The following is a 144,179-nucleotide window of genomic DNA, read 5'->3' as shown; positions in this document are numbered from 1 at the left end:
TCCCTATACTGATAAAGGACTACTGCAGCAGAAGGGCAGCAGTCAGCAGTAGTGCACCTCAACCCTATGTATTGTGGACCTATACCAGTCCTTAAGGAATAGCAGACTGTACCTCACCCAACCCTATGTACAGTAGTACCCTATACCTTACCAGTCCTTATAAGGACCTTTGTGGAACTAGTAGGTTGTGAATGATTAGCAGACTGTACCTCAGTCCCTATACTGATAAAGGACTGCTGCAGCAGTAGGGCAGCAGTCAGCAGTAGTGCACCTCAACCCTATATATTGTGGACCTATACCAGTCCTTAAGGAATAGCAGACTGTACCTCACTCAACCCTATGTACTGTAGTACCCTAGACCTTACCAGTCCTTATAAGGACCTTTGTGGAACAAGTAGGTTGTGAATGATTAGCAGACTGTACCTCAGTCCCTATACTGATAATGGACTACTGCAGCAGAAGGGCAGCAGTCAGCAGTAGTGCACCTCAACCCTATATAAATTGTTGACCTATACCAGTCCTTAAGGAATAGCAGACTATACCTCACCCAACCCTATGTACTGTAGTACCCTAGACCTTACCAGTCCTTATAAGGACCTTTGTGGAACTAGTAGGTTTTGAATGATTAGCAGACTGTACCTCAGTCCCTATACTGATAAAGGATTACTGCAGCAGAAGGGCAGCAGTCAGCAGTAGTGCACCTCAACCCTATATAAATTGTGGACCTATACCAGTCCTTAAGGAATAGCAGACTGTACCTCACCCAACCCTATGTACTGTAGTACCCTAGACCTTACCAGTCCTTATAAGGACCTTTGTGGAACTAGTAGGTTGTGAATGATTAGCAGACTGTACCTCAGTCCCTATACTGATAAAGGACTACTGCAGCAGAAGGGCAGCAATCAAGTATAATATTCTTTCTATATTTGGAAGAAAGAATATTATACGTGTACAAGCCTATTACCATACCAGTCCAGAAAAGAACCTTTGTGGATCTAATAGTAACAGCTACTGATTAAACTGACTGTCCCTCACTGCCTCACACACAGCTTCCTGCCTGTCCCTATTTAAACTGACAAAACAGAGGCTGCTGGAACAATAATTTGAATAGCACTTTTGTGGACCTAATAGTAACAGCTAATGATTAAACTGACTGTCCCTGCAGCACACAGCGTCCTGTCCCTTTCTCTACACTGACAAAAGACACTCAGGCTGCTGCAACAATCACTAGCACAGCACTGCCTCAAACCTATATCCTGAACTACACCTAACACCTATACCATGACACCAGTCCTTAAAAGAACTTTTGTGGACCTAATAGCTAGCGATTTGGGTCACTGAAGTCTCTCCCTGCTCCACACAGCAACCTCTCCCTATAATGACAGTAGAAAGAATGTAAAATGGCCGCCGGATCGGGTCTATTTATAAGTTAGGGGGAATGTCCAAGTGTCCATGTGCTGTAATGTCTCAATTGGCTGTCCTGTACCCCATGATGGATGTGTCATCATAGGTCAAAGTTCTTTTACACAGTAAACACGGAAGTCCGCCGGGCGAACAGCGCCAATAGTCCGCCGATCGGGCGGACCGCGAACAGCCGAAATTTGCCGCGAAACGACTGCCGGGCGAACCGTTCGGCCATCCCTAATAACAAATTAGAAAATAATGTAGCTGCATATTTTTGCTAAAAATGACTTTATTATTATTATATTTTGGTATGATTTTGGCATTTTGAGTGTATCTTGAATACAACAGTTAAACTTTCCCTAAGTACAGAATAAATGACAGACATACAGTATCTACACAACCCACTCTCTTTTCATTTCTTTGAAAATAAATGGGTTGTCGGAACACAATGTGCTTGATGAATAAACTCATAAGTGAGCATTCATGTCTATGACCAAAACCTGTCAAAAAGATTTTGTTGGGGGACTGCTTAGTGGTGATCTCCCTAAGGGCTTAAACATGCTTCTCTTAACAGGTGCATTACAGTAATGAAGATCAACGTGCACATTAACACAACACACATTACATGCATTAACACATTTCAGTGTAATTCATTGTGAATGGAACCTCACCACACTAAGGCAATGCAGCTCTAAAACATATGCCTTGTAGCAGATCAAAAAGCACAGTAACACAATACTTACTGTGTGATGTTCTGCATCAGAATACAATGCTGCATGTCTGTTTTTGGTCCATTCCTGTGTATTGGCAGTTCATTCACAATTAATGGGCTGCCTTAATGGAAGGCATGCTAACATGTGGCACAACGCATGTTACTGCAGTGCACATGATCAGAGAAGTGTAAATGGGCCCTAGGGGAAACCTATCATGAGAGAAGCATAGACAATGCCATTACCGATACAATCTTCTAAAAAATAATGTGCTGTCATACTGCCTCTCTTGATTACCTTTTGTCACTGGAATAAATATTATTTTTAGTTTTTCCCATAACTTTCTGATCTGCATACTCTGAAATACTAAAGCCAATAGGATTAGGAAAAAGCTAGACAACTAGAATTTCCAGAAGGAAGTCAACAATAGGTATCCTCCTTAACTGCCACTTTTTTTCAGAATAGCTTGGTCTGTTATTGAAAGTTTAACTTTAATCAGAAAATTCAGTCCCACTAGATCAGTTCAGGCTGGCCCCTTTTGCAGGTATAACTATGTAAAACATAAAAAAATAAGTGCCTATACGGTTTAAAATCTAGTAATACACTATTTCACCCTGCTCTGCACATGCTCTGCTGCTCTTCATTTTTAGACATTGCTAAATTTGTAGAGGCCAATCTGCTGACAGCCTTAAAGCAGAATTAAGCCCTCCTATCCTGTACAGCCAAGGAAGCTGCTTCTGTTTGACCTACAACTGCCATGGCGCTGCACATGTAATCCGTTATGGTTTTTAAGACACAAGCAAAGCGAGAGTTAGCAACCCCAGCATTCCAAGAATGTAACTATTGTTTGTAACCATTAAATTAATAGGTTTAGTTCTGCTTTATGATTTAGACCCCTTTCACACTAAGGCAGTTTTCAGGCATTTTAGCACTAGAAATAGTGCCTGCAAAGCTCCTGAAAATGGACTTCCATTCATGGTAGTGGGTGCTTTCACACCCGGGCAGTGTGCTTGTGGGATGCTAGAAAAAGTCCTGCTGGGGGTGGCCTCTTGCATGGTTCCGGTCTCAACACCCCTGGAGGTGGGAACAGGGAGTGTGGAGGCAGCGAAAGGGTGCAGGTGCCTGTGGATTGAAGTTGAAGGCCTGAAGATGCTGGGTCCTCACGGAGGAAGAGGCGTAGGCCGGTCACCGGAGGAATACAGTGGAAGCCAAGCAGGTGTGAGGAAAGCACTGCACGGCAGGAACAAGCAAGGTTGGCAACTGGCTGGCAACGAGGTACAGGAACGAAAGGTAGGTGCGTAGGCAAGGACAAGCAAGGGTCTGGTAACGTGCTGACAGTGAGGTACAAAATCAGGAAGCAAGCCGAAGTAGGAAGTCCAAGCCGAGGTCAGTAATAGTCCAGGAAATAGTAAGCAGGGATGATCCAAAAGAATAGTCGAACAAGCCGGGTAATCAGGAACAAGGTCACAGGTACAAACACAGGTACAAACAACGATCAGGTATCTCAGGGACAGCTGAAGACGATCCAGCACTGGTATCAGGTCAGGATCCTGTTTATATAGAGTGAGATGTGCCAGGATTGGTGGACGTGGCCGTGCGTGAGTACGTAGGCGTAGTTCTGTTGGCGCGAGTGCGTCCACGTGTTGATATTGGCGTGCGTCCACCGTGCATGGCGTCTGGAATGAAAGTGAACTGCTGCTACACGGGGACGGACATTCACATGGTGAGTTCCCTGACAGTGCCCCCCCCCTAAGGACAGCCTCCGGATGCCTCCTTGAACCAAACTTTGAGAGTGATGAAAGGCCGTATGAGCCTCTGGGCATGAAGGCTCGCTTCGGGTTCCCAGGAATTTTCTTCAGGACCAAAGCCTTTCCATTTGATTAAATATTGGTTTTGTCCTTGATATTTCCTGTAATCCAAAATGGCTTTGATCTCGAACTCCTCCTCCCCATCTACCAATACAGCTTCTGGAGGGCCTATCTCCCGATCTGGAAAGGAATTGGGCACATCAGGCTTAAGTAAAGAAGCATGGAACACAGGATGGATCTTGAATGAGTCGGGAAGTTCAAGTTCATAGGCCACTGGATTGATTTTCTTTTTAATTGGGAAAGGTCCCAAATATCTGGGTCCCAATTTTTTAGATGGACATGCCAGTTTCAGATTTGCGGTTGAAAGCCATGCACGATCACCAACCTTTTCCCCCAAAGTCCAATTCCCCCCTTTTTTTTCTTGTCGAAAAATCTTTTATTGTCTTCCTGTGCCTTGGAAATAGTTTCTTTAAGTACCTGGTTGTTGGTAACAAAGAAATTTAGAATCAGAATGCATGTGCCTCCACTGTGGGGACACTTATAAGTTAGTGTTAGGTACCACAGATATTGGGGTGCCTTGGCGCGGCTCTGTGGCTTACGCATGCATTTGCAAATGTGTGCAGACTAAACCCCTGTTTTTAACGCATACTGTTATGCCCCGTACACACGAGCGGACTTTTCGACATCCAAACTCCGACGGACTGAGTCCGGCGGACTATCCGATCGTGTGTGGGCTGCAACGGACTTTAGCGAAGCTAAAGTCTGACGGACTTTAGAAATGAAGCATGCTTTAAATTTTCCCGACGGAACTCCGCCGGACGCGGTCCCCTTTGAAAAATCCGCTCGTGTGTGTGCTACTCCGACGGACTAAAACCGACGCTAGGGCAGCTATTGGCTACTGTCTAGGAACTTCCTACGTCGAATCCAGTCGTACGTCATCACGTTCGACTCCGTCGGAGTTTGGTGTGATGGTGTGTGGTCAAGTCCGTTCGGTCGAAAAGTCCGCCAGAACTCCGTCGGAACTCCGGCGGAACTCCGGCGGAACTCCTTTGGAGGTCTGTCAGACTTAATCCTTCTCGTGTGTACGGGGCATTAGACAGGTTATCTGGTTGTCTGTGGGCTGGTGGTAAGTTAAAGCTTGGTTTTTTCCTTGGTTTATCCTTGGGTTTGTTTGTATCTGTTGTTAGCCCTCCAAGTTGCTTACTGCGATAGCCAGCTATAGGTGTGAGCGGGTGGCATCTTTTTGTGTCATAGGTTGTGTTTTTGGTCAGGCATCTCACTGACACCCGTGTTGCCATTGTGCTGGGTGTACAGTGTGCTCCTGTACCTTTAAGAAGGGGTGGCTCCCCTTCAGTCCACCTGCTTTCACCTATCCTTCAGAATGCATGTGCCTCCACTGTGGGGACACTTATAAGTTAGTGTTAGGTACCACAGATATTGGGGTGCCTTGGCTTGGCTCTGTGGCTTGGCTCTGTGGCTTACGCATGCATTTGCAAATGTGTGCAGACTAAACCCCTGTTTTTAATGCATACTGTTAGACAGGTTATCTGGTTGTCTGTGGGCTGGTGGTAAGTTAAAGCTTGGTTTTTTTCTTGGTTTATCCTTGGGTTTGTTTGTTTCTAACAAAGACATTTAGCCTATCCTGGACAGCTGGTACAGGAGAATCCAGTATAAACATTGGCAGAAAAGAAGGATGAAAACCATAATTAGAAAAGAATGGTGACTGGTTTGTGGCAGAGTGTGTAGAATTGTTGAATGCAAATTCAGCCAAGGGTAATAATGAGGCCCAATCCTCCTGGGAAAAGGAAGTGAAACAACATAAGTACTGCTCCAACATCTGATTAGTACGTTCTGTCTGCCCATTCATTTGGGGATGATAGACTGAGGAAAAATTCAGTTTGATACCTAATGCTTCACACAACGACTTCCAGAATTTTGACGTGAACTGAACTCCACGGTCAGAGACAATATCACTGGGAATTCCATGGAGCCTAACAACTTCTTTAATGAATATTCTGGCTGTCTCAGTCACAGACGGAGTTCCCTTCATGGGAATGAAGTGTGCCATTTTAGAAAAACGATCCACCACCCATCGCAATGGATTTTATTGTTGAGCTCCCTCCATCTGAAGAGAACCCTTCAGATGGAGGGAGCTCAACAATAAAATCCATTGCGATTTTATCCCACGGTCTTTAAGGGATGGGTAATGGTCTCAACAGTCCCCAAGCTTTATTTTTGCTATTTTTATTTCTGAGGCAGGTTGGACAAGAGTTGACATAGTCCCTACAGTCCTTTGCAAGATTTGGCAACCAGAAGTGTCTTTGAACTAGATTCATAGTCTTGTGACCCCCAAAGTGACCTGCCAGGGGATAGTCATGGCAGACCTGTAGAACAGAAGTGCGGAGATTTTGAGTGACGAAGAGTTTGTCTCCTTGCCAGAAGAGACCATCCTTCTCTTGGAGGTTTGTATCTGGAGAGACTGATGTTTCTCGGGAGGACTGACGAACCTGTGATAAGAAACTAGGTTGTGTTAGTAAGTAATTTCCAGCTTGCAGGATAGTGTCCGGAGAAGATGAAACTTCAGTTTCTGTGAACACGCGGGATAACGCATCAGGTTTACTGTTTTTGGATCCTGGTCTGTAAGTTATATGGAAATTAATGCGGGAAAAGAAAAGAGCCCATCTCGCTTGCCGGGCCTGAGGCATTTGGCCGTTCTGAGGTACTCCAAATTTTTATGATCTGTGAAGATCAATATTGGGTGTGTTGCCCCTTCCAGGAGGTACCGCCATTCTTCTAAGGCTGATTTTATTGCCAGAAGTTCCCGATCCTCCACATCATAGTTCCTTTCTGATGCACCTAGTTTTTTGGAAAAGAAAGCTACAGGGTGCATTAAGGACTTAGGCCCTTGGCGTTGGGACAGAATGGCTTCTACAGCATTCTCTGATGCATCCACTTCCAGGGTATAAGGCAGAGCAGGGTCAGGATGTTTTAGTATTGGGGCAGATGTGAACAGTCCTTTTAATTTATCAAACGCAGCTTGAGCTGCAACAGTCCATTGAAACCGACTTTGTTTTCTTGTGAGTTGAGTGATAGGTGCTATAACACTGGAGAAATTCTTGATAAATGTTCTATAGAAATTAGAAAACCCAATGAAACGTTGTACCCCTTTCTTGTCGGTTGGAGGTGGCCAGGACAAATAGGCTAAAACCTTCTCAGGATCCATTTCCACTCCCTCAATCAATATCACCAGGCCGAGAAAGTGAATGGTCTGACGTTCAAACTCACATTTCTCGGCTTTAGCATAGAGTCCATTTTGCCTTAGTCTGAGAAGAACCTGTTTTACATGGTCACGATGTGCTTCTAGAGAGTCCCTGGACTTCCTGGGTAAGGATGGAGATCTGTTGGCACAAGGCTTCCAAAGGTGAGGCCCCCCTGTCGGACTCCATTATGGCTCGATCGTACTGTCACGTACCTTACAGTGGAGTCAGACTGCTGGGGGTGGCCTCTTGCACGGTTCCGGTGTCTTGTCATATAACGTCCTCCATCCGATAGTGTCCGCTGCGTACTGCCCATGCGCAGTACACAGCAACACAGATTCCGAAAATTGCAGAGGATGAACGGCGCCTGCGCCGTGAGTCCAGGTTCTATCCCCACTATCCAAGTGGACATAGAGTAGGAATAAAAAAGAATCGAGCGCAGCGAGGCCGAGCCCGAAGCGTGGCGAGCGACCCTCTAATATTCACAACCCTATGTCCGCTTGGATGGTGGGGCTACCACCTCCACTCATGGCGCCGTTCAGCTTCGGAGATTTTCCGAAGCTTCGTCTGCTCCGTACTGCACATGCGCAGTACAGCCCGGACACTATTTGATGGCCGGACACTATACGGCAGAACACCGGTCTCAACACCCCTGGAGGTGGGAACAGGGAGTGTGGAGGCAGCGAAAGGGTGCAGGTGCCTGCGGATTGAAGTTGAAGGCCTGAAGATGCTGGGTCCTCACGGAGGAAGAGGCATAGGCTGGTCACTGGAGGAATACAGCGGAAGCCAAGCAGGTGTGAGGAAAACACTTCACATCAGGAACAAGCAAGGTTGGCAACTGGCTGGCAACGAGGTACAGGAATGAAAGGCAGGTGCATAGTCAAGGATGGGCAAGGGTCTGGTAATGTGTTGGCAGTGAGGTACAAAATCAGGAAGCAAGCTGAAGTAGGAAGTCCAAGCCGAGGTCAGTAATAGTCCAGGAAATAGTAAGCAGGGATGATCCAAAAGAATAGTTGAACAAGCCGGGTAATCAGGAACAAGGTCACAGGTACAAACAACGATCAGGTATCTCAGGGACAGCTGAAGACGATCCGGCACTGGTATCAGGTCAGGATCCTGTTTAAATAGGGTGAGATGTGCCAGGATTGGTGGGCGTGCATGTGTGAGTACGTACATACGTTCGGTTGGCGCGAGTGCGTCCACGTGTTCGTATTGGCGTGCGTCCGTTCTTTCCGGAACTCGTACGTCTCTGATGGGGATGCAGATGGCGCCTGGAACGAAAGTGAACCGCTGCTACACGGAACGGATATTCACATGGTGAGTTCCCATGACACATTGCAATGAATGGTCAGCTCTTCTGAAGCACCTAAAAAGCACTTCAGAAGCACCACAACATGGGAGTTACTAACCCCTTTTTTGGGGTTAAAAGAGCCCTGCTAGCGGCCGGAAAAACAGCTGCTTAAACAGCGGTAAAGTGCCACTAAAACAAGAAGCGCTTTACTGAGAGCGCCCCAGTGTGAAAGGGGTCTTACTGCTGTTCAATTTAGCAAAATGGCAGCCTCCAGCAATTTACAGCACACACAAATTTTGGTAGCGTGATTATTAATGTGGAAATAGAAAATAATGTTCTTTATCAAGGAACATACAGTCTATCAAGTTGTTATGGCAAAGAATAACAGACCGGTTGGCAGGATCAATCGGTAATAAATCGGTAATAAAAAGATCTCTTGTGTTAACCTGCCTGGTGGTATGATTCTGTCTGATTTTTGAATGTCAAAACGGTACATTGTTTTTCATGGAAATTGTTTTTTTTTTATATTGTAGTCTTGTAATTTTTAGAAATAACTCACTTAAATCTGTCAAAACAAGAGTCTAGAAGATATCCTGGGTATGATAACTTTTGAAACACAAAATCATAAATTATAATATAATAAATAACTATAAATAATTATACATATAATAATATAATAATACATTTTATTCAAAATCACTGAAATTTGTCCAAACAAGATTGCAATATTATTACTAGTCACTGTAATACTAGACACTGCATATGGGTTTAGTAAACATCCCGGGTATGATAAATTTTGAAACAGGGGACTACACAAAGTTCAGTGTCACAATCAGGACAATGGAATCTGGTTACCTTTCAGAATTTCTTTCCACTGTAATCTCACTTCGAGCAACAAACCACGCACATCCTTGTAGGTGCTGACTTTTTCTTGGTTGGTGGGATGTAGTCCATAATGCGATGACCAGTCAGGCGTTCTGGGTTGACAAAGCCAACAGCACAATGACCAGCTCTATTCAAAGCCATTGATGGTGTTTGGTTCACAAAGATCCATCCGGCAACTTTCCAATTGAAGTCAGAATGAATCACAGGCTTTTGAGCGGAATGTAGGCATTTCACAAGCATTGCTCAAGAAGATGCCTGAAGATGTTCTTGTAGTACTTCATTTGCCGTTTCCTCATTGCTGGGTCGAATGTTATTGCTTGGTCGGCCGTGTCAACACCTCCCAAGGTGTTATTATAGTCTATCACTACTGGTGGCTTCCTATAACGTGAATATAGGAGTAAGATATAACCATAAACGTAAACAAGCCAGGGTCATACAGGAGAGATCAATCAGATAGAACTAGGAGCAGGACCAGACAGGGAGAGGACAACAGGCGGAAGAGAGAGGACAACAGGAGGAAGGGATAAGTCTGCAAGACATGGGTCCAGGGATGGATACGGTTCAGGAACACAGTACACAAGGTACAGGTATAGGTACAGGATTCAGGAATACAAGTCACAAGGTACAGGTACAGGATCCAGGAATACAGGTCACAGCTCAAGGAAAATACCAAGGAAAATGCGAGAGCATCTGCCGGTTATATATACACACCTCCTGCAATCAGTCTCAGGTGATGCCTGATTGTAGGAGATGATGTCGGCTCCAGACTGCCAGGAGACACCCACTGGTGGACACCAGTACTGCGGCCCAAAGATCTAACAGTGCCACCAGCAGGTGAAACCTTTCCTGCCAGTAACCCCCCTCGAAGGAGAGACCTCGGGACGCTCCAACTAGTCACATGTGTAAAAAGTCTATGGCATCAAGCCATGCAGAGGCACATTGAGTTATGCAGCGGGCAGAGGCACATCACACTAGGCAGCAGGCAGAGGCACATCAAGCTGGGCAGTGGGCAGAGTCACATCAAGCTGGGCAGCGGGCAGAGGCACATCAATCTGGGCAGTGGGTAGAGGCACGTCAACCTGGGCAACGGGCAGAGGCATATCAAGCTGGACATCGAACATCGGATCATCCAACTGGAGAGCAGGCACTGGAACATCAGGCTGAACAGTGGGCACTGGAACATCAGACCGGGTGTCAGGAACTGGATCATCAGGCCATACATCAGGCATCGGATCATCAGACTGGACAGCAATAACTCGAACATCAGACTGGGCAGCAGGCACTGGAACATCGGGCCGGGCATCAGGAATTGGATCATCAAGCATCGGATCATCAGATTGGAGAGCAGGCACTGGAACATCAGGCTGAGCAGCAGGCACTGGAAAACCAGGGCAGGCGTCAGGAACTGGATCATCAAGCCAGACATCATGCATTGGATCATTAGGCCAGGCAACGGGCACTGGAACATCAAGCCGGGCATCAGGAACTGGATCATTGAGCTGGACGTCAGGCATTGTGTCATCAGACTGGACAGCAGACAATGGAACATCAGGCCAGGCAGTGGGCACTGGACCAACAGGCTGAACAGCGGGCAGTGGCAGCAGTGAGCTGGGGATCGGGAAACGATTTAGCAAGCACCGTATCAGCAGGCTGGGTAATGGGCCACTGGCTCAACAGGCTGGGTAATGGGCACTGGCTCAGCAAGCTGGGTGACGGGCATTGGCCCAGCAGGCTGGGTGACGGGCAACATCAGGCTGAACAGCAAATACTGGAGCATCAGGCCGGACAGCAGGCAGAAGGTTGGCAGGGTTAGGTGAGTCATCAGGTTCAGGACCATCGGAGGCTAGCCTGACCCCATTGTTAATTATAGAGGCAGGTTGTAGTTTATCAGCTGGCGTGGAGGCAGACTGAAGGTTTCTAGGTTTAGCCACTGAACCCTTGAAAGTGACTGCAGGGCTGTAAATAGGAGGTGCAGTTTATGGAAGAGAACAGTTTGAGCATGGTAAGAAAGAGGAAGCGTTTACTAAGGGGGATCTTTGTGGAATTGCTGCAGGCAGTAGCAAGGAGGCAGATGTGTTAAAGGTAGGATAGGTACAGCAAGTGGAAACAGGATACTGATATTTAGTTGGTAGCAGAGTATATTGGACTGTGACTGTGGTTGCCGTGGGTAATGGAGAAAGAGACCACTGAGCAGGCAGGTCTCTGGCAGCAGGAATGGGCTGTTGCAATGTGACTGAGGCTGAGTGTAATAGTTCTGACCATGCCTGTAGTAAAGGTTGGACAAAATTCAGCTTACATATTTCCTGTCTAACCAGGCACTGCACTGCGTTAATACACTCTGATAACACCTGCTGAGAACATGAGGAATAATGCTCAAAGAAAGAAACCGGGTCATCCTCTAATAACCACACCAGAGACTCAACCTGATCAAAACTAAAGGGGGGGGCAGGCATGTGCTGGCCATCGGGACTACCGGGAGTTTCCCGGTGGGCCGATGGCTCAGTGGGCCTGTTTCAGTGACAGAAATGCCTTCTTCTTTTATTGGGTAGTGGGTACCTGCGTCCCCGCATCTTCCTCTGGCCGCCACATAGCTGGCACAGGCACAAATTTTGTCTCTCAAGTGAGAGTTCCAAACTGGTTGCTAGCCACCTGCTGCCTAGTGTGTAGCAACCAGTGACGTCAGACACAGAAGGAGGCTGAGACGGCCCAGCATTCACAGTGGAGCAGGGTTTAAGTTTCTCCTCCTCCGCGCCGAGTGATTAGCTCCACCCACCTCCTCCTCTGCTCCGGGGACATGCTCTTAGAGAGGAAGTGCTGTATGTGATCTTCTTCTTCTGCTGCCCATGCCCGACTTTTCTGCACTGCCTGAGTGTTGTCTGAGGGACCCCAGAGGGAGAGCAGACCTTCCTATGCCTGTGTCCCCACTGCTCGTTTCCCTGCTATCTGTTTCTGTTCCGGATCTGCAGGCAGCTGCCACTATGTCAGGTGACATCAGGTATTCCCATTCTAGCTCCCATACTACAGCACAGTTTTGACCAATGGGGAAACAAGCAGAAAGCAGCAGGAAATATGACAAGTGAGCCTGAGGGTACATCAGCAACACCAGATCAATGTACAAGGTAATGGATCAGCAAAAAGTGTGAGGATCGGTTTTAGTGGTAATCTCTGTAACATTAAACAAAACTAGTTTTGAATGAAAGCTGGGAACCCATAGGGGTTAACTTTGTAACAGTGCAGTCACCCTCCATAGTGACTGAAGGGGTTCGTTTCTAGAGTCTGTGGCAGCTTCTTTCTCCCCTTATCTTAGTTTGCAAGTTTTGCTGCATTGCTGCTTCAATTTGGGGCTCTAGTGTGGCTGATCTGAGTGTCCAGAATCATTACCTGAGGGTAATCAGGATGTGTTTGAAATGTGGAGAGATAACATTATTTTATCATATAGTAGAGCCGCAGTATCTTATGCCATTGATAAGAAACACATCGGGACTCTAGTCAAGTCACAAGCAGCATTGGCTGGGTCTATGGATGTGCTATATGTTTAAACCATTTATTTCTCCAATGATCTATTAGGGCTCAGTTCACACTGCTGCGATGTGGGAACCTTGCGAATCCACTGCAGGTTCCCATATCGCATGTTTCCAGGCGGCAGTTCACACTGACACCCCCAAATCAGTTCACAAATCGCAGTACCATCTGCAAACGATCTGCAAACTTGGACAGGAATCAGATCACATGGGTGTGAACACCCATGTGATCTGATTCTGCTGCGGACAAAAAAGGGTTCTGTGCGAATTCAATGCAAATTCAGCCATACAATCTTTTTGGCTGAAATCGCATCGCACAGATATCGCATGTGATTTTCACTACAGTGCGGTGTGAATCACATCCGATCTCTGACATCGCAGCAGTGTGAACTGGCCCTTACTCCATGTACTCATGTTAGGTTGCAGTAAATTGATATAAGGAATAAAGTATCTGCTTTCTACTGACAGGTCTAATAAGAGCAGTATTAGGATGCACTCTTCCTTTCCTCAGACCATGTACACTGCATGAGAGCATCTCTGTATATGCCCAGTGCTGGCTGATATGTACATTATATTGATGGATTGCTGCTAAACTCATTCTTGGTGGATGCAGAAGGATATTTCTGTGGAGCTTTTCAGGGAGACTTCTATTCGTGATATTTAATATATCATTATTTAAGGTATAGGCATTGAGATTTATAGCAGCTGAATGAGGTCCACACATTATAGGGAGTGCAGTTTGACAATGCTGCCAATTTGTAATGGTGAAGGGTAAAGGTCTTATTCATTTAGCTTAGATCTAGAACGGCTTGCTATAGTTACAGTTTAGCCCCATTTTGCCCTTGTGTATGGCCACATTTTTATCCAAGTTTTTTCTTTTCCACATTCCTGCACTATATACACTATATTTTCCAGTATGTCACTGGATTTCAAGTAGTTATACCATGAAAAATTATCATTGCCCCCCCCCCCCCCACAGTTTTGACTGTGGTATCTTATGTGCCCATATATATTGTTCCTAGAGTCACCACTGTGTACTGCCTATAATAGAAATAAAGTAGAACGGCTAATGGACAGTGAAGGGGGAGGGGGGCTTGGGTGGCTATCAGGGTTGGCCATGTCTGGCCGGCATGAGAGAGACCTGTCATCTGCAATGCCCATCGCCTCACTTCATAGTGCGCAACCTGGCTCAGCCTCAGCACTGCTGCATTGCTGAAAGGCAGCCAATGGTTGTGCAGCAAAACCGGTTTCTAAAATTCCAGCCAATGAGGATGTAGCAATATTCATGCATGATGTTAGCTCTCCCACTTCACTTGTTCACTTGTTTTTGTGCGTGTTTACAAAATTAAAGTGGGCCAGTCAGGATGAAGTCCAGCCCCAAATTTTTGTCCCAGTCCAGCCCTGGGGGGGGGAGAAAAATCATCACTGCCTCTTGGAGTACCGGACAAGGCTAGCTCTGCACACACCTGAATCAGAGGCTGAACATCGCCAAACAGCATATGGCCCTGATCCACTAGGGAATGAGCCAGTCGGATACACTCTAGTAGATGGCGGCAGTATTATCCTCTGTCACTAGCAGAGAAATATAAGTAACTTCCTCTGGATACATGTTAGCCAAAACAGAACCACAATAGCTTCCCTAAGCAGTCACTTCTGGTCAGGATTGGCTTGGTATTATGTCATAAACCGGTGCGACCAGAAATGTGTGGACTGCAATAGGGAAGACCAAAATGCATGTAAAGTAATGTAAAGTAATAATAGTAAGATTTATTAAAAGGATAAGTCATCAACAATAAAGCAAACTAGCAAACAACCACGGAGACACACTAATAATGACTCTCTAAACCAAACGTGAATAGATAAGATATAATCATAAACATAATCAAGCCAGGGTCATACACGAGTGATCAATCAGACAGAACAGGGAGCAGGACAGGGCAGGGAGAGGACAACAAATGGAAGGGATAAGACTGCAAGACAGGGCTCCAGGGATGGATGCAGGGTTCAGAAACACAGGACACAAGGTACAGGAACAGTATTCAGGAATACAGGTCATAAGGTACAGGATTCAGGAATACAAATCAGGGCTCAAGCAAAATACCAAGGCAAATGAGTCAGGATCTGCCGGGTATATATACACACCTCTTGCAATCAGTTTTAGGTGACACCTGATTGCAGGAGATGATGTTGGCTCCAGACTGCCGGGAGACATCCGCTAAAAAAATCAGTACTGCGGCCCAAAGATCGGACAGCGCCACCCGCAGGTGAAACCTTTCCTGACATTGCCTTTCTGCCAGGCGGCCATTTCTCCAGTCTTCAGCTTCTTATTGCCAAACATTGGTGGCATGTTGCACCATTAGCCCTAAGGGTTCCATAGGCACCTGTTTTGTTTTGCAGAAGAAACTCATAAAGTTCAGGAGACATGTAAAAGTTGTCGGTAGTTACAATTGTTGACTAGTATTTGTGATTATGTGCATACACCTCAATCATTGTAGTAGTATGGACATATACATATCTAGATCTGAGAGATTTTGTACAACAGAGGTAGTTCAATCCACAATACACATTTATTTATAGGGTTACATAATATATACAAATTACACACCAGGCAGTAGTTACAACACAATGTACAGTGTAGGTCCCCAGGTTTACATGATATTTACAAATTACTCACAGAACCATATTTACCATACAATATAAGGTGCAAGTATAGCTTACCTTAGCTTAGATTACCTGGTAACTTCAGGTCAGCCCATGGTGACTGCTGTGTGTTCCCAAACCACAGAGAGTAAGCTTGCTCACAAAGCATTATATCCCCCCCTACTTTCTGTAGTGTGGCTAATATAATTCTCCCTAATTGGTCACTGTACCTAGTAAATGTATATTGGGCACAGCCTGATTGGATGAGTCAAAGAAGGCTGTTGTTTACTACCCAGGTGAGATGCTATCAGGGAAAACAAAAGGCCAAGCTTTGAAGTTGAACTAATTACAGTAACACCAACACAACACTCAATAAAATAATACTTTAAATATATATTTCCCTCCAACTGAAATATATTTCTAATTACAATATTGTAAAGCTATTAATGGAGATTTCACATAAACTTGTAAGGCAACACAATATAGCCCTGATTTAGCAATGGCTCAATGAGTGAAAGAACGGAAGATGTTGCCAATTCATAGTTACTGTATTTTGGATTGAATTTGATTCCTTTCCCAGTGTATATGACTGAATTCCAAATGTAGCCAGTTGACATTTCGCATAGCATGAAGGATTTTATGCCAAATTGTACTTTCTTTGATGCAATGTATTGCACCCAAATAAATATATTTCCTTGTCAAAATATTTTATTATGTATTCAAAGGTAAATTATACAAGTGTACAATATAATCTGTTATCAATCAAATTAATGAAGCTCAGTTATATAAATGCAAAGAATAGTATAGATTGCTATTATATATTATTAAATACAAGTAATAAATTTATAAGCAACTATTGATCTGTTTTTGAATGAAATATCTTAATTTATACAGTTACAATTATAACTGTAAAAATTCTATATGATCATAGGTAGCATATGTGGGAGTTTCCAAATTCAATAAGTAAATATGGATAGAAATAAAGATACGAAGGAAAGAAGGGTAGAAGGAAAGAGAGGGTTGTATAGAGAAAGGGTAATGGGTTCTGCAGGGTTCGGTCAGGAGCCACCACAACGTCCTTGAACAACCATATTTGAAAACAAAACCTATTAAATTTACTACCATGGCAATAGTACTCTATTATCAAATGTTGATGGCAAAAAATGTTCTATCCAAGATTGCCATATTTTTTTGTATTCAGGGATTTGGTCAGATTCAAGAGCTAACATTTTCACTTGTATCATAGTATTATACATTCTATTCACAGTCTCATTGACTTCCAAAGTCGAGGATCTCCACACTTTCGCCAGCGTTTGTTTTGCCGCCGTGAAGAGCTGTATCAACAATTTAAAGCGGGTATGCAATAAGAATTCTGGTTTTAAATTGAGTAGGACCATTGTAGGGTCTAGATGTAATTTCATTTTGAGTAATTTAGATGCAATGTTAAAAACTTCCTTCCAGAAGGCATGTGCAATAGGGCAATCCCACCAAATATGAAAATAAGTACCCAAACCTGTACAACCACGATAACATTGAGCCAAATAATTTTGGGTATATTTAGTTACCCTAACTGGTACAAAGTACCATCTTGTTAGTACCTTGTAGTTGGCCTCCATTGCCATTACATTAGGAGAGGCTGATTTGGTTACTGACCAAATTAGGTTCTAGTCTACAATTTCAAGAGTTTTCTCTAGGTCAACCTCCCATTTCTGAACGTATGAAGGATTTTCTGAGTTGGGTTGAGTTAATATTTGAGGGTATAGAAGGTATATTATTCCTTTGGACAAATAAATATATTTCATGATCAGGGAAAATCTGTACTCTGATATGACCATGCCAAAGAATGGAGTGGCAAATAATTTCTTAGTTGTCCAATACCACTTCTGCAGGGGTTTCCCCACCACTCCCTGAAGTATTAGGCCTAGAAATTTGCAAATGTTATTCTTTGGTCACTAGTTCCCACTTTCTGCTTCTTGCAAACTTCCGATGCGTAGTTGCTAGTTGTTTGCTCATGGTACTGGTTTGTCTCAGTAACAATTTTTTAATAATGTCATCGGTCAGAAATAGTTGTGTCATGGTTATGCAGTGATCTTCCTGTGTTTGCTTACCTCCCCTCATGTGTTCAGACTAAGAGGCCAGCCACTTCCACCTGGTGGTTTTTATAACCTCTCCTCTAAGCATGGCTCCACCCAAGGCCCTATCAGGGAGCCCTTTATTAACCTGTGCACTGCAGGCCATCAGGGCTGATCAACCATTGTGTATTCCATTGTGTATAGCTTACTGTTACCTGCCGTGTGTTCTTCTACTGTTTTCCGTTACCGACTTTGGCGTGTCTTTGACTATCCCTGTTTGCCTGTGATCCTGACCTTTTGGCGTGTCCCCGACTATTCTTGTCTGCTTGTGGTCCCAACCTTGGCTTTGTCCCTCACCATCCCTATCCTCCTGTTGCCTACTGTGGGTGTGAGCTGGGGGACCCTGGGGGTCGCGACCTGGAGCCAGTTGCAGCCAAGTTCATCCTCACCACTCGAGGCTCTGGTAAACACCTGCTGGCTCTTAGACTCCGCGCCCCAGGGAATCTTACGCTCCAACCCCGGTGGGACCTGTCTCCCGTCCGCAGCAGTCAGCCGTAGGGTCCACAACCTTGCGGTGCACTCCTGATCCCTATGGTGTGCATCTGTCACCTCGCCTCAAGGTGACCTGACAAGTTGTAAGTATGCCAATGGGGTTGTCTTCTCCAACTTCTACTTTCAAACCAGATTCTCCAGTAAATGGGAATCTTGGTATGCATGATCCGTTCCATAGTCAATAGAGCACCAAGTCCACACATCACTGAGTTCATTGCAGAATCATCGCTGTTGTCACTTTCAGTGTCAAATGACGAATTTCCCCACGACTCAGTATCGCGCTGTTCTGCAAGTGATTCTAATTCACTATCACTGTTTTCAAGCTGGTCATAAACCGCTTTTGATATAGAGGGACACTTTTTGGATGCTATGGACATTCTTAAGTTTCCAGGCAGAAAGAATGGTAAAACAGCAGGCAGGGCACTGGACGAACCGCTAGGGACAAAACTAGTGGTCAAATGATTTGATACAGTAATCCTAACAGATTGAAATGTATTGTGTGTGTGTATGTTGTGTTGTGTTGTGTTTTGTACTTTTTGAATTTGCCATGGGTTCCTCCCCCATGAGTTGTGACGCTCGCAGGTAACGGAATCAGGAACAGTGATGCATCGGGCAGAGGATTCGGGGACAAAGCGGGAGTACATTGCGGGATCATAGGAACAAGGTAAGTACCTGTACCTGGACACTGCGACGCAATCCCGAGTGTTGCTCGGGGTTACCGCCATTGGTGCTGAAATTGTACCCCAAGCCACACTCAGGAATACCGCCAGGGAGGTTAATGCTTGTGACAGACTGCATCGTATATATCCTTCTTTATGCTGTCCATTGATACAGTTTAAAGGAGAAGTTTGATAAAAATACAAACCTACATACTCACCTCCACCATGAAGCATCAGTGTCAAAATACCAAGAACTGAGCGAACACATGACCACTGATCACTCAGTTCTTAGTCTGTTTTAAGCAGAGAGCAGTTACCGCTTTCCACTCTGCTCCTCCTGTGCTTACTGGAGCAGTAGGCCAGTGAGGAGGCAGGTGTGGCTGGCTCCAGCTCTCAGCTGCACACTGAAAGGCAGAGCCAGCTGTCAATTGGGAAGTCAGGTAGACTCTGACAATATTGTAAGGATACTTCCCAAGCCTGATGTGGCTTTGTCTGTCAGCTGATAGCAGGTAGTAGCTGACTCTGGGGCACAGGAGAACAAAAGTGAACATACTCCTGAGACCCTCCAGAGAAGTACAACCAAAAAAAGCCAAATTTCTCTTTTAATGGTTGGAGACAGACAGGCATAGCAGAGGTAGTGTGCTGTTAAGGGTAAATTCCCTAAATAGCACAACAAAGGGTGCCGCAGGGGGGGTTGTTTTCTGTCCCTCCCTAAAAAAAAACTCCAGTTGCCACTGAAAAACAGTCCCTGAATTATAGAGGATAAAGTATAAAAAAGTGTTAATTCAAAAATGCCCTAAACATGTCTCACAATTCTTGTTGCTCTACACATGGCACTTCAGGGAAGTTTTGCAAACTGTAGGATCAAAGTGTTAAATCAATTTTGAAAGTTCAATTCAGTAAGAATTGTGTTGTAAATAACTATTGTGATAATGTGTTAATTACTGCATATTTTCATATTGCAATTTATTGTATTGAGCTGGATGCTTAGGAGCGGCCTGGAAGCCGGCCGCGGCATCTTTAACAACAGATGACTCGAACCCGCTGACAGCTGAATGGGTCTGAATGGGTCTGCTATGGATTTTAATGAGAACCCTACACCAAAAAAAAGAAGTACATGTAGTCCCCCCAAAATCCATACCAGACCCTTATCTGAGCATGCATACTTTTGGGTGAGAGGGCAGATTCAGATAAGCCCCCCACCTGCAGACTCCAACAACCACAGCCCAGGTTTGTGGGGAAGAGGCCCTTGTCCCTATCAACATGGGGACAAGGTGCTTTGGGGAGGCACCTTTTCTGTGAAAAAGTATTTGCCCCTTTCTGATTTTTTTATTTGTTTGCATATTTTTCACACTTAAATGACTCAGATCATCAAACAAGTTTTATTATTACACAAAGATAATCCGAGTGAATACAAAATGCAGTTTTTAAATGATGGTTTCTTTTATTAAGGCAAAAAAGCTGTCCAAACATGTCTGGCTTTACATGAAATAGTAATTCCCCCTTAAATCTAATAACTGGTTGTGCCACCCTTGGCGGCAACAACTGCAATCAAGCGTTTGCGATAACTGGCAATGAGTCTTTTTCATTTCTGTGGAGCAATTTTGGCCCACTCTTCTTTGCAGAATTGCTTTAATTCAACCACATTGGAGGGGTTTCCAGCATGAATGACCAGTGTAAGGTCATGATACAGCATCTTAATTGGATTTAAGTCTGGGCTTTGACTAGGCCACTGCAAAACCTACATTTTTCTTTGTTTGAACCATTTGGAGGTGGACTTGCTGTTGTGGATCATTGTCCTGCTGCATAACCTAAGTGCACTTGAGCTTGAGGTCACAAACTGATGGCCGGACATTTTCCTTTAGGCCGCGTACACACGGGCGGACTGTTCGCCCAACTTTGTCCGCTGAACAGTGTTTGGGCGGACAGTCCGCTCGTGTGTGGGCTTTCAGCGGACAGTTTCAGCGGACAGTTGGACGGACAAGGTTTTTCGGAATTTCCGAAAAACTGTCCGCTGAAACCTTGTTTGAGCGAACAGTCCGCCCGTGTGTAGGCTTGTTCGTCAAACAAAGTTGCGCGCATGCTCAGAAAGGATTTTCACGCCGAAAGCTATAATGCAGTGTATAGGACGTCGTATTTTTCGTCCCGTCGTACGTGCCGTTCACGTCATCGTGCACGGTTTCAGCAAACTGTTCGTCCGTCGTGTGTGGCCATGTCCGTCCATGCTAAGTTTGAGCGGACTGTTTGCCGAAACTGTTGGACGGACAAAGTTGGGCGAACAGTCCGCGCGTGTGTACGCGGCCTTAGGATTTTCTGGTAGAGCATGGAATTCATGGTTCCATCAATTATGGTAAGTTGTCCAGGTCCTGAAGCTGCAAAGCATCCCCAGACCATCATGCTACCACCACCATGACTGACTGTTTGTATGATGTTCTAGTTATGAAATGCTGCATTATTTTTATGCTAGATGTAATGGGACACACACCTTGCAAAAAGTAAAATTTTTGTCTCATCAGTCCACAGAATATTTGCCTAAAAATCTTGGGGATAATCAAGGATTTATTTTGGTAAATGTGAGATGAGCCTTTGTGTTCTTTTTGGTCAGCAGTGTCTTTGGCATTGGAACTCTCCCATGGATGCCATTTTTGCCCAGTCTCTTTCTTATTATTGAATCATGAACACCGATCTTACCTGAGGTAAGTGAGGCCTGCAGTTCTTTAGATGTTGTTCTGGGTTCTTTTACGACCTCTGGGATAAGTCGTTGCCATGCTCATGGAGAAATTTTTGTAGGCCGGCCACACTGGGAAGGTTCACCACTGTTCCAAGTTATATCCATTTGTGGATAATGGCTCTCCCCGTGGTTCACTGTGGTTGCAGAGCCTTAGAAATGGTTTTGAAACCCTTCCTAGACCGATGCATGTTTGTTTCTAATCTGTTCTTGAATTTTTTTAGATTGTGGCATGATGTGTGTGTCGGAAACCATGAATCAGACCGAGACTGAAGTACAGATAAATGACTTGTTTAATAATAAAAGTAAATATAACAAACATATTCAAAACATACCCAAAGTTTGGTAATCAGAATGGATACAGAAATTCAGGAAGCCAAGAATCAGCATACTGGAACAGCAAACAGGATCTGGAGCCAGAAGGAATGTCAGCCTAACAAGTCTTTAACAGGAGATCTGGAGAAAGTCTCTGTGATGTTAACTAAGGCGAAGGCAGAGATCATCTGGGCTGAATGGCTTAAGTAAGCAGGACTGACGAGCAGGATATCATCAACAGGTGAGTCACTGTGGAGAGATAGGAGCTGGCAATTAGCAGTTTCCTATGTGTAAACACGGAAGCGATGTCACAATGTCCCTTCTCGTTTACTTGGCTGCCAATGGCGCCAAATTTTAAAAAAACAACAGTATTCAGAATCACTGTTTTTGGTAATCTGAATACTTTGAAGTGCAAAGGACAGATTTAGGGTCTTTCGGACCCCCGATCCCTCCATAAAGAGGCATGTCACCACCTATTACTGTCACAAGGGATGTTTGCATTCCTTGTGACAGCAATAAAATTGATCAAATTTTTTTTTACATAGACAATGTATAAAAATAAAAATAAATAAAATAAATACGATTTTTTTTTTTTTTTTTAAACACATATGCAAGTCCCACTCGCATATGTAAACGGTGTTCACATCACACATGTGAGGTATCATCGCGATCGTCAGCATGAGCAATAATTCTAGCACCAGAAATCCTCTGTAACTCTAACCTGGCAACCACAATTTTTTTTAAAGTGTTGCCTATGGAGATTTTTAGATACTGTAGTTTGTCGCCATTCCACGAGTGTGCGCAATTTCAAAGCATAATATGTTCGATATCTATTTACTCGGCATAACATCATCATTCACGTTATACAAAAAAAAATGGGCTAACTTTACTGTTTTGTATTTTTAAATTCATGAAAGTGTATTTTTCCTCCAAAAAATGCATTTGAAAGACCACTGCGCAAACACTGTGTGACATGAAATATCACAAAGATTGCCATTTTATTCTCCTGAGTCTATGCTAAAATATATATATATATATATAATGTTTGGGGGTTCTAAGTAATTTTCTAGCAAAAAATACGTATTTTAACCTTGATTATCTCATTGCGATGGGTCCTAAAAGTGGGTGGGATATATTAGGCACAAGTGAGCATATGTCCCTATAGTTGAAAGCAGAAAAATTGACAAATGTTAGGATTTGAGTGCTTTTGACAAGAGCCAAGCTGTAATGACTAGATAGCTGGGTCAGAGCAACTCCAAAACTGCAGCTGTGGGATGTGCCTGGTCTGCAGTGGTTAGGACCTACCAAAGTTGGTCCTAGGAAGAAAAACTGATAAACCGGTAATAGCATGATGGACAGCCAAGGCTCACTGATGCATGTAGGGAGCCATGTAGTCTGATCCAAAAAAAGAGCTACTGTAGCTGAAATTGCTGAAAAAGTTAATGCTGCTTCTGATAGAAAGGTGTCAGAACACACATTGCATCACAATTTGTTGTGTATGGGGCTGACCCATGTCCACAGTAAAAGTGCCTACAATAGGCACATGAGCATCATATTTGGACCACAGGAACCATGGAAGAAGGTGGACTGGTGCAAGGAATTCAAGATTTGAGGAACAAGACGATGAGTTAAAGGTGTTGACTTGGCCTCCAAATTCTCCAGATCTCAATCCAATCAAACATCTGTGGGATGTGCTGGACAAACAAATGTGATCTATTGAGGCCTCACCTTGCATCTTACAGGACTTGTCTGACCCTGTATCCAGTCATCTGTCTGTCCTGCTCTGCATAGCGCCTGGTGACACTGATCCTCCATCTGCTGTGTGCATGCATCTGCCTACCCAGCCTGGGGTCTGCTGTTCCTGCTGCCATCCGCTGCTTCAGTTTTCCAGTCCAACTCTGGTGATGTATCTGCCACACACCTCTGCAACAAAAGGAAGATCTTGCAAGCACTCTTACCTGACCACGCTCTCGTCGCCACTGTTGCAACACCAGTGGCCCTTGAGCCAGGGCAGTACAAAAGGTCTCCCTCTACAAGTCAGGCTCTGCCACAAGGTATGTGACAGCTGATGTGTGGAGTGCCTCCAGAAATGTCATTCCCTGCTTCTGTGATTCAGTGACTAATTTTCCCAGAAGTCTGCACTAAGATACATATAAGCATGCTGACTCATCAAGTGGGAGCTGTTCCGGCTGGGAGGGCTGGGGTTAATGCTTTGCCTATTCTTTTAGGGCTCATTTACACTTGCTTCGACTTCCACACACATTAAACCACTTCAACATGCTTTTCAAATGTGTTTTTCATGCTTCTACAGTGCTTATGTGATGCTTTGTGGTGCTTTTTTGAAGCTTTAATGAATCCTGGCAGATGCCCTGTGTGTGTTGAAATCTCATACCTGCAATACCACCAAAAAAAGAAGCTAAAGCTGAATAAAAGCCTCTCAAAACGGCAGGTACTGTAAACGAGCTGTCATAGACTTCTGTTGAGCTTTGTCAAGTCAAACAAAGCAAAGCAACATGTGAACAGGACTCTAAGCTAACCATTTTATTTAGTGACAGGTGCTTTGATTGGCATTCAGAGTGGTTTAAAAGCAATGCTATGTTTTGAGTGGTCCGGTTCAGGAGAGCCGTCGTCAGCCCTGTAGGAGACAGCCACGTGCGAGAGAGAAGCCAAAGAGTTCTAGTACAATTGTGGGTTGTGAGGCCCATAATGGATGGAGATGGAGAAATAGACCTGCAGGAGTAGGTTTTTAATTTTGGGTTCACCTGGCCTGAAGATACCAGTGCTAGAGAAATGCCTCCGAAGGACTTAGGCTTGCTGTACTGCATCAATTCAGGTATACGTGGGCAACACTTAGCCTGTAGTTATAGTTAGGGGTAGTTAGGGGTTAGTTAGGGGTAGGGAAATACCATGTCATGCCTGTTGGACTGTGAAATGTCTATTTATGCCCTTTTGCCAAGTAAAGTATTGAAACGTTGTCCTCCTTGCCTGGTCTAAAGTTACTAAAGAAGTGTAGCATAAGTAACTGGCACACACACATAGTTAACAAGTGAGTCTTAAAGTGTTTATAAACCCTTTACAACTACTTTTTACTACAGGTAAGCCTATCATAAGGCTTACCTGTAGCTATCATGGATATCTCCTGAACCTACATCGTTTAGGAGATATGCCCTGTATCTGTACATGCGCACTGAAGCAACGGCTTGTTCGTGCTGTTGCTTCAGCTAACGTGACATCATTGCAGCTTCGGCCAATCACAGCACCGGAGCCCGTGATAACCGGAAGTACCTCCGGGAGTCATGTCAGAACAGTGTGCCGGGACCGCTGTGGGGGCTTTGACCTAAGGTGAGTATTTCATAATGAGCTAGTATGCTATGCATACTAGCTCATTATGCCTTTGTCTTGCAGTTTGTTTTGTGGGGTTACAACCACTTTAACACATTGGGATATGAAGACATTAGCATGGAATGGAGTAATTTAACGACATAAGTAGTTGTCAAGAGTAACAGAAGTATAACAAGCAGCCTGTCGATAGCATATACCTGTTACAGGTAGCGCGGCCTCTAGCAGCGAGGGAGATGGTGTCTGCACTCTTTCCGCCAGGAGTCTCCCATAGCAATGGGAGCAGATTGCACCTCAGAGGTTCACCACTCTGTATAGAGGTACGGAAGTTGGAGAGTTAAGTTAAGTGCACATGTGGAGCCAAGGCAGAGTGCACGGTGGGGCCCACTCCTCTACTGGGAATTGTAGTGGAAAACTCTGGACAGGTAGATTGGCTAAGTGTGTCCCTCCAAAATGCGAGTTACTGTGAAGGTGTACATTGCCATGAGGAAGAACAGTTGCAGTGCAGTGTGCATGGTGTACATTCATCTCTAAGAGTAGAGGCTTGCCCCATGGCAGCCTCAGCCTTGCCCCAAGGCATTGGTGAAGACGGCACAAAGTAAAGGTATCCCATGTATGTAGCAGATTGACTCTGTAACAAAGTGCCTAACATAGCCCAGAAGAATCAACATGGGGTAGGCCCCCTGTGTGACCCTTACACTTGGCACCCACTAAGTTAATGGGGAATACATGGATGACATGTGACAACATGTGGCAAATTAAGCCTACTCTCTGTTTTTCTACAAATGTTGTACTGGTGATGCTTTTATTTTTGTTCTACAGTGTAAAAGTGCTGAAAGATATAATCGTTTTGTGAACCTATTTCAATAAAGTGTGAATCCTGCCGGCTTAAGTGAGCCCCTGGTTGCTAATATGGTTTTAACTCCGAAATCGGGATCTTGTTTTCTCCTAGCTCCTGTCCATCTAGGAGTTTTTGTATGTTCCAGTGTCTGATGCATTCTCCATAACAGGAAACCAATTCAAAAGTTAACAACTAAATCAACCCCTCCCTCACAATGGCCAAACCAGGTATTTAGGCCAAGGACATCAAGTGGAAGGATCTCACCAATAGATATATAGGACAAAGTCAGGTGGCCTTTTTTTCCAGTGTGTGCTGTAAACTAAAAAAATATTATTGGGTGGACTCTTTAATGAAAAATAATGATTTACACTCTTTAAACTCTTTTTGTGTGGTTTACATTAAGAGCTATTGAACCAGAACTGTTGACTTATCTGTGTTGATGGAGGAATCAAGCAAATTCCTTTCCTGCAAGAAAGAAATTTGCTCTGTGTATGGCCGTCCTAAGCTGACCACTGCAACAATACACAGACAGGCAGGTGATACATTAATTTACTAGTTCTAGAATGCAGCTTCCTATGTCACCCTCTATCCTTAGGTTCCCTAGGACAATCAATCAGCATCATCACTGTTCTCCAATGAGCATAGATGTTATTTAGGAAAGAGTAAAGCTGAACCACGGAGTAGTGAAGTGATCTCTGTTGCTGTGTAATGTGGTAGTGCTGTGCAAATCACATGACTGGCTGAACAGAACAACAAATCCTTTGTTGAGTAAAACAATAAACATATACGGTATGTATTGTATATGTAATTTGCCATTTACCTGGTATTCTTTTTATGGTTCACACTTGTAGATTAAAACCTGATATGTCTTGGTATGAGAACTAGTTATTCTACTTGCAAGTGTGCAAAGCAGAAATGGAAAAAAGTTGACTCTCATTAGTAGTTTGAACATATTTAGAAGAGTTTTACGTTAACGCATACAGTAAAGCGGGGCAGTCTACCTTGCACTATTGAGACATATTATATCAAGATTACCTATAGTTCTAAATAATTAACTCTGGAAACAGGCTTTCTTTTGCATTCAAAAAGTAATCTAAGCAATTAAGTGCTTGTTGACTCAGCTTCTAAATTATTCTTCTCAGCAGTTTTCTCCCACATTTCCTACAGTGTCAGTACATCAACACTTTTTACTTCTCTTGCATAAAGAATTAACAGAAAACTTGAAGGACAATGACAAAGTGACATCTTTTATTTTTCCATGGGAAAAAAGAATGTATTCATGCCCAAGGTGATAATAAGTTGGCAGCACCTCATAATTAAGGTTGGTTGAATCACCCTTAAGCTTTGTTCAATAGGGTTATTGGCACAATTTTTTAAAAATGTATTAGGATCTTCTCTTTATATAAAACCTGGAGTCAGTATCTTTGGCTTAATTTTTCTAACATTTTTTTAATCAAACTTTCTGGAACGTAAATAACTTCCTATGTATAGTATATTAAGTAAGTAATAATTTGATGTGGTATGCCTCTAAAAAAATTTTTATTTTTTTTATTTTTAGTGCTGACTGGGGTCTGGCAACTGCAACTGAGGCCTTGTTCAGTTTCAGTTCCTATATCACTGAGGGCATCAAAGAAGGAGCGAGAGGCACCAGAAATTGTATCTGCACTGATCTGTAATTCAAATTTCAGGCATCCCCTGCATCTAATTTCTTAGCTAGATCTATTGTAAGGCTCATCTACACCCAAAGGGATGTAGACACCCAATCTATTCCTATTAAAACACTGCACCTGGGGATTAAAATGAAGGGAGGCCCTCCCATTTACAAACCATTTTTCGAAAGATCATGGTGAAACAAAACTGCAATTTCTGCAGACAAGAAAAAGGGTACACGCCAGCAATAAATGAAACCTTTGCAATTTACCTAAAAGAGATTATTTATTTCTTAACAAAGCCGGAGGTGCTTTTCTGTGATGTTAACATAGACTACATTTCATTGGAACGTGTCCATTATTTTTCTTCTTAGTCACCATGTACTTTATCTTTCATGATAAAGAGGGATTTGAATATGTATTGCATTACAGGAACAGCTGGAACACTGGGTGTAAAGTTAGGGAAATATATCTAAAAGAACACATTTTTAATTACTCTCATGTATCATAGTTCCCAGCCAGTTTACGGCTTCGGTTTGATTTAGTCAACAGTTCCGTCTTTGTCGGATGCAATATAAGGAGCTGTTGGCTGAAATATAAATGTATAATTGTATTTCTGCAGCATATGGGATTAAACTAAGGTTTACATGTAAAGGCATATTTATTGACGTGAACAGCAGTGGACATTGCACAGTAACCTTTATCAACCAATCAATAGTAATTTATTTTTCTAACTGTTCTTAAAGCAGAACTTAAGAGTGGGCTGTGGAATCTTAGCCAGGAGGACTAGAGAAAGGGGCAGCTGAAGCCAAGTTGGCTGACAGTGCCTGAAGAGGTAGTGCTAGGATCGGTAGCCACAGGAGGAGGGGGGGGGGGGGAGCTGAGGAGTGTGTAAATAAATTAGTCTGTACGCAAGAACTTAATCCTGGAAATTTCTACTAAAGTCAAGTGGGCATCCCATAATACCCTTAACCCCATCCAAGTTCAATACCCCTAATAAAAATACAAAAACAAAGCTGCAAGGACTGTTTCCTGATTCATGAGTGATGTTGAAAATTCTGTGAGCCTGTGGTGGGGATCCCTTATTCACCAGCAGCTCCTGCTGGGATATACATATGTATATATATAAGTATTCACTCTTTAATTTAGCTTTATTTGATGTAAAGAAAGATAAAATTGGTTGAGTACAAATTACAAAATATATTTAATGATCGCACCCCCCCGTGCCTGCTGCGGTCGGATTTGATAGAGAACCAATCAGTCCTCAGTTCCAGGCCAATGATTTATGGCCTGGACCTGCTGATCGGTCCTGACAAATTAAATCCTTCCCCTGCCTGTGTAAGTGTAAACACAGACAGCGGAAGTGATGCCATCTTTCCTCGCGGAGTCTTTCCATTTCCAGGAAGAGGAGAGAGGACATCTAAACGTGAGTTGCACAACACTACACTAACAGCAGAACACATAGGTGCACTAGTCACCCCCCGATCACCCCTCCAGTTAACCCCTTCACTCCCTGTCACTGTCACCAATTGCAGTCTTCAGATTTTTCACTGATCACTGCAATGGTGTCATTTGTGACTGTAATAAGTGTTAGGACAGTTCGTAGTAGGTCTGGGTAGGTCTAGGGTACCCCCCCTATACCTCCATAATAAAGGTTTAAGCCCTTGATTGCCCCCAGTGTCCCTAATAGATTTTTTTTCTGATCGCTGTATTTGTGTCATGAGTGACGCTATTTACAAAGTTAGCTGATTCGTTTCACCGTCAGGTTTTTATAGCATCAGGTACACCCATATATTACCTAATAAAGGTTTTAACCCCCTGATTGCCCCCTGGTTAATCCTTTCACCCCCTGTCACCAGTAATAACAGTATTAGTGTTACAGGTGACGCTGGTTAATTAGTTTGTTTTTTATAGCATCAAGGCACCCGCCATATATTACCTGTGACAGTGGGGTCACTTTGGACACAGGGTGAATAAAAGAAACCCCCGATATGGTCTGTGATAGCCATATTCAAGGCTGTATAATACATTGTATACTGTATGTGGGGGTTAAGTGTCATTGTTGTGAGGAATTAAGTTGTTTTGCATTTCTATTGTTCATTTAAGTCTATCCTTGTGTGTAGTGTAAAGTGCCAGACAGACTGGCTGCTAACCCTTTGTGAAAAGATGTGTATTGGGTGGGATCGTTTGAAGCCTAGCAGACGTCTTGGGAAGCTGGGCTCTTGTTCATGTTAAAACATGTGCCTTAGAATTGTGTATAAAAATACAATGTTGGTTTTTAATGAAGTCATTCCTACTACAGCAGAGACAGAGTGCGTCTCGTCTTTTTGCCAGAGGGATCGGCTCCTATAGGAAAGGGTCGTTTAACTGTGGATATTGGTACCGAGTGGATGCGTGTCTCGGAGAGGGAACATCGCAAACGGCGTTAACCCCCTTTATATTAGGGGAGCCGTTACATTGGTGGCAGCAGTGGGATCTTCCCTCCAGTTACTGGGACACTTCAAACCACCACAGTAAATGACCAGCTATGCAGCCTGCAGGAAAGCCACACTGAAAGACTTACTTGAGAGCCGTGGAGGGACCAGTGGGACAAAGAACAAGGCCACCTTGATCAGGGAACTAACCGAGATGGATCAGAGGGATGGTGATGCAGGACCCCGGTCAGTTGAAGACTTGTTTCAGCAACGAGTTCGACAGCGGCTGGCATTATATGGTGCTAACCCATCAGAGACCGCCATACAGAATGCCATTAGAGACATCCAGCTGCAGGATGAGCGACAGGAGAGAGAACTAGAGCGGCAACATGAACAGAGAATGGCAGAAATACGGCAATCGGAGACAACACTTAAAGATGCAGCGCCTGTCCGTAAGTTGCCCTTTCGGGCGTTCAAACTATTTAAGGAGGGAGAGGAGGAAATTGAAGCATTCCTGCAGGACTTTGAGAGACTATGCCAGATACATGAAGTACTGCCCCAAGATTGGGTCGTCTTACTGGCAAGTAATTTAACTGGCAGAGCGGCGGATGCGTATCGGGCCCTGGAGGATGAGGACGCTAAAGACTATGATCGGGTAAAAGAAGCTCTGCTAGCCCGATTTGCCATTACACCCGAAGCCAGCCGGATTAAGTTTCGAGAATCTCGGAAACAAACCCACATAACATACGTAGAGTGGGCACATCGTCTGCAGTGAGACCTTAAGGGCTGGATCCAGGGAAGCCACGCTCATACCATAGAAGACATCACCCAACTAGTACTCTTAGAACAGTTCTTTAACCACACCCCTCCGGTACTACGGGATTGGGTACGAGATAAGCAACCACGGACTGTACAGCAAGCGGCTACTTTGGCCGATGAATATCTGGACTCTCGAAGGTCAGGCGGAAGCGAGCGCTATCCACCATCTCGGCCCAGTTTATCAGCCTCTAACACAGCTTCAGCACCAACCCCAGCGGCCACTTATCCTCAGCAACCCAGGTTCAACTCCCAGGACTATGCACAACCCATCAGGTGTTTCGGATGTAAACAGCTAGGGCACAAAAAGCCAAACTGTCCTTTAAATCCAGCCATCCATTCCCAGTCATGGAGACAACCAGCAAGGGGGAGCCCCCGCACACCCATGCCTGAGGCCCACTGCGTTGAGGGGGAAGAACATTGGGGCGTCCTGCACGAGGCTGATCCAATACAAGCAGCTAACCGGGACAACAGGCAACAACACAGGCAGATGGTCCGGGTTAATGGAACGGTAGCCAATGGCTTACGTGATAGCGGTGCTACCATGACCCTACTACGGAAGAACCTCATCCCAGAGAGCCAACACACCGGAGACACTGTAGCCGTAAGAGTAGCGGGAGGTACCATCTTCCGGCTACCCGTGGCCCGTGTTCACCTGGATTGGGGGGTTGGTTCGGGACACGTGAATGTGGGGGTGATGAAGGACTTGCCTGCGGATGTACTACTGGGGAATGATTTGGCCCCCATGTTTTCTGCTTACACCCCGATGGGCCCCGATGAAGTCAACCCTGTGACTACCCGTGCACAGACACGTACTGCTGGAACCGGCCCACTTGCTGCAGACACCCAGGTGAGACTATCCTCCCCGACACGTACCTTAGATCAGGCGCACCTAGGCTGGGATACCCCAGAAGCATTCGGGAGGGAAACTCGGGAGGACCCGACCTTACACAAGTATAGGGCTAAGGCAGATACTCAGGAAAGGGGAATAGATGGGGAGCTGTTTGAATGGGATGGGGATAGACTGTATAGGATCCCTAAGCCATCTCAGAGAAGTAAGGCCCCTTCACAGAAACGACAGCTGGTGGTACCTAAGAAATACCAGCTGGAGATTCTGCGAATCGGGCATGATGTGCCGCTAGCGGGACATTTAGGGTTCCGTCGCACGGCCCATAGGATCACACAGAATTTCTTCTGGCCCAATTTTAGCCAGGATGTGCGACAATACTGCAAAACGTGTGACACATGTCAACGGATAGGGAAGAGGGGGGACCACCCTAAGGCTAAACTCACGTCCATGCCTATTATTGGGGAGCCCTTTTACCGCATAGCCGTTGACATTGTGGGTCCCCTTGCCCGGCCTAGTCCATCCGGAAAGAAGTATATTCTCACCGTGGTGGACTACGCCACCCGTTACCCAGAGGCAGTAGCTATGTCCAACATTGAAGCAGAGACAGTAGCTGATGCCCTGGTTAAGATTTTTACCAGAGTGGGGTTCCCTAAAGAGATTCTCTCTGACCAGGGAACCCAGTTTACCGCGGTACTCACCCGGCAGTTGTGGAAGGTGTGCAATATTAAGCCCTTACTGAGCTCCCCCTACCACCCCCAGACTAATGGTCTCTGCGAACGCTTTAACGGGACCCTCAAGCAAATGCTGAGGACCTTTTCGGACTCTTGCAGAGACTGGGAGAGATTCCTGCCTCACCTGTTATTTGCGTACAGAGAGGTACCCCAGGAATCTACTGGGTTCTCGCCCTTCGAGTTACTCTATGGGAGAAGGGTCCGCGGACCCCTCGATCTCATCAGAGGACACTGGGAGGGAGAGACAGAGCAAGAAGGGACCCCCATAGTACCCTATGTTCTGGAACTCAGGGACCACATGGAGCAACTGTCTCTGATGGTAAGAGAGAATCTCCAGGCGGCCCAGGGAAGACAGAAGAGATGGTACGACCGGGGGGCCCGACAGCGGGTCTTCCAGGTTGGGCAGAAGGTCTTAGTGCTCAAGCCTGTGAAGACTGACAAGATGCAGGCATCTTGGCAGGGCCCGTATAAAGTAGTAGCCCAGGTATGTGATACTACCTATGTCATTGCCAGCTGTGCAGATGAAAGAATCCAGCGAACCTTTCATGTGAACATGCTAAAGGAGTATCAGAAACGGCAGGAGGATGTTGCGGCAGTATGTGCCCCTGCTGCGGACGACTCAGAAGGTTTACCCCTCCCTGACTTACTAGAGAGAGAGCCCTAGACCGACCTCATTAGCCTTGTACAGCTAGGAGACCGGTTAAGCCCCACAAAGAAGGAACAGGCTAAGCGGCTTCTGTGGGAGAAACAGGCGACGTTCTCCCAAAGACCGGGCTATACGACCTTGGCTGTACATAAGGTAGAGACCCCTGGACAAGCACCCCTCCGCCAGTCCCCCTACCGTATCCCTGAAGCAGTCCGAGAGGAAATGCGGAAGGAGATACAGGAGATGATTTAGTTAGGAGTCATTGAGCCTTCTGACAGCCCTTGGGCCTCGCCTGTAGTCCTGGTGCCTAAGAAAGACGGGACTACCCGGTTCTGCGTGGACTACAGGCGACTCAACGAGAAGACCACCACCGATGCCTACCCGATGCCCAGGGTAGATGAACTACTAGATCGTATAGCCAGGGGACGTTATTTAACTACAATAGACCTGTGTAAAGGTTATTGGCAGATCCCCCTGGCCGAGGATGCTATCCCCAAGTCGGCATTTGTTACCCCATTTGGCCTGTACCAGTCTAAGGTCATGCCATTTGGAATGAAAAATGCCCCGGCGACATTCCAACGTATGGTGGATAGGCTCCTCGATGGCTTCCAGGATTTTGCATGTGCATATCTGGATGACTTTGCGATCTACAGTGGGTCTTGGGAGGAGCACCTGGTTCACGTAGGAGTGGTTCTGGACAAAATTCGGGCCGCAGGCCTGACCTTGAAACCAGACAAGTGCCATCTAGGGATGGCGGAGGTGCAGTACCTGGGACACCGAGTGGAGTGTGGGAACCAGCGACCCGAGCCAGCCAAGGTAGAGGCAGTAGCTAACTGGCCCACGCCCCGTACTAAGACCCAGGTATTGGCCTTCTTGGGAACTGCAGGGTACTACCGACGTTTTGTCCCTAATTATAGTGCTATCGCCAAACCCCTGACTGACCTGACGAAAAAGAATTTACCTAGCAAGTCCTCTGGTCTCCAGCTTGTGAATCCGCGTTTCTAGCCCTCAAGCAAGCACTTGTAAATGCCCCTGTCTTGGCTGCCCCAGTACCTAACAAACGTTTTCTTGTCCACACGGATGCTTCCATGTTTGGACTGGGGGCGGTGCTGAGCCAAGTTGGGGAGGATGGAGGAGAACACCCTGTTGCATACCTGAGTAGAAAACTATTACCCCGGGAAGTGAACTATGCGGCAGTGGAGAAGGAGTGTTTGGCCCTGGTCTGGGCCCTTAAAAAGCGGAACCCTTACTTATACGGACAGGAATTTTCACTGGTCACCGACCACAACCCATTGGTCTGGCTTAACCGGGTCTCCGGAGATAATGGCAGGTTGTTGCGGTGGAGCTTAGCCCTACAACCTTACAACTTCACCATCAGCTACCGACCCGGTAAGCAAAATGGCAATGCTGATTGGTTGTACCGGCAAACCGACGCCCTCCCGGGCTCCTAGTGCAATGTTGATGGGTTATCCAGTATTGGAAGAATGGACCCATGGACTAACTGCGGAGTCAACCCGTCTGGGGTCCCCTCCTCTGTTAGTCTCCTGCCGAAAGGGGAGATGTGTGACAGTGGGGTCACTTTGGACACAGGGTGAATAAAAGCGGTATGGTCTGTGATAGCCATATTCAAGGCTGTATAATACATTGTATACTGTATGTGGGGGTTAAGTGTCATTGTTGTGAGGAATTAAGTTGTTTTGCATTTCTATTGTTCATTTAAGTCTATCCTTGTGTGTAGTGTAAAATGCCAGACAGACTGGCTGCTAACCCTTTGTGAAAAGATGTGTATTGGGTGGAATCGTTTGAAGCCTAGCAGACGTCTTGGGAAGCTGGGCTCTTGTTCATGTTAAAACATGTGCCTTAGAATTGTGTATAAAAATACAATGTTGGTTTTTAATGAAGTCATTCCTACTACAGCAGAGACAGAGTGCGTCTCGTCTTTTTGCCAGAGGGATCGGCTCCTATAGGAAAGGGTCGTTTAACTGTGGATATTGGTACCGAGTGGATGTGTGTCTCGGAGAGGGAACATCGCAAACGGTGTTAACCCCCTTTATATTAGGGGAGCCGTTACATTACCCAAAAAAGGTTAAACCCCCTGATCACCCGGCAGGTGATATCAGTTAGATTTTAGCATCAGTCAGAGTCTGCGATGCCCCAGGCAGCATCAGATTGGTGCCAGTAGCGCTAACACCCACACACACCATACACCTCCCTTAGTAGTATAGTGTCTGAACGGATCGATATCTTTGATCTGATCCGAACTATATTAGTATCCCCAATAGTGGAGGGCTTCCAAAAACGCAGTGTTAGCAGAATTCCTTCTGCTGTTGTTGAGGTGCAAGAACCGCAGGGCTCTCGTATGGAGCAGAGAGCCTGTGCTAGTGCCGCTCATCCTTCTGAACTGGCAAGCACCAGTGACCAAGTACCGCCTGGTCAAACCAGCACTGCAGTATCAGGTGGTGATGTGGCGAGTCCCATAAATGCAGTTCAAGCTGATAAGGTGGCTAGCACAACTAGTGTCCTGCAGCCACAAACAAGACAAAGACAGGCCCCTCAAACCCATAGTGCCCTTCCTGCTGCATTTTCCAATCCAAATTGGGAGCCAACCACTTCTGCGGCAGCCATACTTCATCCATTCGCTGGCCAACCCGGAATTCAGGTGGAAACAGTTAATTTTACGTCACTTGATTTTTATTCGCTGTTTTTCACAGAGGATCTCTATAGATATATTGTGGACCAAATCAATTTGTATGCTGGTCAATTCATCACCGCTAATCCCCATTTGACCCTTGCCAGAGAATAGAAACCTATCACAGTTCCTGAATTTAAGATCTTTCTGGCCCCATCCCTCTTCATGGGCATAACTAAAAAGAGTGAGTTGCGAACATATTGTCCCACTGACCCAATTCACCATATGCCCGTGTTCTCTGCCTCCATGGCCAGGGCATGATACGAGCAGATCTTGTGGTTCATGCACTTCAATGATAATGAACTCTGTCGTCCTCGGGGTGACCCTGGATACTATCGGCCCCTCGTAAATCACTTCAACCAACAGATAAAGGGATCAGGAGCTTGGTCCCCACCCAGGCTTCCCCAAAGAAATAGGGCAATCTCGGTACAGTGGAGCAAGAAAATTCAAATGTATAGCAGATATATAAAAGTAATAAAAAAGTTTTTTAATACAAAAATAATAATCAGTTACAGGTTAAAAGCATTCTAACGATCCATGTATATCACCAAGATAAAGATCACAGTGAGATAATTGATCACGGATAACGCCTCAACTAGTTTTGTGGACTATTGCCGCTTCATCAGGAGGGTATCTGGAATTTGATTAGCAGATGATCATGAACAATATAGTTGACCAAAGACATAAACAAATAGCAACATTTTAATACAACGTGTCCATTAGACAATATTTGTTTATATAAAGGGGGAGGAAGAGTGAGGCTGCTTACCCACATTCCGACAGGCACAAGGTACACTGATTTATTTACCTTGACAGCAACAGCATTTGCTCCCACAATACATAAATCAGTGACTCCAGCGATGTAGGAGGTGATTTCACCACCACAGTTAGAAAAAAAATGATGCATGTATGCCCATCATTAGAAGTGGGTGGATGAAGGGCGGTATTTTAGTCCTAGGCATACCCACCGATCAATCTCTCTTTTTTTCGTTCAGCCCACATACTGCATGAAAAAAAAGAACATTACAATGTATGCCCAACAAAGGACCAGCAATGTACTGGTATGTTGCTGGAATTTGAGTGATTATACCAGAATGATGCCTGCATGTTTAGGTATCATTCTTTTCAGCCAGCGGTCAGCTTTCATGTACAAGCAATCCTAGAAGCTAATTAGCCTCTAGACTGGTTTTACAAGCAGTGGGAGGGAACACCCTCCCCTCTGTCTTCCATGGATTTCTCTGGCTCTCCTGTCCCAACAGGAAACCTGAGAATGCAGCCGGTGGTTTTGCCAGCTGACCAATGCGCTGATTGGAGACCAGAATGACTCCAATCATCTCTATGGCCTAAGAAACCAGAAGCTACGAGCATTCCATGACTTAGATTTCGCTGGATATAAACAGCGCCATTGGGAAATTGGGAAAGCATTTATCACACCGATCTTGGTGTGGTCAGATGCTTTGAGGGCAGAGAAAAGATCTAGGGTCTAATAGAGCCCAATTTTTTTTCAAAAAAGAGTACCTGTCACTACCTCTTGCTATTATAGGAGATATTAAATTCCCTGAGATAACAATAAAAATTATAAAAAAATAAAAATAAAGGAACAGTTTAAAAATAAAATCAAAAATCAAAATAAATAATAAAAAAAGCACACCTGTCCCTTGTGCTCACTCACAAAGGCAAACAGAAGCATCGGTCTGGTGTCATATGTAAACAGCAATTGCACCATGCTTGTCACCACAAAGGTCAGATCGAGGGCAGTCATTTTAGCAGTAGACCTCCTCTGTGAATCTAAAGCCTTTTAAAGGCTTTTAAAAATGTATTTAGTTTTTTTTGCCGCTGCACATTTGTGTGCTATTTTAAAGCATGTCGTGTTTGGTATCCATGTACTCGGCATAAGAGCATCTTTTTTATTTCATCAAACATTTGGGCAATATAGTGTGTTTTAGTGCATTCAAATTAACAAAATTGCGTTGCAAATACTGTGTGAAAGCAAAAAATTTGCAACACCCACCATTTAAATCTGTGGGACCTTTGCTTTAAAAAAATACATAATATTTGGGGGTTCAAAGTAATTTTCTTGCAAAAAAAAAACTTTTTTCATGCAAGCAAAAAGTGTCAGAAAGGGCTTTGCCTTCAAGTGGTTAGAAGAGTGGGTAATGTGTGAGATAATGAATATTATGAAAACAATGAAAACCACTACATGGCAAATGCTTACCATAAATAGTTCTAACAGTATGTAAAAGTGCAAGTACAAATAAATTACATGTGACATGAATCATATACTGTCATAGACAGACATCATACATAAAGGTAATAGCAAGCATTCATTTGGTCCATTGTTTATAATGAATTACATACATCTATACATATTAAATTATATGCATTCCTTTTCGATCATTCTCTCCATTTAGACTGTCCCCATACTCGTTTTCTGTCTTTGTTTAGCACCACTATTTTAATCTTTATTTACATTTGTATTTATTTTCATTTTTATTCTAATGTTTTTGCACAATAAAACTGATTCGGGCAAAACTCTATGAGGTGGGCTAGTTGCCAGCTTCAAGTGTAGCGGTGTAATGTCCATCGCGTATGAGGGCATTCCCTCATGGGAAATGGCGGCGATCGACCGCACATGCGCAAATAGCATATCACACAGCGCAATAATAATATACGAGGGCATTTCCCTCACTAAAGATGGCGGCGGTGGACCGCGCATGCGCGATGAGGACAATACACCCTATATAAGACTAAAGGTGTATGAAGATGGCCGCTCCGGATGACGTCTGAGTGACGAAACGCGTAGGGCGTGGCTAGACGACGTATGTAGTTTGCCATGTAGTGGTTTTCATTGTTTTCATAATATTCATTACTTTCATTTAATTGCCAGCACGCTGGAAAATATATCCCGTATATCCCAAGTCTATTTCTCCTCACCCCTTCTTAGTATCTTTCCACCTGTCAAGGTGGAAACAAATAGAGGCTGCTCTTACCTATTTTTCCACATTACATGTTTTTCATATTTCATTTTTCATATTTCTTGTATATTTTTCATATTTATATTTGTCATAACCTACATACTTTCCACACCATAAATTCAATATCTTTTAAAGTAAGTGGTCCATAGCGCAATCTAACCCCCCTCTCCTCTAATGTGTGAGATAAGCTTCTAAATGTTGTGCATGCAATGCTAGGACAGTTCAACCCCCCTCAAATGACTTTTTTTTGGAAAGTAGACACCCCAAGCTATTTGCTGATAGGCATGTTGAGTCCATGGAATATTTTATATTTTGCCACAAGTTTCGGGAAAATTACACTTTTTTTGTCACTAAATGATATATTGTTCAAACATGGCAAGGGTATATGGGGAATTACATCCCAAAATATATTCTGCTGCTTCTCCTGAGTATGGGAATACCACATGTGTAAAACTTTTTGGGAGCCTACCATGTACAGGACCCTGAAAAACAATCACCACCTTCAGGCTTTCTAAGGGCGTAAAATGGTGATTTCACTTCCTCACTACCTATCACCGTTTCGGAGGCCCTGAAATGTCAAGATAGCACAAAACCCCCAGAAATTACCCCATTTTGGAAAGAAGACACTTCAAGCTTTTTGCTGAGAGGCATGTTGTGTCCATGGAATATTTGATATTTTGCCACAAGTTTCAGGTACCTTACTATTTTTTACATTTTTATTTTACACAAAGTTGTCATTAAATGATATATTGTTCAAACTAAGCATGGTTATATGTGAAATTACACCCCAAAATACATTCTGCTGCTTCTCCTAAGTATTGGGATACCACATGTGTGAGACTTTTTGGGAGCCTAGCCGCGTACAGGACCCCAAAAACCAAGCACAGCTTTCAGGCTTTCTAAAGACGTAAAATTGTGATTTTACTCTTCACTACCTATCACAGTTACGGAGGCCCTGAAATGTCCAGATAGCACAACCCCCCCCCCCCCATGACCCCATTTTGGAAAGTAGACACCCCAAGGTGTTTGCTAAGAGGCATGGTGATTGGTGAGTATTTTCCAGCTCTCATTTATTTTTGAAAATGAAGACAGAAAATAAAACATTTTCTTTATTTTTTCTATTTTCAAAACTTTGTGACAAAAAGCAAGATCTGCAAAATAATCAACATGCCTCTCAGCAAATAGCTTGGGGTGTCTACTTTCGAAAATGGGGTCATTTGTTTGTTTTTTTGTGCTATCTGGGCATTTCATGGCCTCCAAAACTGTGATAGGCAGTGAGAAGTGAAATCAAAAATGTACGCCCATAGAAAGCCTGAAGGCTATGATTGGTTTCCGGGGTCCTGTATGAGGTCCCACACATGTGGTATCCCTATACTTAGGAGAAGCAGAAGAATGTATTTTGTGGTGTAAGTCCACATATACCCATGCCATGTTTGAACAATATATCATTTAGTGACAACTTTGTGCAAAAAAATAAAAATAAATACAATTTTCTCAAACTTGTGGCAAAATATAAAATATTCCATGGACTCAATATGCCTCTCAGCAAATAGCTTGAAGTATCTTCTTCAGAAACTGTGATAGGTAGTGAGGAAGTGAAATCACCATTTACGCCCTATCAGATTTTCTGCAGATTTTTTCCTTTAGGTTTACCAAAATCATGTATTGCAAGGGCCTGCCTGATTGCACACAAATCAAAACTCCTAAGGTTTGACCTCATATTATATGGTTTTGGTAAATCTGCAGAAAAAAATGATAGTATGTATGGGGCTTCAGAGAGCCTGAAGGAGGTGATTGGTTTTCGGGATCCTGTACATTGCTAGGTTCCCAAAAAGTCTCACACATGTGATATCCCTGTACTCAGGGGATGCAGCAGAATGTATTTTGGGGTGCAATTTCACATATGTCCATGGCATGTTTGAGCAATATATCATTTAGTGACAATTTTGTGCAAAAAAAAATTGTAATTTTGCCGCAACTTGTGGCAAAATAGAAAATATTCCATGGACTCAACATGCCACTCATCAAATAGCTTGGGGTGTCTACTTTCCAAAATGGGGTCATTTGGGGGGGGTTTTGTGCTATTTTGGCATTTTATGGCCTTTGAAACTATAATGAGTAGTGAGGAGTTAAATCAAAAATTTACATCCTTAGAAATCCTGAAGGCGGGTAGAAGCAGCAGAATGTATTTTGGGGTGTAATTCCACATATAACCATGGCACGTGTGAGCAATATATCATTTAGTGACAACTTTGTGTAATTTTTTTTTGTAATTTTTCAATCACTTGTGACAATAAAATTAAATATTCAATGGGCCCTAGTTGTGTATTCTAACTGGGACTGACTGGGAGAGGAGACAGATCGGTGCTCCTATATACTAGGAACACACGATCTGTCTCCTCTCCCCTGACAGAACGTGGATTTGCGTGTTTACACACACAGATCCCCGTTCCTGCTTTGTCGGGAGCGATTGCAGGTACCCAGTGGACATCGCTGCTGTTAGGCACACACATCAGCTCCCCAGTGACGCAGCGGGCATGCGTACTTCCTATACCCCTTAATGTGGTCTCCGTACAACTACTGCGATTCGCGATGGAGTGCCATTCTGCTGCCGTTTGACGTCGGGCAGACGGCATGTGGTTACGTAGCAATCTGGCCCGCCTACACATCATGGCTTACACATAGCAGCTCTTCACCACATATAAAGCTCTCAGACTCTCCTTGGCTTTTGACAGCATGAGATCTGCCTTTTTTATCCAGAGTTAAGAGATCTAAAAGGGTGGCCACCAGGTAGTAATCCTTACTCATGGCCCAAATCCTGGCATCCTTGCACAGGTATTTCAGTATGAATGAGTCCATTTGCCACAAATTAGCTGCAGCAGAAGACACTAAAACTTTTGTGGTGCTGGCAGAAAACAGTGTCCTGGGCAATCTAACCCCCCCCCCCCCCCCCCCCTCCATCACCCGCCCTCTTTTGGCTTGCTGCAGGAAATCCTGGAAGCCAGGGTACCTAATCAGAAACTGCTACACCATCAGTTTCAGGACATGTAATATGTGTGAAAATTTCCCTACCAAAGGGCAGCCAGCAGGTTGGTCCTGTTGTCATGCATGACCTTGCCTGCCATAAAATTATGTGGGGTTAATCACCTCTCGGCCTGCCACTGGGTAGATGTCAGAATCTCTGGCCTGGTGTGGTGCTATCCTAAAGTTATATCAGCTTGCCTGGGGCATTGCAATACTCTGTGGTATTTGGGGGGAATGTGGAGTCACCAAGTGAGACCAGTGAGTAGGTGGGGATAGAGGTGACTGTAATATCACTGTCACCAAAGTAAAGTGCAAAAAGCTATACCAAACTCCAGTGGTGTTCCCTGCCAAAATGCTTTCCAGCCATTTGCAAATTTACCCTGAGGGGCTGAAAAGGGATATGTAATGTCACTCCCACGCTTGCAGAACCATGTGTTTGTGGTCATGTGGAACCTATCACTAATCATATGGTCCAGCAACATGAAGACATTAGTGTCAAGATGCTGGTGGAGAGCAGGGATGGCTTTTTGAGCAAAAAAATGGCAGCTGGGTATATGCCACAGTGGAGCAGCACAAGCCATAAATCCATGGAATAGGGCAACATGCACTAGCTGGAATGGGAGCAGCTGTAAAACCAGCAGTTTTACAAAGCTGGCTGGAGTGGTGCTTAGGAGACAGTGGGGGTTATTTACGAAAGGCAAATCCACTTTGCACTGAAAGTGCACTTGGAAGTGCAGTCGCTCTGAATCTAAGGGGTAGATCTGAAATGAGTGGAAGCTCTGCTGATTTTATTGTCCAATTATGTGCAAGCTAAAATGCTGTTTTTTTATTTTCCTTGTATGTCCCCCTCAGATCTACAGTGACTTTATTTCCAAGTGCACGTTCAGTGCACTTGCAGTGCAAAGTGGATTTTCCTTTAGTAAATAACCCCCAATATTTTCTTCTGCTCCAGTAGCTGTGGAAGAGTCACTTTCCTGGTCAAGGATGCTGAAGACTTGTGGAAAGGTTTAAGCCCATGGTTGGCCCTACTTAGCATGGCCCTGTGCTGGCCTTTTTCCCCGCCTGATGTGCTTTAAGGTAAGTGTCTCAACCCCCTTGTCAGGCTTTTATCCCTATTGTTTGAGAGAACAGATGTTACAGTGAATGCAGATGAAGAAGATTGTGGAGTGGGAGGAGAGGTTGAAAGTGAGGAATGAGGGAAAGACAGAGTTTGGGCCTTTTGTTGTTGGTTGTTATCACTGAGGTGAGGCCCCCTTGCAGCCTTGTGGTGCAAATTCCTTTGTCTTCTCATAAATGTGGTACTAAAATGAGTACAACTGATATGATGCAAACAAAGGCTGCAAACCACAATGCTGCTGTTGGCATAGGATGCATGAGAAAAAGTCAATACTGCTGTGCTATGTGGAGGAGCCCTGAGGATAGCAGGGTCCTGTACCTGTGAGACAGTGCTATCCAGTGGAATAGAATGTCGGCTCCCTCCAGTCCTCTGCAAGCTGCGCCTGTCCCTGGATGAAATTATACTTTAATATTCTCCCTCTTCCTTAATTTCCTCCTCTACAAACTCCAGTACTTAGGCACACCCGGCTACCTCTTCACCACTATCCTCATTGCTTGCACCCTCTTGGCAGTAAGCTGCGGGGGCAGGATCCTTATAGCCAGTTTCTATTGCAGTTGCAGTTCTGCCTGATGTTCCTTTCCTAAATGCTCCTGGTGCTCTCTTCCATAATTTTTCAGAACAGGCATTTTTGTGCATCCTTTTAAAGTGTTTTTAAAGGCTAAAGGTTTTTTACTTGAATGCATCGTTGGCATTAAAGTAAAAAAACTTTAATGTTCAGTTCCACCAGCCCCCCTCCCCCCCCAGATACTTACTTGATCCCGATCTCAATTCAGCACAGTGCCCAAGAGCAGCATAGATGCTCTCTCTCTCTCCCCACAGGCATGAGGTAGCAGCAGGAACCATTGACTTCCACAGTGTGTCAATAGATGCACACAGCCCGCCTTTTGATTGAGCCCCCATGTCTTCCCCATAGCAAACAAGATTAGCAGTGGAGAAAAGGGAAGGAGAGGGCACATTGCAGCTGTTGCAGAAAACTGGCTGCTCTGTGTCTGGGAGGAATACAGGAAGAAGGCTTGGTGAGCCACTAAACTATCAATGAACCTGCTCTCCCCTACTAGCTGCATATGCAGAACCTCTCTCTTTAGGACTGTCAGACATTATTAATAAAAGGCAGAGGCGGCTCTTTAATTAGGCAAATTAGATGGTCGCCTAAGGTCCCGCGCTCCCAGGGGCCTCGCGGCCGTCTAATTTGCCTGATGGAGGAAGGGGAGAGGAGAGCCCAACATCAGGAAGAATGATGGCACTGCCTGCGGATGTGCGGGATTGATATTCTCATGCCAGGACTCTGTACTAACACCAGCGGGACCTCCCCCTCATCTTGATCCCGTCTGCAGGGAGGAAGAATAGGGGTGAGCCACTGTTCCTCGGGCAGTCTGTAATGCCCGTATAAAGGTCTGCATCTGCGATGATGGGAGGAAAACATCTCACTGGTTGGTCCAGGGGCCAATGAGCTGCAGGCTGCCGGGTTGACTGGTCAATGAAGCCCCGCCCTGCACGTGTGTTGTGGTTTCACCCAGAGGCAATGCAGAGGCTGCTTGTAGTGACGGCGGTCTGATGAGCTTGAGGATTGGGGTGAGTCCAGTGACAGAATCTGTTTTATTGCACACTGACGCACCATTTTATTGCTCTGTCCACCACCCAGCCCCTGTATGCAAAAAACTCTTCCATGTGACCGGACCGCAGACATCACAGGTTATCCCGGATCTCACATAGGAGCACAGAACAAAATGCCTCCTTTTCCTCTCTCTCTCTCTCTCCCCCTCTACTCCTCCCCATCTCCCCTCCCCCTATCTCCCCCATCCATACCCTGTCTCCCTCCCCTCTCTCTCTCCTCCCACCCTCTCTCTCTTCCCCCATTCTCTCCCTCCTACCCCTCTCTCTCTTCCCCCTACTATCTCTCCCTCTCTTATCTCTCTCTCCCCCTCCCCCTCTCTTTCTCCCCTCCCTCCTCTCTCTCCCCCCACTCGCTCTCTCTCTCTCCACCCCTCCCCCTCTCTCTCCTCCCTCACTCCCCCTCTCTCCCCCTCCCTCTCTCCCCCTCCCTCTCTCTCCCTCCCTCCCCCTCTCTCCCCCTCTCTCCCCCTCTCTCCCCCTCCCACTCTTCTCTCTCACTCCTTATTTCTCTCTCTTTAATCTCTCTCCCTCTCTCTCCCCTCTCTCTCTCCCCGTTTCCCTCTCCCCTCCCCTCTTTCCCTTCCACCCTCTCTCTTTTTCTCTATCCCCTGCTTCTCCCACTGTCTCTCTCTCTCTCTCCCTTCCCTCTCCCCCCTCTCTCTCCCTTCCCTCTCCCTCCCTTCCCTTTCTCCCCTCTGTCTCTCTTTCTCTCTCCCACCCCCTCTCTCTAACCAGCTTCTCCCACTCCCCTCTATTCACCCCTCCCTCCTACTCCTCTCTCTCCCACTCCACTCTATTTCCACCCCTCTCTAGCCCCCTTTTTTTCTCTCTGTCTCTCTCTACCTCCTCCTCTCTCTCCCCCTCCCACTTTCTCTCTCTTATTTCTCCCCCTCCCTCTCCCTCCCTTCCCTCTTTCTCTCTCCCCCCTCTCTCTCCCTCCCCCCTCTCTCTTTCTCTCTCCCACCCCCCTCTCTAACCTCCTTCTCCCACTCCTCGCCCCCCTCCCACTCTTCTCTCTACCCCTTCACTCCTTTTTCTCTCTCCGCTGCTTCTCCCACCATCTCTCTCTCTCTCCCTTCCCTGTCCCCTCTCTCTCTCCCTTCCCTCTCCCCCTCTCTCTCCCCCCTCTCTCCCTTCCCTCTCCCCTCTCTCCCTTCCCTCTCCACCTCTCTCTCCCTTCCCTCTCCCTCCCTTCCCTCTCTCCCCTCTCTCTCCCCCCTCTCTCTAACCTCCTTCTCCCACTCCCCTCTATTCCCCCCTCCCTCTTACTCCTCTCTCTCTCACTCCACTCTATTTCCACCCCTCTCCCCATTTTTCTTTCTCTATCTCTCTCTCCCTCCCCCTCTCTCCCCCCCACTTTCTCTCTCTTATCTCTCCCCCTCCCCCCCTCTCTCCCCCTTCCCTCTTTCCCCTCTCTCTCTTTCTCTCTCCCACCCCCTCTCTCCAACCTCCTTCTCCCACTCTTCTCTCCCCCCTCCCCCACTCCTCTCTCCCCCCACTCTTCTCTCTACCACTATACTCTATTTCCACCCCTCTCTCTCCCCATTTTTCTCTCTCTATCTCTCTCTCCCTCTCTCTCCCCTCCCACTTTCTCTCTCTTATCTCTCCCCCTCCCCCTCCCTTCCCTCTTTCCCCTCTCTCTTTCTCTCTCCCACCCACCCCCTCTATCTAACCTCCTTCTCCCACTCCTCTCTCCCCCCTCCCCCACTCCTCTCTCCCCCCACTCTTCTCTCTACCACTCCACTCTATTTACACCCCACTCTATCTCCCCTTTTCTCTCTTTCTCTCTCTCCCCTCTCTCCCACACCTCTCTCTTTCTACCTTGCCCATCCTCTCTCTCTCTCACCCCTCCCTCTCTCCCCCGCCCCTCCCTCTCTTTCTCTATCACCATTTTCTCTCCCTTCCTTCTCCCCCTCTCTCTCCCCCCCCTCCTCTCTGTCTCCCCTTCCTCTCTCTTCCACCCCTCCCTCTCTCTCCCACCCTTCCCTCTCCCCCCCTCTCCCCCTTCCCTCTTCCCCTCTCTCTCCCTTTCCTCTCTCCCCCTCTCTTTTTCCCCTCTCTCTCTTCCTTCCCTCTCCCCCTTCCCTCTCTCCCCCTTCCCTCTCTTTCCCCCCCTCTCTTTCCCCCCCTCTCTTCCCCCCCTCTCTTCCCCCCTCTCTTTCCCCCCCTCTCTCCTCCCAGTCAGCTCTGTATTCAGGTTCACTGACCTGAATACAGTGCATTGGTTGTGTCCACAGCAGATATGGGGCATAGGTTTAGGAAAATAGATGATAAATTTAAGGCCAAGGTAATGTGAAATGTAGGCATACCAGAGAGCTGTCTAGTAAGTGACGATCACTATAGAGAGGGAGCTTGTGATATGATCCAATGCATACTGGACTGGCCATGTGTGAATTCCCATCAGTTCATTGGACACTGTGCAGTGCACTGTATTATTAATTTTTATGGCTTGAATTCTTTTTCCAATTATGGGCGTGAGTGGGGCCTCATGTTTAAGTTTTGCCTAAGGCCTCACAAAGCCTAGAGCCGCCTCTGATAAAAGGCCAATCAAGTGACTAGCTTCAGGTGATACACAGTAAAGACTAAAATCCTTCTACATAAACTGTACATATTTATCTGAAGCCTTCTTTTCTCCACAGCTTTCTAAAGTACAGTTTAGATGATCCAATACCAGAGTGAAGGAAAAGGACACACACAGGGTTATTTACAAAAGGCAAATCCACTTTGCACTGAAAGTGCACTTGGAAGTGCAGTTGCTCTAAATCTAAGGGGAAGATCTGAAATTATTGGAAGCTCTGCTGATTTTATCATCCAATCATGTACAAGCTAAAATGCTGTTTTTTATTTTCCTTGCATGTCCCCCTCGGATCAAGCGATGGCACTTCCAAGGTCACTTTTAGTGTTCTTGTAGTGCAAAATGGATTTACCTTTAGCAAATAACCCCCACAGTCTCACTTGGAAAACTGCACATCTGAGGTTGTCAACTGAAGTTGTTGCTCCCACACACAAAAATGTATTTCCAAAATAAATTGTTGGATCTATGCATTATGGACACAGGGAGGAAAGGGGGCAGTACACAATATTACCACAGTGCAATTCATAGTAATATAGCACAGCACAACACTCTGAACATGGGAAAGGGAATGCACACTATCCTCTCCCCATGCAGACACACTGTCAACTCTCAATCTCTAACACAGACTGACAAAAGGCTTATAAGATCCATAACTTTTATAGTGAGGGGTAGGGATGGGCTGAACACCCTTCTGTTCAGTTTGCAGCAGAACTCCCAAACAGGGGAAATGTTCTAACCCAAACAGCGAACCCCTGTTGAAGTCTATGGGAGCCGAACAGGGAAAAGCAAATGTGACAATTTTGAAGGCTTATATGCAAGTAATTTGTCATAAAAGGTCTGGGTACTTCTCTGGGATACAAAAAAACAAAACAATCATTTTTTTCAGGAGCTGTGATTTTAATTATGCTTACAGTGCAACAATAAAATGAAAAGTTCCTTTAAATAGAGTGCCCGGGTGTTCCTCTTAATTTGCCTGTAAAGTGGCACATCTGTAGCATGCATAAAACAAGCTACAGCAAAAATGAAATTTCTAAAGAAAAAAGCATGACGTCAGAAGGGGCGGTGCCACCGGGTGACATATCCAGGTGGCAGCTCCCTTTGCCTATATAAGAAATGACAACGTGCAGAGCGGGCATACGGCGGGAGGCCTCCCAAGAGGCAGAGCATTTTTAATTTTTTTCAATTTTTTTGGGTCCGGCCGGTGATGTGATTCACAATGGATATACATCTAAGGACACAATTTTTTTTTACTTTTTAATAAAGGATTTGTCAAAAACTGTCTCTTGTGTTTATTACTTTTTGACACTTTTTTGTTGAATGGGTAGGGATATTATGTACCCGATACCCATTCACATAAGGGGGCGACCAGGATCTGGGGGCCCCCTTGTTAAAGGGGTCTTCCAGATTCCGATAAGCCCCCCCACCCGCAGACCCCAAAAACAACCATAGTCCAGGGTTTTCCAGAAGAGGCCCTTGTCCCCATTAACTTGGGGACAAGGTGCTTTGGGTTGGGGGCAGAGCAAAGCACCCATCCCCCCATGTTGAGGACAGGTGGTCTGGTATGGTTCGGTGGGGGGTGCTCACTTGTTCTCCCCCACACTTTCCTGATCTGCCAGGCTGCATGCCCGGATAAGAGTCTAGTATTGATTTTGGGGGGGAACCCATGCTGTTTTTTTGTTTTGTTTTTTTTACACATTTTGGCATGGGGGGGGGGGGGGGTTTCCCCTCCAAATCCATATCAGACCCAGATGGCCTGGTTTGGACTTGGGAGGGCACCCCATGCCGTTTTTTTCTTTATTTTTTTACATCCACTTTTTTTTTTATTGTTCAGTTGTCAGCGGGGAAACCCATTGACAGCTGATGACTCATCTGTTGTTAGGGACGCCGCAGCTGACTTCTTAACAAACAGCTTACACTGTGCCCTGATTGGTCAAAGCTTTGCCCATTCAGGGCGCAAAATGTACTGTGCAGCGCGCAATACATTGCAGGTTGTTCGGCAGGGGGTGAGCAAATTCGGGTGTTGGACGAATAGACCGAACAGCCAATGTGTTCGGGCAAAACCATTCACCCAACGTTAATCAGGAGTTCTCTGCTCAGAACATTTTTTTGTTCGAATTTTACCAGTATTGCCTAGTGGCTGTAATGCCGTGTACAAATGACCGGACTTTCCGGCAGAAAAGGTCTGACAGAATAATTTCACTGGATATTCCGATCGTGTGTGCGCTTCATCTGACTTTTTTTTCAAAAATGATGAAGTTTTTTAAATCTTTCAGATGGAATCAATTTCTATCGGGAAAACCGTTCGTCTGTTTGCTATTCCGACAGACCAAAAACAGCGCAAGGGCAGAGACTATTGGCTACTGGCTATTTAACCACTTGCAGACCGGACCATTTTGCTGGTTAAAGACCAGACCACTTTTTGCGATTCGGCACTGCGTCGCTTTAACTGACAATTGCGCGGTCGTGCGACGTGGCTCCCAAACAAAATTGACGTCCTTTTTTCCCCCACAAATAGAGCTTTCTTTTGGTGGTATTTGATCGCCCCTGCGGTTTTTATTTTTTGCGCTATAAACAAAAATAGAGTGACAATTTTGAAAAAAACGCATTATTTTTTACTTTTTGTTATAATAAATATCCCCCAAAAATATATAAAAAAACATTTTTTTCCCTCAGTTTAAGCCGATACGTATTCTTCTACATATTTTTGGTAAAAAAAATCGCAATAAGCGATTATTGATTGGTTTGCGCAAAAGTTATAGCGTTTACAAAACAGGGATAGTTTTATAGCATTTTTATTAATAATTTTTTATTATTATTTTTTTTACTAGTAATGGCGGCGATCAGCGATTTTTATTGTGACTGCGACATTGTGGGGGACCTATCGGACATTTTTGACACATTTTTGGGACCATTGTCATTTATACAGTAATCACTGCTATATAAATGCAGTGATTCCTGTGTAAATGACACTGGCAGTGAAGGGGTTAACCAGTGGGTGGCAGTGTAGGGGTTAAGTGTTCCTAGGGGTGTGTTACTAACTGTGGGGGGGTTGGGCTTTCATTTAGTGAACACTGATCTCTGCTCCAATCACATGGAGCAGAGATCAGCGTCACTAGTTGCTAGGCAGAATGGAAAAATGCTGTTTACACAGCATTTCCTCCATTCGGCCGCTCCGTGAGACGATCGCGGGGATGCCCGCGGCGATCGAGTCCGCGGGTCCCGCGACCGGACTCACGGGGGTCCCGACCAGCGCGGGAGTGCGCCGCCGGCCGCGGGCTCCCGATGGCAGGGCGGCATTGAATATTGGGCGTACCTGTACGCCAATATGCCTGCCCGTGCCATTCTGTCGACGTACATAGTCGTGCGCTGGTCGGGAAGTGGTTAAGTAGTTCTAGTCCCGTCATACGTTTTGTACATCACCACATTCTAAACAATCGGACTTTGGTTGTGATCGTGTGTACGCAAGTCCGTTTCAGCGGGACTCCATCAGAAAAACCATCAGAGTTTATTCAGATGGAAAAAATGGTCCTGTGTACGTGGCATAAGGCTTCCAGCACTCAGCCATGTTGTCTTCGCTTTCTTTCAGCATCACAGGCTTGGCTTATTTGTTTCAAGTGCAAGACTTGACTTTGGCAGGCTTTGCCTGCTAGCTTTTTTAAATCAAATTATTCATTGTGGAAAAATGTCAGTTTCATTTTGCTGTAGACTTGCTGCACTGAATCACTGAAAACTGTTTTATGATTGGTTGATGTGAGTTACTAAACAAAATAGCCTTTGCCCAATGAGGGCGCAGAATTCACTGTGCATTGCAGGGTGTTTGTCGGGGCTAACACCCGGCGAACACCCTGCAAATTTGGATGTGCAGCGAACGTCTGAACAGGCAAATGTTCGACCCGAGCTGTAGTATGCATCCTTTAGTACACATCTCTTCCCCACCCAGTACATATCTCTCCCGCTCCTTCAGGATGAATCTCTCTCTCTCTCTCTGAGGTCTGTACACAATATCCTTTAGTACACATCTCTTCCACACCCAGTACACATTTCTCTCCCTCCCTCAGGACTCATCTCTAGCCCTCTCCCTGAAATCTGTACAGATCTATCCCTTTTTTTAAACTTCCCAGTATACATTTCTCCCTCTCCAGGACACATCTCTCCCCCCAGTACTCATGTCTCCCCCCTCCCCCCCAGTCTCATCCTCCCACAAGTTATGTCCCTCCCAACCCCCAGTACATATCTGCCCATTCCAACCCCCCAGTACACATCTCTCCCTTTTCAACTCCCAGTACATACACACTCCTCCCACAACCCCTACCTAGTACACATTATTTCACAATAAATGAGTGCATACCTGCACTACCCCATGGTCTCAGTTTCCAGATCTCAGATATTACAGCAGTTCAGAGTGAGGGGAGGACAGTGTCATTTCAGAGCTCTCCCTCATCTCTGAGCTGCAAGCGCACTGTGGTATCTGACGTCTGTTGGCAGCTGCAATGCCTTTAACCACTTGCTTACTGGGGACTTAAATGCCCCCCCCCCCCCTATCCAGACCAATTTTCAGCTTTCAGCGCTGTCGCACTTTGAATGACAATTGTGTGGTCATACAATGATGTACCCAAATTAAATTCTTATCATTTTTTCCCCCAAATAGAGATTTCTTTTAGTAGTATTTGATCACCTCTGCGTTTTTATTTTTTATTAAAAAGACCAATTTATTTCGTTTTGTTTTAAGATTTTATAACAGGTAATTTTTGTCTGTCATTGATGTACACTGATGAGGCGGCACTGATGGGCACTGATGGGTGGCAGTGATGGGCACTGATTGGTTACACTGATAGGCAGCACTTCTAGGTGGCACTGATAGGCACCGCTGGTGGGCATTGATGGCACTTGTGGGCATTAATAGGTGGCACTTGTGGGCATTGATAGGTGGCACTTGTGGGCACTTTTGGTCGGTTTAAATGAGGCATAATTGCCTCTTCCTCTTAGGGACCGATGTCCCTTTAAGATAAGCCGGTGATCGGCTTTTTTTTTCTCCTCCGCTGTCAGCGTGATCACTGAGCTTTTGTTTACATCATGTGATCAGCTGTCATTGGCTGACAGCTGATCACATGGTAAGGGGCCAGGACTGGCCCCTTACTCAAATCGGTGATCACCTGAGTCTTGACGACTCAGTGATCATAGCACGCGTGCTCCACAGGGCGCACGCAAGGAGCGTGCACAGGGGAGGCCGTCATATGACGGCCTCCTGGAAATTCACATCCGCGCTGTGGCTGTAATTCGGCCATAGTGCAGATGTCAGGTAGTTAACCCGAGACAGGGTGAACATCCAGTCAAAAATAATAAGGTACAATATGTTTGAATACCTTTGGCCCACTTTAATAGTTTAGGCCACAAAAAGTCTGCAAATACTGTACATTTTGTAATGTAAATTTTGGCTTGGAGCTCAAGTTGAGCTCTTTGGCATATCTACTAAGCACTTTGATTAGTTTTACACGGTGAATAGTTTGCTTTAATGAATATGACATAAAAATGATATTGCTAGAAGACAAGAATAGCAAGTTCTTTACTACTCAAATTCTTAAATATTTCTTAATGTTCATTTTTTTACAATTGCTAGGAATAATTAATATATAAAGCATGCTACATTGTTTTCTCATACAGATTGACTTTTGACATAATACAAGCACCAAAACTGTTAGAGCATGAAATTATATTTCTATAAATATAGTATGAACAGTAAATGTGTTAATTTATTTGAAATGGCATTAGATGGTTGATGGTGAAACAAAGAACAACAAATCATCATAAAACTAGATACAACAAATAAAGATACATAATAGTCATATCATATTAAAGCAGGTAATGTGACAGCCACCAAGCATTACTTTATAATTACTGTAATTTAAACCACATGAATCAGAAAGACATGCTTACTAGTGATGGCCGAACGGTTCGCCCGGCGGTCGTTTCGCGGCGAATTTCCGACTTTCGCCGTCCGCGGGTTCGAACGCCTTTTTCCGTCGTTCGCCCCGGCGGACTTACGTGTTTAATGTATACAAGAACTTTAACCTTTCGTGACACGTTTATCATGTGTTACAGGACAACCAATTGAGACATGACAGCTCATGGACACTTGGACATTCCCCCTAACCTATAAATACACCCGATCCGGTGGCCATTTTACATTCTTTCTTCTGTCACTGTAGGGAAAGGATCCTGTGTGGAGTAGGGACAGAGAAAACGCTAGCTATTTGGTACACAAAAGTTCTTTTCAGGACTGGTATAGGTGTTAGGTCAGCAGCCTGAGTTTCTTTTGTCAGTTTAGATAAAGGGACAGAGCGCTGTATGCTGCTATTTTAGGGACAGCTCAGCCAGATTAGTCTTTCTTCATCATCATCATCATCATCATCATTAGCTGTTACTATCAGGTCCACAAAAGAGCTGTTCCAGCTAATCGTTCCAGCCTACTCTTTTTTGCCAATTTGTATAGGGACAGGCAGGAAGCAGTGTGTCAGGCAGTGAGGATAATTTTAAAGACTTGCTGTTACTATTAGTTCCACAAAGGTTCTTTTCAGGACTGGTATCAGTGGTACGGTAATAGGCTTGTACACGTATAATATTCTTTCTTCCAAATATAGAAAGAATATTATACTTGACTGCTGCCCTTCTGCTGCAGTCTGCTAATCATTCACAACTCACTTGTTCCACAAAGCTCTTTATCAGGACTGGTAACTTGGTCTGTCTAGGGTGCTACGGTACATAGGCTTGGGTGCGGTACAGTCTGCTGTTCTGTAAGGACCGCTATCGGTCCACAATACATAGGGTTGCCGTGCACTACTGCTGACCGCTGCCCTATACTGCAGCAGTCCTTCAGCGGTATAGGGACTGACGCACAGTCTGCTAAACACTAATACACAACCTGCTTGGTCCACAAAAGTTCTTATAAGGACTGGTAACTTGGTATAGGGTGCTACGGTACATAGGCCTGAGTGCAGTACAGTCTGCTGTTCTGTAAGGACCGCTATCGGTCCACAATACATAGGGTTGCCGTGCACTACTGCTGACCGCTGCCCTATACTGCAGCAGTCCTTCATTGGTATAGGGACTGACGTACAGTCTGCTAATCACTAACACACAACCTGCTTGGTCCACAAAAGTTCTTATAAGGACTGGTAACTTGGTATAGGGTGCTACGGTACATAGGCCTGAGTGCGTTACAGTCTGCTGTTCTGTAAGGACCGCTATCGGTCCACAATACATAGGGTTGCCGTGCACTACTGCTGACCGCTGCCCTATACTGCAGCAGTCCTTCAGCGGTATAGGGACTGACGCACAGTCTGCTAAACACTAACACACAACCTGCTTGGTCCACAAAAGTTTTTATAAGGACTGGTAACTTGGTATAGGGTGCTACGGTACATAGGCCTGAGTGCAGTACAGTCTGCTGTTCTGTAAGGACCGCTATCGGTCCACAATACATAGGGTTGCCGTGCACTACTGCTGACCGCTGCCCTATACTGCAGCAGTCCTTCATTGGTATAGGGACTGACGTACAGTCTGCTAATCACTAACACACAACCTGCTTGGTCCACAAAAGTTCTTATAAGGACTGGTAACTTGGTATAGGGTGCTACGGTACATATGCCTGAGTGCGTTACAGTCTGCTGTTCTGTAAGGACCGCTATCGGTCCACAATACATAGGGTTGCCGTGCACTACTGCTGACCGCTGCCCTATACTGCAGCAGTCCTTCATTGGTATAGGGACTGACGTACAGTCTGCTAATCACTAACACACAACCTGCTTGGTCCACAAAAGTTCTTATAAGGACTGGTAACTTGGTATAGGGTGCTACGGTACATAGGCCTGAGTGCGTTACAGTCTGCTGTTCTGTAAGGACCGCTATCGGTCCACAATACATAGGGTTGCCGTGCACTACTGCTGACCGCTGCCCTATACTGCAGCAGTCCTTCATTGGTATAGGGACTGACGTACAGTCTGCTAATCACTAACACACAACCTGCTTGGTCCACAAAAGTTCTTATAAGGACTGGTAACTTGGTATAGGGTGCTACGGTACATAGGCCTGAGTGCGTTACAGTCTGCTGTTCTGTAAGGACCGCTATCGGTCCACAATACATAGGGTTGCCGTGCACTACTGCTGACCGCTGCCCTATACTGCAGCAGTCCTTCAGCGGTATAGGGACTGACGCACAGTCTGCTAAACACTAACACACAACCTGCTTGGTCCACAAAAGTTTTTATAAGGACTGGTAACTTGGTATAGGGTGCTACGGTACATAGGCCTGAGTGCAGTACAGTCTGCTGTTCTGTAAGGACCGCTATCGGTCCACAATACATAGGGTTGCCGTGCACTACTGCTGACCGCTGCCCTATACTGCAGCAGTCCTTCATTGGTATAGGGACTGACGTACAGTCTGCTAATCACTAACACACAACCTGCTTGGTCCACAAAAGTTCTTATAAGGACTGGTAACTTGGTATAGGGTGCTACGGTACATAGGCCTGAGTGCGTTACAGTCTGCTGTTCTGTAAGGACCGCTATCGGTCCACAATACATAGGGTTGCCGTGCACTACTGCTGACCGCTGCCCTATACTGCAGCAGTCCTTCATTGGTATAGGGACTGACGTACAGTCTGCTAATCACTAACACACAACCTGCTTGGTCCACAAAAGTTCTTATAAGGACTGGTAACTTGGTATAGGGTGCTACGGTACATAGGCCTGAGTGCGTTACAGTCTGCTGTTCTGTAAGGACCGCTATCGGTCCACAATACATAGGGTTGCCGTGCACTACTGCTGACCGCTGCCCTATACTGCAGCAGTCCTTCATTGGTATAGGGACTGACGTACAGTCTGCTAATCACTAACACACAACCTGCTTGGTCCACAAAAGTTCTTATAAGGACTGGTAACTTGGTATAGGGTGCTACGGTACATAGGCCTGAGTGCGTTACAGTCTGCTGTTCTGTAAGGACCGCTATCGGTCCACAATACATAGGGTTGCCGTGCACTACTGCTGACCGCTGCCCTATACTGCAGCAGTCCTTCAGCGGTATAGGGACTGACGCACAGTCTGCTAAACACTAACACACAACCTGCTTGGTCCACAAAAGTTTTTATAAGGACTGGTAACTTGGTATAGGGTGCTACGGTACATAGGCCTGAGTGCAGTACAGTCTGCTGTTCTGTAAGGACCGCTATCGGTCCACAATACATAGGGTTGCCGTGCACTACTGCTGACCGCTGCCCTATACTGCAGCAGTCCTTCATTGGTATAGGGACTGACGTACAGTCTGCTAATCACTAACACACAACCTGCTTGGTCCACAAAAGTTCTTATAAGGACTGGTAACTTGGTATAGGGTGCTACGGTACATAGGCCTGAGTGCGTTACAGTCTGCTGTTCTGTAAGGACCGCTATCGGTCCACAATACATAGGGTTGCCGTGCACTACTGCTGACCGCTGCCCTATACTGCAGCAGTCCTTCATTGGTATAGGGACTGACGTACAGTCTGCTAATCACTAACACACAACCTGCTTGGTCCACAAAAGTTCTTATAAGGACTGGTAACTTGGTATAGGGTGCTACGGTACATAGGCCTGAGTGCGTTACAGTCTGCTGTTCTGTAAGGACCGCTATCGGTCCACAATACATAGGGTTGCCGTGCACTACTGCTGACCGCTGCCCTATACTGCAGCAGTCCTTCATTGGTATAGGGACTGACGTACAGTCTGCTAATCACTAACACACAACCTGCTTGTTCCACAAAAGTTCTTATAAGGACTGGTAACTTGGTATAGGGTGCTACGGTACATAGGCCTGAGTGCGTTACAGTCTGCTGTTCTGTAAGGACCGCTATCGGTCCACAATACATAGGGTTGCCGTGCACTACTGCTGACCGCTGCCCTATACTGCAGCAGTCCTTCATTGGTATAGGGACTGACGTACAGTCTGCTAATCACTAACACACAACCTGCTTGTTCCACAAAAGTTCTTATAAGGACTGGTAACTTGGTATAGGGTGCTACGGTACATAGGCTTGAGTGCGGTACAGTCTGCTGTTCTGTAAGGACCGCTATCGGTCCACAATAGATAGGGTTGACGTGCACCACTGCTGACCGCTGCCCTATACTGCAGCAGTCCTTCAGCGGTATAGGGACTGACGTACAGTCTGCTAAACACTAATACACAACCTGCTTGGTCCACAAAAGTTCTTATAAGGACTGGTAACTTGGTATAGGGTGCTACGGTACATAGGCTTGAGTGCGGTACAGTCTGCTGTTCTGTAAGGACCGCTATAGGTCCACAATAGATAGGGTTGACGTGCACCACTGCTGACCGCTGCCCTATACTGCAGCAGTCCTTCAGCGGTATAGGGACTGACGTACAGTCTGCTAAACACTAATACACAACCTGCTTGGTCCACAAAAGTTCTTATAAGGACTGGTAACTTGGTATAGGGTGCTACGGTACATAGGCTTGAGTGCGGTACAGTCTGCTGTTCTGTAAGGACCGCTATAGGTCCACAATAGATAGGGTTGACGTGCACCACTGCTGACCGCTCACCTATACTGCAGCAGTCCTTCAGCGGTATAGGGACTAAGAGTTTTGTCACAGGGTCATTTAAAAAATGACATGCAGAGGAAGAGGCAGGCCCTTCCGCAGGGGTGGTAGGGGTAGGGCAGGAGCAACAGGCTTGAGCCAAAGTGGGAAGTTGCAGAAGGTGCGTTCAATTACTTTAAAGGATGCACCAGACTTGGTTGAGTGGCTCGCTCAGCCTTACTCTTCTGCACCCTCCTCATCCTCTCGATCTGCACCCTCTTCTTCACTCTCTGCTATGTGCACCCCCAAAGACACTACCACCAACAACACGACCACCACCACCACCACCACATACCTTCCGCTTGAGTCACTGGAATTATTTTCCGATCCATATCAAGAGGACATTTCTGATGCGCAGCCACTCTTGGTATTGGATCAGGAAGAGGAGGTAGCAACAAGCGCTACTCAGCAGTCTGACGCCAGTACCCAGATCAGCCCAAGGAGGAGGTTGGTCCCCGGTGTTGCTGCCTACTCTACTTATAGCGGTGGGGAAGGTGACGTTGATGATGACGTGTCTAGTGATGTCACGTGGGTGCCCACAAGAGAGGAAGAGGAGGGGAGTTCAGAGGGAGATATGGACCAGCAGATAGGGAGGAGAAGCAGCAATGACTTACATTGCACAGCAGGGACAAAGCAGACTGCAAATGTATCAGGAGCGAGTCATCGACCATGTACGGTCACATCTGGCGCTCCCAGGACACCGGCACATGGCTCCGCAGTGTGGGCTTTTTTTAACGTGTCCGCTGCTGACAATAGCGTTGCCATCTGCAATCTTTGCAGTCAACGCGTTAGTCGCGGTAAGCCCAATACTCACCTAGGGACGACCGCCTTAAGAAGGCACATGAGCAGCCATCACCGAGCCCAGTGGGAGCAACGGAACACACAAAGCCACACTGCAGGCTCTCACCGTCCAGCCTCGTCTTCTACTTCTCCTTCTCCTCTCTCCTCACAATTGTCCTCCACTCCACCTTCCATCACGCCAAGCTCACATTTTTCTGCAAAAAGGCAGGCTTCCGTGGGCCTAATGTTTGAGCGTAAAAAAATGATGACGCCGGATAACCCTCTTGCCCAACGGTTGGCGGCTGGCTTGTCAGAACTCATAGCCCGCCAACTACTGCCATATAAACTGGTGGACTCGGAGGCCTTTCGCAAATTTGTGGCCATTGGAACACCACAATGGAAGGTCCCAGGAAGGAAGTATTTCTCAGAGAAGGGCATCCCAGAGCTATATGGCCATGTTCAGCGGCAAGTGAATGTATCTCTGGCACACAGTGTCGGTGCCAAGATACATCTGACCACAGACACGTGGTCTAGCAAACACGGGCAGGGAAGGTATATCAGTTTTACTGCCCACTGGGTGAACCTTCTGACGGCCGTCAAGCATGTAACCCGTGGCACCCGTGTAGATTTGGTTTTACCGCCACGGATTGCATGCAGGCCTGACTCTTCTTCTCCTCCTCCTACTCCATCCTCCTCCCTCTCCTCCTCAGCTGCCTCCTCCTTTTCCGCTGCTAGCGTCTCTTCCACTGCACCGCCCAAGCTCCCCAGAACCTATTCCACATGCCAGGTGAGACGTTGCCATGCCGTGCTGCGTCTGTTGTGCCTGGAAGCAAAGAGCCACACTGGCCCGGCACTCCTTTCAGCTTTGCGTTCACAGGCAGATGAGTGGCTAACACCGCTCAATTTGACAGTTGGTAAAGTGGTGTGTGACAACGGTGCCAATCTGCTTAGCGCATTGAAACAGGGCAAAATCACGCACGTGCCGTGCATGGCACACGTCTTAAACTTGGTCGTGCAGCGATTCCTTGTCAAATACCCTGGGGTCCAGGACATCTTGCGGCAGGCAAGGAAAATCTCGGCCCATTTCAGAAGATCTTACACGGCCATGGCTCGCCTTGCTGACATTCAGCGGCGACACCATCTGCCGGTCAGACGTCTTATTTGCGATTGCCCGACGCGATGGAACTCAACCTTCTATATGCTTGATAGGCTGCTCCAGCAGAAACGTGCAGTTAACGTCTACCTGTATGAACTCTGCGAAAGAAACGGTTCTGGGGAGCTGGGTTTTTTTTCACCGCGCCAGTGGCTGCTCATGCGCGACACATGCAGACTTCTGCGGCCATTTGAGGAGATCACCAAACTGGTCAGTCGCAGCCATGGCGCCATCAGTGACATGGTACCTTATGCCTTCTTTCTGGAGCGTGCATTGCGTCGTGTCATTGATCAGGCTGTGGAGGAGCAGGAGCGGGAAGATGAGGAAGTCGCAATGCTGGATGAATTCCCAGGGGGGGCTACTCTATCTGAGACAAGTCAACAACAGGAGTCTGATGAGGAGTCAGAGGAGGATGGTGCCGGGGCGGATGAGCAGGAGCAAGAAGAGCATGCTTTAAACCTTTCTGGGATCCCTGTTGTGCGAGGATGGGGAGAGGAGAATGAAGAGGACGACATTATCCTGGATGATGAGCAGGAGCCAGGCCACCACACCGCTTCCACTTTAGTGCAAATGGGGGCCTTCATGCTCCAGTGTTTTAATAGGGACCCCCGTATAAAAAGCATGAGGGTCAAGGACCAGTACTGGGTGGCAACGTACTTAGACCCCCGGTACAAACACAAAATGGCGGAAATGTTACCGCCGTCGCAGAGGGCTGTCAGAATGCAGCACTTCCAGGCCTTGCTTCGAGAAATGCTGCATTCTGCTTTTGCGTGCGCTGGCAGAGGAGCAATTCCCACTCCCAGAGAAGGATTTGCGGGTACCAATCCAACAGCGCCTGCAAGAAGAGGCCGGTTTGAAGATGTGTTGGTGACTTCGGATATGAGGTCATTCTTTCAGCCGACCCATCGACAGGTGTCATCCGGATCCAGCATCAGGGAACGCCTAGACCGTCAGGTGTCCGACTACATTGGGTTAACGGCCGATGTGGACGCTCTGAGGAGTGATGAACCCCTAGACTACTGGGTGGGCAGGCTTGACCTCTGGCCAGAGCTTGCCCAATTTGCAATCGAACTGTTGGCTTGCCCCTCATCCAGTGTCCTGTCCGAAAGGACGTTCAGCGCAGCAGGGGGGATTGTGACCGATAAGCGTACTCGCCTAGCTCACCACAGTGTTAACTACCTCACATTTCTAAAAATGAATGAGGCATGGATCTCGGAGGAATTCAACACATGTGATCAGTAGACCATGTATATGTCTATAAACAATTTTTGGAATCAAGCACACAGACCTTCTTAATTCATTTGGCTCACTTCCCTGACCCAAAAAAGCACACCGTACTATATGCCCCTACCCTCCTCTTTGAAGAGGTTGAGCGGTGTCATATTTCTACTGGGGCTGCTTATTATGAGGGGTTCCCACCATCCCTGTGCTGTGCTGACTTCCTCCTGGGTGTTCTTATTATGAGGGGCTCCCACCATCCCTGTGCTGTGCTGACTTCCTCCTGGGGGTTCTTATTATGAGGGGATCACACCATCCCTGTGCTGTGCTGACTTCCTCCTGGGGCTGCTTACGGTGCTGCTGTCAGCGCTGTATGTCACGGAGCTGCTGTCAGCGCTGTATGTCACGGAGCTGCTGTCAGCGCTGTATGTCACGGAGCTGCTGTCAGCGCTGTATGTCACGGAGCTGCTGTCAGCGCTGTATGTCACGGAGCTGCTGTCAGCGCTGTATGTCACGGAGCTGCTGTCAGCGCTGTATGTCACGGAGCTGCTGTCAGCGCTGTATGTCACGGAGCTGCTGTCAGCGCTGTATGTCACGGAGCTGCTGTCAGCGCTGTATGTCACGGAGCTGCTGTCAGCGCTGTATGTCACGGAGCTGCTGTCAGCGCTGTATGTCACGGTGCTGCTGTCAGCGCTGTATGTCACGGAGCTGCTGTCAGCGCTGTATGTCACGGAGCTGCTGTCAGCGCTGTATGTCACGGAGCTGCTGTCAGCGCTGTATGTCACGGAGCTGCTGTCAGCGCTGTATGTCACGGAGCTGCTGTCAGCGCTGTATGTCACGGTGCTGCTGTCAGCGCTGTATGTCACGGAGCTGCTGTCAGCGCTGTATGTCACGGAGCTGCTGTCAGCGCTGTATGTCACGGAGCTGCTGTCAGCGCTGTATGTCACGGAGCTGCTGTCAGCGCTGTATGTCACGGAGCTGCTGTCAGCGCTGTATGTCACGGTGCTGATGTCAGTGCTCTGTATTACGGTGCTGCTGTCAGTGCTCTGTATCTCCTGCACCCTCTTGTTTGCCTACCCTGGTCCCTGACCTTCCCTCTCCTCCATTGCCTTCATTAGCTCCATAGTCCTGAATTGTCAGAACAATTTCCCAAATAAAAAAAAAATGCTTGTAGTTATCGATCCCAAATTCACCTCATACATGTATTATGCTATTGTCCAGGTGGTGGGACTACGTGCTACCCCCTAATAATTACCCCGTGGCCGCAAATTCGACCTAAAGGTTTGCGAAATTCGCCTCCCATTGAAGTCAATGGAGCCCGCGGCGAACGGTCGTTTTCGCGAACGTTTGTGCCCGTTCGCGTTTCGCGTTCGCGAAACGTCCCGTCGGAAGTTCGTCCATCACTAATGCTTACAGTGAATATTCAGCGAATGTTACATTCGTTGCATTATAATTATTCTCCATGAAGATTTTAAAATTATATAATACTAAAATTACTACTACTTCATTCTGAAAATATGACGGGTGCCAAGTATGATGTTGGTGCATGTGCAAGAGGTACATTATCAGTGGGCCAGTGGTCATTCAATGGATGAAGTGGAGTATCATGAGACCTGAAAGAAAGACATTTGAATCATTTTTGTTCTGCAGTAGATAAATTGGTCTAGGTGAAAGCTGAACTTTAGGCAAATGGCCAAATTACACAGCTGAAATACATACATGAGAGCTGGTTTGCAGTCCACAAAATGTGTAATTCTGTCAATCCAGTACTGATATTTTCACAACTCTGCCACACTGATTTCATGGTTTCTGACACCGCTTTACCTATCAAGATGTCAAGCATTCTTGTAGATTCTCAGATGAACTACAAAACACTCTACAAGAACTACATATCATCGAAAGATCCTCAACTAGCCCTCGTCGACGCACAACATCCAGCTCCCCTCGAGAACCCTCCAAATCTGAAAAAGGTAGAGGCCGACAAAATTCCTTTGATGCTCCGTACACACGATCGGACATTCCGACAACAAAATCCCTCGGATTTTTTCCAACGGATGTTGGCTCAAACTTGTCTTGCATAAACACAATCACACAAAGTTGTTGGAATTTCCGATTGTCAAGAACGCGGTGACGTACAACGTGTACGACGGGACTATAAAAGGGAAGTTCAGCACCCTTTGGGCTCCTTCTGCTGATCTAGTGTTTATCGCGTGTTAGTAGAAGTTTGGTTAGAGATGATTTGCTCTTTTCAGACTGGTGCTTCAGATCCTTACTGCTTTTCAGTTTGTGCTTGTCGGTGTGTATCCGCTTATGAGTGCGTGTAGTCAGTTTTCATTTGTTTGTCATTGTGTGCTATTTTAGATAGTACTATTTGATATTCAGTGCTTATTGTCGCTTGTTGCTGATTTTCAGTTTGTTCTTTCAGGCCTTGCTGTTTATCGGTGCTTTCTGATAGTCCGTTCTGACCAGCTGACCGTTTTGAAGCCATGTTGTGTGTACATACTCGTCGTAGAGTTTGTGCTGTACAGGGGCTTGGTGTTGGGCTTTTAGCTTTGACACAAGCCCCGTCCATGAACAGGGCGAGGAGGAGTTCATGGAGCAAGAATTGGTTGCTCCAGTTTGATCAATTCTTGCACATGCCTTTGCTTTGTGAGAGAATAATCCTAATAATTTCAGGAATTATCTAATTGTTCCCTAATTACCATTGTAATATGCTGTAATATGCTGTCCTCTGTCCTCATGCATGCTGGAAACTTTTAAATGTCCTTTTTTGTCCTTTATGCATATTTGCCTTCACTAACCTCCCCAGCATGCTCTTCTGGGCCCATATGCACCTATAGCCTAGTCATGTAACAATGTATTTTGTCAGCTCCATAGTAGTGCTTTCCCCTAAACACCCCCTAAAATGTGTACAAATGTTATGTGTGTCCTTAAATTCATGCAGAGTGCCAGAGGCTTTTTTTTTGGTGGGCAAAATTAAATTAGGACCCCCCCTCCCCCCACTGCTAAGTCAGCTGATAACTAAACCTCTATCTGCTGACTTTGCCAAACCCATACACACTATACCTACCTGTCAGGCTAGGAGCAGATAACAAGTAACAGTTCAGGTGTGCTGATTATACAAGAGTTCAAAGCACATACCATGAGCAGGTCTAAGCAGAGCAGGTCAGCTGGGACTTGTTGTACACCGCTGCAGACGAAGGTAGATGATCGCTGCACCTTGTAGTTCACTGCTGTAGATGAGGATATATGATTGCTGGACCTTGTAGTTCACTGCTGTAGATGAGGATATATGATTGCTGGACCTTGTGGTTCACTGCTGCAGATGAGGGTTCTAGTAGAATCAGGCAAAGCGTAGTCTAGGCAAGCTGGGTCATACACAGGTAGATCAGAATCCAAATGGTACCGAATCAGAAGCAAGCACGGAGGGTCAAACAAGCCGGGTCAAACACGAAAGACACAGAGCAAAAATCAGCTGGATCAAACACAAGTGAACTCTAACACGAGCACTGACTGAATGCTGATACAGGTGATTTAAACGTGAGCTGGCCAATCACTGTTGTTTCCCAGACACAGGCTGTGTCAGGTGAGTTGTGCTGGGTCCTAAAGGGATTCTAGTACTGACAGTACCCCCCCTTTCTTGAGGGGTTGCTCCTGCACCCCCAGGCTTACTTGGATAACGGAGATGGAACTTCTTCTTAAGTCAATCAGCATGAAGATCACGAGCTGGTACCCAATGAATGAGATATTGTAAGGAATTGCGCACTCGTCTGGAATCAAGAATAAATGCCACTTCATATTCTTGACTGTCCAACACATCCACAGGCTCTGGTTCATTTACTAGGAGGCTGGAATGAACAGGTTTCAACAATGAAACATGAAAGACATGAAAGACATTTGGAATGCGCATGGATGCGGGAAGTTTTAATCTATAGGACACAGGATTAACAATCTCTGAAATTTCATAAGGCCCGATGAATTTTGGGCCAAGCTTTTTAGATGGAACATGCAGGGACAGATTCCGAGATGATAACCATACTTTGTCACCAACTTTATATCCTGGTGCCTTTGAGCGCTTCTTGTCAGCAGTTTTCTTAAAAGCCTGCACAGAGCGAGAAATAGCACGATTTTGGAGAAATGTTCAATTGTGGTGTTGGCATCTGGAACATAAGAGGGTGGAAGATCGAAGGAGCACACACGAGGATGCAACCCGTAAACACAAAAGAAAGGAGAGGTCCCTGTAGATGTACTGGCACAATTATTAAAGGCAAACTCTGCCCATGGAAGGATGTTGACCCACTCCACCTCATCTTTGGCCATCAGACAACGTACCATCTTCTCTAGAGTCTGATTAGTCCTTTCTGTTTGGCCATTTGTCTCAGGATGATATGCTGAAGAATATGATAATTTAATCCCCATCTGAGAGCAAAGGGCCTTCCAAAACTGGGCTATAAACTGAGAGCCACGGTCAGAGACAATGTTAACTGGTGCCCCATGGAGCCTGAAAATATGCTTAATGAACAAAGATGCCAGTTCTTTAGCAGATGGAAGCTTCGGAAGCGGAACAAAGTGGGCCATCTTACTGAACCTGTCTACCACCACCCAGATCGTGGAACATCCCTGGGACAGAGGTAAGTCTGTGATAAAGTCCATAGATAAATGGGTCCAGGGACAGGTAGGTATTGGTAGAGGACGAAGGAGACCGGGGGGCTTAGAACTACTGCTCTTGCTTCTGGCGCAAACTTTACACGCCTGGACGAAGGCTAACACATCCTGCCTAAGCGATGGCCACCAGAGGTTGCGAGAGACAATCTCAAAAGTTTGTCTAAACCCTGGATGTGCTGACTGAATGCTGATACAGGTGATTTAAACAATCACTGTTGTTTCCCAGACACAGGCTGTGTCAGGTGAGTTGTGCTGGGTTCTAAAGGGATTCTAGTACTGACACTACCTCTTTTGTAGTCAGATTTATAAATTAATTCACCAAAGCATGTAGTGCAAGGGCCTGCCTCAATACTTTCAAATGCTACTGTTTAAAGTTTTTTTCTCCTATTATTATCTTGATAGGTAATAGCAGAATGTAAAAACGTGCTTCCATTTGTTCAGTGTGCATATTTTTTTTGGTATTGTGACACTTATTACCTGTCCAGTGGGCTGCCAATAGTGTAAGTAAGGAGGGGTTGGCCAAAGTATCACACATTATTTATGCATTCAGCTCTCAATGAAGTGGAGAGGGTTACCTGTCCAAAACACCCCCCCCCCCTAATTTTTTGCAATGGGCCATCAGATGGGGTGAGGAATCTGATAAGGGGACCTTATACTTTTGGCTTTAAATACTAATTTACAAAAATGTTATACTGATGTTGGCCAAAAATGTTTGTGTCTAATCTGCTTGCAATGTTGATGTGCAAAATGGTTATTTTTTTTTTCTTGTTTGACTCCACAGTTTCCTTCAACACCACAGGAATGGCAGACTGTGGCCTCCATCTTTGCCACCCGTTGGGACTTTCCCAATTGTGGAGGTGCAATTGATGGGAAACATGTCTGTATTGTCCCACCCCCCAACTCGGGGTCTTACTATTATAATTACAAGAGATATAATAATAGTTTTGTGATGTTGGCGGTGGTGTCAGCTACTTACGAGTTCCTGTATGTGGATATGGGGAAAAATGGCCGGATGGTGGAGTGATTGCACAGACGGAGTTCTACTGGCGTCTCCAGAGTGGCAGTTTGGGCTTGCCACCTCCAGAGGAGAATGTGGAAGGACTCCCCTTTGTCTTCCTCACGGATGAAGCGTTTGCGCTGGGGGACCATCTTATGCGGCCATTCTCGATGAGGACCCTCACCCCGGACCAGAGGGTTTTTAATTACCGGCTGGCCAGAGCCAGAAAAGTGGTGGAGAATGCTTTCGGGATAATATAAACTGAACCATATAGTGCTTTCCTGCTGCATTTTGCACATTTAAAAAAAAAAAAATACTCACCAAACTATGTAGCCTCAGTTGGGTCTGAGGCAGACTTTCCAGAACTTGCCATCCTGACGGCACTTGAAGCTGGTCGTCCTGGTTTGACCCCCCCCCCAAAGCGCCCACAAGGTCAGAAACCAATACATGGAGTGCTTGGCAGGTAGGGGGCCATTGTTATGACAGACAATGTCTGAGAGGCATTTTTTAAATAAATGTATCTTTCAAACTGCAATAATGTTTGTTTTCATTTACTGCTTTGGTTTGTTTTAAGTGTCTCCTAGCTTTTTTCTCAACAGTGCGAACCAAATTTCTGGGCGAGGTGAGGTGACGGTCTCTTCTTCAGATAATATTATTATGTTGTTGGTCTGCTACACACACCTTGTTTTTGTTGTTAGTGTATGTATTACTGACAAAAATATTCCTCATTTTCAGCACCATGGCAGAAATGTGTGGAGTCATGAAAATGGCGTGATTGGGGCAAATTCAAAAACACAGTGGGTGTTATTTACTAAAGGCAAATCAACTATGTGCTACAAGTGCACTACAAAAGTGCACTTGAAACTGTACTTGTAGTGCAAAGTGGATTTGCCTTTAGTAAATAACACCCATTGTCACAGAAAACAACAACTTTACTACAAATACTGCTTTTGCGCATTGAAAAAGGATGCCACGCATTGTTGATAATTAAACTTTTTACTCAAAGCACATTCACTCGTGCGTTTATAAAAGGGTTTTACAACAAACCAACATATTTGGTGTATATAACATTATTTTTGGTAACATTAATATAACTTGCCATTTTTGAGGAAACAGGCATGTATCAAAGCATAACATACAGAACTGAGGAACTTACAAAGTTCAACTTTGAAAAGTGAAGACAATATCAGACATGAGTATGTCCAAACTGTGTTGCTATTGCCTTCATCACATGGGGTGTCACCCCCTGTAAAAGCCACATTTGGAAGATGCACACAAATTGTGATACAAACTGGGGTTTTTCCTTCTGATCCCATGCCTAATGTCAACATGTGCTATCTCCCATCATGGGGGATCAATGTACATGTTTTGGGGTGCAACTAGTGATGGATGAACTTCCGACGGGACATTTCGCGAACGCGGACCGCGAACGCGGCCGATAGTTCGCGAACCGGAACGTTCGCGGCGGGCCCCATTGACTTCAATGGGAGGCGAACTTCGCAAACCTATAGGTCAAATTTGCAGCCACAAAATAATTATTAGCTGTGCACAAATAGTCCCACCACATGGCCAATGACATAACACATGTATGAGGTGAATCTGGGATTGACAACTACAAGCATTCTTTTTTTATATGGGAAATTGTTGTTACAATTCAGGACTGTGGAGCGCATGAAGGCAATGGAGGAGAGGGAAGGTCAGGGACCAGGGTAGGCAAAGAAGAGGGTGCAGGAGATGATCACCAGCAGCGTGACATACAGCAATGACACCTGCACCGTGATAGAGTCATCTGACAGCAGCACTGTGATACAGAGCACTGACATCAGCAGCGTGACATACAGCAATGACACCTGCACAGTGATAGAGTCATCTGACAACAGCACCGTGATAGAGAGCACTGACATCAGCAGCGTGACATAAAGCACTCACACCAGCACCGTGATATACAGCACTGACAGCAGCACCATGATAGAGAGCACTGACATCAGCAGCGTGACATAAAGCACTCACACCAGCACCGTGATATACAGCACTGACAGCAGCACCGTGATAGAGAGCACTGACATCAGCACCGTGACATAAAGCACTCACACCAGCACCGTGATATACAGCACTGACAGCAGCACCGTAAGCAGCCCCAGGAGGAAGTCAGCATAGCACAGGGATGGTGGGAGCCCCTCATAATGAGCATAGCACAGGGATGGTGGGAGCCCCTCATAATAAGCAGCCCCAGGAGGATGAAGCAGAGAGTGAAGAAGAGGGTGCAGATCGAGAGGATGAGGAGGGTTCAGAAGAGTAAGGCTGAGCGAGCCATTCAACCAAGTCTGGTGCGTCCTTTAAAGTAATTGTACGCACCTTCTGCAACTTCCCACTTTGGCTCAAGCCTGTTGCTCCTGCCCTACCCCTACCACCCCTGCGGAAGGGCCTGCCTCTTCCTCTGCCTGTCATTTTTTAAATGACCCTGTGACAAAGCTCTCAGTCCCTATACCAATGAAGGACTGCTGCAGTATAGGGCAGCGGTCAGCAGTAGTGCACCTCAACCCTATGTATTGTGGACCGATACCAGTCCTTATAGAATAGCAGACTGTACCTCACTCAACCCTATGTACTGTAGCACCCTATATACCTTACCAGTCCTTATAAGGACTTTTGTGGAACAAGTAGGTTGTGTGTGAGTGATTAGCAGACTGTACGTCAGTCCCTATACCGATGAAGGACTGCTGCAGTATAGGGCAGCGGTCAGCAGTAGTGCACCTCAACCCTATGTATTGTGGACCGATACCAGTCCTTATAGAATAGCAGACTGTACCTCACTCAACCCTATGTACTGTAGCACCCTAGACCAAGTTACCAGTCCTTATAAGGACCTTTGTGGAACAAGTAGGTTGTGTGTGACTGATTAGCAGACTGTACGTCAGTCCCTATACTGATGAAGGACTTCTGCAGTATAGGGCAGCGGTCAGCAGTAGTGCACCTCAATCCTATGTATTGTGGACCGATACCAGTCCTTATAGAATAGCAGACTGTACCTCACTCAACCCTATGTACTGTAGCACCCTAGACAGACCAAGTTACCAGTCCTGATAAAGAGCTTTGTGGAACAAGTGAGTTGTGAATGATTAGCAGACTGCAGCAGAAGGGCAGCAGTCAAGTATAATATTCTTTCTATATTTGGAAGAAAGAATATTATACGTGTACAAGCCTATTACCATACCACTGATACCAGTCCTGAAAAGAACCTTTGTGGAACTAATAGTAACAGCTACTGATTAAACTGACCCTCACTGCCTGACACACTGCTTCCCGCCTGTCCCTATATAAACTGGCAAAACAGAGGCTGCTGGAACAATAACTGGTTACTGGAATAGCACTTTTGTGGACCTGATAGTAACAGCTAATGATTAAACTCACTCTCCCTGCAGCACACAGCTTCCTGTCCCTTTCTCTAAACTGACAAAAGACACTCAGACTGCTGCAACAATCACTAGCACAGCACTGCCTATCCTGAACTACACCTAACACCTATACCAGTCCTGAAAAGAACTTTTGTGTACCAAATAGCTAGCGATTTGGGTCACTGCAATCTCTCCCTGCTCCACACAGCAACCTCTCCCTATAGTGACAGAAGAAAGAATGTAAAATGGCCGCCGGATCAGGTGTATTTATAAGTTAGGGGGAATGTCCAAGTGTCCATGTGCTGTAATGTCTCAATTGGCTGTCCTGTACCCCATGATGGATGTGTCATCAGGTCAAAGTTCTTTTACACAGTAAAAACACGGAAGTCCGCCGGGCGAACGGCGCCAATAGTCCGCCGAACGGGCGGACCGCGAACAGCTGAATTTCGCCGCGAAACGGCCACCGGGCGAACTGTTCGGCCATCACTAGGTGCAACCACTTCATCTCAGCCACTTAGTAGCAAGGAAGGGGTTGCATCCACAAAACGCATACATTGATCCCCCATGATGGGAGATAGCACATGTTGACGCACTGTGTGCATCTTCCAAATATGGCTTTTGCCCGTGCATCTTCCAAATATGGCTTTTGCCAAAATATAAAACTCTTTTTTAAAAGATAAAATCGATGCTAGCTAGTTTTGGGTGTTTCAGATTCTCCTTAAAACATTAATGATGTTCGGAATTTTTTGTTGAACCTCGTTGTTGTTTTTCTTGAGATTATCTAAATCGCGATTGCATCCCATTATCTCCCCGATGAGGATCTGGGCACTTTCACCGGTAAAATGCGATTCTTCTTCCACAACATCCATACCACCTAAAAATAAACCAAAAACACACCATGTATTGTAAAAATGCAGGCATACATCTATTACCTGAAGCTGTGGTCTCAGACACTCACCTGTTGTGGTGCCAATTTCAACAATTTCAACAACCTCTCCTTCCTCCTCCACCTCTGCTTCTGGTTTTTGGATTTCCCGTTCTTTGGGAGGTGTGGGGTCCCTGGTGTCCTCAGACGTTCCGAGTCTTCTTTCCCCTATGAGAATGTAAAAAAGGAATACTTTTAGCACACAGATATTTTAGGGCAGAAATAAGAATATGAAACATTGCTTGGAAGTGTCTTAAATTTTATTTTTTGGCAGAGTTCAAAGCTGAAAACGTTATTTTAGAGACTTTCTAAAGCTGGAATACTTACCTGTTTTGTGCAAGTTTGACAGATGGAGACACCCCTATAGTATCCACTGGAGCACGTGTGTGGGACACCCTAATAAAAAGGGTGTTCTGGTGTCCCACACTAGTACTCCTGAGTCCAGATGTGTAAACAGCTACTGAGTGTCCTCTCATTTACATTGAATCAAGTTTGCATTTCATTCTAGTTACAAACCCCTCTAGACAACAAACTTCCTTTGACTAGAAATAGGCATGAACAAATGTAGTTAACTGCAACTTTCAAAAACATCGTATTTTAAGTGGGTGAACGAACGATGTTTACTACGAACGGTTGTTGAACCCATGAACATGAAAGTGGCCATTTTAAACTGTACAACACTAAATAAAATCACATGGAGCAGTATGCAAGCAATAATAATAAAATGAACACACAAATCCTAACTTTATTGAAGAACTTGCTTGATCCTCCTGTACTGATAATGCTTCCTCAGTTTTAGGTCTGACCAGCGTTTCCTAAGTTGATCCTTGGTTCGTCGTACCCCAAAATTCTTCTGAAGACTCTTCACAACTTTAGTCAAGATCTTGGCCTTTCTGATATTTGGGTTTGGGTAAGGTCCATATTCCCATCATAGTCATTCCTCTTCAATATGTCCACCATCTCCAACATCTCTACAAAAGACATATTTGAGGCTTTAAATCTTCTCCTCCCTGATCAGGATGTTTCTGTCTGCTTTCGTTGTCCTCCTCCTCATTACTGGAATAATTAGCATGCACCTGCTGTGTCTCCGCCATGTGCTCTCCCCACTGCACCGAAAGAGAAGAGGGTGGGGAATAGATTAGAAAGAACGTCAGGGGCGGGCAGAGTTTCACGCATGCGCACTGTATATAAAACGTAACAGGCACCTCAGGCCACCCATTTTTGCCTTTAAATAATTGATGTGTGCCCTGGGGGCCAAAGGCTTTGCCAATTTCACCAGTTTCTCCAGCGTTGCCTCCCTCTTTATTTGATTAGGACCACTAATAAAGGTTTTTTTGGGGGTTAAAGAAATACTTGCCTATGTGTTTTTCTTTCAAAAGGACAGTTTATTTGCGAGTAGGAAGGTACATTTCAAAAATACAAAGTCAAATTAACAAGGGACACCAACCCCAAACAACCTTCTCGAGATTAAAAAATAAATAAACAATAAAAACAATAAAATAAAAAGATAATAATGGTGTTGTGGTAAGTTGACACACAAAACACACAAAAAAATATGAAGATGACCAAAATTTAAAAAAAGGAGATTAAAAAAGCAAACACAAAATTTATAAAAAACATTAAAAGATAAAAATCCCAAATGATTCGGGAGATCTGGCGAAAAAAATATTCTATTCGCGAAATCAGGAGAAAGAATAAAGAAATACATTTAGGAGAAGTCTGTGTGAATATGAACAGCAAAACAACTTCATTCTTCTAGCATTATAAAGAAAAAGAGAATGCGCTGCATTAAATAATTTTTAACATTGCAGCGTGACAAATGTACTATATCCATTACGAACGCTAGTTTTACCAGACCAAGTGTCAGACTAGGCTACGCACGATCGGAATTGACACGATCGGATCATGCTGTTGTAAAATTTGAAATCCAGCTCTCAAACTTTGTGCGTTGGAAATTCCGACTGAAAAAGTCCAATGGAGCCCACATATGGTCAGATTTTCCCACAACGGGATCCGATTGCACATTTTCTGTCGGAAATTCTGATCGTGTGTACAAGGCACAAGAGAAGGTGATTCAGTTCTCATGATATAGATCCTGTAGACACAATGGACTGAATGAATTTCACTCCTCATCTTGAAGTGTATTCAATCTTAAGGCTTTGCCTTTCATTGATCACTAAGTAATTTACCACCTTCAGTATAACCTGACTAAACTTATTTTAAATAATACTGTTCTATTAAGTTTTGAACTTCTCCTTTTAACCCCCACAACCTCAGATAAACAAATTTTATGTTTTATCTATTTACTATTTACCCCTTTCTCCCTCCTGCCTTCCCTCTCCCCCCCCCCCCCCCCCCCAAGTTAATGAGATACCCATTGTCACGATTAATACCTTATTTACTTATATTTATCTTAGAGAAAAATAGAGTTATTTTTTTTAAGTTCAGGTACTTTTATTGTTTTATATTTAATGATCCTGTTTAACAATATCACTATTTTCCTTCTTCATTACTGGAAATCCTATAATAAGTAATATTACTATGGAAACTATACAGTTTCTTATTTTAATGTATTTTTTCCCTAGGGTTACCCGTAGGTATATATACTCACCTTACTGTATAGTTGTTAATAGTTAATTAACCTTTTTTTTTTTTTTTTTACCCTTGATCATTTTTTTTTCTCAATGGCCGAACTTGGGTTTCCAAGTATTTCTCTTTTTCTGTATGTAGATCTAGGCCGTTGGGGTCTCGAGAGATTGTCACTGCTCCCCCCATCTTTCTGTCCTAGGAGAAACCTCCATTTTGATCTTTTTACTTTTCTTATTCACACAATTTACTTACAATTATTTGACTATATGACTCTCTTACTCTCTCTCTTTCTTCCTCTTTATTCTGTCTCTACTGCCAGATTGGTTCTTGCCCCGCCCCGTCCCCCAGGGTAATTATAGACTCACAAGCTATGACTGCAGTATACTACAATATTTCCTTTAAGATTTACAAATGCCCCCCTTAAATGTCCTTACATTAAAACGTACAAGGTCTAAATATCCCACAAAAGCGAATTAAAGTTTTTCGCTCCTTAGCTTCCTCAAAAGCACATGTTGTATGCCTCCAAGAAACCCATTTTGCAGATAAGATGACCCCTAAATATTTTGTTTCAGATTATCTTCGAGTTTTCACAGCCTCTGCCAAAATGAAAAAATGAGGGATGCTAATAGCGTTTCATCGCACTACACCCTTTTCCCTTCTGACAGAGATCAAAGGCCCAGAAGGTCGTTATCTTATACTCACGGGATATCTTTTCGATTCTCTAATCACAGTGGTATCCTACTATGCTCCTAACAAAACTCCATCCTCATTCCTCTCCCATTTATTACAGGTAATTGATACTCATAAAATGGGCACACTTTTAATCTATGGAGATTCAAATCAAGTCCTTTATCCTTTTTTAGATAAATCCCCAACTCCTATTGCATCTAGTTCTCAATCTCGCAAGTTCCAACAACTTCTTCATCAGCACTCTTTATTAGATTCTTGGCATGAAATCAATCCTGCTAGGTGCCAATTTACTTTTTATTCCCCTAAATAATTTTCCCATATTGATAACATTTTGATCTCAATAGGCATGATCCCTGAACTCCTTGATTCATGTATTATCCCTTTTACACGGACTGACAACTGTGCTATACTTTCAACTTTCCCTGCTCTAATACCCAAAACACAAGATTCTACATGACATATTAATGATTAAATCCTATCTCATCCATCACACTCCTCTGATCTAGAAATAGCCATAAAAGATGACCTGGCCAATAATAAGACCCCCTGATATCTCCCCACTGACCCTATGGGAAGCTCATAAACCTGTTCTCCATGGAGTTTGTATACATCAAACCTCAATTCTTAAAAGAGAAAAAACTACAACTAAAACAAAAATTAGAAGCAGAATTTAATACATGCCACACAATCTTTCAATCCAACCCTACCCCTGTGACTAAATTACAGCTTGATAAAGCACGTTTAAACCTTGACTTTTTTTATAAGAATCTGTAGATAAAATGTTATGTAAGTCTAAACATAAATTTTATCTTAAAGAGAATAAACCAGACACTTTTAGCCCGAGCACTTAAAAAACGCAAATCGCTCCTTTAAACCAATTTGACTGATATTACACACTTTTCAAAAACATCTTACCTCCTTATATAAAAAGGAAGGACCTTTTGATCAAACTTTAGCAGAATAATTTTTCTCACAAATAAAACTTCCTACTATTCCTTTAGCCCAACATGATTGTCTTGAAAGCCTCATTAGTGCTAATGAAAGTAAATTAGCAAATTACTCTCTTAAACCAAATAAATGTCCAGGCCCAGATGGCTTCTCTGCCCTATACTATAAGAAATTCTCTCATATCCTTGTTCCAATGTTAACAGAAGCATTTACTTCTCTCCTTAACCACTTCCCGATGGAAGTCGGCAGAATGGCATGGACAGGCGCGCGATGGTCGGGACCTCCGTGAGTCTGATCGTGGGTCCCACAGACTCAATCGCCGAGGGGATACCCGTGATCATCTCATGGGGAGGCAGAACGGGGAGATGCTAAAAGAAACAAGACTTTTCTCCAATCAGCTGGTACCATTCCTGTCAGTAAACTGTCCCTAAAAATTAGGAACAATGGTCTGGCTATAACTTGGCTGAGTTCCTTAAAGCGGAGGTCCACCCTAAAGTGGACCTTCCGCTCATCGAAACCCTCCCCCCCTCCGGTGCCACAATCGGCACCTTTCAGGGGGGAGGGGGGTGCAGTTACCTGGATAATCCAGGTAACTGCACCCACTTCCGGGACAGCTCTCTGCGGAAAGGGGCGTGACTTACGCCCCTTTCCGCAAGTGCCCGCCCCTTCCCGCAAGTGCCCCGCTGCCTGCTGGGAAACACACAGCTCCCAGAGGCAGCGGGGAGCGTCCTTATTGCGCAGCGCAATTTGCGCATGCGCAGTAGGGAACCGGGAAATGAAGCCGAAAGGCTCGATTTCCTGATTCCCATACCCAAGATGGCGGCAGCAGGACCCGACAGACGACCTAGCGATCGGCTTCGGGTGCCGACATCGCGGGCGCGCTGGACAGGTAAGTGTCACTATTTTAAAAGTCAGCAGCTGCAGTATTTGTAGCTGCTGGCTTTTAAAAAAAAAAAAAAACGCGGAGTCCCGGTGGACTCCCGCTTTAAGGACCCTCGGGTGTAAGTCATCTGGTTCCTGTGACTTATTTTTTACTTTTTTTTTCTGATTCTATCTTCTGTTAGCCATGAGAGTGCTTTCTGTGATGTGTTATTAACAGTAACATTTCAGTCTTGTGTACCGTTTCCTTTGTGAAGCTGTAAGGGCTTACCTTGGTTGGAGTCCATAGAGCAGAGATGTATGCTCACCCTTGAAAATACACACAGCCCACGGTAACAAGGTAAAAGGCTACTTGGGCTGTGAATCTGTGCACGGGGCTTGACAGGGAATTTACCAAAGGATTGTCCAGGTGAAGCCGTACTCAAGGATTCCAGAAGTCAGAGTTAACAATGAACAGAGCCAGGGACAGAAGTCAGGGCCAGTCTTGGAACACTGAAACTTGAAAATAAGAGAAAATATATGATACAATGAACTGAACCAGCCCACAGTGTTTTATACCCAGCTGATTTGATAAACTGCCTCAGCTGAACCAGGAGTGACAGGTGCTAACTGTAAAACAAGATCCAGTGTATAGCCCTCAGTGCTGCAGGACAAGGCACAGCTGGAAACCAGGCTGAATAATGAGCTGAGGTGTGTCTCAGAGGCAATACAGCAGGAAGTCATAGGTTCAATACCTCCTTGAGCCACTTGGGGTGTGGCCATGCCTGGCCACTTGCATGGCACAGTAGGAACCGTGACAGTAGATTGAGCAGAAGAATATAATCAAAACCTTTGCCTTCTCTCTGTCTTTTGTAGCCAAATTCCCTTTATCGTCCTTTATGGGGCCAATATGTTCTGGCCTCACCTATCTTACTATTTATATACTTAAAGAATTTCTTGTTTTTTTTTTTAAATCCCCTCGGTTATGTGCCTTTCGTGTTCTATCTTAGCTGCCCTTATTGCACTCTTACATTTCTTATTGCATTCTTTGTAATGTTGAAATGCTGACAATGACCCCTCAGTCTTGTATTTTTTTGAAGGCCTTTTATTTTGCTTTTATATGTCTTTTTATGTTGGAGTTTAGCCACACAGGATTTATTTTAGCTGTTTTAACCACGTAAGGACTGCCCCACATACCTTTACTGTGGCAGGCGGCCCTTAAGCACAAAATCAGGTACCTGTACATGATTTGTTTTCAAGGGCTCTGGGGCGTCTGTGTGTGTGCTACGAGAGCCTTGCTCCTGCTTTTATTGGACACAGCAAGAGTCAATCAGCAGTGATTGTTTGGAGAAAGGCAGAGCAGAGGTATGCCTATGTAAACAACGCAGATTGCTGTTCTGCTAGTAAGGAAGATGGAGATCTTGTGTTCCTGCTAAGCAGAAACACAGATCTCTGTCTTCCTACAGTGCAACCGTCCCCCACAAAGTTAGCAAACACTCCCAGGAAAAAGTTAATCCTTTGATCACCCCTGATGTTAACCCCTTCTCTGCCAGTGTCAGTGCAGTGAAAGTGCATTTTCTTAGCACTGATCACTGCATTGGTGTCACTGGTCACCAAAAAGTGCTGCAATATTGCAGTCCCGCAAAAAAAGATCGCCATTACTAGAAAAAAATAAATAACGAAATCCATCCTATAGATTGTAGATGCTATAACTTTTGCGAAAACCAATCAATACCGTATATACTCGAGTATAAGCCGAGATTTTCAGCCCCTTTTTTTAGGCTGAAAGTGCCCCCCTCAGCTTATACTCGAGTCACGCAGATCGGCGACCATTCCACTATTCAAAAGCCGCGCCTCCCTGTCTGTGATAGGCGGAACACTCAATTTCCCAGCAGTCAGTGTTCTGCCTATCACGGACATCCGCTCATTCTCATACTACGGACGAGGATGAGAGGATGTCCGTGATAGGCGGAACACTGACTGCTGGGAAATTGAGTGTTCCGCCTATCACAGACAGAGAGGCGCGGCTTTTGAACAGTGGAATGGCCGCCGTCTGTCAGACGAGGAGGAGAGGTGCGGCGCGGCATGGCACACAGAGGCTGCAGAAGGCAAAGAGACAGGTAGGCTGCGATGGACACAGGGAGGGACGGGACACAGGCATGGACGGGACACAGGCATGGACGGGACACAGGCATGGACGCATGGACGGGACACAGGCATGGACGGGACACAGGGATGGACACAGGGATGGACGGGACACAGGGATGTAACAGTAGCTGCTGCATGTCTCACCCTCGGCTTATACACGAGTCAATACGTTTTCCCAGTTTTTTGTGGTAAATTAGGGGCCTCGGCTTATATTCGACCTATACTCGAGTATATACGGTTTATGCTTATTGAGATTTTTTTAACAAAAACAAGTAGCGGAATACATATTGGCCTAAATTGATGAGGACATTTTTTTTTTTTATTGGATATGTTTTATAGCAGAAAGTGAAAAATATTGTTTTTTTTTTTTCAAAATTGTCGTTCTTTTTGTGTTTATAGCACAAAAAATAAAAACCGCAGAGGTAATCAAATATCACCAAAAGAAACCTCTAATTGTGTGAAAATTTTTTGAAAAAACAAATATTTTTTACTCCAATTTTTCCTCCTTGTTCTTTGTTCCTAGGATATTATCCCATTAAATATCATCTAGTAGAGAGTGAAGTTTAGGGAAGTTGGCTATTTTGAAATTCAGTGTCCTTGTATTACCCTTGTGTTTCCTATTTCTGTAATGTACAATGAAACAAATTTACCTGAGGTCGATGTTTCCTAAGTTGCCCAGTATTTCTACATCTACGATCAGGTCTGTATTGTAAGTAGTCAGTAGGTCTAGTAACGCATTGTCTCTCGTTGGTGCATTCATCATCTGACCCATGAAATTATCCTGCAAGACATTTAGAAAATGACGAGCCTTAGATTATCCCAGTCTATATCGGGATAATTAAAATCTCCCATTATAATGACATTTCCCATCCTTGTCGACATTCCAAGCTGTGATAGGAGGCCCGTCTCCCCCTACTCACTCAGGTTAGGGTGCCTATAACATATACCCACTATTACTTTCCTCTAAGTTTCCTCCCTTTGGAGCTCTACCCACAATGATTCCACCTCCTCCCTAGCTCCATTAGTGATATTATCCCTCATATTCACTTGCACATCATTCTTGATAAAAAGGCATACCCCTCCCCTTTTTTACCCTATATATGGTATGAATGGTTGCCAGCTAATCATGAGAGCTGTCAAACCAAGTCTCTGAAATTCCCACAAAATCAAAATCCTCCTCGTACATTAGCAGCTCCAGTTCTCCCATCTTGTTAGCCACACTTCTAGCATTGGTATACAAGCCTCATCATTTTGTCTGGTCACATACTATTTCCTTGTTAGTTGTTATGAGGCTGCAATTTGGATTTGCAGCCTCATAGCCTTGGGTTTTGGTATTCTAGTCACCGTACCGCTAATGCCCCCAATATTACCCGCTGAACCTTGTTCCACACTGGCTAGCTCTACATCTGGACCCTCCCTGCATCACCTTGTTTAAAAGACCCTCTTTTCGGCCATCTTCTCTCCCAGCCGAGCTGCACCCTCGGCATTTAGGTGCAATCTGTCCTTGGTAAAAAGTCGGTAACTGACTGAGAAGTCTGCCCAGTTCTCCAGGAACTCAAACCTCTGCATTTGCAAATTTGTGCAACTAAACCCCTGTTTTAAACGCATACTGTTAGACAGGTTAATCTGGTTGGTCACAGGCTGGTCAGTAAGTAGAGCTTGGAATTTTCCTTGGATTTTGTTCCTTGGTCCTTTCTTGTTATGCATTGCCTTCCAATGCTCCTTGCTGTAAGGGCCAGTTATAGGTGAGGGGAGTGGACAATTTTCTAGTATGCTTGATTTTAGGTCAGGCAACGCATTGACACCCTTGCAGCCATTGTGCTACATGCTGGGTGCTCAATGTGCCCCTGTACCTTTAACCACTTCAGGCCCAGTGGATTTGGCTGGCCAAAGACCAGAGCACTTTTTGCAATTCAAAATTGACGTCCTTTTTTCCATACAAATAGAGCTTTCTTTTGGTGGTATTTGATCACCGCTGCGGTTTTTATTTTTTGTGCAATAAACAAAAAAAAATAGCGCCAATTTAAAAAAAAAAAACACATTATTTTTAAATTTTTGCTATAATAAATCTCCCCAAAAAATATATACATTTTTTTTTCCCTCAGTTTAGGCTGATATGTATTCTTCTACATATTTTTGGTTAAAAAAAAAATCACAATAAGCATTTATTGATTGGTTTGCGCAAAAGTTATAGTGAAAATTGGCAAAATAGGGGATAGTTTTATGGAATTTTTATTATTTTTTACTAGTAATGACAGCCATTTGTGATTTTTATTGTGACTGCGACATTATGGACACTTTTGGCACTATTTTGGGACCATTCACATTTATACAGTGATCAGTGCGATTAAAAATGCACTGATTACTGTGTGAATGTGACTGGCAGTAAAGGGGTTAATGCTTGGTGGTGCTGTAGGGGTGAAGTGTGCCCTGGGGTGTGATTCTAACTGTGCGGGGGCTGGGCTGTGTGTGACATGTCACTGCTCAGTGCTCCTGATCACAGGGAGAGGTGTACAGTGACACTGTCACTAGGCAGAACGGGGAGATGCTTGTTTACATTAGCATCTCTCTGTTCTTCCTCTCTGTGAGACTATCGTGGGTATGCCCGCGGACCCACTGTTGGACTCATGGAGCTTGTGGCAGGGGACACGTTCATGTGCACTGGACAAGCCTTGCGAGATCACGTACAATAACGTGATTTCGAGCAGTGGAGCCAGCCTGCCGCAGTAAAACTGCAGCGGCTGGTCCGCAAGCAGTTAAGGAGGGGTGGGCTCCCTCCAGTCCATCTGCCTTCATCTATCTCATCAGAATGCATGTGCTTTCACTGTGGAGCCTCTTATAAGTTAGTGGGTTAAGACTACAGATCCCAGGATGCCTTGGCAGGGCTCTGTAGCGCACGCATACATTTGCAAATTTGTGCAACTAAACCCCTGTTTTAAATGCATACTGTTAGATCTGGTTGGTCGCAGGATGGTCGGTAAGTTGAGCTTGGAATTTTCCTTGGATTTTTTCCATGGTCCTTTTTTGTTATGCGTTGCCTTCCAATGCTCCTTCATGTAAGTTTAGCACTGACCCTCGAAGGAGCGGCTGATTATTTTTGGGCTTACCATTTACCTGCTGCACCTCGTTGTTCTTGTCTAGGGGTTCCCGAGGTTGATGGCCCAATAACTGCAGAGGCCGACACTTAAATCCCTTTTGAGGAATTTTTATTTGCATAAAACGTTGATCAAAACACAGTCTCTCAGCTGGGAATAGAGGGTATGGGTAGGAAAGCTCAGGCACTTGTTTGGAAACTGCTGACACATAAAGATGTCTCTCTCTAGATGATCCAGGGAATAGTCACTCACAACTGCATACTTCAGCTGTCGGATAAATCCTGGTTTATGGATTTAGCAGCCGACAAGTGATTCAAACTTAACAAACTCTCTGCCACAGACTTGGTTGTAAAACTTTAGATGAACACAGAAAGTCTCTCACAGGAACTTAATTGTAACCGACGGAGGAAATTAGGAACTTTCTAAGCCAGCAGATGGTGTTGTGGTTGGGATTTGAACCAGCAACCCTATTGTTGCTAGGTGAAAGTGCTAACCACTACACCACTGTGCTGTCTATTGTATTGTACATTTCTTGTACAAATAACAATAAAAATTATTGAAAAAGAAAAATACATGTAATAATTTTAATGAACGCATAACTGAATTAATTTGTGTTTTTTTAATATTCATTAGGAATGTAGTTTTGAAAAACACTAGCATTCTTGCTCCAATTAAAAAAAGATATAGCAAAATGCTTTTAAATATTTATTTAAGAGACTAAAAATCAGCACAGTGGTGTAGTGCAGGGTTTCTCAACTCCAGTCCTCAAGGCGCCCCAACAGGTCATGTTTTCAGGCTCTCCATTATTTTGCACAGGTGATTTGATCAGTTTCACTGCCTTAGTAATTACCACAGCCATTTCATCTGAGAGAAATCCTGACAAAATGACCTGTTATGGCACCTTGAGGACTGGAGTTGAGAAACACTGGTGTAGTGGATAGCACTTTCATCTAGCAGTAGGAAGGGTCACTGGTTCAAATCCCAACCACAACACTACCTGCCTGGAGTTTGTATGTTCTCCCTGTGCCTGTGTGGGTTTCCTCCCACACTCAAAAGACATGCTGGTAGGTTAATTGGATCCTGTCTAAATTGTCCCTAGTATGTATGAATGTGAGTTAGGGACCTTAGGTTGTAAGCTCCTCAAGGGTAGGGATTGATGTGAATGTACAATGTTTATTTAAAGTGCTGCGTAAATTGACAGCGCTATATAAGTACCTGAAATAAATATAAAAAAAAAAAAATGAGCAAATAAGGGAAGTTCGATGTAAGAGTTTACATACATTGATTTTTTTTTTTTACGCTCTGAAAGAATGATTAAAGGAAAGGTTAATTGATAGAGAAATGATTGTAAATGCTGTGGTATTTGTTTATGTTACAATACAATGAATAAATCATTATTATCATATAGCAAACGTATGGTGCCATCAAAGAAAACACTACCGATACAATTGGTAATACTAATCAATACTGCAACACAGTAGGAGCCCACTTACACAATATAAGCTGAACAAAATAAAAAGAATGCAAATAATGCATTTGGTGGGCATTTTTACCTTATCCTTAAGCAGGTACGCATATTTAAATTGACTACCTGTGGAATGAGACCCCTGCATAGCTTGCTGATGGTTGTTATGTTGTGGAGATATGACAAATGCCTTAGTGATTTTTTTTTTCTCTTCTCATATCGTTTCATGCACAAAAAAGCTTGTATGCCAATTTACAGAAGCTGCAATTTACCTTCATTTATATTTGTTTCTGTGTTCAGTGGTAACTAAAGTGGTCTAATTAAATTAACTAGACCCAGAAAACAGTACAGCTGGCAGTCAAAATCTGTAGCAGCTGAGATGATTATGATAGAGTATTTTATTCATGAAAATTTAGGTCGAAAAAGCCAAACAAATCTCCCATGACTACTGCATATGGCATAAGTAAGTAAACAACAAAACAGGCAAATGCACACATCTGCGAAACATTTAATTATTACAAAAGCATTGCCAACAATTTTCTCAGTTTTGTTAAGACTGTTATGAGACCAGTTTCTGTGCTGATTCCCTTCTGAAGAAGTAAGTTGTTTAGAGTGTACCGTATATACTCGAGTATAAGCCGAGATTTTCAGCCTCTTTTTTGAGGCTGAAAGTGCCCCCCTCGGCTTATACTCGAGTCATCGCTGTCTGCCCGCTCGATCAGCGTGTCGAGCAGACAGACAGCGGCCATTCTGATTCAAAAGCCGCGCCTCCGGCTCCCCCTTCGCCTGTGATAGGCGGAACACTGAATTTCCCAGCAGCCTGTGTTCCGCCTATCACGGGCATCTTCTCATCCTCGTACTACGGACGAGGATGATACGACGTCCGTGATAGGCGGAACACAGGCTGCTGGGAAATTCAGTGTTCCGCCTATCACAGGCGAAGGAGGAGGCGCGGCTTTTGAATTTTACAATGGCCGCCGACGAAGAGGGCACGGGACGGAGGCAAGGCAAGGCACGGCACGGGACAGGACAGGACGGGACGGGACGGGACGGGACGAAGGCAAGGCAAGGCAAGGCACGACACGGGACGGATGCTCGGGACAAAGGCTCGGGACACAGGTAGGCTGGACACACACACACACACACACACACACACACACACACACACACACACACACACACGGATGGAGACACACACACACGGATGGATGGATGGATGGAGACACACACACACACAGGGATGGATACACACACACACAGGGATGGATGGATGGATGGATGGATGGATGGAGACACACACACACAGGGATGGATGGATGGATGGATGGATGGAGACACACACACACAGGGATGGATGGATGGATGGATGGAGACACACACACACAGGGATGGATGGATGGATGGACACACACACACACAGGGATGGATGGACGGACACACAGGGATGGACGGACACACAGGGATGGACGGACACACAGGGATGGACGGACACACACACAGGGATGGACAGGCATGTCTCACCCTCGGCTTATACACGAGTCAATAAGTTTGCCAGTTTTTTTGGGGGTAAATTGGGGGCCTCGGCTTATATTCGGGTCGGCCTATACTCGAGTATATACGGTATATAGATTTTATGGCTTGCCTAAAAAGCTAGTGGTCCTAAAGAATTATTTAGTCAATGAGGTCTAAATCTGAGCTATGGTACATACTTGTTCTGGGTTATTGACTTACCAAATAGTGAGCCCAAAGGATCTAAATGATTGTAAACTGGCATGACCAAAAAGTAGTTGAAAAAGGTTGAAAAACATACAGTATATTTCTCATGAATAGCAGCCCCGTATACACTGATACTGGACTATCTAGCTCTCTGTACAAGCTTTTAGGAGACTTTGGCTTTGAGGACTAATCTTCCTTAGTAAGTAACTGTTTGATGGCTTTGTTCTATTTACACACCATGTAAGTGCAATGATTTTATTCTTTTTTATTTGTTATTAAGAGGTTTAACTGCACTAGGGCTTGTGCCTTTTCTGTTTTGTTTGCTTTGTTTTGTTCTTTCAAAGCATTTACCAAATTTCACATAGATTAGGTGGTTGATGGATTCTTCCTGCTTTGTTGAGTCTATACAGGCTTAAAGTATATGTGAGATGTTTCCGTGTAAAACAACCCGCAACCCATTTAGTTCAAAATAGAAATTCAAGTAAAAAATTTTTGTGAAAAATAAAATAAAAATAATAATCATAAATGCCTTTTTTTTTCTTTTTTGAAATAAAAACAAACAAACAATCACATGACCTTTTGTTCTCAGTTGCAAAAGGGGCTTAAAGAGATAGGGGTGGAGACTGCATCTTCCCAGTGATGAGTTGTGTAGGGGGCTTTCAGCAGATATCTGGCCACTGGAGTACAGGCAGGCTTTGTGCTCCTAAGTAGTATGTATCCAAAAAAACTGACCACACTGGGATGGATGTGCTGGGATGGAAAGCAGGTGGGCAGGCAGAATCACCTCCTATTTCACACAAAGGAAGCAATGAAAATTGAACAGGACCCTTCATTATACACAAGTGCATTGTACAACACATACATATCAGGAATATGAAATGGTGGGGTAACATACACTTTAAAAAAGAGACAAAGGCAACAGGAAGACACTTACGTGCCATCTCATGGAATGGGGAGCCATTAGCCCTCATGATTATACTAGTGCAATGAATTTTACACCACAGGCCTTCGGATCCACACAGACGTGATATTCTTTGTTACATATACTCCTACACCCTTCATTAGTAGCTTATGACAAAATCCTGGGATAGGGGTCCTATTTATGATGAAGCTTGCATACAGACAAATCTCTTTTGCCGCATACTTCAGATAAACCTAAGATGATCTCTAAAATCTCTTCTGTATAACTTTAGAGATTGGTATATTGGTAATGAGGTCTAGTCATTTCATCTGCTTATCAGGTAGAAAATGCATCTCTTGATTTAAGATCACCCACATGCTTGTTGGACCTTTTTTTTGTCTAGGCATACTTTCTACAACACTGCCTCAATCTGGATGTCCCGTACATATGATCAGTAAATAGAAAACCAAATTCATATCCTCTACTTTTATTCAACAGGATGCCAAGAGAACTTTCCTGACCCCTACAGTGATTATCATGGAAGCACTTATGTAACTAAGATGAGCATAAAGGGGTGTGCTGATACAAGTTATGAGTGTATGTTCTTCTTTAAGATGAGTACGAATTGTTTAGTGCCCCCCTAACAGAGATACGTGAGATTGATTGAGTGAGAGTTTATGCATGCACCTAAATTACATGATCATCGACAGCTTTATTCAGCTAATAGTATTAAGCAAAACTAAACTGATAAAGTTATGTACATGAAAATAAGAGGAGTAGTGCTCTTAAAATAAAGAGATGAGTATTGTGGTGTGCATTCATATTAATAAAGTAAGCGGCAAGAATTGTGTTTATTTAATATGTGTGAGAGGATGTGCTGCCTTGTTTCAAACAAAAACCTTTAAGGCTGGGTTCACACTAGTGCAAATTCACAATAGCAGGAGATTGGGACTGGCTCTCTATGGAGCAGATTCACATATCTCCTCTGCGGCTCCGGTGCAAATTTGCACAGGGGTCCTGTGCATCTTTTGGTCCATTTCAGATCCGAATTCAGCCAAAAATTTGCACTGGACCCCTGCTGTGAGTCATATGCGGAAAGAGTGTGAACCCAGACCAAAACTTTGAACTCTGAAAGCTATGCCCAAAAGTCAGGCATAACGTAAGAGACTATTCACCAGTATGGTTTGTGGTCTCCCTGTAGAAGATGTTGCTCCCACTACTGACTTACCATGGCTTGTTCTGCACTGAGTCTCTGTGTGGAGGACACCATCTTGGTAAAAGCATGACTTGCTTCCTCATGTCAGAGCCTCCAGAAATAGGAACAATGGACAGCATGGAGTGATATCTCTCTCCAAATCTCATGAGATTAGCAGTGATAGGCAGTAATACCTTAGGCCGCGTACACACGCGCGGACTGTTTGCCCAACCTTGTTCGTCAAACAGTTTGGGCAAACAGTCCGCTCAAAATTTGCATGAGCGGACTTGCCCACACACGAGCGGACTGTTTGACGAACAAGGTTGGGCAAACAGTTCGCTCAACTTTTGAAATGAACGGACTCGCCCACGTAAGGCGGAGGCAAGCCCGCCCATTTCGAGCGCGTGTACAGGTAGGCGGGGCCCGCGAAGGAGACGTCGCGGGCTCCGCCGCCTGGAATGGGCTTAAAGGGGAACCCCAACGCCGAAAAAAATCGGCGTGGGGGTTCCCCCCAAGTCCACACCAGACCCTTGTCCGAGCACGCTACCCGGCCGGCCAGGAAAGGGGGGCGAGCGAGCGCGCCCCCCCTCCTGAGCCGTACCAGGCCGCGTGCCCTCAACATGGGGGGTGCCTTGGGGAAGGGGGGGCCGCGCGGCCCCCCCACCCCAAAGCACCTTGTCCCCATGTTGATGAGGACAAGGGCCTCTTCCCGACAACCCTGGCCGTTGGTTGTCGGGGTCTGCGGGCGGGGGGCTTATCGGAATCCGGGAGCCCCCTTTAAGAAGGGGGCCCCCGGATACCGGCCCCCCACCCTATGTGAATGAGTATGGGGTACAATGTACCCCTACCCATTCACCTGTGAAATAAAGTACAAATAAAAACACAACACAGGGGGAAAAAATATTTTATTGCACAGCCGGGGGTCTTCCGTCTTCGGGGGTCTTCTCGCCGGACTCCTCCGCTATGTGTGTGTAGCTCTTTTGCCAGCGGAGGAGTCCGGCTTTCTTCCTCCCCGCCGCCGGCCTCTTCTCCCGACTTCGGGGGTCTTGTCCCCCTCTTCGATTCTTCTGCCGGGCCACCGCGCCTGGTCCGGTGGCCCGGTCTTCTGTCGCCGTCTTCCGTTCTTCTGTCGCCGCCTTCGGTTCTTCTGCCGGGCCACCGCGCCTTCTTGTAGCTCTTTTACAGGCGGTGGCCCGGTCTTCTGTCGCCGTCGCCGCCTTCCGTTCGTGTTCTTCTTCTTGTTCTTCTTGTTCTTCTCCAGGCGATGTTGACACGTCGCTCCCTCCGGCCGGAATGCCAGAGCCGCCCTGTGCTGTGACTTATATAGTGACAATGGGGCGGGGTCACATGGTATATGTCACATGGGTTGGTCACATGGGTTGATGTCACATGGGGACTATGACATCGTAAGGGGGCGGGGTCACCATGTGACCAACCCATGTGACATATACCATGTGACCCCGCCCCATTGTCACTATATAAGTCACAGCACAGGGCGGCTCTGGCATTCCGGCCGGAGGGAGCGACGTGTCAACATCGCCTGGAGAAGAACAAGAAGAACAAGAAGAAGAACACGAACGGAAGGCGGCGACGGCGACAGAAGACCGGGCCACCGCCTGTAAAAGAGCTACAAGAAGGCGCGGTGGCCCGGCAGAAGAACCGAAGGCGGCGACCGAAGAACGGAAGACGGCGACAGAAGACCGGGCCACCGGACCAGGCGCGGTGGCCCGGCAGAAGAATCGAAGAGGGGGACAAGACCCCCGAAGTCGGGAGAAGAGGCCGGCGGCGGGGAGGAAGAAAGCCGGACTCCTCCGCTGGCAAAAGAGCTACACACACATAGCGGAGGAGTCCGGCGAGAAGACCCCCGAAGACGGAAGACCCCCGGCTGTGCAATAAAATATTTTTTCCCCCTGTGTTGTGTTTTTATTTGTACTTTATTTCACAGGTGAATGGGTAGGGGTACATTGTACCCCATACTCATTCACATAGGGTGGGGGGCCGGTATCCGGGGGCCCCCTTCTTAAAGGGGGCTCCCGGATTCCGATAAGCCCCCCGCCCGCAGACCCCGACAACCAACGGCCAGGGTTGTCGGGAAGAGGCCCTTGTCCTCATCAACATGGGGACAAGGTGCTTTGGGGTGGGGGGGCCGCGCGGCCCCCCCTTCCCCAAGGCACCCCCCATGTTGAGGGCACGCGGCCTGGTACGGCTCAGGAGGGGGGGCGCGCTCGCTCGCCCCCCTTTCCTGGCCGGCCGGGTAGCGTGCTCGGACAAGGGTCTGGTGTGGACTTGGGGGGAACCCCCACGCCGATTTTTTTCGGCGTTGGGGTTCCCCTTTAAGCCCATTCCAGGCGGCGGAGCCCGCGACGTCTCCTTCGCGGGCCCCGCCTACCTGTACACGCGCTCGAAATGGGCGGGCTTTCCGAGCGGGAACAGTCCGCTCATTTCGAAAGTACAGCGGACAGGCCCACACACGGGCGGACTGTTTGCTCAAACACAGTTTCAGCGGACAGTTTTTCGGAATTTCCGAAAGACCTTGTCCGTCCAACTGTCCGCTGAAACTGTCCGCTGAAAGCCCACACACGAGCGGACTGTCCGCCCAAACACTGTTCAGCGGACAAGGTTGGGCGAACAGTCCGCCCGTGTGTACGCGGCCTTAGATCTCACACTACAGGTATACAACCATGCCAACTACAGTTTCAGCGGACAGTTTTTCGGAATTTCCGAAAGACCTTGTCCGTCCAACTGTCCGCTGAAACTGTCCGCTGAAAGCCCACACACGAGCGGACTGTCCGCCCAAACACTGTTCAGCGGACAAGGTTGGGCGAACAGTCCGCCCGTGTGTACGCGGCCTTAGATCTCACACTACAGGTATACAACCATGCCTAGGTACCCTCACATACTGTAGGCATGGTTGTATACCTGTAGGCATGGTTGTATACCTGTACCTGTATACCTAGGCATGGTTGTATACCTGTAGTGTGAGATCTAAGGCCGCGTACACACGGGCGGACTGTTCGCCCAACCTTGTCCGCTGAACAGTGTTTGGGCGGACAGTCCGCTCGTGTGTGGGCTTTCAGCGGACAGTTTCAGCGGACAGTTGGACGGACAAGGTCTTTCGGAAATTCCGAAAAACTGTCCGCTGAAACTGTAGTTGGCATGGTTGTATACCTGTAGTGTGAGATCTAAGGCCGCGTACACACGGGCGGACTGTTCGCCCAACCTTGTCCGCTGAACAGTGTTTGGGCTAGTACTCTGCTGTTTTTTAGCAGAAATTCTTGGAAAAATCTTAAGGGTACTGCTAAGGTTGAAATTAACCTTTCAAGATCTTCTAAGATAGAAATCCTTGATTTTAGAATTTAGTTGGAATTTAGGAAAAGGCAGCCCTTCAAAGAACACTAATAATACTATTAAAAACTCTGTTGAATCTGGGCTTTCCTCTCTTACAGAGTTGCACCCTTTGCTGGAATATTCAGTATCTGACAATAGGTGGTGTGTCAGTATGCTGTACATTATAGCAAGATCTCCGGGGGCCAATACAAGATAAGATCTATGTATCATAAGATGAACAAGAATTGTTATGCTCAATTTATAAGATGAGCACAAAGTAATTGACAAAAGACTGTGCTTATTTAATCATAAATAAGCATGAGAGCGTTTGGTCTGCTAAATAAGATGGGAACCAACAGCTGTTTTCATCCAATGAGGAAAATTGTCTCATCTAAGCAGAATGAATATGAAGTGTTATACTCATCTGAGTAAAGGATGACTGTGAGGAGAAATATTCACCCAGTTCACATGAGCATAAAACGTTTGTGCTTTTGTAAAGGAGAAAAATGTAAAGGTATGTGCTCATCCAAGTAAAATGACCATGCACTCAGCTAATGGAGATTACTGCAGGGACATGCATTCAGTTAATTATTATTAGCATGAAGGGTTGTTCCCATTGATGGTAATGAAGGTGCACACACAGATAACTAAGATGAGCACATGCAGCTGTACTTATCTAATATAGCTCAATGTTAATGGCTATGCTCATCAAAGGAAGGATGATCATGCTCACCTAAAAAGAAGAAGGTGAGGTGATGCACTCCTCTTTGTAACATATCAATGAAAGATTATGCTCTTACATCAGAAATAAGAAAGAATGGAAGTATTAAGATGAGTAATAGGCCGCGTACACACGGTCGGACTGTTCGCCCAACCTTGTCCGCTGAACAGTGTTTGGGCGGACAGTCCGCTCGTGTGTGGGCTTTCAGCGGACAGTTTCAGCGGACAGTTGGACGGACAAAGTCTTTCGGAAATTCCGAAAAACTGTCCGCTGAAACTGTGTTTGAGCGAACAGTCCGCCCGTGTGTGGGCCTGTCCGCTGTACTTTCGAAATGAGCGGACTGTTCCCGCTCGGAAAGTCCGCCCATTTCGAGCGCGTGTACAGGTAGGCGGGGCCCGCGAAGGAGACATTGCGGGCTCCGCCGCCTGGAATGGGCTTAAAGGGGAACACCAACGCCGAAAAAAATCGGCGTGGGGGTCCCCCAAAGTCCACAACAGACCCTTGTCCGAGCACGCTACCCGGCCGGCCAGGAAAGGGGGGCGAGCGAGCGCGCCCCCCCTCCTGAGCCGTACCAGGCCGCGTGCCCTCAACATGGGGGGGTGCCTTGGGGAAGGGGGGGCCGCGCGGCCCCCCCACCCCAAAGCACCTTGTCCCCATGTTGATGAGGACAAGGGCCTCTTCCCGACAACCCTGGCCGTTGGTTGTCGGGGTCTGCGGGCGGGGGGCTTATCGGAATCCGGGAGCCCCCTTTAAGAAGGGGGCCCCCGGATACCGGCCCCCCACCCTATGTGAATGAGTATGGGGTACAATGTACCCCTACCCATTCACCTGTGAAATAAAGTACAAAAAAAAACACAACACAGGGAAAAAATATTTTATTGCACAGCTCCGGGGGTCTTCCGTCTTCGGGGGTCTTCTCGCCGGACTCCTCCGCTATCTGTGTGTAGCTCTTTTACTAGCGGAGGAGTCCGGCTTTCTTCCTCCCCGCCGCCGGCCTCTTCTCCCGACTTCGGGGGTCTTGTCCCCCTCTTCGGTTCTTCTGCCGGGCCACCGCGCCTTCTTGTAGCTCTTTTACAGGCGGTGGCCCGGTCTTCTGTCGCCGCTGCCTTCCGTTCTTCTGTCGCCGCCTTCGGTTCTTCTGCCGGGCCACCGCGCCTTCTTGTAGCTCTTTTACAGGCGGTGGCCTGGTCTTCTGTCGCCGCTGTCGTCGCCGCCGCCTTCCGTTCTTGTTCTTCTTCTTGTTCTTCTTCTTCTTCTCCTGGAGATGTTGACTCGACGAGCTCTCCGGCCGGAATGCCAGAGCCGCGCTGTGCGGTCACTTATATAGTGACAATGGGGCGGTGTCACATGGTATATGTCACATGGGTTGGTCACATGGGTTGATGTCACATGGGGACTATGACATCGTAAGGTGGCGGGGAACCCATGTGACCAACCCATGTGACATATACCATGTGACACCGCCCCATTGTCACTATATAAGTGACCGCACAGCGCGGCTCTGGCATTCCGGCCGGAGAGCTCGTCGAGTCAACATCTCCAGGAGAAGAAGAAGAACAACAAGAAGAAGAACAAGAACGGAAGGCGGCGGCGGCGGCGACGACAGCGGCGACAGAAGACCGGGCCACCGCCTGTAAAAGAGCTACAAGAAGGCGCGGTGGCCCGGCAGAAGAACCGAAGGCGGCGACAGAAGAACGGAAGGCAGCGGCGACAGAAGACCGGGCCACCGCCTGCAAAAGAGCTACAACAAGGCGCGGTGGCCCGGCAGAAGAACCGAAGAGGGGGACAAGACCCCCGAAGTCGGGAGAAGAGGCCGGCGGCGGGGAGGAAGAAAGCCGGACTCCTCCGCTAGTAAAAGAGCTACACACAGATAGCGGAGGAGTCCGGCGAGAAGACCCCCGAAGACGGAAGACCCCCGGAGCTGTGCAATAAAATATTTTTTCCCTGTGTTGTGTTTTTTTTTGTACTTTATTTCACAGGTGAATGGGTAGGGGTACATTGTACCCCATACTCATTCACATAGGGTGGGGGGCCGGTATCCGGGGGCCCCCTTCTTAAAGGGGGCTCCCGGATTCCGATAAGCCCCCCGCCCGCAGACCCCGACAACCAACGGCCAGGGTTGTCGGGAAGAGGCCCTTGTCCTCATCAACATGGGGACAAGGTGCTTTGGGGTGGGGGGGCCGCGCGGCCCCCCCTTCCCCAAGGCACCCCCCATGTTGAGGGCACGCGGCCTGGTACGGCTCAGGAGGGGGGCGCGCTCGCTCGCCCCCCTTTCCTGGCCGGCCGGGTAGCGTGCTCGGACAAGGGTCTGGTGTGGACTTTGGGGGAACCCCCACGCCGATTTTTTTCGGCGTTGGGGTTCCCCTTTAAGCCCATTCCAGGTGGCGGGGCCCGCGACGTCACCTTCGCGGGCCCCGCCTACCTGTACACGCGCTCGAAATGGGCGGATTTGCCTCCGCCTTACGTGGGCGAGTCCGTTCATTTCAAAAGTTGAGCGGACTGTTTGGCAAACAGTTCGTTGAAACAGTCCGCTCGTGTGTGGGCAAGTCCGCTCATGCAAATTTTGAGCGGACTGTTTGCCGAAACTGTTTGACGAACAAGGTTGGGCAAACAGTCCGCGCGTGTGTACGCGGCCATAGAGGATATTTTCATCTCATAGAGATGGGTGAGAAGGATGAGCTCATATGAGCAAAGTGGAAACAAAAGGTTTTGCACATTTAAACAAGAACACATTGGTCTAATTAAGATGAGTATCAAGAATTTGTGAGAGAGATAGTGCACATCTGGAGTGATGAGTGTAAGTGGATGTACTCACATGTTGGACATGAAGAGTCGTGCTCATCTAGAAAGAAGAGTGTGATGCAATGTACTCAGTGAAATAAGAGTAAAACAAAAGGATGTGCTTATCTAATGAAGAGTGTTAGGGAAAGTCCTTATGAAAAATGGTGCACTTGCGATAGAGATAAGTAAGGGGTATTGTGCTTCTTTGAGTAAAATGAGCAGAAAGGGATTCCATAATAGTTTGATGAGACCAAACTACCGTGTTTACCTAAGACATGAGAACAAAAGGTACTGTTCATATAAGAGGCAAACGTGTAAAGGTATGCCCTGAACTAAATCACATAAATATGAACTGTTGTAGCCAGCTAATAAGTCCCCAGGCCTTTTTCCCCCAAATTACCTTGAATTTCAGAGCATTATTTATTTTTTGGTGATGTGCCCGCTCTGCATAGAACATTTAGATTTTGTTTAGATTTCGAATCTACCCTCATTATTATACATCGTGCCCATGTGCATGCTTTAGTTTGGCAGAAAACTTGGATACATATATTTTTATTTCCTTTTTTTTCTATTGGGAATAAATTGTATAAATGTAGAATAAACTGCATTTTCCTATAGTTTTCTCCATCGCAATAGTTACATAATTTTGCCGCCTCGTTATTTTTACTCCACATTATAAAAAAAAGTCTGCTGATTAGAATTATATCACATTGGTGCAACATTTTTTATAACATAGTGGAGTGATAAAGCTCACAGTGAACATATGTGTTTTACTTTAGGGAAGCTATATTCCCTTTTAAATATTATAATGCATGCAAGAGTAACAAAACGGTATGTATAATGGGAACTGTGGCAGGGCAAGACCATGCCACTGTGAAAATAGCAGTCTAGGCCAGGTTTTGTGCTATCCTCCAGGGAGACAGTGTGTCCACAAGGGAGAAGAGAGGTGCACTTCTGCACCGTGCTGTCCAGGACAGGACAGACATAGGCCCAAACCTGCGTAAGAGATGGAGCAGTAGGGAGCTGCAGGAAAAGGAAAGAGACAAGCTTACAGATGTACAGTGTCTGTGCATGTGCACTGGAATGTGTGTTTGATTGTCAGGAGGGCCAAGGCATGACTCCTGAGCAGCAGAACTGCCAAAAAGTGTAAGCCACGAAGAAGAAGTATTTTTTTGTTGTTGTGCAAGTTACAATGATGGTGGAAATCCCTGCATGGGCAACTGATGTCTTTTATTATTTTTGCCATTTTAAATATATGTGGGCAGAAAAAGCCATAGAATAGCACATCTGAAGGGGACTGGACTCACTGTTATGCACTACCATTGAGTTAACAAACTCCAAATTGTCACAAAGCATTATGATAGGATTCATTTGGGTTAACAAGGGAACAAAAGAGAATCAGGCTAGCCAATGAGTACTCTTCCCACCTCAGGGGAGTCCTGCTGCATGAAGCAGTATGCTTGGACAGAAATGCAGGGAGCATATGTCCAGGCCTTACATTTAAGTGCTTTGACCCGAGTGGATCAAAATAGCATTTAGAAATAAAAATGGGTAAAACAGCCCTAAAAGCACATGTTTGTCAGCAGACTTAATTGAAATCTAAGCTATGATTGTAGCTAAATCCCACATATAGTGGAGGATGTGTACGGCAGAATTGTGAGTCCCTTATCCTTGTAAAATGCTGATCTCCAGTCTCCACTGAAAAGTATGTTTTTGTGCATGAAATGTCTGCTCTATGATAAAGGGAGCCTGTGACAAGACACAGTAATTGTGTGTGGCAGGTGTAGTGTACCTGCAAGATCAAAATTGGGAGCAATCCTTAAAGAGATAGCTCAGTATTTTGTTGGAACCTTGGAAGCTGCAGTATTGTGCCTGCAATACAAGGCTCTCAAAAACAGGCATTGTTAAAATGATGGAGAGCGAATTCTGTAGCTGGAAGGGATTCGCCACCTGGGTAAGCCCTGGGTGTCCAAACAGAATCTGTTAATTTAAGAGTTTGCCATGGACGGTGTTATGTCATATGGTATTGGTGACCCCAGCAACAGAGAGTGTGAACCATCTCTTGGTGTATTGAAAGAGCCAATGGCTGTCTGGAAGCACAAACCTGTTGCAGTGTCTGCAACAACACTGATGAAATTATAGCAGCTGACTTTATGCAAAAGATATTACATTCTGAGGACTTTCTAACTGCATTCGAGAGGATTTCTGTACAGAAAGCGTGGTCCAAAGGCCCATTGGTCAGAATTACTGCAACTCTTTTGACTGGTAAAGTGTTGGGCAACCTACCATGTTTATGGGCTTAGGCTGTGACATCTATGACAATTTAAAAGTGGAAATGTTTCCACCCGGAGAAAAGATCAAAGGAGACTGGGAAAGTCAGCAAGCCTCAACTTTGGAAAAGCCAACTCCCCTGGCAACAGGTGGGTGTGTGTCACCTGAAGATAAAAGCTCCAGAGAAGGTGTGGCTCCATGGTCTCAGAGATTTAAGGGCACCTCAGTATTGAGAGAGATGCTGTGTAGAAAGCCCTGACAACAAGTGAAGTGTGTTGCTTGCAGTGTTGTGAATGGGGGCATGCTGTGGCCTAGTGTGAACTATACCTGGATACAGTGCAAGTTAACTAGTGCATGCAGAGGTCTGTGTTTGCCCACCAAGTTTGCATTGAAAAAGTATCTGTAGTTGCCCCTGGCAATGGTGAAAGAGTCCCTGTTTAGCCTGCAGGTTGTGGGAATGCATACGTTGCTGTTTTGCCACACAATAAAAACTGGAATCAACAGAGTTGTCACAACCTCAAATGGAGAAGGTGAGACCTACAGCGAGGGTTTGCGAGACTTTCTTCAAAAGGAAAATAGATGTGACTTTTAAGCTAGCCATTAGAGAGACTGGCAATGAAACTATCTGCTGTCATGAGGAAGTAACCCAAGATATAGAACCTACTACAAACAGTTTTTGGAGAGAGACTTCCCTCTGTGCAGTTCTCTGTATAGTGGGAACTCAAGGGGTAAAAAAGTAAACCTTTAAATATAATGTTTAATGATGTAAAATCTTCTGTTTATGTACCTGAGTCATTTAAAAAAAGAAGTTTTCATACTCACATGCATCCACCTAGGTGATTATGAAGCATGGATCCAATGCTGCATCTGTCCCCTGCTGGCTCTGCAGTGAGGAAAAAACACCACTTATCACTCAGTTCTCCCCTCCGCTCTGAGCAGAGAGCCAGGACTGTCAGTGAGTGCTGGAGGGCACAGCTTTGGGATGAATTAGAGCAGAGACTGCAAGCCAGGCCTTCTTGTCCACATCAGTGCCTGACCTCACAAATGTGATTCAGACCACACAAAGGCCGGACAAGCAGGAAGTCGCTCGCTGGTGTACACAGCGAACGCTCTGTCTCCTTTCCGGCAGCTGGGACTCATCAAACAGGCACAGTGCACTTTAATTTTATGCTCTAAAGATTGTTTTTCTGGTATGCTTAATGTATTTTGGGGGGCTGTTATTTAATAAAATTATGAAATCAGGTTACACTATGGTATCATCTTCATTGTTTTCACATGCTATATGGGAGCCCTGAACAAATTAATACTGACATCTAGTGGATGAGGAAGTATGAGCAGAGGAGTGATTTCGATGAAGGCGCATTAATATTTGGCTTTTGGTGAGTGCATCCCCATAGGGGAGTCTTGAGTCACATGTGGTGAATTTGGTGGAAGCATTCTACATATCACAATAAGGACCTTCTAACATCTTTACTCTGCCATCTGATTGACTTGTTTTTTATGAACTGTTGATGTGATTTCCTCTCACTGGGAAGCGCTGCTACAATAATTTAATGTAGTCAAAACATAGCCAAAGTTTGGTAACTGGAACGGATAGTCAGACAGGCCAGGAAGTCAGGAAGCCAGGGATCAGCATAGTGGAACAGCAAGCAGGATCTGGAACCAGAAGGGACATCAGCCAAGCAAGTCTTTAACAGGCACACAGGATAGAGTCTCTAATGTTGGTCAGGAGAAGGCAGAGAAGATCTGGACTGGATGGCTTAAGTAAGCAGGACTGACGAGCAGGATATCATCAACAGGTGTGTCGCTGTGGAGAGATAGGAGCTGGCAATTAACCAACAGCTGAGCGGCCAACTCAGAGAAGGAAAGGCTGAGCCCAGCCCTGACAGATTTTCCTTGTATACACAGGCAGATCCCTGTTCTGTGACTGCGGGAACTGATCGCGGGTGGTCGAGGACATCGAGTCCACCCCACCTACTGATTGACTCCCCTGCTGGCACGTGCACCCACAAATGGCCATGTACAACCTGATGTACAAAGACAGCTATTCGTGGGTTTGAGCAACATTGCCGAAGTACAAGTGCGGCGGCTGGTCCTTAAGCAGTTGAACACTAATTGTAATACAGTATTTCAGTTTCATGAGTGACTTCTATGGTTTTAACGGAAGAGGCAGATGGTTTAAAGTCCATGTCCATGGGGCTGTGCCTGCATTGCATGGGTAAACTCCTTCTTTTGTCTAGGGGTGAACACAGCGCCTATACTCACCCAATCCTTCAAACCTCTGGAAAACGGTGCCCCCACGTGCCCCGCGGTGGACTGTTCCTGATGTCTTCACATCCATAGCCAGTCTATGGGAGTGATGACATCAGGAATAGTCCACTGCACAAGACTGCTGGAACGCAGGGAGAGACAGGATCTGAAGGGACCAGTCTTGCCTAGGAGGATTCGGTGAGTATATATTGGCTCTCCATACCGCTATAGGAAGAGGAGCAGTTAACCCATACAGTGTGTGCAAATCCCCACTTTATGGTAAAAAAGATAATTGCCCAGAGTTCAGCCTTTAAAGTTACAAATAACAATAACATATGGAACCATTGAGGGAAAGTATTTCTGGAGAATTCGTTTTTTGGTGTCATGTGTAACAAAGACTATTACAAATTAGCACTGGGATTAAGATATCTCCCTGAATATGTTAGGTCACACTGGCCTGATAGATTAGTCAAAGAGTCAGAGGGCTAAAAAAGAACTTTCTCTTCTAAGATCTTCCTGCCATGCATGTAAACAACAGTTCCTGTTCATTATAATAGATGGGTCCATACTCCTATTCCAAAAAAAGTACAGGATTCAATTCATGGAATTACCTAGTAGACATGTGCATTCATTTTCGTCCGAATGCATTTTCGTCCGAATTTCAGCTATTTTCGTTTTCGTTTTGACAAACAGATAACGAAAGCACAGAATCCGAAAAACAAAAGATCCGACATAAATAAATGCTTTATTTTCGTTTTAGTTGTTACAACAGTTCGATATAGAATAGGAAATTCGACGTGACAATAACAATCTGTGTCTATAGAACCTGTGGTCGAATGTGCTTAACCTTACCTCTATTAGTCCAAGATTATATTGAGAAAATATTCGACAGAAAAAAAGATTTGACAGAGAGAAAAGATTCTGCAAGTTACTGTCCTAAAAAGTGTTTGGGGACCCGGGTCCTGCCCCAGGGGAAGTTTTTTCGGCAGCAGTGATTTTAATAATGATTAAAGTGAAACAATAAAATTGTAATATTCCTTTAAATTTCGTAAGGGGGGGGGGGGGTGTCTATAGTATGCCTGTGAAGGCGCATGTTTCTGGTGCTTAGAACTGTCCCTGCACAAAGTGTCATTTATGCAGGAAAAAAAGTCCTTAAAAATCACTCGCAGCTATTATGAATTGTCAGCTCCGTAATACAGAGAACACTCATTAAAAGTGATTGATAAAAAATAAAAAATAAATTAAAAAAAAGAGTGGGAGTCCCCCAAATTCAATTACCAGGCCCTTCAGGTCTGGTATGGATATTAAGGGGAACCCTGTGTCAAATTGAAAAAAAAATTTGACGTGGGGTTTCCCCTAAATATCCATACCAGACCCTTCAGGTCTGGTATGGATATTAAGGGGAACCCCACGTCAAATTTAAAAAAAAATTTAAAAAAAAATTGACCTGGGTCCCCCTAAAAATCCATACCAGACCCTTTATCCGAGCACGCAACCTGGCAGGCCACAGGAAAAGAGGGGGGACGAGAGAGCGGCCCCCCTCCCTCCTGAACCGTACCAGGCCACATGCCCTCAACATTGGGAGGATGCTTTGGGGGTCTGTGACCCCTCAAAACACCTTGTCCCCATGTTGATGAGGACAAGGGTCTCATCCCCACAACCGTGGCCGGTGGTTGGGGGGGTCTGCAGGCGGGGGGCTTATCAGAATCTGGAAGCCCCCCCTGTTTGAAATGGTAAGGGGGTACAAAAGTACCCCTACCATTTCACAAAGAAAGCGTAAAAAATAGTTAAATAAGACAAACAAACTTTTGAAAAATTCCTTTATTAGAAATAAAAAAAAATTTAAAAAAAGTTTCCAGCGGTGGTAATCCACTCTTGCTATCCAGCGACGGATTTCCGGGGTCCAGCGATGGATGATCTGATCCAGCGCAGCGAATCCATCCATCTTCTGTCTCCACTGAGGAGACACTGTGGGGATTCCGGCGGCCTGACGTTTGTTATATGCGGAGGGCGGGGCCACCCGTCACCTGACCCCGCCCCCTCTGACGCAAGGGGAAACCCGGGTTTCCCCGTCACGTATGGGTGACCCCGCACCCTTCTGATGTAACACAGGCAGGTTTCAGTTACATCAGAGGGGGGCGGGGTCAGGTGACGGGTGGCCCCGCCTTCCACATATAACAAACGTCAGGCCGCCGGGATCCCGCAGTGTCTCCTCCGTGGAGACAGAAGATGGATGGGTTCACTGCGCTGGATCAGATGAGCCATCGCTGGACCCCGGAGAGATGATCGTCCGTCGCTGGATAGCAAGAGTGGATTACCACAGCTGGAATCTTTTTTTTATTTTTTTTATTTTTAATAAAGGAATTTTTCAAAAGTGTGTTTGTCTTATTTAACTATTTTTTACACTTCCTTTGTGAAATGGTAGGGGTACGTTTGTACCCCCTAAACATTTCAAACAGGGGGGCCAGGATCTGGGGGTCCCCTTGTTAAAGGGGGCTTACAGATTCTGATAACCCCCCTGCCCGCAGACCCCCGCAACCACCGGCCACGGTTGTGGGGATAAGGCCCTTCTCCACATCAACATGGGGACAAGGTGCTTTGAGGGGTCGCAGACCCCCAAAGCATCCTCCCAATGTTGAGGGCATGTGGCCTGGTATGGTTCAGGAGGGAGGGGCAGTTCTAAGCAACAGAAACATGCGCCCCTTCACAGGCATACTATAGACACCCCCCCCCCCACGAAATTTAAAGGAATATTACACTTTTATTGTTTCACTTTAATCATTATTAAAATTACTGCTCCCGAAAAAACGTCAGTTTTTAAAACTTTTTTTTGCATTGATACATGTTCCCTGGGGCAGGACCCGGGTCCCCAAACACTTTTTAGGACAGTAACTTGCATATTAGCCTTTAAAATTAGTACTTTAGATTTTGAATGTTGGAGTCCCATAGACTTTAATAGGGTTCTAAAGTTCACACGAAGTATGCTATATACTAGCTCAGTCGAATCTTCTTTATACATTCGACAAACACCATAAGCCTTCAAAGACAGATTTGACCGTAATTCATGTGGATTTTCAGACGAATGCAATTTTTGAACGAAAAACAAAATAAATAAAAACGAATTTCGGGAGTAACTAAATAAATACATTTTTCGGACGAAAACAAAATTCCGAAAAACAAAATTAGCCCCTGTACACAGGGTCGCCCCAAAGTTAGCCCCTGTACACACGGTCGGAGATTTTGCCAACCAAATCCGTCGGATTTTGTCCGTCGGATTTTGTCCGTTGGATTTAGTCCTACGGATTGTGTCCGAAACTTGCATACACACGGTCGGGCCAAGTTGTCTGATTTAGCGGTTGCCAAGAACGCGGTGACGTAAGCCGTGTACGGCGGGACTAGAAAAAGGAAGTTCAGCACCACGTCCGGCACCCTTTGGGCTCCTTCTGCTGATCTCGTGTCTATCGCGTGTTAGTAGAAGTTTAGTGAGAGACGATTTGCGCTTTTCAGATTTGTGATTCAGATTGCTACAGCTCTTCAGTTTGTGCTTGTCTTTGCGTATCTGATAATCAGTGCGTGCAGTCAGTTCGTATTTGTTGATCATTGTGGACTATATCTTGGTATAGTACGCTTTGAAAGGCATTTCTTATTGTCTGCTTGCTTCTGCTATTCAGGTCGTTCTTTCAGGTCTTGCTGTTTATCTGTGCTTTCTGGTGTCCGTTCTGACCAGCCGACCGTTTTCAAACCATGTTTCCTCTACATACTCGTCGTAGAGTTTCTGCTGTGCAGGGGCTTCGTGTTGGGGTTGTTACTTTGACACAAGCCCGGTCCATGAACAGGGAGGGGAGGCGTTTGTGGACCAAGAATTGGTTGCGCCAGCGTGACCAGTTCTCGCACATGCCTTTGCTCCATGAGATCCAGGAGAATAATCCTGATGATTTCAGGAATTATCTCCGGATGACGGACCCCATTTTTCACCGTCTGCTGGCTTTGCTGAAACCTTATATCACCAGGCAGGATACCTGCATGCGGCAAGCCATCACTCCGGAGCAGAGGCTCATCGCCACGTTGCGCTACTTGGCGACTGGGAGAAGCCTTCAGGACCTCAAGTTCTCTACAGGCATCTCCCCCCAGGCTCTGGGGATCATTATTCCAGAGACCTGTTCTGCCATCATTCAGGTCCTGCAGAAGGACTATATGAAGGTAAGTTTTATCCTTTAACATCACATTCTATGTATTTCTTGATTGCTAATGTCTTGCATTTCTTTCCTCATTCCCTAATTTCCATCATTGCAATATGCTCTAATTTATATGCTCTGCCCCTTTGTCCTCATGCATATTTGCCTCACTAACTTCCCCACCATGCTCTTCTTGGCCCATAAAACGATAGTCTAGTCACTTAACAATGTCTTTTGTCAACTCCATAGTATTGCTTTACCCTAAAATGTCTACAAATGTGATGTGTGTGCTTCAATTCATGCAGAGTGTTTTATTTTTTTTGGGGGGGGGGGGGTTGTGCCAAACTCATTAGTAACCCCCCTCCCCCCAACTGCTAGCTCAGCTGATAGCAAACCTCTATCTGCTGACTTTACCAAACTCAATACACACGATACCTACCTTTTTGATGCTCACGTTTATGGATGAATTCACCTAAGCATGTAGTGCAAGGGTCTGCCTCAATACTTTCAAATGTTTTTTTTTTTGGTTTTAACCTATTAATTATGTGGATATGTAATATCAGAATGTCAAAAAGTGCTTACATTTTGGTTAATTTTTGGTATTATGACACTTCTTACCTGTCCGGTGGGCTGCCAATAGTGTAACTAAGGAGGGCTTCCCAAAGTATCACACAATAGCCATTCAGCTCTCAATCAAGTGGAGAGGGTTACCTGTCCTAAAAGCAAGGGCCCATCAGATGGGGGGGATGGGGGGGTGATGACTCTCATAAGGGGGCATTAGACTTTAGGCTTTAAATACTCAGTTCCCAAAATGTTTGACTAATTTAGTCACAAAATGTTTGTGTGTAATCTGCTTGGAATGTTGATTGGTCAAATTAATAATTTTTGTTCTTGTTTCACTCCACAGTGTCCTTCAACGACACAGGAATGGCAGACTGTGGCCTCCCACTTTGCCAGTCGTTGGGACTTTCCCAATTGTGGAGGAGCAATAGATGGGAAGCACGTCCACATCGTCCCACCACCCAACTCGGGGTCGTACTATTATAATTATAAGGGGTTTCATAGTATCGTGATGTTGGCGGTTGTGTCTGCGACATATGAGTTTTTGTATGTGGACGCGGGGCAAAATGGACGGATGTCGGATGGTGGAGTCTTCGCATGGACGGAGTTCTACTGGCGTCTCCAGAGTGGCAGTCTGGGCTTGCCACCCCCCGGAGGAGAATCAGAAAGGTCTCCCGTTCGTCTTCGTCGCGGATGAGGCGTTTGCCCTGGCGAACCATCTGATGCGGCCTTTCCCCATGAGGACCCTCACCCCAGACCAGAGTATTTTTAATTTCTGCCTGTCCAGAGCCCGAAGAGTGGTGGAGAACACTTTTGGTATACTGGCCAGCCGGTTCCGCCTTTTTCTTACGCCTATTCACATGGCGGAATACAAACTGAATCACATAGTGCTGGCGTGCTGTGTTCTTCACAATTATTTGAAAAAAGTTTCTGTGAGCTATGCGGTCTCAGTTGGCCAACAAGAAGCAGACTTGATGGACAATGCAGATAACCTCACGGGACTTCAACATGCTCATCCTGGCTTGCCCCCCCCAAAGCGCCCATGATGTTAGAACCCAATACATGGATTACTTTGTCTGGCATATCAATGGCCCCCCACCAACAATGTCTGAGCGGCATTTTAAAAATAAATTTGGATCTGAAACTCCTTCATTTACTGCTTGGCTTGATTTTTGGTGTCTCCTAGGTATAATTAAGTTTTTTCAAGTTGTGCCTTTTTTCACCAACAGTGCAAACCCAAGTTCAGAGCGAGATGAGGGGACAGTCTCTTCTTAAGATAATGTTATTATGTTGTGGGTCTGCTACACACACACCTTCTTTTTTGTTAACTAATGTATGTAGTGCATTACTGACCAAAATCGTGCTAATTTTCAGCACCATGGCAGGAAAATGGCATGATTGTAAAAATGTACACATCACTGTGGGTGTTTTTTAATTAAAGAGTGCAAAGTGGAGTTGACTTTAGTAAATCACACTCCTTCTCAGCACAAACTCAAATTGTACTCCAAATACATTTTTGTTGCCATGAAAAAGGAAGCCACACATTGGTGATAATTTAACTTTTTTAATACAAGCACATTCACATGTGCGTTTTGAAAATGTTTATACAACCAACCAAGAAATAGTGTGTTTTGAAAAAAGAGTTTAATAAAAATTTGGGTTACTTGGTGTTTTTGGGTAAACAGGCATGTATCTAACTGTAAAATACAGAACACAGGAACTTACAAAGTTCAACTTTGAAAAGTGAACACAATATCAGACATGAGTATGTACAAACTGGGCTGATATTGCCTTCATCACATGGGGTGTCACCGAATGAAACCATGAACTTGAAAGTGGCCATTTTAAAATGCACAACATGAACTCAAAGCACATGGAGCAGTATGCAAGCAATAATAATCATATGAACACACGACAACTACTTACTTTTGTCAAGAACACGCTTGATCCTTATGTACTGCTCGTGCTCCCTCAGTTTCAGGTCTGACCATCGTTTTCTCAGTTGATCCATGGATCGGTGTACCCCAAAATTATGCAGAAGACTCTTCAAAACTTTATTCATGATCTTGGCCTTTGTGATATTTGGGTTTGGGTAATGTCCATACTTTCCATCATAGTCGGTGCTGTTCAATATGTCCACCATTTCCAACATCTCTCCAAAAGACATATTTGCGGCCTTAAATCTTGTCTTCCTGGATCGGGAGGTTTCAGGCTCCGGGCTTTCCTCACCCTCCTCCTCGTTAGTGTAATTATGAGTGCGCACCTGTGTTCTCTCCGCCATGTGCTCTCCCCACTGTGCCGGAAGCGAAGGGGCGGGGAATAGTCTGAAAAGAACGTCAGGGGCAAGCGGAGTTGCATGCATGCGCACTGTATATAAAACGCAACACGCGTGCGTCGTCCGTACGATCTGTGAACAGAGGGAGAAGCAGAGGCGACGAACGCACAAACGAAGGTAAAATTTTGAACTTGGCACATCACTAGGCTACACTGCTTCTAGATTGAGGCCTGCATTAGTGGAGTTTAGCTGACATTAGGGTTTGTCTTGTGTTGTGTCTTGCAGACATTATGGATGTGTTTAATGACTATAGCTTCCTCCCTCTGTTCATCGATAAATACCGAGACATGCCCATCCTGTGGCAAACAACACACCCTCTGTATAGTAACAGACCAAAGAGGAAGGCAGCACTGTTGGAACTGGTTGAGTTTGTGAAGCTGGTGGTCCCCAGGGCAGATGACAAATATATCAAAAAGAAAATTGGGAACCTCAGGAGTACATATATGAAGGAGAGGAATAAGGTGCTGAAGTCCATGAAATCTGGAGCTTCAGCAGATGAGGTTTATGTCCCCACCCTGTGGTATTATGAGAGGATGCATTTTCTGGCAGACCAGGCTGAGGCCAGAGAATCCCTCTCTACTCTTCCTTCCACGCGTCCTTCTATGCTACATTCCACACCTGATGAGTCTTCTGACGCCCAACCTGGGCCTTCCACTCAGGAAGAACTGGAGGAGCCCAGCTTGAGCCAGGTATAGTATTGTTGTACATATTTGTGGAGTCAAAATGAATGATGTTAACTTGATTTCTGCTCCCTAATTGGTGAGTTTTGAAAGTGTTTCACAAATCAATAGACAGTAGTGGCCAAAACCTTTGGGACAAGAAAGAAAAATGCTTGGCTCAGAATGATAGTCTTTTCTATTGGTTAACAATTTGCAACAGTGTTGATGTGAAAATTGTGTGTGTTTGATGATCCAAAAACTCAAACTATGTCCCTTTTTCATACACAGGAAGAACTCAGCCAGGACCAGGAGGGTGTGGAATGCAGCAGCCAGGAGGTGGCTGTGGAAAGTGGCAGCCAGGAGGAGGCGGGGGTAAGCGGCAGCCAGGCGGTGGGCAGCCAAAGGAGCCTCGCCGAATGCCAGGTCCCTCCCCTCCGCCTTCCATGCAGAAGGGCGAGAAAGGGGGGGAATGTTGAGGAGTCGGCCCTGAGGCTGATTGGTGAGGCTTCTGTGACACTCAAAGCCAAACCCACCTACCAAGAGGCCTTTGCCGCCTTGGTTGCATGCAAGCTTGAAAAAATGGAGCAGGGGCAACAGATCTTGTGTGAGCAGGTTATTCTACAAACCCTCAACACGGGTCTGTTGGGCCAAATGACACCAGAAACACACTTGTGTCGTTTGGCCCATGCCCCTGCTCCTCCTCCTCCTTCTGCCACACCTCCAGCACCACAGCCACAACCTGGAAGGAAGCGTGGAAGGAAGACCAGAGAGTGATGACCTGGGTTCAGTCTGGTCTGACAGAAGATGCAGCCTGGTGTAGTACCACAGCCTGGGAACATAGATGTCATCTGCTGCTGTTCCGGGTTTCATGGACTTCAGGACCAGACTTCTCTCCCTCAGATACAGTGGTGTGAAAAAGTGTTTGCCCCCTTCCTCATTTCCTGTTCCTTTGCATGTTTGTCACACTTAAGTGTTTCGGAACATCAAACCAATTTAAACAATAGTCAAGGACAACACAAGTAAACACAAAATGCAATTTGTAAATGAAGGTGTTTATTATTAAAGGTGAAAAAAAATCCAAACCATCATGGCCCTGTGTGAAAAAGTGATTGCCCCCCTTGTTAAAACATACTATAACTGTGGTTGTCCACACCTGAGTTCAATTTCTCTAGCCACACCCAGGCCTGATTATTGCCACACCTGTTCACAATCAAGGCATCACTTAAATAGGAGCTGCTTGACACAGTAAGGTCCACCAGAAGATCCTTAAAAGCTACACATCATGCCGAGACCCAAAGAAATTCAGGAACAATTGAGAAAGAAAGTAATTGAGATCTATCAGTCTGGAAAGGGTTATAAAGCCATTTCCAAAGCTTTGGGAATCCAGCGAACCACAGTGAGAGCCATTATCCACAAATGGCGAAGACATGGAACAGTGGTGAACCTTCCCAGGAGTGGCCGGCCGCCCAAAATTACCCCAAGAGCGCAGCGACGACTCATCCAAGAGGTCACAAAAGACCCCACAACAACGTCCAAGGAACTGCAGGCCTCACTTGCCTCAGTTAAGGTCAGCTTTCATGCCTCCACCATCAGGAAAAGACTGGGCAAAAATGGCCTGCATGGCAGAGTTCCAAGGAGAAAACCACTGCTGAGCAAAAAGAACATCAAAGCTCTTCTCAATTTCTCCACAACACATCTTGATGATCCCCAAGACTTTTGGGACAACATTCTGTGGACCGATGAGACAAAAGTGGAACTCTTTGGAAGGTGTGTGTCCAAGTATATCTGGCGTAGAAGGAACACTGCATTTCATAAAAAGAACATTATACCAACAGTAAAATATGGTGGTGGTAGTGTGATGGTCTGGGGCTGTTTTGCTGCTTCAGGACCTGGAAGACTTGCCGTGATAAAAGGAACTATGAATTCTGCTGTCTACCAAGAGATCCTGAAGGAGAATGTCCGACCATCTGTTCGTGTACTCAAGCTGAAACTAACTTGGGTTCTGCAGCAGGACAATGATCCTAAACACACCAGCAAGTCCACCACCGAATGGCTGAAGAAAAACAAAATGAAGACTTTGGAGTGGCCTAGCCAAAGTCCTGACCTGAATCCTATTGAGATGTTGTGGTATGACCTTAAAAAGGCCGTTCATGCTCGAAAACCCTCTAATGTAACTGAATTAGGACAATTCTGCAAAGATGAGTGGGCCAAAATTCCTCCAGGACGCTGTAAAAGCCTCATTGCACGTTATCGCAAACGCTTGGTTGCAGTTGTTGCTGCTAAGGGTGGCCCAACCAGTTATTAGGTTTAGGGAGCAATCACTTTTTCACACAGGGCCATGATGGTTTGGATTTTTTTTCACCTTTAATAATAAACACCTTCATTTACAAATTGCATTTTGTGTTTACTTTTGTTGTCCTTGACTATTGTTTAAATTGGTTTGATGTTCCGAAACACTTAAGTGTGACAAACATGCAAAGGAACAGGAAATGATGAGGGGGCTTACAGATTCTGATAACCCCCCTGCCCGCAGACCCCCGCAACCACCGGCCACGGTTGTGGGGATAAGGCCCTTCTCCACATCAACATGGGGACAAGGTGCTTTGAGGGGTCGCAGACCCCCAAAGCATCCTCCCAATGTTGAGGGCATGTGGCCTGGTATGGTTCAGGAGGGAGGGGCAGTTCTAAGCAACAGAAACATGCGCCCCTTCACAGGCATACTATAGACACCCCCCCCCCCCACGAAATTTAAAGGAATATTACACTTTTATTGTTTCACTTTAATCATTATTAAAATTACTGCTCCCGAAAAAACGTCAGTTTTTAAAACTTTTTTTTGCATTGATACATGTTCCCTGGGGCAGGACCCGGGTCCCCAAACACTTTTTAGGACAGTAACTTGCATATTAGCCTTTAAAATTAGTACTTTAGATTTTGAATGTTGGAGTCCCATAGACTTTAATAGGGTTCTAAAGTTCACACGAAGTATGCTATATACTAGCTCAGTCGAATCTTCTTTATACATTCGACAAACACCATAAGCCTTCAAAGACAGATTTGACCGTAATTCATGTGGATTTTCAGACGAATGCAATTTTTGAACGAAAAACAAAATAAATAAAAACGAATTTCGGGAGTAACTAAATAAATACATTTTTCGGACGAAAACAAAATTCCGAAAAACAAAATTAGCCCCTGTACACAGGGTCGCCCCAAAGTTAGCCCCTGTACACACGGTCGGAGATTTTGCCAACCAAATCCGTCGGATTTTGTCCGTCGGATTTTGTCCGTCGGATTTTGTCCGTCGGATTTAGTCCTACGGATTGTGTCCGAAACTTGCATACACACGGTCGGGCCAAGTTGTCTGATTTAGCGGTTGCCAAGAACGCGGTGACGTAAGCCGTGTACGGCGGGACTAGAAAAAGGAAGTTCAGCACCACGTCCGGCACCCTTTGGGCTCCTTCTGCTGATCTCGTGTCTATCGCGTGTTAGTAGAAGTTTAGTGAGAGACGATTTGCGCTTTTCAGATTTGTGATTCAGATTGCTACAGCTCTTCAGTTTGTGCTTGTCTTTGCGTATCTGATAATCAGTGCGTGCAGTCAGTTCGTATTTGTTGATCATTGTGGACTATATCTTGGTATAGTACGCTTTGAAAGGCATTTCTTATTGTCTGCTTGCTTCTGCTATTCAGGTCGTTCTTTCAGGTCTTGCTGTTTATCTGTGCTTTCTGGTGTCCGTTCTGACCAGCCGACCGTTTTCAAACCATGTTTCCTCTACATACTCGTCGTAGAGTTTCTGCTGTGCAGGGGCTTCGTGTTGGGGTTGTTACTTTGACACAAGCCCGGTCCATGAACAGGGAGGGGAGGCGTTTGTGGACCAAGAATTGGTTGCGCCAGCGTGACCAGTTCTCGCACATGCCTTTGCTCCATGAGATGCAGGAGAATAATCCTGATGATTTCAGGAATTATCTCCGGATGACGGACCCCATTTTTCACCGTCTGCTGGCTTTGCTGAAACCTTATATCACCAGGCAGGATACCTGCATGCGGCAAGCCATCACTCCGGAGCAGAGGCTCATCGCCACGTTGCGCTACTTGGCGACTGGGAGAAGCCTTCAGGACCTCAAGTTCTCTACAGGCATCTCCCCCCAGGCTCTGGGGATCATTATTCCAGAGACCTGTTCTGCCATCATTCAGGTCCTGCAGAAGGACTATATGAAGGTAAGTTTTATCCTTTAACATCACATTCTATGTATTTCTTGATTGCTAATGTCTTGCATTTCTTTCCTCATTCCCTAATTTCCATCATTGCAATATGCTCTAATTTATATGCTCTGCCCCTTTGTCCTCATGCATATTTGCCTCACTAACTTCCCCACCATGCTCTTCTTGGCCCATAAAACGATAGTCTAGTCACTTAACAATGTCTTTTGTCAACTCCATAGTATTGCTTTACCCTAAAATGTCTACAAATGTGATGTGTGTGCTTCAATTCATGCAGAGTGTTTTATTTTTTTTGGGGGGGGGGGGTTGTGCCAAACTCATTAGGAACCCCCCTCCCCCCAACTGCTAGCTCAGCTGATAGCAAACCTCTATCTGCTGACTTTACCAAACTCAATACACACGATACCTACCTTTTTGATGCTCACGTTTATGGATGAATTCACCTAAGCATGTAGTGCAAGGGTCTGCCTCAATACTTTCAAATGTTTTTTTTTTTGGTTTTAACCTATTAATTATGTGGATATGTAATATCAGAATGTCAAAAAGTGCTTACATTTTGGTTAATTTTTGGTATTATGACACTTCTTACCTGTCCGGTGGGCTGCCAATAGTGTAACTAAGGAGGGCTTCCCAAAGTATCACACAATAGCCATTCAGCTCTCAATCAAGTGGAGAGGGTTACCTGTCCTAAAAGCAAGGGCCCATCAGATGGGGGGGATGGGGGGGTGATGACTCTCATAAGGGGGCATTAGACTTTAGGCTTTAAATACTCAGTTCCCAAAATGTTTGACTAATTTAGTCACAAAATGTTTGTGTGTAATCTGCTTGGAATGTTGATTGGTCAAATTAATAATTTTTGTTCTTGTTTCACTCCACAGTGTCCTTCAACGACACAGGAATGGCAGACTGTGGCCTCCCACTTTGCCAGTCGTTGGGACTTTCCCAATTGTGGAGGAGCAATAGATGGGAAGCACGTCCACATCGTCCCACCACCCAACTCGGGGTCGTACTATTATAATTATAAGGGGTTTCATAGTATCGTGATGTTGGCGGTTGTGTCTGCGACATATGAGTTTTTGTATGTGGACGCGGGGCAAAATGGACGGATGTCGGATGGTGGAGTCTTCGCATGGACGGAGTTCTACTGGCGTCTCCAGAGTGGCAGTCTGGGCTTGCCACCCCCGGAGGAGAATCAGAAAGGTCTCCCGTTCGTCTTCGTCGCGGATGAGGCGTTTGCCCTGGCGAACCATCTGATGCGGCCTTTCCCCATGAGGACCCTCACCCCAGACCAGAGTATTTTTAATTTCTGCCTGTCCAGAGCCCGAAGAGTGGTGGAGAACACTTTTGGTATACTGGCCAGCCGGTTCCGCCTTTTTCTTACGCCTATTCACATGGCGGAATACAAACTGAATCACATAGTGCTGGCGTGCTGTGTTCTTCACAATTATTTGAAAAAAGTTTCTGTGAGCTATGCGGTCTCAGTTGGCCAACAAGAAGCAGACTTGATGGACAATGCAGATAACCTCACGGGACTTCAACATGCTCATCCTGGCTTGCCCCCCCCAAAGCGCCCATGATGTTAGAACCCAATACATGGATTACTTTGTCTGGCATATCAATGGCCCCCCACCAACAATGTCTGAGCGGCATTTTAAAAATAAATTTGGATCTGAAACTCCTTCATTTACTGCTTGGCTTGATTTTTGGTGTCTCCTAGGTATAATTAAGTTTTTTCAAGTTGTGCCTTTTTTCACCAACAGTGCAAACCCAAGTTCAGAGCGAGATGAGGGGACAGTCTCTTCTTAAGATAATGTTATTATGTTGTGGGTCTGCTACACACACACCTTCTTTTTTGTTAACTAATGTATGTAGTGCATTACTGACCAAAATCGTGCTAATTTTCAGCACCATGGCAGGAAAATGGCATGATTGTAAAAATGTACACATCACTGTGGGTGTTTTTTAATTAAAGAGTGCAAAGTGGAGTTGACTTTAGTAAATCACACTCCTTCTCAGCACAAACTCAAATTGTACTCCAAATACATTTTTGTTGCCATGAAAAAGGAAGCCACACATTGGTGATAATTTAACTTTTTTAATACAAGCACATTCACATGTGCGTTTTGAAAATGTTTATACAACCAACCAAGAAATAGTGTGTTTTGAAAAAAGAGTTTAATAAAAATTTGGGTTACTTGGTGTTTTTGGGTAAACAGACATGTATCTAACTGTAAAATACAGAACACAGGAACTTACAAAGTTCAACTTTGAAAAGTGAACACAATATCAGACATGAGTATGGACAAACTGGGCTGATATTGCCTTCATCACATGGGGTGTCACCGAATGAAACCATGAACTTGAAAGTGGCCATTTTAAAATGCACAACATGAACTCAAAGCACATGGAGCAGTATGCAAGCAATAATAATCATATGAACACACGACAACTACAGTGGTGTGAAAAAGTGTTTGCCCCCTTCCTCATTTCCTGTTCCTTTGCATGTTTGTCACACTTAAGTGTTTCGGAACATCAAACCAATTTAAACAATAGTCAAGGACAACACAAGTAAACACAAAATGCAATTTGTAAATTAAGGTGTTTATTATTAAAGGTGAAAAAAAATCCAAACCATCATGGCCCTGTGTGAAAAAGTGATTGCCCCCATAAACCAAATAACTGGTTGGGCCACCCTTAGCAGCAACAACTGCAACCAAGCGTTTGCGATAACGTACAATGAGGCTTTTACAGCGTCCTGGAGGAATTGTGGCCCACTCATCTTTGCAGAATTGTCCTAATTCAGTTACATTAGAGGGTTTTCGAGCATGAACGGCCTTTTTAAGGTCATACCACAACATCTCAATAGGATTCAGGTCAGGACTTTGGCTAGGCCACTCCAAAGTCTTCATTTTGTTTTTCTTCAGCCATTCGGTGGTGGACTTGCTGGTGTGTTTAGGATTATTGTCCTGCTGCAGAACCCAAGTTCGTTTCAGCTTGAGTACACGAACAGATGGTCGGACATTCTCCTTCAGGATCTCTTGGTAGACAGCAGAATTCATAGTTCCTTTTATCACGGCAAGTCTTCCAGGTCCTGAAGCAGCAAAACAGCCCCAGACCATCACACTACCACCACCATATTTTACTGTTGGTATAATGTTCTTTTTATGAAATGCAGTGTTCCTTCTACGCCAGATATACTTGGACACACACCTTCCAAAGAGTTCCACTTTTGTCTCATCGGTCCACAGAATGTTGTCCCAAAAGTCTTGGGGATCATCAAGATGTGTTGTGGAGAAATTGAGACGAGCTTTAATATTCTTTTTGCTCAGCAGTGGTTTTCTCCTTGGAACTCTGCCATGCAGGCCATTTTTGCCCAGTCTTTTCCTGATGGTGGAGGCATGAACGCTGACCTTAACTGAGGCAAGTGAGGCCTGCAGTTCCTTGGACGTTGTTGTGGGGTCTTTTGTGACCTCTTGGATGAGTCGTCACTGCGCTCTTGGGGTAATTTTGGGTGGCCGGCCACTCCTGAGAAGGTTCACCACTGTTCCATGTCTTCGCCATTTGTGGATAATGGCTCTCACTGTGGTTCGCTGGATTCCCAAAGCTTTGGAAATGGCTTTATAACCCTTTCCAGACTGATAGATCTCAATTACTTTCTTTCTCAATTGTTCCTGAATTTCTTTGGGTCTCGGCATGATGTGTAGCTTTTAAGGATCTTCTGGTGGACCTTACTGTGTCAAGCAGCTCCTATTTAAGTGATGCCTTGATTGTGAACAGGTGTGGCAATAATCAGGCCTGGGTGTGGCTAGAGAAATTGAACTCAGGTGTGGACAACCACAGTTATAGTATGTTTTAACAAGGGGGGCAATCACTTTTTCACACAGGGCCATGATGGTTTGGATTTTTTTTCACCTTTAATAATAAACACCTTCATTTACAAATTGCATTTTGTGTTTACTTGTGTTGTCCTTGACTATTGTTTAAATTGGTTTGATGTTCCGAAACACTTAAATGTGACAAACATGCAAAGGAACAGGAAATGAGGGAGGGGGCAAACACTTTTTCACACCACTGTACTTACTTTTGTCAAGAACACGCTTGATCCTTATGTACTGCTCGTGCTCCCTCAGTTTCAGGTCTGACCATCGTTTTCTCAGTTGATCCATGGATCGGTGTACCCCAAAATTATGCAGAAGACTCTTCAAAACTTTATTCATGATCTTGGCCTTTGTGATATTTGGGTTTGGGTAATGTCCATACTTTCCATCATAGTCGGTGCTGTTCAATATGTCCACCATTTCCAACATCTCTCCAAAAGACATATTTGCGGCCTTAAATCTTGTCTTCCTGGATCGGGAGGTTTCAGGCTCCGGGCTTTCCTCACCCTCCTCCTCGTTAGTGTAATTATGAGTGCGCACCTGTGTTCTCTCCGCCATGTGCTCTCCCCACTGTGCCGGAAGCGAAGGGGCGGGGAATAGTCTGAAAAGAACGTCAGGGGCAAGCGGAGTTGCATGCATGCGCACTGTATATAAAACGCAACACGCGTGCGTCGTCCGTACGATCTGTGAACAGAGGGAGAAGCAGAGGCGACGAACGCACAAACGAAGGTAAAATTTTGAACTTGGCACATCACTAGGCTACACTGCTTCTAGATTGAGGCCTGCATTAGTGGAGTTTAGCTGACATTAGGGTTTGTCTTGTGTTGTGTCTTGCAGACATTATGGATGTGTTTAATGACTATAGCTTCCTCCCTCTGTTCATCGATAAATACCGAGACATGCCCATCCTGTGGCAAACAACACACCCTCTGTATAGTAACAGACCAAAGAGGAAGGCAGCACTGTTGGAACTGGTTGAGTTTGTGAAGCTGGTGGTCCCCAGGGCAGATGACAAATATATCAAAAAGAAAATTGGGAACCTCAGGAGTACATATATGAAGGAGAGGAATAAGGTGCTGAAGTCCATGAAATCTGGAGCTTCAGCAGATGAGGTTTATGTCCCCACCCTGTGGTATTATGACAGGATGCATTTTCTGGCAGACCAGGCTGAGGCCAGAGAATCCCTCTCTACTCTTCCTTCCACGCGTCCTTCTATGCTACATTCCACACCTGATGAGTCTTCTGACGCCCAACCTGGGCCTTCCACTCAGGAAGAACTGGAGGAGCCCAGCTTGAGCCAGGTATAGTATTGTTGTACATATTTGTGGAGTCAAAATGAATGATGTTAACTTGATTTCTGCTCCCTAATTGGTGAGTTTTGAAAGTGTTTCACAAATCAATAGACAGTAGTGGCCAAAACCTTTGGGACAAGAAAGAAAAATGCTTGGCTCAGAATGATAGTCTTTTCTATTGGTTAACAATTTGCAACAGTGTTGATGTGAAAATTGTGTGTGTTTGATGATCCAAAAACTCAAACTATGTCCCTTTTTCATACACAGGAAGAACTCAGCCAGGACCAGGAGGGTGTGGAATGCAGCAGCCAGGAGGTGGCTGTGGAAAGTGGCAGCCAGGAGGAGGCGGGGGTAAGCGGCAGCCAGGCGGTGGGCAGCCAAAGGAGCCTCGCCGAATGCCAGGTCCCTCCCCTCCGCCTTCCATGCAGAAGGGCGAGAAAGGGGGGGAATGTTGAGGAGTCGGCCCTGAGGCTGATTGGTGAGGCTTCTGTGACACTCAAAGCCAAACCCACCTACCAAGAGGCCTTTGCCGCCTTGGTTGCATGCAAGCTTGAAAAAATGGAGCAGGGGCAACAGATCTTGTGTGAGCAGGTTATTCTACAAACCCTCAACACGGGTCTGTTGGGCCAAATGACACCAGAAACACACTTGTGTCGTTTGGCCCATGCCCCTGCTCCTCCTCCTCCTTCTGCCACACCTCCAGCACCACAGCCACAACCTGGAAGGAAGCGTGGAAGGAAGACCAGAGAGTGATGACCTGGGTTCAGTCTGGTCTGACAGAAGATGCAGCCTGGTGTAGTACCACAGCCTGGGAACATAGATGTCATCTGCTGCTGTTCCGGGTTTCATGGACTTCAGGACCAGACTTCTCTCCCTCAGATACAGTGGTGTGAAAAAGTGTTTGCCCCCTTCCTCATTTCCTGTTCCTTTGCATGTTTGTCACACTTAAGTGTTTCGGAACATCAAACCAATTTAAACAATAGTCAAGGACAACACAAGTAAACACAAAATGCAATTTGTAAATGAAGGTGTTTATTATTAAAGGTGAAAAAAAATCCAAACCATCATGGCCCTGTGTGAAAAAGTGATTGCCCCCCTTGTTAAAACATACTATAACTGTGGTTGTCCACACCTGAGTTCAATTTCTCTAGCCACACCCAGGCCTGATTATTGCCACACCTGTTCACAATCAAGGCATCACTTAAATAGGAGCTGCTTGACACAGTAAGGTCCACCAGAAGATCCTTAAAAGCTACACATCATGCCGAGACCCAAAGAAATTCAGGAACAATTGAGAAAGAAAGTAATTGAGATCTATCAGTCTGGAAAGGGTTATAAAGCCATTTCCAAAGCTTTGGGAATCCAGCGAACCACAGTGAGAGCCATTATCCACAAATGGCGAAGACATGGAACAGTGGTGAACCTTCCCAGGAGTGGCCGGCCGCCCAAAATTACCCCAAGAGCGCAGCGACGACTCATCCAAGAGGTCACAAAAGACCCCACAACAACGTCCAAGGAACTGCAGGCCTCACTTGCCTCAGTTAAGGTCAGCTTTCATGCCTCCACCATCAGGAAAAGACTGGGCAAAAATGGCCTGCATGGCAGAGTTCCAAGGAGAAAACCACTGCTGAGCAAAAAGAACATCAAAGCTCTTCTCAATTTCTCCACAACACATCTTGATGATCCCCAAGACTTTTGGGACAACATTCTGTGGACCGATGAGACAAAAGTGGAACTCTTTGGAAGGTGTGTGTCCAAGTATATCTGGCGTAGAAGGAACACTGCATTTCATAAAAAGAACATTATACCAACAGTAAAATATGGTGGTGGTAGTGTGATGGTCTGGGGCTGTTTTGCTGCTTCAGGACCTGGAAGACTTGCCGTGATAAAAGGAACTATGAATTCTGCTGTCTACCAAGAGATCCTGAAGGAGAATGTCCGACCATCTGTTCGTGTACTCAAGCTGAAACTAACTTGGGTTCTGCAGCAGGACAATGATCCTAAACACACCAGCAAGTCCACCACCGAATGGCTGAAGAAAAACAAAATGAAGACTTTGGAGTGGCCTAGCCAAAGTCCTGACCTGAATCCTATTGAGATGTTGTGGTATGACCTTAAAAAGGCCGTTCATGCTCGAAAACCCTCTAATGTAACTGAATTAGGACAATTCTGCAAAGATGAGTGGGCCAAAATTCCTCCAGGACGCTGTAAAAGCCTCATTGCACGTTATCGCAAACGCTTGGTTGCAGTTGTTGCTGCTAAGGGTGGCCCAACCAGTTATTAGGTTTAGGGAGCAATCACTTTTTCACACAGGGCCATGATGGTTTGGATTTTTTTTCACCTTTAATAATAAACACCTTCATTTACAAATTGCATTTTGTGTTTACTTTTGTTGTCCTTGACTATTGTTTAAATTGGTTTGATGTTCCGAAACACTTAAGTGTGACAAACATGCAAAGGAACAGGAAATGAGGAAGGGGGCAAACACTTTTTCACACCACTGTATGTATTCCTCAGGCAACCAATTTTTGCGTTGAAATAGCTGATGTGTGCCCTGGGGGCCCAAGGCTTCACGAATCTCCCCAGTTTCGACATTGCTGCCTCCCTCGTTATCTGTTACTGACACCGAAATAAAGGTATTTTTTGTTTGGATGAAATACTTGCGTATGTGTTTTCCTTCCAAAAGGCCAGTTTATTTGTGAGCAGGCAGGTACATTTCCAAAAAACAAAGTGAAATAAATAACAAGGGGTGCCAACACTAAACAACCTCCTGTAGATTAAAAAAGAAAATCTAAAAAATAGAATAATGTTGTTGTTGTAAGTTTACACACAAAAAAAATAAAAAAAATAAATAAGGAGAAATGAGCAAAGTGTCTTTAAAGGAGATTTTTAGGGAATCCCCCCCCCCCCCCCAAAAAAACATCCAAAAAATAAAACACCAAATCAAAAATTGTGTAGATGTGACGCAAACTAAAATTGTATTGCTGAAATGGTTAAAAAAGAGTAATGAAATCCGTTCGGGAGAAGTGTGTGTGACTATGAGCATCAAAAGAAGTTCGTTCTTGCAGCATTGTAAAGAACAAGAGAATGCGCTTGATGAAAGAATTTTTAACATTGCAGCGTGACGAATGTGCTATATCGCTTACAAGCAGTAGTTTTACCTGAACGAGCACTTCCGTGTCGGAATTTAAATGTGAGCATGCGTGGCACTTGGTCCGATCAAAATGCTCTACACATGATCGGATTAGGTCCGACCGGCCCAGTTGGTCGGGAAATATTTCCAACATGTTGGAAAATTGGGTCCAGCGGAGATTCGGACGGAATCAGTCCGATGCATACCACACACAGTCGGATTATCCAACGACACGGTCCGATAAGACTCATTCCGACGGATTCTCCGACCGAGTGTACAAGGGCTTAGAAGTGGAGCTGTAAGTAATTATTTACCTGTAAGAAATTTAGTTTAAGATGGGGAAGGTATTTAAAGTGCCATTTAGTGTCTTTATTGAGTTGCAGGGACATTACTCATATGAGCTTCTGTTTGTCCTGCTTCTTAATTGGTTTACCATTGTTCTCTGCTATATGCACACCTTTTTGCCATTTTGACCCTATTTGCATTTTTAATCCTACTCTGCATCTATTTAGGAAAGTTCAAGTTAAAGATACGCTCTGTCTGATAATTAAGCTGATTCTTCTACCTGGTACAGTGACATTCAGGTTTGTTTTCAGCGCTGTCAAGTCTACACCAAAACGCTTGAGCAACTGAAAGTAACATGGAAAACAACGTACATAACAAAATACACACAGAAAAAGCTGTACACCTTTGTATTGAACTAAAAGCAGCATGTTATAAGCAACAATACTCCTTTGATGTGTTCCTCTGGTGTATTAAATAAAAAAATAAAACAATAAGAAATATTTGGATTAATCTCAAACAGATGACACCATACAGATGTATGTTGACATCCATCCATTCCAGCATAATATATAATATATGTAGTCTACTTAGAAAGAGGACTATTAGTGACCAATTACCAATTACAGTTAGTCTGAGAAATAATTGAGCATATTAGCTATACATAATCAAGCTGAGAAGCAGTTGTCTGGCTTCCAGCCTTTCTGAACAGCTTGTTATCCCTTATTGTCTCCAGATACCTTTTTTTTAACCCCATTAGGATTCCAGACTGAATGCTTAGCACTTGATCCTTCATGAGCCACTTCATATGCATTCGTGCTGAACAAAAATGTTTATGACTTATTTCTTTTAAAAAAAAAATTGCATTTGTTATCGCTTAAAGTGCTCCGGAGGCAGGAATAAATGTTATTCACAACATTATTTGACTTTTTAATGCATGGCTTAGATTTAGTATATGTAATTCAGCTTTTCTAGGACAAGATTTACTGGTTTGGAATTAATAAGTACATTTGTGGTTAGAAAAAGAAAAAATAGAACGTCACTGTTTTTTATGATACTTCCCATTTACCACACTTTATTTTAAGCTATCAGTTTTGGTAAAAGTCTTTAATAGTACACTATAAATTCCTAGTACAATGGAAACATAAGGTTTTCAGTAAGTTTGACTTTCTGTGATACAATATTAAAATAGGCTCCACATATAGCTCTGTTCAAGTGTCCAATCCTGAATTTCTAGCTATTCAGCAGTGTGCACATGGTTTAAATAAAAATGAAGGGTTATCTCCACCCAAGTTGAGTTATCCAAGGTTGTTAGTAATGTGATTTTGCATTATAGCTCCTGTATTTGTCAGGGACTGGAGTAAAGAGTTAACTCCAGCAGAATCCCCAGCCCCTTCCAACTGCTGAGTTTATTACAGAACCAAATCATGGGTGTCATCTCCCACCGATAGAGCCCCCATAATGTAGGATAATGTAATAATTGCAAATGTGACAGTTATCATTCATGGCATGCCTTGAATGTAACGGTTTTAGGAAACAGTTAATTTAATGAGTTTAACTTCCCTTTAAAAATATTCCCTCCCTCCTCTTCCTACCTATCCTGGAAGCTAATACTAACTATTTTTAAGTTTCTCTCCCCCCCTCCTCCTATTTATCCCACATACCCTGTACAAAAATGATCTATATTCTTACCTTTCTTAAATCTGGTCTGGTCATGGGATTCAGAAGCTCTAGCTATCCCGTGAAAGGAAGTGCTTCTGGGAGATGTGGTGTCACCCATAGGCTTCCATGGCCCAGCCATTGTTGGCGCTTCCACTTCTCCCCTGCAGTCATTGGCACAGGGGAGCTGCAGAATCATGCCACTGCAGATTAAAAATAGGTAAGTACACAGATTTTTTTATACAGGGTATGTGGGATAAGTAGAAGAAGGCGGAAGAGAAACATTTTTAAGAATAGTTAGCATTAGCTTCCAGTGGTCAACTTAAGTTTTCAAACAAGTGTCCTCTCAAAGTTGTGTTTGTAAATGCTCAATATAGATTGAAGTTAGCAAAAAAAAACTGATATTTTAGACATTAGGTTTGCATGAGCCAGACATATAATTGGAATGTACAAAATAGACAAAATGCCATGAGGACATATTAAAACAGACATGCCATTGTTCATACATTATATGTATGCTTTGGAAGACTCTGTAAGTAGGGTAAAATTTGCATACTGTTAAGTTAGTGAGAATGTCTGACATGAAAAGTAGAATATAGAGTATATCTCTATAAAACCTTCATTTGAATGGCCTTCAGGGCATTTTCATGAAATGAGTTGTCAGTCTGTGTGACAACTTTGAAGAAAACATTAGTGGCCAAGTATAAGAAAGAGTGAAAGTTACATGTTCATCAATACGCTGTTTGTTTTCTTTGATGTTAGACATAACTGCAAGATATTTACTGTACTATAGGGATATCATGTATAAAATATATTATGAGTAAAAATACAGTAGCAAAGGACAGCTATCAAAAATGTAACGATACCTGCATCATTAGGTTCATATGTTATATTTATGTTATCTATAAACTATATATTGATGAGGTTCAGGCTCATATGCACTATGGGATTCAATAGGGATCCTGCTTGTTTGCTGTTTTTCATGTCCGTGAAATTTTATTAGATTTCACTGGGCCTAATGCTTTTGTAAATATAATGAACTACAAGAGCTTTAGAATGAGTCATTTAGTAGTCCTGTCCACAGTGACCTTTTTTTAATTTGCTGCAATGCTTCCCTTGTCCATTTTTGTTTGGAGTATACTGGGTTTTTTTTTTTTGGATTTTTTATTTCATGTTGATAGGACCTTTTTATGAGGTAAACTACTTTTTTTTATAATTTTTGAAAGTTTTTGAGAGCTTGAAGCTGCAACTTATGAATGTGATTTGTTTTATTAAACATTTAATGAATACAAAATATTTTTTTTCCAAGAAGACTTCCCTGACCTTTGTTTGAGGTGGTATTAATTTTGGATTTTAATTTATTTTGGGGATATTATTTTTATTGTGTGTTGAAAATGCTTTATGCCAATTTTCTTTTTTGTTACAAGGTTTCCCTTTAAAAAATTGGGATTTTGTTTCAGGGCGATATTTTGGGGTTTTTCTCGATTTTTAGATTATGCTGATAGGGCCTTTTTTAAGGAAGCTCAAAGTGCAGCATCATTTATTTTTTTCTAGTATGTTCCGGTACCTTTCTTGTTTCATGCATCTTTTGAAATAACGGAATAAAATACACAGCAAAGTGCAAAAATCAATGAGCACAATGAGTGGTAGGATGATGTGTTGGGTATCCCTGTTTGTCGCTCATCCTCAGAAACTGGCAATTCCACTAACCAATCAACCAATCATCATGAGACCTACGCAAAGTTAGCAGCCATAAACAACACACACACACACACACACACACTAATATCTAAGCTGCAACCATCTACAAATTACAGGCTTGTGGAAAGCCTGGCTCCTGACACCTCTGGTCAGTAAACACTGTGCTAAAGCAGACTGCCATATTGGCTTTACAGATCAAACACACTGCTTTTATTAGCAGTAAATAAATAAATACTAAGAGAAAAAAACAAAAACAAAGGGCACCAAATTCACCTCACAGTATTACCTATATTCACTGCACTTCCCTATCCCCATTGTAAAAATAAAAGTTAGGCATACACTGGTTAGGTATTGCTGTATCCTCTTCAGTATCTTTATTCTTGTAGTAAAGACCCAGCTAGTGCTTTTTGTCTCATTTGGGCTTAGCCTTGTTTTTTTTGTTAAGCACTTGCTGACCACCCATGGCATATATACTGCGGAAAGGCAGCTCGGCCATGCGAACCATGCCCATACGCCGGTCCAAGCCTGTGATCGTTTGGGCACATGCGTGCTCCCCCTGTGTGCAGCAGTCATGCCACCCACGATTGCTCCTCACAGAGGCAGAATGGTGATCTGCCAATGTAAACAGGGTGGATCCCTGTTCTGATAGGGGATGTGAGAGAGATCTGCTGTTCCTACTGATCCAGAACAGCGATCTCTCTCCACTCCCCCCCACAGTAAGAAAGCACCTCCCTAGGGAACACTTAACCCCTTGATCGCCCCCTAGTGTTACACTGGCAGGGAAGTGGTTATTTATACAGTAATCAGTGAATTTTTATAGCACTTTTTTGGCGTCGCTGGTCAACAAAAAGTGCCACTTAGGGTCAGCTTTGTCCGCCGAAATGTTGCAGCCCCCCTAAAAATCTCAAATAACCGCCATTACCAGTAAGAACAATAAAACTATTTTAAGTCCCTAAATTGATCCCCTATGCTGTAGATGGGAAAACTTTTGTACAAACCATTCAATATACGCTTATAGGGATTTGTTTTACTAAAAATATGTAGCAGAATAAATATTGACCTAAATTGATGAATAAATTATTATTTTTTCATTTTTTTGGGGAATATGTATTATAGCAAAAAGTATAAAATGTTGTTTTCTTTTCAAAATTGTCGGTCTTTTTTTGTTTATAGCACAAATAATAAAAAAACTCAGAGGCGATCAAATGCCACCAAAAGAAAGCTCTATTTGTGGGGAAAAGGACATAAATTTTGTTTGGGTACAGCGTCGCATGAACGTTCAGTTGTCAGTTAAAGTGACACAGTGTTGTATCGCAAAATATGGCCTGGTCATTAAGGCAGTAAATTCTTCCAGGGCTGAAATGGTTATTTGTCTTAACTGGTAGCCGTTTTTCATCTGTAGTCTGGTAAATCTTGTAGAAAAACACCTGCCTTTTTCTTTTTTTTTCCAGTTAATTTCAGCAAATTTCTCCTGATTAAAAATGCCCTGCTGTTGGACAGTTTTCACTGTTGTATTCTCTGCAGTGTCTTAATTCTTTTTTTGTTTACAAAAGTTTTATTTGACAGTTAGAATGTACAAATATAATGCATAATATAGAGTTTCAAAATGGATAGAGTAAAAAATAACAGTACAAATTGGGATTTAAACGAGAAGCGAATGGTACAATTCTTAGATAAGGTAGATAAAGTGATACATTTAAGAGATTTGCGAGTCTATGGATGGTTCCTAGAGAGGATGCCCAAAATATCAGCGTTAACCCGCAAAAGGCAAAATTAGGGGGGAATAATAATAAGTAATTAGGGCAAGGACCAGTATTTCCACTTGTTGTTAAAGATATGCATGCTATCACGTAGGGTGTGGTAGATCCTTTCTGAGATCTTGAGCATCTCCATACGATTCAAAACTTGCAGCCAAGGAAGAGAACTAGTTCTCCAATTGAGTGCTATCATCCATTGTATCGAGCTAATTAATGAATGAAGCAGTCTTGTACAGGGTATTGGAGTGTTTGGAACAGTGGCATACAATATGCATATTTGTGGTGTGAGGGAGATTTTGTGTTTGGAGGATAGTTCTAATCTGGTAGTAGCTGCTTGCCAGATGGGTTTGAGATGGCAGCAACTCCAAAAAATGTGTGCAAATGTGCCTGGTTCTGTGCATCCTCTAAAACAGTTAGGGGATGCTTCGGGGTAAAAGGAGTGAATTTTGGTAGGGGTCATATACCATCTTGAGAATAGCTTGAGAGGGGTTTCTCTAAAGGCAATCTCACTATTGCTTTTTTGGAGATTACCAATCATATCGTTCCATAGTTCAGGGGTAAATGTACAGTTAAGTTCCTCTTCCCAGTGTAGCATTGGGGCAGATTTTTCCAGGATAGAGATGGAGTTTAAAAGGCTATAGAGTTGTGAGATGAGACCTCTGTCTCGTGAGGAGTGTATGCAGATATGCTCAAAGAGTGTCTCCGAAGAGAGGGTTTGTAGGGTGTAGTGAAGGGAAAAGAATTGTTTTATTTGATTATAATGTATAAGTTCAGAATGGGGTAGGTTGTATTTTAGTTGAAGTGTGTTAAATGTCGGAAAAGTTGATTTATAGATAAAGGAACCCAATGTGGTGAGTTTATTATTGGACCATAATACAAATTGATTATGAACATCATTTGATTGTGAGAATCTTATGTCCCCTAAATATGAGGCTAGTGGGGGAGTGGCAGAGGCAAGGTTAAATTGAACTTTGATCTTTGCCCAAATTTGAAACAGTTGAGCGACAATCATGTTGGCTTTGTTTAAATTGCGAAAATTGCATTGATCGGACCATAAAAGACCTTGTAAGTATAGAGGAAAGATTGATGATGATTCAAATATTTTCCATGGGATATTATAGGTAGGGGCATGCCATTGGGAAATTTGTGAGAGCTTGGCAGCGAGGAAGTAGTGCCAAATGTTTGGAAGGCCTAGACCGCCAAGGCATTGTGGTCTGTGCATAAGGGAGTTGCTACATCTAGGTTTTTTGTTTGCCCATATAAATTTGTTTAATTCTCTTTGGAGGGATTGAATTCTAGTTTTGGGAACGTTTATGGGGAGGGCTCTGAAATAATATAAAAGTTTAGGGACTATGGACATCTTAATGGCACAGATTCTGCCTAGGAAGGAGATATGGTAGGTGGACCATTTATTGAGTAGGGAGCTAATGTGGGAAAATAATGGGGGGTAGTTCTCCTTGTAAAGGGATTTGAATGAGGGAGAGATATGGATACCGAGGTACCTGAAGGAACTTGTGGTCCACGAGAATGGGAAGTTATGTTGTAGAAGATGTAAAATGTTTTGGGGGATGTTAATGGGTAGGGCTGAACATTTGCTGATATTGATACTTAAACCCGAGAGTTTTTGGAAGTTCTTTAGTTCAGAGAGAAGGTTAGGTATAGAAATGAGAGGGTCAGATAGAAATAATAAGGCATCGTCGGCGTATAAACTTATCTTAAATTCATGGGGGCCTTTGGTGTACCCTTTAATGTTGGTGTCTTAATTCTTGTAGTAAAGTCCCAGCCTTAGTACATTCTGGCCAATTCTCCCTAAAAAAAATGCCCTGATGCTGACCAATGTTACACTTCTATATCATCTGTGGTCTCCTAATTCCCAAGGAGAGTTTGATAGAATTTGTTCAGTGGCAGGACCGTTTTTCATCAACGTAAGGTACAATTCCAGCCAAAACATATGTTTTTTTAGATTTAGTGAAGAAGGGTTAGAGCTTCTGTTAAATTCTCATTACTGTCTCTATTGCTGTCTAGGAGATATTTTTGTAACTTTCTATCAGCACATAGGGTAAAAAGAAATCTCTATAACAAAGACAGAGAAAAAAATACCTCTGTCTTTTTAGAACTTCTGGCAATATTTTAGTACTGTCCATGCTTTCTGATCCCAGTCACAACTACTTTCATAATTTCTTACACTGGTGTTACATGGACAAAAAGTGAGGAATGTGACAATGGGGTCTCAAACAGAAATAAAAACACAACAAAAACTGTAAACCCTCTCCATTTTATGAAAAAAGTAGGGAATAGTTAAAAACTCTGTCAGTTGTAGACATATTACAGTGGTCCTAGATCTCGATATTGTGGATCTCCCTAGCAGGGACACAGTCCACAATGAGAATCTTAAAAATGTTCTAATCCCTCACAACTCTATCCAAACCTGAAAAAAAAAAATGTTTTGCCTTTACTTTAAAATTGGGATGAGCTTGATGTTCGGGTCACACATAAGTTCGACTTGAACATCGGGTGTTCGATTGTTCGCTGAACAGCGAACATTATGGGGCATTCACGAAAAATTAGAGCACTGCAAAACGCCCCATAATCCACTGGGAGATCACAGGGCATTGCTGTATGATGATTGGCCAAATGATGCACCTGACCCGCATGTTTTGGCCATTCACAGCTTGCTCTGGTAAGAGAGCCATAATTGCCCAAAGGCAGGGTGACTTTGGCCAATCATGGCTCAGGGCGACTAAGTCCACGCCCCCCACTATATAAGGCTGCCTACACAGCGGCCGTGTGTAATGTTGGCATGGAGATAGCTTGAGTTCATTTAAGCAGGCAGGTTATTCAGTTAGTGGCAGTGTATTTGATTATATATATATATATATATAAGAGGGCCAGTATGGTGGCCCGTAATTATGGGAGGAGCCCGGAGGGTATATAATCAGACCACCCACAGCGGTCTGTGTCGGTTCCAGTGCAAGGTACTGCACATCAAGGAGCCGACTCTTCTCAGCTCCCTCACGGTCGTCTATCCGTGCGTCCAATCGTAGGTGCACTTCGGCTTCTTCATTCGTGGTCTTCGTCTGCGGTTCCCGCTCATGGTCGCAGATAAGTAGTATCCGAATCTTTTCATATCATGTGCAAACTTGCGACTTATCATGCTTACTATCCTGCACCCCTTTCGCAAAACCTACCTCTGAGTTGTTGACACTCATGTCCCGACATTGTTCGGCACAGGCATAGTACATTCGTAAATTCTTTCTACCAAACGTACGATTCATTCATAGATCCAAGCCTTCGAGTCGCTGTTGGTCGTTCTCCAATATCACTCGCCATAGGCTTCACTGGTTATAAATTCACTGTTCTCATCCTTTTTTGAGATAAACAGGTATTGTTTCTATGGGTTTCTGTGGCTGATTGGGGTGTAATTAAACCCACCTGATGTCTTTCCTGCACTTGACTAGCCTGGGGGGATGGGTGGTTGATAGGTGTTTGGTTTCACAGTAAGGAATGGCATACACTCTACAACCAATTCGTATCAGATACTCCTTACTGCCAATTTATATCAGATTCATCTCATAAATTTTTGAGCTGATTCGTGTCAAATGCATTGCAGAGGCTGACTCTGCCAACTCACTGCATGTCCACGTAGTTGTACCTTCGAGATCGGTCGTATATCTTCATCGATTGTCCCACGCTCGGACCGCTACACACTCGCTGTCGCAGGTAGGACTTTGTTGTTACCGCTCTTCTAAACTCCAATAGTTACCTTATCATGTTCGTTTTGCAAAGTCGCACTTACGCCATCATAAGTCTATGTCATCTTTCATGTATTTCATCCTTTCTACCCAACGCGGGTTTACTCGAGCCGATCACTTCACGGTCGATGCGGTCAAATCCGACATTCAAGCCCCTTACTCACCTCGCATCTACGGCCGATTCGAAATCTAGTCGCAACTTCGCTTCTATGTTTCGGATCCTCGGCAATTACAAGCCCCTTCAACCGTCATCGCCATTTAGTTGATTCGAACCCAGCCATATCATCGGCAATACGGTCAGATCTGTCATACGAACCCCGTAGTCACCTCACATCTACGGCCGATTCGAAATCTAGTCGCAACTTCGCTTCTATGTTTCGGATCCCCGGCAGTCACAAGCCCCTTCAACCGCCATCACCATTTAGTCGATTCAAACCCAGCCATATCATCTGCAACACTGACAGATCTGTCATACGAGCCCTGTAGTCACCTCGCATCTACGGCCGTTTCGAATCTAGTCACAACTTCGCTTCTATGTTTCGGATCATTGACAATCACCAGCCCCTTCAACCACCATCACAATTCAATCAATCCGAACCCAGCCATATCCTCAGCGATACGGTCGGATCCCATATACGAGCCTCTCAGACGCATCGACGGAGGATTCGAGTCTAGTCGCAGCGTCGGCGCAACGATTCCAGTCCTTGCCAAATGCAACCAAGCCGAATCCTGTTGCATCACCGACTCAAATGAGTCAAATCTTTCGCAGACTATTCCATAGCTATAGCCCAGTTCAAACTAGTCACATCGACTGTACGAATTCAGCAGTACTTACATTTGACCTTCTCAGTCTATCCATACATTATCGTACACAATTCTCTCCACCAATTTGCTCAGTATTGCGCACGGTCATTCCTACATAATCACATTTCCTCTATAACCTTTCTTTCGCCTTTCAACAAAGCTGCGTTCTTGCAATCGCTGCAAGTCTTTCTGCATTTGGCTCAAAACTGCCAATCGTCTCCAGTAGCAACACTGCTGTTCACCTCATACCTACACACTTATAAATCCGCAAACATTGCTTTCACCTTTCAAATAAAGCTGCTTCCTTGCAATCGCTGTGAGCATCGATGCAATGGCTCAATACGGCCACTCATCTCTAGTAGCAAAACGGCTGCTCTCCTCATTCCTACACACTTATAATTAAATTTATAGATTCAAATAAAGCTGCTTTCTTGCAATGGCTTAATACGGCCACTCATCGTCTCCAGTAGCAACACAGCTGTTCACCTCATTCATTCATTCATTCATTCTCACCTCATAATTCAATTTATAATTCAAATAAGGCCGCTTCCTTGCAATCGCTGCAAGCATTTCAGCAAATGGCTCAAACTGCCACTCATCGTCTCCAGTAGCAACACGGCTGCTCATCGTTTTCTCTGTCGCTTTCCCCTTTTAGGCCAGTTAGTACACCAGTTAGTCCACCCTACACCAGGTTTGCACAGTATCTTCCAAAAAAAAAAAAACCCATTGTCGAGGGCTTGCATCTTCACCAGGGGGCCAGCTTTGCCCCAAACAGCTCTTTGCATTCCCCATTGTCAAAACGAAATTCTCATGTCACCTTACTACAGGCTCCCGGTCAACTCAGTTCTCGCCTCCAACCAGTCAACTTCACAACTAGTGCATAAAGTCAGGTGTGTAGTTCAATGGGATTCCCCCTTTCTCTTAAACATTCTTTCACTACATATTTTTACTTCACATACAGAATTTGACCTGCTCCTGAGGCGTTAGCAACTGTCACATACTTCTGTGCACTTCACTCTGTTTTCGAAGCACAAGCCTTCAATACGCAGACAAGGTCGCCTAATCTCCATTCTTGCTGGCAGTGCAAGCATTAGTAGACCGAACCCACGTCAATTAACTACAGATCGCAACATTCCTACTTAGTATACCAGACTTCAGCTACCCACCCCAGTCCGCCCTGGGGCGCTCTGGTTCATTAGTCTGTGCCGAGCACAGACTGACACCCGAGCTATCGGTTACCTAGCCAGTCACCTCCTGGCTCACCTCGGTTGTTACGCATTCTTTTGAGTTTTCTAAAGTCACACTCAACAGCGCTCAAGCGCAAACCAACTGTCACTATGTCTGTCGTTCCTTGTCCTATTCTTCTTGTTTCCTTCCGCCTTTCATCTTATCTACCCAACGCAACTATCCCCTCCTACCTTTGCAACTTACCTCAAACATACGCACCCCCCCTTGCTTTTAGTTGACGCCATGTCGCAGGCAGACAGTGAGGACTTTGCCTCAGCCCTGCCATCACCCTTTACGGGCTCAGCAAGCGGCGGTTTACAGTCTCACAAGAGCTTGGACCAATTAAAAAAAAAAAAAAATAATAAAAAAAATAAAATAAAATAAGCTCATAGCAGAACGGTGTCGCAGGAGTAAATCCTACCCTGCTGCAGCCAGGAAACCAAGCCTTTAGGCTACTGTTTCCACCGCCAGTGGCAGCCCTTCCAGGCACCACTTCAGTCTATCTTCTTTGCGACTACTCAGCTGCACTCCTGGGTAACCACACTGTCAGCAGCAGTCGCCGAAGTCCAAGCAGAGTGACAGCCCTGGAGGTACGCCCAGCCGTGCCCCTACCAGCTCCAGTCACCACCGTCATTCCCGTACCTTCACTTACAGATGCACCATCGTCTTCCCTGCACACCTTGTCCTAGCAGGGCATCTAGGAGGATATCTTGGATGACAACGACGTTAACTTAGCATCCCTCCTCATAGCAGTACACAACTTGGCCTAGAACAAATCATATTCGCGGGGAGATGTCTCCGTCATCCTGAAGGCCAGAGACCCTTTACTTAATCGCAAGCTCACTGTCACAGAGTTTGTGCGGGCCTTGGGGACAGTCAGAGACATGCTAGGCAGAGCAACCCCAACAGGAGGGTAGAATTGGACCCGTATCTGCACGCAGCAGGTCACAAGTATGCAGGGTGCCCATCCTTTGACTATCACTGCTCATTTTCAGCCAAGGCAGCAGCCAGACTCAAGGGGATCTTTTACCTCCCATCTTTTAGTGTTTCTCTTCCAGGCAAAGACCCTGACTAAATCCTTAAATTAAGATGTGCCAGCTATAGCAGATCTGCCCATGAGAGTCGATTTTCTCACAAATTGGAATGGCATGCCAATGTGTATTCCCTCAGCATCTCTCTTCATCTCAGGTAGTCATGGTCACCGCAGCCTCCACAGGTCCTCGCCTCAATTTTGGCCAAATTGGGTTTATAGGGCCATAGCCGTCAGAAATCCTCTTGATTCCTGGGTTCAGTTAGTCCTCCTCTTTGTTCGACCTCTACCCCATTGTCGCAGCAGCTCAAGTCTGGTGCAACAACTGGGCAGGACAAACAGTGACGTTCGCCACAGACAACCAAGCTACAGCCGGTATTATAAATAAAGGAGGTCCTAGTAGCTGGCCATTGTGGCCTTCCTGTGCAGGCTGGTGCCACTATCCCCACAGCACCAATCTAACGTCCTATGCGTCCACATCCCAGACAAACACAGTAATCTGGCCGACGCACTACCCGTTAACTTTGCTTCGTTGTTTTTTGCAGGAACCTGGAACCGACCCGACCATGTCTCTTATCCCACACTGGTCGTAGCTAACCTCGGATTCAAACAACACTTTCACGATGCTACCTGCCTTATTAATCTTTCATTATCTCACAACACCCTGAAGGCCTACCGGGCAGCCTAGAGGTTCTAGGTCAGGTTACTAGCCTCAAACCCCAGAGCAATACCAAGAGTTCTCCATCACATCCTGGTCTTCATATTATGCCACCACACACAGTTGGCATTGTCACACAATACCTAAGACCCCACTCAGCTGACATCCAGTATTTCATCCCCTTATGAGATCCTAACAAACCGTCTTGTTCGCCGCCCATACGGTCAAGACCATGTTGTGTGGTATTCACAGGCAATGACCCCAAATCAGTATCAAACGGCTACCCGTCACCAGCGCCATATTCCGAGACATGTCTTTCATCCTGTCACATTCCCCTTTTGGCTAAATTCAGCCTGGTCCTTCAAGCAGCCATCTACCTGGCTTTCTACAGCTTCTTACGCCCCAGTGAATACTGTCACCATCCCAGTTGTAAAGTGTTACGTAGACACCACCTCACACGCCATCAGACTTCATCTTGCTCCTCAGCGTGTCCAAAACACAATAGTCCGGTCCAGGGGTTGACATAAAACCTTTCCAAACTCTCAAAGCCTGGTGCCCCGTGTCCATCCTAGATCAATTTTTGGCCCATATGTTTGATCCCTCGCAGGACAGCCCATTACTACCGTTCTCGATTAGTACCCCAGGCAGCAACCAGTTTATTAGTCACGTCAGGTTCCTTTTGAGCAAATTAGGCCAGGACCTTGGTCATTTTCTTGGACATTCTTTCGCATTGGAGCAGCATCAGCAGCCTCACGAAACGGGGTCCCAGTCCACGCGATCAAAGATGGGCAGGCGGGAATCCACCTGCTTTTCTCGATACATCTCCAATCCACAAGTGGAAATGTCCTGAGCCTTCAGAAACTTTGCCCCGTAGTGTCTTGTTGTACATAAATTAATAATTACCTCCCTACACCAAATCTTTTGCGGCCTTCTCTTGGCATATCGCCCAGCAGAGCAGGGCTCACCGCCCAGCTCACCAGGGCTTACCTTACAGCAGACCAAGGGCACAACTCAGGTCTATTTTATGTTGTTAGTCTTGTGACGTGTTTATGTGTTCTTTCATATCTCTTACAGCGGAGGGCTCCGACCATAAATAAGAGGGCCAGTATGGTGGTCCGTAATTATGGGAGGAGCCCGGAGGGTATATAATCAGACCACCCACAGCGGTCTGTGTCGGTTCCAGTGCAAGGTACCCACCCACCCATTTCCCTTCTCAGAGTACTTCACTTAAAAACGTTTCTCTACAGAAACATCCATTTACTTTCTTAAGGTATGCAGCCTTCTCTTGGCATATCGCCCAGCAGAGCAGGGCTCACCGCCCAGCTCACCAGGGCTTACCTTACAGCAGACCAAGGGCACAACTCAGGTCTATTTTATGTTGTTAGTCTTGTGACGTGTTTATGTGTTCTTTCATATCTCTTACAGCGGAGGGCTCCGACCATAAATATATATATATATATATATATATACATACACACACACACTCTGCATTTAGCATAGACTATATATTCAGTGTTTACTCGATATTCAATCAGTGCAGGCAGTGTATTTATATATATATATATATATATATATATATATATATATATATATATATATATACTCTGCATTCAATGTAGCCTATATCTACAGTGAATTCTGTGGTGTACTGTTTCTAATACAATAAGGTGATGTATTGATTGTGTGTGTATACCAAGGAGAGGCAGATGCCCACAGGGCACTAAAAGAGGGAAAGTAGCCTCTGTGTCTACAGTTAACAGTGGTGGTCGTGGACATGGTGCTTCCTCTGCAGGTGGCTGTGGGGCATGCTTGTCCTTTTTTTCTGCTGCTGGCCATGTTATTGAGCCAGACCATGCAGAAGAGTTGGTGGAGTGGATAACAAAGCCGTCCCCATCCTATTCATCCTCCTCATCCTCTGTCACCCAGGCTCAGAGTAGTCTGCCTTACAAAACAGCTGCCAAAGCAGCCTATTTCACCGGCTCCTTGTCCACAATCACTCCTTCTGTAGCCCCACCATCATGCACGGAGGAGTCCCCAGAATTATTCGACCACAGTGTCGGGTACATGCTGCTGGAGGATGCGCAGCGATTTGAAGGCTCCAATGTTGGTTCCCAGGTTGAGGAAGGGAGTAATGTGAGCCTAGAGCTAGGGGGTGCTCAAGAAGGACAAGAAACTGGCAGTCATGTTCCCCCAGCTGCAGCATACTGCCAAGTTTGCTCCAGTAATGAGGAGGGGATGATGAGGTCACTGACTGTACTTGGGTGCCTGAGAAGAGGAGGCACAACTCCAATGAGGCAGGATGTCCCCTAGGGGGCAGCTCTCTTCTCCACCCCCTCCTCTTCTTCTTCCTCTATGGCCTCTTCTGCAGATTTGTCCTCTGAGCCAGCAATGCTCCGTAAGCGTTCAAGGGGCTACGCAGGCAGTCAGGCTAAAAGATGCCATGCGGTGCTTGAGTTGGTCTGCCTAGGAGACAGCAGCCACACCGGGGCAGAGATTCTGTCAGCTCTGCAGGGGAAGGCTCAGAGGTGGTTGACACCACACCAGCTTCAGCCAGGAATGGGTGTATGTGACAATGGCACCAACCTTCTCTCCCCCCTCCGACAGGGAAACCATGTTCCATGTTTGGCACACGTCCTGAATTTGGTGGTGCAATGGTTCTTGACCAGGTACCCAGGCTTACATGATCTCCTGAGACAGGCCAGAAAAGTCTGTGGTCATCATCATACAATGCCAGTGCTTGGCTGGCTGACATTCAAAGGGAATGCATCCTGCCCACCAACCTTCTCATTTGTGACATGCCCACAAGGTAGAACTAAATGTTGGCAATGCTGCAGCGGCTGCTCGTACAGCAGAGGGCCGTCAATGAGTACCTGTGTGCGTATGGCTAGAAGACAGCGTCGGGGGAGTTTGGCTTCTTTTTGCCAGTGGCTACTGATCAAGGATGCATGCACTGTCCTGTCACCATTTGAGGAGGCCACAAGGAACACAGGAGGCAACAATGCATGCATCGGTGACACTGTCCCACTAGTCTTCCTGTTGGAGCACACACTTCATGGAATCATGGACAGGGTACTTGAGGCAGAACAGTGGAAGAAAGAGGAGGACTTCTTACCTCTCAAGGCCCCCTTTATCAAGATAGCATTCCTGCAGGCCCACCAGACACACAGGAAGAAGAGGAGTGGGATTGTTTCAGCATGGATTTAGTGGATAACACTCAGCAGCAGACTTCAAGGGATGGTTTTCAGTCCCCAGAAACCCAAGGAGTTGTACGGAGCTGAGAAGAGATAGTTCCTGATAACATCATCCTCAGTGACCCAGAGGACTCAGAATAGAATGCCTCTGCAAACTTACATTGCATGGCCTCCCTGATTATGCAAAGCCTGTGAAAGGACCCTAGAATTAGTGGTATCAATGAGAGGGATCATTACTGGCTGGCAACCCTTCTTGATCCACATTACAAGGATAAGGTTGCAGAACTCATCCTGCCTTTGCAGAGGGAGCAGAGGATGAAAAATCTTCAGGAAGCCTTGAAGAAAGGTTTGTGCACGCATTTCCAGACCCAGGGAGGTTACAACAATTTCCTGGTGCTGGACAACATGTTGCTGAGGCTTCGTTCAGTCAGAGGAAGAGCGGTAGAGAAGGTGGCCGGCTGACTGTTGCCTTTAAACAATTTTTCAGTTCTCAGCACCTAGGTCTGATCGGTTCAAGCAACCATCGCCAGCATCTGCATTACAAGGTGCAGGAATATATCTAGCAGACTTGGAGACCTTTCCAACAGAGCATCCACTGGGTTACTGGGTCTTGATGGACCACTGGCCTGAAATATGCAATTGAGCTACTGGCCTGTTCTGCATCTAGCATGATTTCTGAACGTGCTGCTGGAGGGTTTATAAAGGATCAAAGATTGCGCCTGTCCACAGACTCCATTGATAGGCTCACATTCATAAAATGAGTCAGTCTTGGATCAGCAGCTATCAAGCACCTGATGCTGCTGTAACTGTTTGAATTTGCTATGGATGTGGGATCCCTTGAAGACTGCCTATGCTGACTATCCTATTCCTCCTCAATCTTGATGATGCTAGCTTCCAACAATATTTGTGGTTTAGGGCACCACCACTACCACCCAAGGCCCAATTTATCTGCCCCTGTTTAACAGGGGCATGCAATTACAATTTTTGATATCATATTTCAACGCAGGGCCCATTCCTATGTCTAACAAGAGTAAACGTGAGGGCTTACAGTGTTGTGGCACCACCACCACCAAAGGCCCAATTTTTCTGCCCCTGTTTAACAGGGGCATGTAATTACAATTCTTGATATAATATTTCACAGCAGGGCCTGTTCCTGCTCCCAACAAGAGCAACAGGGTTCTCAGGGTTCACAACACATAAGGATCAATGTTCTACAGAGTATATAGGGTGGGCCGTTTAGTATATATACTGCTGTTCAGAGTATATAGTACCAGGGGGCCTGAGGGACCCCCACGCTTTTTTTTTTACAAATGTGGGTGCTGGGTTCCCCTTAATATCCATACCAGACCTGAAGGGCCAGGTATGAATTTTGGGGGTGACATCCACGATCCGACAATACATTACAGCCACGAGTAGTTTTAAATGACATTTTTTCCTTTAGAAATGTAATTTTGCTGTGGCACTGTCATAAACATGGGAAAGGTGCGCTACTTTACAGGCATACTAAGAACACCCCCCCCCCCCCCCGGCATGATATTTAAAGGAATATTTCATTTTTATTGTTTCACTTTAAGCATTATTAAAATCACTGCTCTCGAAAAAACTTCAGTTTTTAAAACTTTTTTTGCATTGATACATGTTCCCTGGGACAGGACCCGGGTCCCCAAACACTTTTTATGACAATAACTTGCATTTAAGCCTTTAAAATTAGCACTTTTGATTTTTCACATTCGTGTCCCATAGACTTTAACGGTATTCATGCGCTTGAACACATTTTTTGCCTGTTCGCATGTTCTGCTGTGAACCGAACGGGGGGGGTGGTTGGCTCATCCCTACTTTAAATGTACAATAACAATTATGAACTCACCAATTTCAAAACTATAACAAATGTGGTTTTTATGCATGCTAAAATGTAACTGGATGTTCAATTTGCACATATTGTAAATGTTTGAAGGTTAAAAAAGTGACAACATCCCTGTAACTGGCTGTTACCTTATGTAACATAGTGGCTAATTTAGTAACCTAGGGATGTGTATCATTTCGTAGTGTAGAATGTTAGCGTGCAGTTATACTCTGCTGGTTAATTTATTGTGTAATAAATTAATCAATTCTAAGGCGATACACGTTTAGATGGGAGGAGCCGAGCCCGTGACGCCATGCCATCAGAGCGGTGAGCGTGCAGATGTCCTGTAAAACTGTGATAGGTGATTTTATCTTTTTATTCTTGTAAGTACAATATTTTAAGGGGGGTTGTATAAATGAGTGAAATGGAGAGCACTATGTTTATTGCATTTGTATTTGCATGAACATAAACCCTATTCCGAGGGGAAATATCTCATCTGTGAGTTGTCCATCAGAGTGGAGAGAAAGGAGGGTGCTTTCATTCAGAGCTCTTTTTGGCTTGTTGTTGAGGTGAGCAGGCATAACAGCTGGTGGAGGTGTGCACAGCTTATTATATCCAAGACGTGTGGTAGAAGCACAGTGGTGGCATATTTGTTGACAGCAATCAAGAAATGACAGAAGTTGATAAATATATATATGAACTTTTATTTTATTTCATTTTGATTTATGACAATTTAATGTTTATGTTTTTCACTGTGTTGAGATTTATTTATTTAAAAAAATCACATGAGAGTCAGTAGCGCTGCACTATTTACACAATACATATTTCTGATGATGAAGTGATGAAGTGATACACTGAGAGTGTTCAGCAGCTGCAGATAATTTATTTTCAATTATAAAAAATTGCACACTTGCTCAATAATTTAATCTTAATTTATTTAGGACGTAGCACTTTTTTTGTGTGGTGCTGATTTATCTTTACACAATATTCTGCTGGTTATAAATCCTTTAAATAACAAACTATTTGTAACCTTTACTGTCCATAATTTAAAAACCTTTTTAAGGTGTTTTATAAGTATAAAATAAGCTACTAATACAGTATTCATACTAGCATACGAGACTTTAAAATTTCCAAAGCGCCCTATTTTTTTTTTTTTTTAAAGATCCTCTTTGGTACAGAGAAAAATAGACTAATTCATGGTGATGCCCGAAGCCAGGAACTGACAGAAGTGATCCATAGAATGTGTAGATGCCTAACATGCCACAGCTTACTATTCTAATGCTTCTAAGTGCTTGATGAAAGCTTAACTATCATCTTGTTTCTGTTCTATAATTTAGCTTTAAAAAATTGACAGTGAAGCTATGACAGGACTGAAGTAACAATTAGTGAACTGTACCCAAGGCGTAGTGCTTGGGCTGTACACCCCCCCTATCCATTTTAAAAATGTCTTCATAGCATTTCAGGCTTAAATTCTTTATCATCCCATCATCAGAATAATTAATGCTTTATGCAAAACAGTGGAATATTACACCCACTGAATAAAATCAGGCCTTCTTGCCCCAATGTAATCTTTGAAAACAATGACAACAAAAAAAAACAGACCATGGGGATAGCAGCCAAGACATTTGTTACATGAGCTGTATAAAGGAGTCTAAAATCTCATTACTTCTGAGACTCAGGTTATCATATTCTCATGTTTAAGCTTTTCAAAGTCACACAATTAAACTCCTTGATTGTTTTTTTTTTTTCTCAAACACAAATTTGTAATTAGAAAACAGTCGATTCCCCTGGCTTTCCATTTTATCTAATCAAGGGACTGTCTTCAATTAGAGTGTCCATATACTAGCAGAGATTTCTAATTAATAACCTCTCCTGTTTATAAACCTTTGCCAGAGTTGATCTTCAATGTCCTTGGTTTTATATTGTAGCCTTGTAACAGCATACTTCTCTCCCAAGCCGATAATCTTGATTTGAGTTCCCCGACACGGTGTCATTAAAGAGAAAGTACAAAACAAAGTTATCTTGTAAATAGTTCATAACAAAAAAGTTGACCTCGTCAAGGTTATAGACAGTAACTATAAAGAACTTCAATAACTCAAAACAATTGTAGACACATGAAGATAGCGCTTGTTCATTTTTACACTACTGTATATTACATGGGTGGTCGGAAGTCACTGGTGTATTGTGTTTCATACAGTTCTTTAGCTGCCAATAAGTAAAATGACTTGCCAATCAAAGTTTGAGTTTTTTATATGTTTGGACACTTTATGCAGTAATGTACCATAGCTAATAAAAACTGTTATTTAAAATGCCATCATATTATTGGGTTGATACTAAAGACAAATAGGCTGTTCACTTTGCAAGGAAATTCCCTTACCCTTGTGAATGGGGTTTGTGCAGATCGTGCAATCAAATAGGGAAATAAAACCACCTGTATTTTTGCTTGAACATGATTGTATGATGGAAGTCAACAGAATTTCACATAATCTAAATCTAAAAGGAAATCTTGCTTGCAATGCAAATATCTTTTTTGCCTTTAGTAAATCAACCCCTGTGTCTGGCATCAATTTCTGAGTATCAAAAAGAATAGGGAGCCATACACCCGTTGCCAGTCCAATCATTATTTGTAGAAATATGGTAGGCTTTTTTCCTACCAAGCCATGACCCTCTAATGCATTTCATCCTCCCATGGGCTTAGATCCTCTATGACTAAGCCTGTGGGAGAATGAAATTAGTTAGAGGTCATGGCTTTGGAGGAGACAAGTTGAAGCTATTTTTCTACACATGGTGATTGAGATGACAACTGGTGTGGTCCTCTATTCTTTTTATACTAATTTTTGGAAAGCTGGACATGCCCTTTTGGATGCCAGCAGCTAGGAGCATTGAAGCTAGCAGGTTGTTGCATATTTGTGCTTGAAGTCGTACTCTGTAATATTTATAGGCATCAAGTTCTGTTATAACTATATATAAAAATTATATTTTTGTGTGTTTGTTTGCAAATTAAGTGATACCTAGCTTCTTGTATCTCAATGATTTTCTATTTGTAAGACATTGGTGGGTTATACCAATACCAATAGATATCATGGATGGTGAGGATCACTAAAACTGAGGTGAGTGGTAGATGTGATCCACTTGGGTTGGGTTGAATTTCTGTTAACATCTGAATGTGGATAGGGAAAAATTATGAAGCTCCTGTACTCAACATTTACACAATGACTAATTTAAATTGACTGTGCACTTCTACTGATATGGTTTTATTACTACAACCAAATGGTGATAATGAGGATTGCTCTCAGTTGTTCTGTTTTTGTCCCCACATCAACTTTTGTACAGGATTTTTGAAACACACATCCAATTTGCATATGTGTGAACCAAGCCTAAAAGGTATGATAGTTTACTTGGTGACCTATGTCCATTCAAGAGATTGGGGAAATCTCTGTTCACATTCAGGCCAGTGACAGCAGTCAACAGCACAAATAAATCTCCATGGTGAGGACACAGAAAACATAAAAATATTGACAGGGATTCTAAGCCTGCCTAATCAAAACTTGCAGCTGCTCAATCACCCCTGGTAGTGTTCTTGTTCATCGCCATACCTGTTCCGGTCACTTTTGCTAAACAGCTTAATCTACAGGTAAATGCAATGTAAAATATAAAAAAGGAAGGTCAATTTAAAAAAAGGAATGTATACATACATAATAGTACTATTAATTGTACTAACTGTATTCAGTTATAAGAAGATAACATTTTTCAAAATAGTGTCTTTTAAACTATTTCGGCATACAGCGTTAGGTTTGGCTTGCATTTGGTTAAATCTCTAAAGATCAATAACAAACTATTTCTATGGGACATACAACAGAATTATTTTCCTTTATTATCATTACTTATTATGACCTGCCTGCCATTTTTAGCTTTATTTTAAAAGTGAAGTCCTGTTTAGGAGCAGACACCACAGCATACAGTAATTGTTATTCCCTTGGTAAGCCAGAAATCCTTTCTGTAGTGTTCTAAATACAGTATAGGCCAGGAGACGTAGTGCAGCGTAGGTGGAGGGCCTACACGATGGGGTTTGGACAGGAAGGCTGAGGAATAAGGGGTTAAAATAGTCAGTAAGAGTAGGGTGTAGTCAGGAAGGGGGAGTATTTGAAGAAGAAGGTCATTGGTGGAGGATAGGGTGTGGTAGGTGGGGCAGGGTGGTCCTTAGTGGGTTGCTAGGTGGGGTGTTGGGACCCTGGATCAGTCCAGCTAGGCAGCAATCCAGTGACGTTCTGAGTGACATTCTCCTCGCTAAGGTAGTTGATGTGACATGGAGGATCTGGAAATTATGCTATCCTATTTTAGGGCGGCTGCGGTCGCTAATGGGCCACAGTGGCTGTGTGCCCAATTAGCGGGTGTTTTGCCGGGGTCGGGGCAGGTGACTGCTACACCTGCCCCTGTCAGGCAACGTGCTAGGAGGTCACGGCCCCCTGAGCGCTTGAGCCCACAGCTGACCCCAAGGGGTTGTCGCCGCGCTGGGAGCCCAGTATTGGACCCTTCAGCCTCCGCGCCTAAGAGGACGCCCTCGCGGGCCGGGGGAGCTGGGAGGAATCCCCCTCTGAGGCGTGCCCCTGGGGGGGCGCAGTGGGTCATCAGCCCACTCCTGCCCCCCCTCTTCCGAAGTCCGGGACCATGCGGCCTCTGAGGGATCCAGGAATGCCAGCAGAGGTGCCCAGCGGAGGAGGAGGAGATCACCCAGCGCCGGCCTGATGCCTGGGGCTGCCGGGACTGGCGGGAGGGGAAGCGGAGGTGCGGTGGTGGAGAGCAGCAGCGTGTCGACCGCAGCCCAGGAAGTGTTCTCGGCTTCTATCAGGCAGAGAGCACAGCGGGGGAAGAGAAGCACTGCAGTGGAGCGAGCGCCGGAGGAGAGTGACGTCACCGGCCGGAGGCTGTCACCGGGAACGCGCTGTTTGCAGGGCGCCTGTGCTGACCGGGGGAGCCGCTCTGAGGGGGAGATCTCTTCATCCGACGAGGACACACAGCCCGGCAGCGTGGAGCGGCGTCCTGGCTCTGGACCTGCGGCTGCAGAGGGGGGGCAGCCTGGTGAGTGTCAGTCTGTGTCTGTGTCTATGTCTCATGTGCAGTCTTTAATGTCTGTTGAAGGTACAGGGGATCAGTGTCTGTTGGGTGGCTCTCCTGGTCTGTTATCAGCCGGGGGGACGCCTGGGGGTGTAGGGTCAGATGTGAGTTTGAGGGGGGCTCCCCAGCAGGCAGTGCCGGTGACGGCTGCTGCGGGTGGGGGTGTGACTGGCTTCCTTCAAGCCTTCTTGGCCGGGTTCAGCGAGGCGCTGGCCCGGTGTGAGGCGGGTGCGGGACCCGCAGGGGGGGGGGGTTTCCCTGCGGGGGCTTGGGGGGTGACCCCTATGGCCGCTCCGCAGGAGATGGGGGCTGCGATGTCGGGCGCAACGCACGCGGCAGGTCGGGGAGGGGGGGGCAGTTGTGTCCCCGCCTCCTCTGGCAGGGGTAGCACGGCCGTTGGAAGGTAGTGGGGTTCATGTGGGTGCAGGGCAGGCCTCGGAGAATGTACTGGAGCCGGCTTCAAAAGGGTCGAGCGACGTGGATGGCATGCATTTGACAGAGGCGGCCAAATGTGCAGTGTATGTATGCTTCTAGGGCCCGCTGGGAGCCCACCTCAAGCAGGAAGTGAAGGAACGCATCTGGAGGGGTGAGTATGTGGAAATTTTTTCCCTCTTGCCCTTGGTAAAGTTTAATCTGGATAAGGTTAAACTGGATGAGAGCAAGACAGAGGAAGGAGAGAAACGGAGATACAGGCTTATTCCCAGGACGTTTGGAAATTGGCTCCAAGCGTTTAATATTTTGGCGACTGTTATCGGGGAAAAGGCACCGGAGCAATGCTCGGCGCTTTTTTGTATGCCACCGCGATTGGTGAGGCGCAGCGTGTTTATGGTGGGTTGTCGTGGTTGCGGTAAATTGTGCAATTTCGGCAGCGGAAGGCGGTTAGGCCTTCCATCCGGTGGGACCACAAGGATATTAGCTGGTGGATGCGTTTGATGACTCGCACATCTGGCCCACCCTTTCAAGGGGGGGCTTGTGGCAGCGCAGGAACCTAGGCATCTTCGGCCGGAAAGCGAAATGGTTTTTGCTGGCAGTTCAATGAAGGGAACTGCAAGTTTGGTGGGAACTGCCGTTTTCAGGCATGAATGCTCCGGATGCGGAGGGTCTCATCAGCTCTCCAAGTGCTTTAGCAAGAACAAAGGCAAGTCTGGCGAGCCTGGAGAGAGGGAGGACGCCGGTGAGGGTGGATAGACTGGCTCCCTTCCTAAGTAGGTACCCGGACAGGGCGGCGGCGGAATTTTTGTTGAGCGGTTTTTCAGATGGTTTTATGATTCCGAGTGCGTTGGCTACGGTTCCGCCAGTTCCTCGAAATTTGATTTCCGCGTGGCAACATCAGGGGTCGGCGAAGCTGGCCAAGGAAGTGGCTCTGGGTAGGATGGCTGGTCCGGTTTGTGGTGCCTCCCCTGGTGGACTGGGTTGTTTTCGCCGTTGGGGGTGGTTCCGAAGAAGGATCCTAATTCCTTCCTTCCTACCCAAAAAGGCTCGTCGGTCAACAATGGCATTGACCGAGAGTTCTGTGAGGTTTCGTACTCTTCCTTTGACAGGGCGGTGTCGTGGGTCCGCAGGTTTGGCATGGGGGCCCCTTTTGGCAAGGACCGACATTGAGTCGGCTTTCCGCCTCCTTCCGGTGCATCCCAGCAGCTGGCGGCTTGTGGTTTTGTGCTTACCAATAGGCTGTTCGGTGTCGTGCTCTTTCTTTGAGTATTTTAGCTCATTCCTGGAATGGGTGGTTGAAGATGTGTCTGGGTGCACTCCATACTTCATTATCTCGATGAATTTTTGGTGATCGGTCCAGCGGGGAGCAGGGTTTGTCAGACTCTATTGGCTTCCTTGCAGTGCGTTTTTCGTTCTTTTGGAGTGCCGCTTGCGTAGGTCAAGACGGTAGGCCCTGTTATGAGGATCAAGTTCCTGGATATCGTGATCGACCCGATGCAGATGGAATGCCGGTTGCCCCCGGATAAGGTGGCAGACTTGCAGGCCTCTGTAGCGGCGGCTCTGGGGGGTCACAAGATTCAGTTGCGCGCCCTTCAGTCCCTGTTGGGCAAATTGAATTTTGCCTACCACATTACGCCCATGGGCAGGGTTTTGTTGGAGTCTGGCAGCGGCCACGTCCGGGATTCGGGCGCCGCATCATTTGTACGGCTATCTAATGGGCGGGCGGTGTGGATGGAGAGAATGGTCTTGGCTTGGGATTTAGCGCTTTTCACAGACGCCGCAGGGTCGGCGGGGGCCATTCTGGGTCGCCGATGGAGTGCTGGGAGTTGGCCTGAGTCTTGGAAGGAGACGGAGTTGCTCGGTAATCTGGTACTTTTGGAATTGTTCCTGATTGTCTTAGCTGTCGAGTTGTGGCAACAGGATTTCAGGCACAAACGGGTGCGTTTTCATTGCGACAATCTGGGGGTGGTTCAGGCGATCAACAGTGTATCGGCTTTGTCTCCTCCAGTTGTCCGGTTGCTTAGGCATTTGGTGTTACAGTGTCTGGGTTAAAATTGTTAGGTTTGTGCTGTGCATGTGCCGGGTTAGTAATGAGGTGGCTGATGCGTGGTCTCGTCAACGGTGGGACGGATTTCGTGTGTTGGCACAGGAAGCGGAGCGGCACGGAGTTCCTTGCCCGGCGTTCTTGTGGGACATCGTTTTCGAACAGTAGCGGGTCTGCTGCAGAATTCGGGATGCACGGCTACTTTATCTGCGTATGAGTTTGTATGGTCTGAATGGCGTGCTTTGGAATTGGAAAAGGGTGGGTGTTCTTCGGATGAAGAACGTTTTGGTTTGTTGTTGGATTTTTTTTTTTTGGGAAAAATGTGGATGGGGGTCGAGGACGTTTTACGAAAAGTGCGTTGGTGAGGAAGGTATTACGTGGCTACTTCGGGACCGGCACTGTCCAGTGTCCTTCCAGTTATTGGGCACTATAGCGGCTGCTCTGGAGGGGGTTGGCTCTTTAGTTTTCGTGGCCGATCTTTTTAGAACGGCATTCATCTTGGCATTTTTTGGGGCTTTTCGCATCAGTGAACTGGTGTGTGCGTCACAACGTGGGGGGGGGGCGGCATGGAGATAGAAGATGTGCATCTT

This window comes from Lithobates pipiens, unplaced genomic scaffold (assembly GCF_037356315.1).
Source record: "Lithobates pipiens isolate NorthernLeopardFrog02 unplaced genomic scaffold, aLitPip1_a1.2 Scaffold_13, whole genome shotgun sequence".
In the NCBI taxonomy this organism is placed as follows: Eukaryota; Metazoa; Chordata; class Amphibia; order Anura; family Ranidae; genus Lithobates; species Lithobates pipiens.
Note: the sequence above shows the minus strand (reverse complement) of the source record.